The 143,430-nt window shown below is 42.3% G+C and overlaps 9 protein-coding genes across 20 annotated transcripts in view; 4 read left to right on the top strand and 5 right to left on the bottom strand.

Annotated features, from left to right (window-relative positions):
* Nucleotides 1–14,485, bottom strand: part of ebf3a (EBF transcription factor 3a) — a 48,599-nt gene extending 34,114 nt beyond the window's left edge. For all 4 annotated transcript variants that reach the window (XM_056366904.1, XM_056366906.1, XM_056366905.1 and 1 more), the window contains exons 1-6: nt 13,640–14,485; nt 10,458–10,614; nt 10,279–10,342; nt 10,070–10,125; nt 7,110–7,183; nt 4,825–4,893 (exon numbers count right to left, since the gene is read on the bottom strand). In XM_056366904.1, the coding sequence (XP_056222879.1) occupies nt 4,825–4,893; nt 7,110–7,183; nt 10,070–10,125; nt 10,279–10,342; nt 10,458–10,614; nt 13,640–13,761 (542 nt within the window). In that variant the 5' untranslated portion in view covers nt 13,762–14,485. The remainder of the gene's footprint in view (nt 1–4,824; nt 4,894–7,109; nt 7,184–10,069; nt 10,126–10,278; nt 10,343–10,457; nt 10,615–13,639) is intronic.
* A 12,874-nt stretch (nt 14,486–27,359) lies between these two features.
* LOC130162173 (rho GTPase-activating protein SYDE1) lies at nt 27,360–43,919 on the top strand. Of its 2 annotated transcripts, XM_056365764.1 has the most exons (14): nt 27,360–27,606; nt 30,526–30,785; nt 30,945–31,413; nt 31,490–31,825; nt 31,934–32,129; nt 32,296–32,459; nt 32,687–32,806; nt 32,885–32,973; nt 33,555–33,692; nt 34,846–34,972; nt 38,618–38,793; nt 39,702–39,966; nt 41,975–42,274; nt 42,352–43,919. In XM_056365764.1, the coding sequence occupies exons 1-14, from the start codon at nt 27,522–27,524 to the stop codon at nt 42,537–42,539; spliced, it is 2,913 nt and encodes a 970-aa protein (XP_056221739.1). In that variant the 5' UTR covers nt 27,360–27,521; the 3' UTR covers nt 42,540–43,919. The 2 variants fall into 2 exon arrangements, with proteins under 2 accessions (XP_056221739.1, XP_056221740.1); XM_056365765.1 differs by lacking the exon at nt 27,360–27,606 and having other exon boundaries at nt 30,729–30,857.
* A 591-nt stretch (nt 43,920–44,510) lies between these two features.
* LOC130162174 (protein phosphatase 1 regulatory subunit 3C-B-like) lies at nt 44,511–49,583 on the top strand. The gene is made up of 3 exons (XM_056365766.1): nt 44,511–44,912; nt 45,218–45,639; nt 45,967–49,583. The coding sequence occupies exons 1-3, from the start codon at nt 44,899–44,901 to the stop codon at nt 46,551–46,553; spliced, it is 1,023 nt and encodes a 340-aa protein (XP_056221741.1). The 5' UTR covers nt 44,511–44,898; the 3' UTR covers nt 46,554–49,583.
* Nucleotides 49,584–55,869: 6,286 nt separating this feature from the next.
* LOC130162800 (ankyrin repeat domain-containing protein 1-like) lies at nt 55,870–66,398 on the top strand. The gene is made up of 9 exons (XM_056366636.1): nt 55,870–56,220; nt 59,597–59,698; nt 59,978–60,112; nt 60,370–60,477; nt 60,579–60,677; nt 61,098–61,196; nt 65,371–65,469; nt 65,556–65,654; nt 66,086–66,398. Exons 1-9 carry the CDS (start codon nt 55,870–55,872, stop codon nt 66,167–66,169), a joined length of 1,176 nt encoding a protein of 391 aa, XP_056222611.1. The 3' UTR covers nt 66,170–66,398.
* Nucleotides 66,399–68,537: 2,139 nt separating this feature from the next.
* On the bottom strand, nt 68,538–78,685 carry si:ch1073-416j23.1 (rac GTPase-activating protein 1). Its single transcript, XM_056365480.1, has 16 exons — nt 78,480–78,685; nt 76,687–76,889; nt 75,760–75,897; nt 75,159–75,233; nt 74,819–74,872; nt 74,417–74,515; nt 73,080–73,221; nt 72,674–72,807; nt 72,441–72,599; nt 71,826–71,921; nt 71,286–71,484; nt 70,994–71,099; nt 70,573–70,705; nt 70,346–70,463; nt 69,897–70,008; nt 68,538–68,895 (listed from the first exon to the last, which is right to left on the bottom strand). Exons 1-16 carry the CDS (start codon nt 78,601–78,603, stop codon nt 68,850–68,852), a joined length of 1,938 nt encoding a protein of 645 aa, XP_056221455.1. The 5' UTR covers nt 78,604–78,685; the 3' UTR covers nt 68,538–68,849.
* A 3,479-nt stretch (nt 78,686–82,164) lies between these two features.
* On the top strand, nt 82,165–94,485 carry LOC130162799 (dentin sialophosphoprotein-like). Its single transcript, XM_056366635.1, has 6 exons — nt 82,165–82,214; nt 83,171–83,239; nt 89,905–89,989; nt 90,106–90,175; nt 93,076–94,140; nt 94,379–94,485. Exons 1-6 carry the CDS (start codon nt 82,165–82,167, stop codon nt 94,483–94,485), a joined length of 1,446 nt encoding a protein of 481 aa, XP_056222610.1.
* Nucleotides 83,650–92,038, bottom strand: dpysl4 (dihydropyrimidinase like 4). 2 transcript variants are annotated; one of them, XM_056366706.1, is made up of 15 exons: nt 91,900–92,038; nt 91,254–91,342; nt 90,948–91,132; nt 90,698–90,862; nt 90,072–90,133; nt 89,915–89,995; nt 89,577–89,645; nt 89,307–89,427; nt 87,846–88,002; nt 87,588–87,729; nt 87,275–87,359; nt 86,857–86,942; nt 86,551–86,730; nt 86,212–86,377; nt 83,650–86,004 (listed from the first exon to the last, which is right to left on the bottom strand). In XM_056366706.1, the coding sequence occupies exons 1-15, from the start codon at nt 91,936–91,938 to the stop codon at nt 85,913–85,915; spliced, it is 1,719 nt and encodes a 572-aa protein (XP_056222681.1). In that variant the 5' UTR covers nt 91,939–92,038; the 3' UTR covers nt 83,650–85,912. The 2 variants fall into 2 exon arrangements, with proteins under 2 accessions (XP_056222681.1, XP_056222680.1); XM_056366705.1 differs by having other exon boundaries at nt 91,254–91,345; nt 91,900–92,030.
* Nucleotides 94,486–97,187: 2,702 nt separating the features above from the next.
* jakmip3 (Janus kinase and microtubule interacting protein 3) lies at nt 97,188–117,213 on the bottom strand. 6 transcript variants are annotated; one of them, XM_056366697.1, is made up of 24 exons: nt 116,914–117,213; nt 116,139–116,346; nt 115,827–116,069; nt 114,873–115,112; nt 111,563–111,763; nt 110,822–110,935; nt 110,555–110,710; nt 109,918–110,055; nt 109,798–109,833; nt 109,639–109,710; nt 109,262–109,366; nt 109,019–109,147; nt 108,833–108,916; nt 107,929–107,991; nt 107,086–107,184; nt 105,696–105,794; nt 104,492–104,551; nt 104,270–104,335; nt 103,855–103,923; nt 102,421–102,498; nt 100,500–100,733; nt 100,324–100,389; nt 100,094–100,156; nt 97,188–99,549 (listed from the first exon to the last, which is right to left on the bottom strand). In XM_056366697.1, the coding sequence occupies exons 2-23, from the start codon at nt 116,271–116,273 to the stop codon at nt 100,106–100,108; spliced, it is 2,538 nt and encodes an 845-aa protein (XP_056222672.1). In that variant the 5' UTR covers nt 116,274–116,346; nt 116,914–117,213; the 3' UTR covers nt 97,188–99,549; nt 100,094–100,105. The 6 variants fall into 6 exon arrangements, with proteins under 6 accessions (XP_056222672.1, XP_056222674.1, XP_056222675.1 ...); XM_056366699.1 differs by having other exon boundaries at nt 104,498–104,551; XM_056366700.1 differs by having other exon boundaries at nt 110,564–110,710.
* A 1,498-nt stretch (nt 117,214–118,711) lies between these two features.
* Nucleotides 118,712–140,230, bottom strand: tcerg1l (transcription elongation regulator 1 like). Of its 2 annotated transcripts, none has more exons than XM_056365347.1 (16): nt 138,858–140,230; nt 137,111–137,325; nt 135,579–135,665; nt 135,358–135,502; nt 131,527–131,676; nt 125,896–126,038; nt 124,901–124,969; nt 124,695–124,773; nt 123,938–124,020; nt 123,249–123,355; nt 122,171–122,319; nt 122,003–122,084; nt 121,793–121,895; nt 121,119–121,208; nt 120,888–121,006; nt 118,712–120,715 (listed from the first exon to the last, which is right to left on the bottom strand). In XM_056365347.1, the coding sequence occupies exons 2-16, from the start codon at nt 137,306–137,308 to the stop codon at nt 120,559–120,561; spliced, it is 1,761 nt and encodes a 586-aa protein (XP_056221322.1). In that variant the 5' UTR covers nt 137,309–137,325; nt 138,858–140,230; the 3' UTR covers nt 118,712–120,558. The 2 variants fall into 2 exon arrangements, with proteins under 2 accessions (XP_056221322.1, XP_056221320.1); XM_056365345.1 differs by having other exon boundaries at nt 138,854–140,228.
* Nucleotides 140,231–143,430: the final 3,200 nt, after the last annotated feature.

The raw sequence follows: 143,430 nt of genomic DNA, 5'->3' as shown, positions 1-143,430 counted from the left end.
CACACACACACACACACACACACACACACACACCACACACACACACACACACACACACACTGGAGTGTGTCACTGGAGTGACACAGTGGAGGAAACACCTGTTAAATACCAATTAGGAGGAGGAGATTTACTTCATGTCTCCTTCATCCTTTGTTTTTTCCCTCTATCTGCCATTCATCCCTCCTTCAGGTGAAGGGGGGGGGTTGAAAGCGTAGAGGAGGATCAGTGTGTGGTGTTAAAGAGGAGGAGGAGAGATTTGGTTATAAAGTCAGAGTGTGTCTCCTCCATCACAGCGTCTGATGTCTAATGATGAACAAGACGATCAATACATCACCTCTAACAGCTCAGGCTGTCAGGATCACACACACACACACACACACACACACACACACACACACCTCTGTACCTCAGACACAAGAGGATAGATACGTGTGTGTGTGTGTGTGTGTGTGTGTGTGTGTGTGTGTGTTTCTGATTTTTAATTTGCTAGATGAGTTTTTGACGTCAGCCTGAACAGGACCTAAGAACCTCCACCTCCTCTTGACCCAGGTCAGGTAATGGTTGGCTAATGGAGACCTGACAGGTCAGCTGGTTGGTATTTGCAGTCACTGACTTTCTCAAGTCTCTAATCTACTTTGAGAGGTGTTCCTAATATTCTCATGTATGAAAACATGACAAAAAAAGCAGCTTTAACGCTGTAAAATAAAAATTGAAATACAGAGGTCACTGTCACTGGATTAGATCAGACCAGATTACATTAGATTCGATTAAACAGGTTCAGATCATTATTGTGTAAATACACAGATAATAAAGACGTGACACTTTATTAAAAAACATATTCAACATGATGATGATCAGATTGATCTGATATTTGAAATTTCATTGACTAAATGTTTTACAGTCATGTGGTGCGTTCGTGTTCAAGTTTCCTATCAGCTCTGTTCAAACAGCGGCAGACGGTGTATTCAGGGTCACACTCTTCACTCCGTGACCGTTTCCCAGGAAGAAAAAAATATTCAGCTACACTTCATCTCTCCATTGACTCCCATGCATTCATACATTTAACATTTAGCCAGCCTGGGGCCTCTGGGGGCCCCAAACATTATTCTGCTGTCAGTCACCCTGAAACACGGCCAGTAATGAGATTCCATCCAAAACCAACCTGCAGCATGAGAGGGAAATCACACCTACGCCTGCTACATGATTGACAGCACGTCGTCCTCCCATAATCCCACGCTGCAGACACCAGAGACCCTCGCAGACAGGAGATTGTACCCTCCCCAAAAAAAAAATTCTCACATCTGGTATTCAGAGCGAGAGCGTAAAAAGATGAGAGCTGGTCCCATCACCATCATCATCAGCTACAAACAGAGACGAATCAAATCTCACCTGAGACGAGTTTCTGAGACGAGCCGATTTAAAGACCGAAGATCATTGTCTCCAAACGTTCTCACAGTTGGCGCTCAGAGGGGAGATCGTCCCATCATCACTGACCCTCAAAGGCTTCGCAACAAAGAGCCTGAACATGAGACCAGCAAGGTTCAACCTCGGCCTCATGGGGCGACGGCAGCAGTTACAGTCGACTGGATCAAAGACTGAGGCGTCTGTAAACCACTGATTAATACTGATGCTTCTTTTTACACTTCTCTGACAGCTGCAGAGACCGGGACCAGGACCAATGTCAAGATAAACGTCTGTTTACTCAATAACAAATCCAACCACACCAATCCTGTCTCACCTGAGACAGGTGAGAGACCGGTCCATAACAAACTAACAAATCAAACAGCTTCCAACTCCCCAGTACTGCACGATTCTCCCACTGATAGATGCTCCCCCCACCCTACCATCTACTCCCAAGTACCTATTTTCTACCTGGGAAGGAAGAAGGCAAAATAAATAAATTAATTAATACCTAACACCTTATTTATTTATTTCCTGTATATATATATTTTTTTTCTCTCTCTAGCTGTCAGTCAAAAAGCTGTCAGTTGTTCTCTGTAGTAGTGTATGCCATCACGTTACATTACGTTACGTTATGTCTTATGTTATCACACAAGAATGTCTGTTTACAGAGAGGAACTGAATGAATTTAGTTTTCTCATTCACCACATAACGAAATGTTTCTAAATCAAAGTGAATCTCATCAGAAACATGACGTCAACTCAACAACAACAACAACCAGAGAAAGGAGACATGGCGTGACCTGTGGATTCATCGTGCACTGGTTTAATTACCTTCTCAAACAGGAAGTCAAAGTACCTGATTTCAGTGAAGGGAGGTGATTCTCCGTGAGAGGAAGTCTAAAGGAACGACAGATGAACGTCCTGAAGCCGATGCCTCCAAACAACCTCTGAGGAATCAGAGACAGAAACCTGACATCGTCACTGTGAGCACATTTGCAGATGACACTACTCTGTTTACCTGAGCTCTGCAGCAATGTTGTTTCACGAGAACATTTCATTATAACATATCTACAACAGCAAAATGTTCTTCAGACAGAATATCAGGCCCTAATGAAGAGGGCTCTGCTTCATTTGGCTCTGGAGAAAACCTGAAGACCTGCTCCAGCTAAGGATAAACCATCACAGTTCTGCTCTAAAACTACTTGGTGGAGGTTAGAAAAAGGTTGGTGGTCAGCATTGACTGTTGCTAGGAGACAGGACTCCAGCCTCAAGTGTCAAAGTCCAGAACCTTTAATATCCAGCCCTCAACCTGGACCGGAATCAGGACCGGTACAAGAGACAAAAAGCTCGCTAGTGTAACACAGAGCAAGACCAGCTCCACAACAGCTTTACAGTGAACCTTATGTTGAGATTTTATTTGGTTGACTGTCGTTTCCAGGGTGAAACGAAATATCTGTATTTGGATTCAAACAGACAAATATGAAATAATGTAAATGTAGCAGTGGCGTACTTGAGTCTTTTACTCATGATGGTTACGGTAATATTAATCTCTATAAATAACATTAATTTTTATTTAAATATTATTGTCTATAAATGTATTTATTTATTTAACTTTAAATCATATTTATATAAATATGTATAGTATATTACTATTCATATAAATCATATGAATCTCTTTAATTAATATTTATTTGATTTTAAATCATATAAATCTTTTTATTAATCATATTAATATAACACTATTCATATGAATCATATATATGGGAGGTTAACGCAAGCGGTGCACCAGCAGCTGTGAATGTGAAACACTGGTTCTGGGTTCTGCAGCGACTTTAAATAAAAGTGGTCTGAGTGTTTGTGCTCTCAGCAGCAGAGTCTGACCCTGACATGTTTCCTGTTCACTGGACGCCGCCGAAAACACAGGAGACCTTCCCATCATGCATTTCTGCAGGCAGAGGGAGAAAAAAGAGCCGCTGTAATATCACCACTTCTCTTTTCAAAAAGCTGCTGCAGTCACATCCATCCACTTATACCTCCACACCTCCATCACTCCATCCATCCATATTCCCTCCTCCCTCCTATCACAGCCTCAGAGAAGAGAGAGCGAGAGGGAAAAGGGGGGAGGAAGGAATGAGATTAATACTCAGGGGGAGGACGAAAAGAGAGGAGGAGGAGGGGTGAAGAGAGGAGGAGGGGGAGGTGAAAAGAGGAGAGAAGAGCGTATGATTCCTCATGGGAGAGAAGGGGGGAGGAGGGGAGGAGCAGCAGGGAGGAGGGAGAGTAAAATAAAAGACAAAAAGAGGAGGAGGAGGGGGAGGTGCAGCCTCACTTGGACCAGATCAGCCCAGTATCTCCAGGAATGATGCTGAGTCTTTGTGGTCTGACTCTGATCCGGACCTTCATTAGACTGTAGAGCTGAGACATGTCCCACATCCCTGATCATGTTTGGGCTGACACTCATCACACCAGCAAAGTCCCAGTCCCAGTCCCAGTCCCTGTCCATATCCCAGTCTCAGACTGAGACTGAGTCCAAATCCCAGTCTCAGTCTCAGTCCTAGTCTCAGTCCCAGTCTTAGTTTCAGTCCCAGTCTCAGTCTCAGTCTCAGTCTCAGTCCCAATCTCAGTCCCAGTCTCAGTCTCAGTCCCAGTCTCAGTCCTAGTCTCAGTCTCAGTCCCAATCTCAGTCCCAGTCTCAGTCTCCGTCTCAGTCCCAGTCTCAGTCCCAGTCCTCTATGAAACACACTGGTCCCATTTAAACCCTCTGAAAATCAGTTTATGAACATTCCTCTTCTCTGTAATAAAAGATCTCTGTGGATCACATTGTCCTCAAAGACAGAGACATTGTCCTCAAGTCACAGAAACAGAGAGTCAAAGACAGACTCAGTCTTTATAAACTTTGTCCTGCCTGTGGAAGCTTCTACACTGTCTTTAAGGTGTGACGGTCAAATAATGACGCTTTTTAATTTGAACGGAAGAGCATCAGTGATTATTCTTCCACACGCCTGACATTCACACACCTGCACAACAAGCCTGGATTCAGAAGCAACAATCTTTTCTTGTTGTTTAAATAAATGTGAAGAGACATATCAGCTTTAACACTCTCTGTCTCTGTCACCACAAAAACACTCTGACATGTTGATTTGAAATATAAACACACAGATTTATACATCAGGTTTGAATTATAATAACACACTGACTGCATGTCTGTCACACACACTTACACACACACACACACACACACACACACACACACACACAAACACACAAACGCATAAACACACACATTCAGGCCAGACAGGAGAAATATGTTGCTATTAAAAGAATGTGGGCGAGAGAGAGCGTGAAATACATTCAGGAGAGATCAACACACACTGCATGATAATACCTTGTGTGTGTGTGTGTGTGTATGTGTGTTTGTTACCTGTCGATGATGACGGGGTCTGATGGTGTCTCATTTCTGTTTCCACAGCTCTTCTTATCACAGCAGCGACTGACACAGACAGAATAATGAAAAGTTAAACTGGTTCTTTATTTATTTCTCTTTAGTCACAAAACAATTAAATTTCATTGTTTTCTTGTTTTCAGGGTGAGAACCAGAACAGATGATACACAGGCCCAGTCAATCAGGTCCTGTATGGTCCTGTTGGACTGTTGCAGGTATCAGGTGTGTCAGCTTGTCTCACACCTGAAGGTGTGATAACACAGTGTGTTATCTATCGGGAGAGGTGACTTAAGTCTGTCTGGACCAGGTGTGACTGTCCTTGGGTCTATAAGGAACAGATGTGACTGAACTTGGGTCTATAAGGAACAGGTGTGACTGTACTTGGGTCTATAAAGAACAGGTGTGACTGTACTTGGGTCTGTGAGGGCCAGGTGTGACTGTCCTTAGGTCTGTCAGGACCAGGTGTGACCGTCCTTGGGTCTGTCAGGACCAAGTGTGACTGTACTTGGGTCTATAAGGAACAGGTGTGACTGTCCTTAGGCCTGTCAGGACCAAGTGAGACTGTCCTTGGGTCAGGACCAGGTGCGACTGTCCTTGGGTCTGTCAGGACCAAGTGTGACTGTACTTGGGTCTATAAGGAACAGGTGTGACTGTCCTTAGGTCTGTCAGGACCAAGTGTGACTGTACTTGGGTCAGGACCAGGTGTGACTGTCCTTAGGTCTGTCAGGTACAAGTGTGACTGTCCTTGGGTGTATAAGGAACAGGCGTGACTGTCCTTAGGTCTGTTAGGACCCAGTGTGACTGTCCTTAGGTCTGTCAGGACCAAGTGTGACTGTCCTTAGGTCTCTCAGGACCAAGTGTGACTGTCCTTAGGTCTCTCAGGACCAAGTGTGACTGTCCTTGGGTGTATAAGGAACAGGTGTGACTGTTCTTAGGTCTGTCAGGACCAGGTGTGACCGTCCTTAGGTCAAGACCAGGTGTGACTGTCCTTGGGTCTGTAAGGACCTGGTGTGACCATCCTTGGTTCAGGACCAGGTCTGACTGTCCTTAGGTCTGTAAGGACCAGGTCTGACTGTCCTTGGGTCTGTCAGGACCAGGTGTGTCTGGTGTTGGGTCTGTAAGGAACAGGTGTGACTGTCCTTAGGTCTGTCAGGACTAGGTGTGACCGTCCTTGGTTCAGGACCATGTGTGTCTGGTTTTGGGTCTATAAGGAACAGGTATGACTGTCCTAAGGTCTGTCAGGACCAAGTGTGACCATCCTTGGTTGAGGACCAGGTGTGACTGTCCTTAGGTATTTTAGGACCAGGTGTGACAGTCCTTGGGTCAGGACAAGGTGTGACCGTCCTTGGGTCAGGACCAAGTGTGACTGTCCTTAGGTCTCTCAGGACCAAGTGTGACTGTCCTTGGGTGTATAAGGAACAGGTGTGACTGTTCTTAGGTCTGTCAGGACTAGGTGTGACCATCCTTAGGTCAAGACCAGGTGTGACTGTCCTTGGGTCTGTAAGGACCTGGTGTGACCATCCTTGGTTCAGGACCAGGTCTGACTGTCCTTAGGTCTGTAAGGACCAGGTCTGACTGTCCTTGGGTCTGTCAGGACCAGGTGTGTCTGGTGTTGGGTCTGTAAGGAACAGGTGTGACTGTCCTTAGGTCTGTCAGGACTAGGTGTGACCGTCCTTGGTTCAGGACCATGTGTGTCTGGTTTTGGGTCTATAAGGAACAGGTATGACTGTCCTAAGGTCTGTCAGGACCAAGTGTGACCATCCTTGGTTGAGGACCAGGTGTGACTGTCCTTAGGTATTTTAGGACCAGGTGTGACAGTCCTTGGGTCAGGACAAGGTGTGACCGTCCTTGGGTCAGGACCAAGTGTGACTGTCCTTAGGTCTCTCAGGACCAAGTGTGACTGTCCTTGGGTGTATAAGGAACAGGTGTGACTGTTCTTAGGTCTGTCAGGACTAGGTGTGACCATCCTTGGTTGAGGACCAGGTGTGACTGTCCTTAGGTCTTTTAGGACCAGGTGTGACAGTCCTTGGGTCAGGACCAGGTGTGACCGTTCTTGGTTCAGGACCAGGTGTGACTGTCCTTAGGTCTTTTAGGACCAGGTGTGACAGTCCTTGGGTCAGGACCAGGTGTGACCGTTCTTGGGTCAGGACCATGTCTGACTGTTAATCATGTTCAGTTGAGGCAGGTTTTCCTCATGTCCATTTCTGATCTGGTTCAGAATGCCGGACCTGTGACAAACCTTTAGTCCAGGTCCAGTTTCCTACCTGCACATGATCTCATGTGTCAGCAGAACTCGGCACATCTCTGGATTCTTGTCCTGACCTTCATAGATGATCGCCTGAAACACACACACAGGTGTAGTGAGCCTAGGGATTAGGGTTCCTGGACTCTGACCTGCTGCAGGTCATGTGATGAATCTCCCGGGTAACGATGTGTCTCCCCCTTCGTTCTCACAGCAGAAACAACTCAATTAAAGCTGCGTTTCAATTGTCTCAATTATGAGTGATTATTAACCATTAGCCTGAGAGAGGGAGTGTGTGAAGTGAGCAGGGCAAACATTTGATCCTCTGAATGTTTCATTACAGCTGCAGCCTGCAGATATTCATATGAAACAGCTGGAACCAAATGCATGAAAAGCCTTCTTCACAAAGAACGGCAAATGACGCCTGACGGGCATGCTCGTTAAAACCTCACTAATTGAATGACTCGTTAGATTTAAATGCTTCAACTGTTGCTTGATTCTATTAATGTCACTGTGAACAACAGAGAGAACAGACTGGCACAGAGAGAGACTGCTGACTGGACTGTTTTTATCAGAGTGGAAATGTCTGCAGTCCTGTCAGCGCCCCCTTCAGGACGCAGCATTCATTACAAACAACAGCCTGATCATTTCTCTGCTTTCAGAGGAGCTAAACATGTAAAGTTTGTCCTGAGGGAGGCGCTACAGGAAACATCATAGGGACATTAATTGAAAATGAAATGGTTTATCATCTGGAGAGCAGGACAAAGATCAGGAAGTGTTCAGGAAGTGTCTCAGAGAAGGAAATTAGTCAGAAATTCACTTGTTTGGTTCTACTGTCAGAACTATAGGAGTTAAATCATTTTATCAACTTTGTCATCACTTTTTGATGAGATGATTGTGATTCCTCTCTGTGCTAACGTCTCAGCACATAATTCCTTCTTTGTGTCTGAGAGAGTGTTAAAACAGTGATGTCTCATTCTGCTCAGCAGTTGTCCTTCTGCTGAAGGTCAAGGCCGAAGCTTGAACAACTCTGGAAACACTTCATAACAAAACCCCACAGTCTGTGTTAACAGGGACTAATCAGGTGTCAATGGACATGTTATTGGACATTATTGGAAATGTTACTGGACATGATATTGGACATGTTATTGGACATAATATTTGACATGTTGTTGAACATGTTACTGGACATATTATTGGACATGTTATTAGACATGTTGGGCATATTATTGGACATTTTGGACATATTGTTGGACATATCATTGGACACACTGATGGATATATTCAGTTTGGACATATTGGATATATTGTAGGACATATTGTTGAACATATTATTGGACACCTCAGTGAGACAGATGAACTGGTTTAGCTGCTAACCATCATGTAACCAGCTGTTTGTTAAACAGTCCAGCAGTGACACTGAGTTGTGAAGTTTCAGGTGCAGGTGAGAAATGAAATCTGGTCCAGTTTGATCCAGTTTGATCCAGTTTCAGTAACAGATCTGAGTGTTTAAGGTTTATCAGTATATATCAGTTTTAATAGTCTGACTTTTATAATTAATGTGTAACAATGTGTGAACAAACAGTTGACATGTTCACGTCCATGAAGCTGATTTCACAGCTGACAGTCAGCGTCTGTTTGTCGAGGAGGTGAAACTGAAACAACCTGATCCGTTGTTCAGATGATGAAGAGACGAGAGTTTAACAGATGGTTCGAGCTTCACTCTGCCTGCGATCACAGACACTCAGTAACGTCTGATTTATTATCTGTGGTGTCGCACGCCCAGGAGAGACAGAGCAAGCGTTGTGTTAAGTGTTGGCTGCTGGAACAGCAGCAGGAGTCACTCAGATGTGTTTGTGTCTGCAGTCGACTCTGTAACAACAGATTTATCCACAGTGACACAGTCTGACTGCTCACATCTCACTGTACAGATGAAATCAGCCATAGGAGACACGGCTCATCATCTCTTGGTTTATTCTGGTGTTTCCTGAAAACACACTGATCCACAAAGTCATTCACTGATGAAACCTGAACATTTACTAATGGCACACATACATGATTATCATTAAGATTTCAAACAAATTCAGCAACTCCAAATAAACTGCACTATTGTGAACATGATGTTCACCTGTTATTCACCTTTTCTTTACAGCTCTAATAACAATTCACCCACTGGTATTTACTGTGCTAATTAAACTGTTTCAAAGTAAGGAGGAAGTGAACCAGACGTGGAGCTGGAGTCAGTGACATCACTACATCTCCCAAACTGAAACGTGCCAGTCCTATTGGCTGTTGTACAGATGACCGTGTGTGGACATGTGTCAGCATGAGTGGAGCATTTCAGAGAACCTGCTACTCTTCACCTGGACAGGTAACAGGCTGCTACCTTTATGTTCCTGTAGTATCTGAATTTGTGGTAGTGGTCGGTTGTGTAGGTAGATTAACATGAGCAGCTGTGTTGAACGTCGCCAATAGTTTAACTTTAAGATTGTGGACGTGATGAACACTGCAGTCAGTAGGAGGCACCAGCAGGAGTTCATTCATCTGCTGAATTAATTGATTAACTTGACTCTCGTAAATGGACTGGAGTTATGTTTGCGCTTCTGTTCAGTTTGGGTTCATATTTCTATGAGACAACTCAGAGACATATCCAGCAGTAAATCAGGAGTATTTCATTATGAAGGTCAATGAAGAGGAGGAAGAGGGGAAGTCTGTCAGATCAGAAAAACAAAAATGTTTCAGGTGTCAAAGTTGGCCTGAAGCTTCATCTGACAGCTCAGACTGCGGGGGGGAAAACATGCTCTTATTTTGAAATCAATGTCTCTCTGGTCATTAATGTCATTGAATTGGTTGACTGATTGACCTTTGATCTGGTGATGATCATTATGATTTGACTTTTGATTAGTCAAGTTGAATTAGTTTTTCTCTCATCAGCTTGATTTGTTTATTTCACTTGCTGATAATCAATAATCAGTATCTTACCTGTTTGGTCATGGAGTCGATCAGTCGGACGTACAGATCCTGCTCCGTTCTTACTCCTGAACACACACACTCATTAATATTACTACATAATATTATTATTGTTTGAACTGTCAGAATTTTTATTTACAGATATTTAGTGTAAGAACAGCTAAAGACTTCATGAGAAAACCGATGTGGGCTGTGCTGTGTGGTAAAACAAGCGTACCCACCGTTACTGTAGAGCAGCTGCAGTTTGTAATGAATCCCGTTGTTGGTTTTCTCTCCTGTTGGTTCCTGGACACAAAAACACAAATCAAACTGAAACTGAAGTAGAAACAAAAGGAACTTCACTTCCATGGGTGTGTTTGGTTTCTGTGTCAGGTCCGCCCTCCCTCTCTGTGTTTCTCACCTTCTCTTTCTCCACGAAGTCCACGTAGGCGGTGCGTTCGATCTCGACCGGCTGACCCTGGCGGTCGTACAATGCCAACACAAAGTGGAAGAAGTTGGACTTCCTCAGATTGGAGGGTGGCTGCTTCTCAAAGTGAGCACGAGCTAACCCCACCCCGCTGAGAGACAGACAGTAAGTCATGTGAGGAGACAAACCAAACAAACCCAGCACAGTCTTAGTGATGATGTTTGAGGGTTTAATGACCTGATGACATCATGTCTTAAAATCCAACTGTTTCTAAAGAGATATTATTAAACTCAACATAAATGGTGTAAATGACAAATGACGTAATGACAAATTATACAAATGATGTAAATTATGTAAATAACATAAATGACAGTACAGAGGCTTTGAAATATTAAGTAAAAATGATCATTTATAGAAAATAACTGAAAGATCAGTTGTGAAAAATGTATTTATTTTTACACGGGTGTGTTCAGACTGATCACAGTGAATTTCAGCGGCACGATGACTCCAGATAAAGTTGGTGCTGAGAGATGAGTGATGCAGATTCACTGTGGACAAATTGAGCTGAAGATGCATCAAAGCAAACGAGTCGACCCGATGAACGTAGAGAAACAAAATGAAAACACTTTCAGTTTGTGTTGGGTCCAAATCATCTTGGCGTTTGTGTTACTGTCTGACCCCGCCCACGTTACAACATTTATACCTATTATTTTTTTCTTTAATCTGAAACAGTTGGACGAATCATGAACTCTGATTGACCTCCTGCCTGTGACCTCTGAACATGATCCGGCTACATTTTGTCTTTGTCAAGACGAGTAAGTGAGAAAACACAAACACAGAGTTTCTCAGACCGAGCTGAGCCTCGAGTCTGTCTCTCTAAAAAAAGATTTTCTTTCTTCGTTTTTTTCCCCTGATTTTTGAACCAGAAGACCTGGAGATACAAGGTTTCTTCGTGTTGTGAACAATTTCAAAGTTCAGGTGAAATAAGAAAATGTTCATTTAGTGATTTTATGTTTTAGTGATTTTGTTCTGATTCAAAAATGGAATAACTCCATGCGAAGAATTTAAAAGCCTCCATGTGATCTGAGGCTTAAATCAAATGCTCCTCAGAGGAATAATTCAGCGACGCCGGTTCAACATCACAAATCCCATCAAACATGTCAACCAATCAGTTTAAATTTTTAAAAAAAGCATCAAATAATAATAATAAAGTGTTTCTTTAAACAAAAAGAAATGGAGACAAAATAAAACAAACTAATGATAAATGATCCAGGGTGAAAAATGTCATCATATATGATCAGGAAAAAAATCAATCAAGTGTTGCCTTTAAACTGTCAGACATGTAAAACATCTTTTCATCACAACTTAAATCTTAATTCAAGACAATAATTCAGTGAAGTGAGGAAAGTCCGGACTGAAAGATTCATATAAATATGAGGCTCTTCAGTCAGATGTGACACGGAGCTTCGGGCTTTAACCTCCACATGAATGAATCATGTTAACAGCAGCATCTTGAGACTGCAGGGAATATTTCACTAAACAACAGAGACAATAAAAATCACTTTAAATTCACAGCAAACACTGGATCACATCTTCATGTCAGGATTTATAAATATTCATATTAAAGAAGTCAAACTGCCGCTTTGACCCCGACTGTAAACTTGCTTCTTCATTAACAAACACAATTTGTCTTAGTGTTTTTAGATTTGTTGAATTTTAACAAAAGAAAAAGTCAGGTGCTTCCAGTCGACACCGAGATGTCCTCAAGTTAAAAATATTAAGAGAGGAGTTTAAATAAAAGTGAATTCATGTTCATAAAGACGAGTCTCAGCTGAAGCTTCATGATGATTTTATTGTACAGTATATTAAAATGGATCTTTATGATCTTACTCATGCTGAAATGTCTCATTCACTTTCGTAACATGCCTGAATTCATGTCACTGCACACTTGAACATTTTTTATAATTTTACACATGATAAAATATTAAAGGTCAAGTTTCATAAATGTCTCAGGAGAGACAGTTTCTAATGATCACAACTGTTTTTACTGAGTCTCACTTCACACTCACGTTCTCCGTCACCTTCGCTGAAGAGAATCTAAATTCATTGGAGCTTTACCTTACACGCATATTAACCTCAATAATTATTTCATTTACGTCCATTTAAAATATAATGTGGATTTTATTTATTCTGCTCATTTAATGTATTTGTGTTATTCAATATTAAAATCAGCTTCACCCTCTCACACACTGTTAAACACTGTTTCTCACAGTGTCAGTGGAATTTAATTAATTTTAATTTACTGTAAATAATATTTTTTATTTTATTCTATTCAGCTTTTAGGATTAAAACCTGAGCTTCATCACTTCACTCATGTGAAAACTGAGACCTTCCTGGTGTTAACCAACGAACCGCTCTGAACATCTGCAGGACTGTGTTTTAAGTCACCTTTAATTAGATGAATAAAAACCTGTTTGACACTGAAGCATCTACGTGATGAGAACATTGAAGTTTCAGTCTCACTCTGAGCTGCAGTTTGAACTTTCAATTAAAGCAGTTTTAATTTTTATTTTTGAGAAATATTAGAATTCAGATGAATGTTTCTGCTGAAGAATCAAACTCTGACATTAAAAACAGAAGAACTATTAGAGTACCTGGCATCTGCTCTTTGTTATTTTATTTATTATATGTTAAATGTAATCTGACGTCTGGAATAAATTCACTTCATAAACTGAATTTTTTTTCTGCTGAAATGAATGAAAAATTTTCTCTGAACACATTTTTGTCTAATTCTTCTCCTAAATTATGTTTGACCTTCGACCTCAGAAACATCTGAAAATATTGTCTTGTAAAAACTGTAATATTAGAAACATCACTTTTCTTTTATTCTCGTCTGAACTAGTTTTCAGCTGAACACTGAAAACCTTAAAACCTTTAACAAATATTAGGAATTAAATTTGATATTTTTAATTAGAGAAATTTAGATTGTGACATTTAAATGTTGGATAAAAAACAGAAGAAATATCCTGAACTCACTGATTAAAGAAATGTCCCTGATTTTACTCAGAGAACAAATTTAAATCTCTCTCCATCTCATCTAAATGTTCCTGCTGACTTACTGTTTGTCTATTGGGACTACAGCTCCCAGAATCCCTCTGGGGCAGCGGTGAGTTTACCTCTGAGCGGCTGTGTTGGCATCCACCACGCCGGCCGAGTGCATCCAGGAGCGAACAGCCAGCGGCTCCTCCTTCATGCTGGCTGTGGCCCCACGGGGCAGATTGTCCTGGATCCCGAACATCTCCGGGGCCCCAACTCTCTGACCGTCACTGCCGCCGCTGCCGGACGACCACAAAAACAATGCAACACGATGAAAAACAGGAAGAAGAAAAGTCCAGCAGAAAAAAAAACCCCTCAGCTCTGCTGGACAGACGAAAGCTTGTTCTTCTGGTCGGTCGACAATTTCGTCACGAACATTAAACCTCGAAGTCAGAAACCAATCGGCAAGGAGGAAATAAGAAGAAAGAGGGAAGGAGAAGAAGGAGAAGAAGAAGTTCAGCAGGACTTTTATTATTCTGCTGAACTTTGTCTCTGTTAGTCAGATTTAATTAAACTTTTACTCAGGACAGAAAAAATCCTCCGAGTTTTTAGGGATATTTTAAAAATTCTCAGTCTCGGCCGTCATGTTGAAACCCGGCGTGAAAGAAAGGAGGAAGAGGAGGAGAAAAAAAGGAAAAGAGAAATAAAATCCTCAGAGGACGAGAAAACGGGGGGAAAAGAGAGCCGGGTCCGGACAGCGAATCGAGCGCAAGCAAAGTGTCTTTTTTCTTTTCCCCAAAGAGAGGAGGAGAGGAGGAGAGAGGAGAGGAGAGAGAAGGAGAAGCAGGCTGATGATGGAGGGATGAGGAGCGGAGGAGAAACTCTCAGCCCTGCGGCCCCACAGGACTGGACGCCAAAACCCAAAAACCCCACGGGTCTTCCTCCAAGCCGCTGACGACATCACAGCGGGGGGCGGGGCCTGACCATACAAGGCAAGGAGAGGAGAAGTGAGAGAGAGAGTGTGTGTGTGTCAGGGAGAGAGAGAGAGAGAGAGGGGAGGAGGTGGAAAGGCGGGAGCTCGAACCAACCAACCAGAGAGAGAGAGAGAGAGAGAGAGAGAGAGAGGCCTTGATCGCCCGGTACAGTCATTCCCTCTCTCTCTCCAGTAACGTGTAGAATCTGAACTGTTTTGGTTTAGACTTCAACCACAACAGTATGGTGGGAAGCCAGTGAGGGATCTGGTCCTGCTGGTTGCAGTAGAGTCCTGATCCCTGTTCAAACAGATGTGAGACAGATGTGAGTCTCTGAACTGAGCCTCAGTCGAACACTGAAAACCTCCCTTCATGGTAATTGATCCAGATTTGAAGTTTGAGATTGTTTGAGCCAAGATCCAGATCCAGATCCAGATCCAGATCCAGATCCAGATCCAGATCCAGATCCCTGTGGTCAGACCCTGCTCTGACTGGATGAACAGATGAGGTCTCATTATGGTATTTTGGAAGATGGTGCAGGACACCTTGTCCAGTTTTCAGAGCTGAGGCAGGAAGTCCAGACACCAAAGATCAGGGTTCAACCCTTATCTCAGACCATGGTATACCTCAACCTTTACCAGACCTCAGCCAAACCTGAACCAGACCTGAGCCAGACCTGAACCACAATGAGCCAGGCCTGAGCCAGACGTGCACCACATCTGAGCCACACCTCTGCCAGACTATAACCGGACCTCCAACAGACCTCTGCCAGACCAGAACCACATTGACCCAAACCTGAACCACACCTATGCCACACCTCTGCCAGACTTCATCCAGACCTGCACCGGACCTGAACCAGAACTCTGCCAGACCTCTGAGAGACTAGAGCCATACCTGAACCAGACTTGTGTGGGGTGTGCTGGTTTCCTTTAAGCACAGTGATCTGGTCGGTGTGTGTGCAGGTAGAAATGTGACAGAGAGAATGTGTGTTTTCTAAAGCACGATCATCATCATCATCTTCACCATCTTCATCATGTTCATCTCAATCAGTGTTTTCTCATGCTTTCAGACAGGAAGTGAGACAGGCTTTTCCAGAGTAACAGCGCTCCAGTCTTCTGGGGACGAAGGCCTCCGAGGCTCCGAGGGGTGGACCGAGTCCGGACTGAAAAACAACGAGAGGAGGAAGGAAAAGAGAGAGAAGAGAGAAGGAGAGGAATCAGTTTAAACTGAGGAGGGAAAGAAAAGGAAGAAATGACAAGAAGAGAGAGAAAAGCTTTACTGAGGAGACGTAGGAGAAGAGGAGGAGAGAGGAAAAGAAAAAGGTCAATTTAATATGATGATGAAGAGGAAAAAGAAAGACAGGAAGAAAAGACGAGAGCAGCATATGGATGTCGAGGTAAAGAAAAAGCAAGAACTGAAGAAGAAGAGTTGGAGAAGAAGAGAACAAAAGAAGAGAGAATGGAGGATTTTTCTTTGAGAAGAAAACAATAAGGAAAAGGAAAATAGCAAAAAGGAGGAGCAGAAGAAAAAGATTAAGAAAAAGAGGAAGAGGAGGTACGTCTGGTGAGTGAATGTCTTCAAGACTTTCATTCTCATTTTTCATTTTTAACCTTCATAGCTTCAAGGTATCGCTGATCAACACACAACCTGCTCAGATTATTATAACAATATCAATAAACAATAATAATATTAATAATAATAATAGTATAATATCTATAATATTATTATTATTATTATTATTAATATAATGATAGTGACAGTGTTTTTGCTGTTTCCTTTTTTGTTAGTAAAAATATTTGATCATTCACTTTAAATAGACGAATAAATGAGCTTTCTGCGGTGGGGGGTTGGGGTTGGGGGGACAAGGAGGAGGGGGAGGAGGAGAAGGAGGAGGAGGAGGAGGTGGTGGAGGTGGAGATGGCAATCTGCTTTCCAAATGAGGCTTCGTTCTTTCGGGACAAATCCCCAACCAGCAGAAGGCGTGGGGGGGTGGGGGGGTGGGGGGGTCCAGTCATGAGCACAGCGATCCTCTCGTCCTTCTTCTCCTCCATTGAAGCTGCTGTTTTTATTTCATTCTAACATTTATTTGAATTTCATTTGTCTTTTTTTTACCTAAAACATTTTTCTTTTTCTTTATATTTTTTTTCTATGTATTTATCATATTTCATGTTTTTATAGTTTGTGTTTTTTATATTTCACGTTTTTATATTTCATCCTATTATAAATTTAAATCCTGTGTTAATATAAAACATCTATCCACCATGTCCTGCTGATGGATGTTGCTATATTTAAATGTATATATAGAAGATACATATTTGTTACTGACACAGCTGAGTCACCGATAGAGAGAAAAGGACAAAAGAAGAAAGAAATAGAAATCTGTCTCCTCCTCTACTGTTCTGTATGAAATCAACAGTCATTTAAATAAACATGAAGAACAGACAGACACCAGAAGAAGAAGAAGTGGGTCGGTCGGTTGTCAGGTGAAGAGCAGAACACGGAGCAGGAGGTTCTCAGACAAACTGAATATTAATCAATTATATTAATGAAATATTAGATGTAATAAACTGCATCACACAAACTGAATTGAGAGCAGTTTCTAGGTGAAACTGTGTTTTTATTTAAATGTCTGCAGCTGCTTTTCATCTACATGAAGAGAAACTCACTTACATTCAGCTGCTTCTTTAAAACTCCATCCATCAGTGGCAGGTGAGCGACGTTATGAGATGGACGAGATGAATTATCCTCAGACATTGTTTTTTATTATCTGTCTTTTACCTGGTTTAGTTTGTCCTCCGTTTCTCTCTAAGGTTCTGTGTGGGCCGATGAGGAGGACGGAGGAAAGATTAAATTTACATCTGATTCCCACCTGAGACGAGTTTCACCTGAGGCTAAAACATTTAGTCTGATTAGAATTCAGAGGCTTTTAGTTGAACAAAGTTTTTATCAGTTGGACAAAAATCTGAAAAAAATTATCTCACCATAAAGATAAATTTATTTCATTACAAATGATGAAATAAAAGCATAAATATATATTCATATGTTAAAATAATGACATGATAATTTACCGTTTGTTTTTTATATTTCCATATTTCCATATTTTACAATTTATTTATTACATATATTCTATTACTTTTGTTACTTATTTTATTTTACAATCAGAAAACCACCAGTTTTGATCTGGATGAGTGAAACTAATGAATTTAATTAATGTGATTTATTTGTTAAACTGTGAATTAATAGAGGACAGATGAAGAAAAAATCTAATCTAATTCTGCTCAAATAAAATCAGTGATTATTGGAAACAACTGATTCATGTTTAATCATTTTAATTGATTTATTCTTTCTGATTTACAGAGTCGACAACGACAGCGCTGCAGAGTGTGTGTAACACCCTCCTCCTCTCTATTGTGTGTGAAGTGTTTCCTTTTGTGTGTGTGTGTGTGTGAGAGTGCTCAACACTCTCACACACACACACACACACACACACAAACACGCACACATTTGCATTTAAATAGCGACATCAACCGGCGTTCGTGGCGGCACAGCAGCGGGTTTCCCAGATGTCACGGCAAAGTCAGATGGGCCAGCTGTCACACACACACACACACACACACACACACACACACACACACACACACACACACGGCTGACTCGGTAAAAAACATTCAGTCAGTTTAAACTACAGCAACATTTAAAGAGACAAAACACACAGTGTGTTATACTGTGTGTGTGTGTGTGTGTGTGTGTGTGTGTGTGTGTGTTACAGATCCTGTATGTGAATAAAAACTGTGAAACTGGTGTCAAACCTTTATTACATCATCACACCAACAATCACTTACGATCGATTAAACGGCAGATACATGACATGATGTTTGTGATGTCATCATCCTCATCCTCATCATCATCCTCATCATCGTCATCATCATCGTCATCATCATCGTCATCCTCATCATCATCCTCATCATCACCATCACCATCATCATCCTCATCATCCTCATCATGATCCTCATCCTCATCCTCATCATCGTCATCCTCATCATCATCCTCGTCCTCATCATCATCATCATCCTCATCATCACCATCCTCATCATCACCATCCTCATCATCATCATCATCCTCATCATCCTCCTCCTCATCATCATCATCATCACCCTCATCCTCATCACCATCATCATCATCATCATCATCACCATCATCATCGTCATCTTAAAACAGTTTGTCGAAACTCAACGTTGAACAAGAAGAACATCTGAAATCAATAATCAGAGATCAATAATCAACAAATCGATTAGAATAAATTCAATTGATTATGACATCACACCTGACCTCAGATCACATGTTGATCAGACTGTAAGGGACATCTCATTGGAAGATGACTGACAGGTGTATGCTGCTTATCAGTTCTCTTTTAGGTCCTCAGTTTGACCAGACTCCTGTCACATTCTACTTTTGTTCTACTGTCTTTTTATTTTTATTTTTTTCACTTGATTTTATTCATTTTATTTTGTTCTATTTGATTCATTTGTTGTGTTCAGCTGCTGTTCTCCTCCTCATGTTCTCTTCTTCTTCTTTGTTGTATTTTAATGTGTCTCTATTGTTTGACTCTACTGCTGCTGCCGAGGGACTCGAACAAAAAGAAGAAAAAACAGACGAGGAACCAGAAAAATGAAAATAAAATGAGAGGAAACAAAGCGCTCGACCTTCAGCTCCAAACAGAAAAACACTTTCAGATAGTGTGTGTGTGTGTGTGTGTGTGTGTGTGTGTGTGTGTGTGTGTGTGTGTGTGTGTGTGTGTGTGTGCGTGCGTGCATGTGTGTGTGCGTGCGTGCGTTGCTGAGGGATTTCCAATCGTCCCAGTTCGGGGAATTCCCTCCATCCCAGCAGAGAGCTGGGCGAGCGAGCAAAGAGCGACACCAAGAGGAAAGAGAAACAGAGAGAGAGAGAGCAGCTCCTTCTTTTTCAGATGAATCTGATTTATGAACTTGATTCATGATAAATCAGTTTTGATCAGTTCAGATCTGATTCATGATGAATCAGTTAATGCGAAAATAAAGATTCAAGCATCAGAATAAAAGCTGGATCCGTTTGATCCAGACTCACAGATCAGCCTCAGCCAGTCCAATGTTGCTGCCTCATTCACATACAGGAAAACCATCAGAGAACACCCGGACCAGGACCAGGACCAGAGTGACTGTTGGTAAAAAAAAAGATATATATTTAATGTTCAGGAAATGTTTTTTAAATGATTTTATTTCTTTGACAATAAGGTTCAGAAACAAACCATCCAATGAGCTTCCCTGAGCAGCTGCAGGACAAACTGTTCAACAAACAACACACACTGATACACAACATGTTCACACCTGAGGCTCACACAGCAAAACCATGACAACAATGATAATTACAATTCTTCTTCTTATTTTTTGTGTATTCTGGTCTTCAGATTGAAAGCTGGGAATCTAATAAGTGGCTTTTATTTATGTTTGTTGGTTCAGAAGAAGTCATTCTACTTATTGATTACCCGTAAACTTTTCCATCACATGTAGAACAGCTGAAACTCTTCTTCTTCACAAAGATAAGTGAGGTTTGTTACTGTCGAGTCTGAGTCAGTGCTGAAAACATCATCATCATCATCTTCATCAAGTGTTGTATAATGCGCTGCGGTCATTCTAAACTAATCCTGTACAGAGGAGTGTTCCTAATATTTTGCCCATCACATTAATATCAATTAGAATTGACAAAATATTAGAAACACTTCCCAGTATATCCCAGTTCACATCAACATCACGATTATAATTACAGCCTGACTGTTAATATAAACCAACACTTCAACACCTCATGAAGGAGGATCAGACCTGTTCATTACACTGCATTAGTTTTATCCAGGTGATAGATAACCGGATAACTGCCTCCTCCACTCAGGCGAGTTTCAGGTTACATCCCTGTTTTACATCCGGCAGCACATGATGTCAGCTGCAAGAATAAAAGAAAGCACAAATGAACCGTCACAGTAACAGTGTTGTGTCGGGTGGAAACCAGGGAAACTCTCTATATCTGTGTCATAGAGCTTTAAAGACCATGGTGAATACAGTTTAAAACCTTTTTCACATACATACTGATGTCTTTTCCATGAGAGGAAAATATATTTTTATTTTAATAACACTTGGCCAAGGCCTAAATGTATTGGATTTTATAAGATCAACAGGGCAGCACAACTCTCTCACTCTCTCTCTCTCTTTGTGATGTGTGGGTGAGCCGGGGTCTGGTTCTTCTGTGATGGTTGCACACTCTTTGATCATGTCGGTTTTATTATTTCCTCCTGCATTCATCCAGTAAAACACAAAAAAGTAAGGTGATTTTTTTTAAAACTGGTTCTTAGTTAACGTTATCATTTCATTGTCTCATAGCGGTTGAAATGGACTCACTATAGTGCAGTAGCTACTACAATCTAAGACGAGGACACGAGTACATTTAGGACTGCAGGACTGTTTAAAGCACAGTCTGCAGAGATAATCTAATACACCATTATATTGAGGTTTAAAAATAACACATTCATATTACATGTAAAAAACTGCCCACTTGCCAATAACCTGGCATGGCATGGTTAGTACCGATGGAATCCTTAGATCGTCTAATTTTACATGATATCATTGTCTTCACTCTAGCTTCAAAACTAACCCTAACCCTAACCACCGCTATACACTGTTGCCATACCAGTTAGCTAACGTTAGCTCATAGCCACCTGTGCTCCGGGCCTGAGGCATGCTAGCTTTACTGTTAGCCACATATTCAGAACCAACATAAACACTTTTCAGTGCTACAGTGTTTACCAGGTGTCCGGGCTCTAGTGTCAGCGCCTTCTTCTTCTTTTTTTCCTCTTCCTCTCCTCTGTTCCTCCTTCATGCTATGGTGCTCATACTGTTCTTGTACGTTAGGTCCGCCCAATTTTTAATAAACCAATCACGATGCAGCGTGTGTAACGGGATCTTGTCCAGTGTTCTAATACCCACTCGTGCTTAAAACAGTAACTTTCTTGCTCACCAGTCACCAATAAATCACTTATTTATTTCACAGTGGAAAATTAATGGAAAATGAACTCAGTGTTAAATAAACTTAATGAAACAAAAGTGAATCATGTTCAGTGGAACATGTTATTCACAGAAAATATACTTTTATTAATCCCAGCAAGTGCAAAATATGTTGGCAACACCCTCAGTTTGCTCTAACAGGGTGGTGATGCCCTCATTCAGGTCTGACAGGCTAGTGATGTCCTCAGTCTGCTCTAACCATAGACTGTATATAAAAATGGGCGTCATCTCCGGGTCTGGAAAATGAAGCCAATGTGGAATTACCTTAAACTTGCATTCTATTGAATGAGCATCAGGGGGCGACTCCACTGGTTGCAAAAAGAAGTCCAAATGTATTGAAGTCTATGGGAAAATCAACCTACTGGTCACTTGATTTGTTACCTCAGTAAACGTTTTTGTTATGTGTTTATGGTCTGAATCTCTAGTTTGAAGTTTTCTTCAATACAACATGATGTTCATTTTTCAAATTATGGTCCTATTTAAAAGAAAATAGACGTTAAAGCAGAGTGGCTTTAGGGCGTGGCTACCACGTCATTAACACACAGAGGGACCTGCCTGTTAATCCGGATATGACGTCAGAGCGATTGGTCAGACATTTGACTTGTCATTGTGTTTTCAGTTCATCAAAGTTAGCTCCAACATGTTGTTTGCCTGAAAATGTCTTGTTCTATGTTTAGTTGTTCTCAAAGACACTCAGAGGAGTCGGCGGTTCAATTGTTTCCGGTAAGTACATTTGGTTTTAAGCTTATTTCTTTGCTAGCCAAAATTAGCATCCCTGTTAATATCACAGTTCAGGTGAAGATGCACCTTGCTAACCAAGCTAGGCAGCAGGTGCTAGCATTAGCTGATAACCTGTGTTAACCTGGGTTAGCCCCTGGAGGTGTTCAGTCAAAACCCAATAAAAAGGTGAATTTAAACGACGTTAATCTAAAGACGTTTGGTTTGTGTTTCTCGCACGTGACCAAGTTTAAGTGATCTGCGTTAGTGTAATGCGCAGCGTTAATGTCAGTTAATACATTGTCCATCAACACATCGTGATAGTTTAAGTTAAGATAACGTGACGTTTACAAAATGTGTAGAAAAATATTTGTCATATAGAAGATTGTTCATTTAATACTCAAACCAGTCCTCAACTGAAGCAGACATTCATGCACCTATCCTGACAGCTGATCGATATTTGTGATTAACTGTGATCAGCCGCATCTTAACTCAAGTGTTTGTGTTTTATTGTCATTTGAAAGGTTTCCACACTGAAAACTGAGTGATCTGTGCCAACAGAAGGAGGACCTCATGTACAGAGCAGCCCGTTAGTTTCCATTCATCTGGTTGTGGAGAAGGGAGACTGCATGGACATCCTTAGTTCTCTAATGTGCTGTGATGATGATGATGATGATGATGATGATGATGCTAGAAAACCTCCCAGTTCATCTTCCTCTGATGAAATGACAGATTAACTGCTGATGAGTTTGTTTATTATTCTCTGTCTTCAGTATTCACAGGTTCAGTTTCTTACCTGCAACTTAATTTCTGCTGTTGTCAACAGGTGTTAGCAACACTTTTAAGAACATAATTTATAAATATTAAACTGTGATTAAGTGATGGATCATCTCTAGCACTGTCACCACCTCCACAGGTGAAAGTATTTACCAATTAACATCAGCATGTTTTTTGATCCTTCATTGTCAGTGTTGTCGGACAACATTTAAATATTTCTAATATTTATGTTGTTGATTAAAGCTAACATAGAAATAGTCACAAAATGTTGTACGTGTTACTATTGTGAAAATTCATACCAGATGTGTTCTATAAAAACCATCAACAAAGTTAAAGCAAGAGCTTCATAAATATCTTTATTGGACACTATAAACTACATTAATTTAAACAATTTACATCACTGGAAACATGTATAAAAGAATAATAAATGGATGAATTAAATACTGTAGTGTACAATTTATAATCAACAGTGCAACAGAATCTTTAGTAACAAATATAATCATTATTCATCATGAGTCCTAATGTGTGAGACAGTTCATATTTATTTGCTCCAGTAACAATCTCCCTCTAAATAAGTGATGCTGTTGGAACAGCACACTGATATTAACTATAATGGCTGAGGACTATGAAATATGAATCTAATGTTTGAAACTATTGACAGTTCGTTACAGCTACAGTGGAGTCCAAGAGTCATGTGACTGTATGTGTGACACGGGGCAGAGAGTGTAATACGACAGTGAGGGTGAAGGGAACCAGGAAGAGCACAGCTGATCAGACTGAACAATGTTATGGCCACAAGTGTTACATTAAAAAATACTATATTATCATATAAGACACTGTGTCTGTGTTTGAGAAGAGAAGATCTTCATGTGTGGACTCTGCAGGTGGAGGTGGTGCAGGGCCTCCATCATTGCTGCAAGAGGTTGTAGGTGTCTCCAAAGATCCAGACCTTGGCTGGATGGAAAAAACATTATAATAGAGGGAAATCAGATCAATATCATATTGTAGAGTAGGGAGGAAAAAGATAAAAGAAGCAGCACTCTGATTAGATGATCACAGATATCTGAAAATACATTATTCCCTCAGCTTAGTTGTAATAAACAGTCTGCTGAACCGTTTTACATGAAATAACAATAGAATAGAAACTAATACTCAGTTTGGAGTCATTGTGCAGGTGAACATGTCATGATGGTTCTCAGCTCTCAGTCATGTTCTTTATTCTGACAGAGACACAATCATTCCAACAGATGTTTTGACTCCTGTCATCAATAATGAAATGAACTAGAGCTGAAAACTATCCGACAAACACTGAACCAAACTTAATATGAACAAACACGACACACACGTCCGCTGCTCTGCTCTTTAACAGCTCGTCCAGACACGACAGTTCACTGTAATAACGGGATCGTTTAGTGACCGTGACTTACCGACATTAACCCGCTGTCTCTGTTAACACTAAGGTCGGTGACGTCACCTTCGCTTTGCGGAACTCATTTTAAAACACGTTATAACATGTTTTCCCTCGGTCTGTGGTTTTAATACAAGCGGTTACACCTCACAGTTATCTTACACACAGGAACTTCAGCTAATGTTACAAGCTTTCTCCTCATATATGTGATATTTATTAAACGTGGACATGTATGCAATTAGCTACTAACTCACAGGTTTAGTGGTAAGTAGGACCCAAATGCAGCCAACACAGGGGGATGGGGTGCAGAATGTTTAATTAACAAAAAGAACTTCAAAAAACAGGCACAGGGAACCACAGGGGATGACAATAGGCAACCAGAACAAAACAAGGACAAACCCAGAGATGAACAGGAGACATGAACCAATGAAGACAAACCCAGAAATCAACAGACGAACTGACACAGACAAAGGGGAGCACGAAGACTATATAGACACAGGAGGCAAGGTGATTGCACACAGGTGAAACACATTAGGGCGGGGCAGACTATCACTACACAGAAACAAGACAGGAAGCGAAACTCTGAGACACACAAGGAAACCTTGTTACAAAATAAAACAGGAAGTGACAAAGTCCAAAATAAAACTAACAAAAAGTGTCTGCCATGGCAAACCATGACACTAACATTATCTTAACATTAAGATATAAAGTTTACCTCGAATTATGAATGCTAACTGTTAGCAGCGACTTCATACCGCGTGTCCAGGAGCCTGCTGCGGTCAGGTAGCCGCTGTAGGCGGCCATGCACAGTGTCCTCTGTTCTCTGGGTCACATCGGGTCAGATCCACCCCTTGCTCCTCCCCAGCTCCACCCTCTCCTCCAAATATGATTTCTTCTGGTTTTAAAAAACGAAAATGGCAACGGCGAAAAAGCAAACTTCTGGCTTCAAAACAGGAGTTCACAAACCAATGGGTGATGTCACGATGGGTTGCCACTTGGCCCAACAGGTTGGTGATGCCCTCACTCAGTTCTGACAGGCTGGTGATGCCCTCAGTCTGGTCTGACAGATAGCAGACAGAGGGATCATCCTCCGCTGTTTGTTCTCTGTGATGTTTCAGACGCCAGCAGAGCGGCTGATCAGGGTCGATTAAAATGATTCCGGCTCTTTAATTGCTCCTAATTGAACCTGACGTGTCTTTAATTAATTAACAGAGGAGGTTAATGAATTCAGGTTTGACTGGCGGCTCCAGATGTCCAAACCTGGTGTGTCCTCTGTTTTTAATCTGCTGACTTGTCCTCCAGTCATCCGGAACGTCTCCTCCGTCCTCTTCATCAGGACAGAACAAAGTGAATGTGAAACAGACTCTGGAACCAGAGCTGGAGAAGAACGAGAGAGGGATGAGAAGAAAAACGAATAAACTGAAGCTGAAAACTGAATGATGGCTCAGGACAGACAGGAAACAGCTGGACCAGGAAGTTACTGTGTGGATACACTGAGACGATGTCAAGGCAACAAAGTACAAACGTGACATGAACAAAATGTTACTAAACCTTTAATTTTATTAACTGACAACAAGAGAAAAACTGATGTATCTTTTCTTATTTTGTTGCCTGATTTAGAATTATTATTATTATTATTATTATTATGGTTTATCTTTATACAAATCATCCCACATGTTTATATGTGATAATAAAAATATTCATAGTAAGAAGAAAATAAATCAGACATGGAGAGATGCTACTGATGAATGAATGAATGAATGAATGAATGAATGAAAGTTACAACCTTGTACAGTTCAAAGATTTAATGATCAGAGTCTTTGATGAACTTATCCAGTCTGGGGTCAGTGAGGTATCCAAAAATCTAAACCTGCAGGAACCACGGTGAAAACATGGGAACTGGATTGGACTGGATCACACCGTTTCCTGGACTCTGGCTCCATCTGGTGGACAAACTGCAGACTGTCTCAGTTCCTCAGCTGGTCCCAGACCCTGAACCACAACAGTCTGAACCTCAGAGCCACATCAGGACAAAGAAACCAGGACCGGATCCCAGTCTGATAAAAGAAAAACAGGATCTGAACCGACAACCTCTGTGACTCAAACCTGATGAAGAACCAGGAGCTACTCTTAGACCTTCTCAGTCTGTTGACTGTGTGTGTCTTGATCAGTCTTAAAGGTCCAGAAGGGGAGACACAGAGACATGGGGTCAAACTCAGACTTGTCAGACAAAATAATCCTGATTCTGATCCTGGTATTCAATCAGGTGTTGCAGCAGCAAAGGCGCAGGGGTAACAAGTTCAGTCCAGTCCCGTTCAGTCCAGTCCAGTCCAGTCCAGTCCAGTCCAGTCCAGTCCAGTCCAGTCCAGTATATTTCAGTTCAGTTCAGTTCAGTCCAGTCCAGTCCAGTCCAGTTCAGTTCAGTCCAGTCCAGTTCAGTCCAGTCCAGTCCAGTCCAATCCAGTCCAGTTTAGTTCAGTTCAGTTCAGTCTAGTTCAGTTCAGTTCAGTTCAGTCCAGTTCAGTTCAGTTCAGTTCAGTTCAGTTCAGTTCATTTCAGTTCAGTTCAGTTCTGTCCGGTTCAGTCCAGTCTTGTCCAGTTCAGTCCAGTCCAGTCCAGTCCAGTTGACATGATTGAGACAGTAACACAGAGAAGGCGAGAACATGTGACGTGACAGAACATCAGAAAACAACATGACCATGGTTCTGTTCTTAGAACATTTTGTTTCTGGAACCTGAAGAACAAACTACATTTCCCATGAGTCCTCAGTCTCCTTCTCTACCTCTTTCCCTGTGGAGGGAGGAGAGTGGGAGGAGGGAAAGAGGAGGAGGAGGGGGAGGAGAGGGGGGAGTTTGGGAAAGAATGTGTGGAATTCATTTCCTGTTCAGCAGCTCAGAGTCAGAGTGAAGGAGGAGACGACGAGGCATGGCCGAGTCTCACCACAGTCTGATCTGACATGAAGGAGAGGGAGCGCTGACTCCTCTCTTCTCCTGCTGGATTACTGTCTGAGCAGGGGGAGCAGGAAGAGCAGGAGGAGCAGGAGGAGGGCCGGGGGTTCACCATGGCTGAGCCCCTGCTGAAGAGGACCTTCTCTAGGCTGAGAGGCAAAGACAGATCCCGCAGGAAGACTGACCCAAAACTGAGTGGTGAGGAAACTTTTGTGTTAGTGAACGCAGCTGTAGATATGTGATGATGTTCAGTCTGAAATCTGGACCAGGATCGGGGAGGTCTGCAGGTCTGTTACCTGGTCTGAACTCTGGTCTCCTGGACCGGACATGTTGACTTCATTAATACTGAACCAGAACCTTTAGTGTGTAAACCCACAACAGGTCTGAGTTCAGGACGTGACTTCAGACCTGATCTCAGACCTGAACTCGGACCTGACCTCAGTCCTGGTCACATGTCCACTGGTTGGCAAATATTGACAATCTGAACCACATTTCATCTGGACCCAGACTGGGACTAGTTCAGGTCTCGGTGTTCTGGACAGCAGAAACCTTCTCTCTGACCTGAGGACTGGTGCATTTTCCATCAGTCTGTTTATTTTTAGACCTGGATCTGTTCTGGATCAGGACTCAGGGTCATAGCCACATGAAGCTGCAGTGTTGTTGATGAAACAGAGACTAAGAAGTAAAGAGCAGAAACACGAGTCATAATGTCACTGTGATGTCACTGGGATGTCACGGAGCGAGGCTAACAGTTTCCCTCTGCTCCCAGTTTTTGTGCTAAGCTGGGCTAAGTCTGTTCTGACATCATCAGGTCTTTCTTGGTCGATGTAATTGTCTGTCCTTGTGAGTCCACATCAGACAGGAGGTCTCACTCTGTCTGTTTTCTCTGAGAGGAGTGCTCTATCTGGGACGTGGTCTGGGACTTGGTCTGGGTGAGAACCAGTTAGTTTGGGTTGTGCTGGATCACAGGCAGCAGCTTCCACAGCTCAGGTGTGTGCTCACCTGTGAAGGACCGAGCTACAACTACACCATAATGTGGGTCAGCATATGTGTGAGATCAAATCCCTGAAGATCTGAGGCCAGGTTCACAGGCGTCAGACTTCTGTTGGTTGAGGTTCTGTCATAAAACCTGAACTGTTTGAGACACGCCGTCTGTGATGTGAACTGGACTCAATCGTCCTCTTTCCTCCTCTTTTCTCACTGAAACGGATTCTACTCATCTACACATGTGGATTAATGTTCAGCTTCCTGCAGACAAACTGGGTCATCTGACCACTTCCTGTCATTAGACTGTGTATATGTGTGTGTGTGTGTGTGTGTGTGTGTGTGTGGTCATTTCCTGTTTATCTCTTCTGTGATCTTACAGTCAGATTTTAGATATAAAACGTTACTGCTCACAGTAGAGGACGTAACCGTACCTAACTAACTAGCTAACTAACTAACTTTGAACCAGAAAATGTATTGATTTATGGAGGCCTGCTTTTTGCCCCAGAAAGGAAGGTGTGTGTCTGTCCTTTTGTTGTTGTGGTTGTTGTGTTGACTTGGTAAAAACCTTCTGTTTGCCACAGTTGTTGACTGTTGTCTGTTTGTGACAGAAGAAGAGTCAATTTATATTCACTGATGTTTCCTTAAAATCATTCATTATATATTACATATAATATATATATTATATATAAAAATAAAGTATATATACTGTATATTATATTATCTATCATTGTTAATCAGACTCCAGGTCGTCAGTGAGTCCACAGTTTAACAGAAACACACAGAGCCTTGTCTGTAGCTCATAGTGTGTGTGTGTGTGTGTGTGTGTGTGTGTGTGTGTGTGTGGTGCTGACTGCAGTCTTTGTGTGTCTGTGTATTTTTAAGACTCTAATGAATAGTGAATAGACAGCAGTGTGTTTAGTCTCACATACAGAGACTTCATTGACATCTGCACATAGCTGTTTATTCACCCCCCCATCACCCCCCTCCACTCACCACGCTCTCCCACTCCTCCTCTTTTCTCACTGATCAGCATTTCTCAGGCAGCTTCAAATTAAGAACAGATGGACTATTATTAGCACACACACACACACACACACACACACACACACACACAGACACACACACATACACACACACACACACACACACACACACATACACACACAGTCCTCTATAAGGTTCTCTTTGGCTCCGCCCAGATGACAGGAAGTGGAGGCCGACATCTGGAGCGTATCACTTCCTGTCTGGTTCTGTTTTAGTTCAGAGGGTCAGATGAGACTGTTCATGTGACACAGACACCACAGTGGATCATCATGTTGGTCATGTGACTGATGGATGGAGAGGGTCCCAGAGTCCTGACCCTCGAAGAACTAGTTCTGTTCTAGGTCCCTGGGGATGTCAGAGTCAGTGAAATACTGTGGACCTGAACGTTGATTGATTTTAACAGCCAATCAGAGAGCAGGATTCTACACTATCAGGTTTCATGTAGAAAGTCATTCACACACACAGAAGGTTTATTCATGCAACTCAGTCAGATACTCTGCGTACTGTCTGTCACGAGGATCTCTCTCTCTCTCTCTCACACATACACACACACACACACACACACACACACACACACACACACACACACACACAGAACTGGAGGAGGAATCCAGATGTTGGTCATGTGATGTCTGTGGTTCTAACTGGAGCTTTAAATGTTCCACTGTTCTTGCCAGTGAAACAGCTGATCGATTATAGAGGATAAATACTGATCATATAACTCAACGTTGGTCATGTTGATCAAAGATGAAGAGTAACACACAACAGTTCAGACCCCATCATCATCATCATCATCATCACCATCACCATCACCAGGAGGCGTTGTTCATCCTCCACCGAAAGTAGTACCCAACAACTGCTCTGTCTCCTCCTCCTTTGAACAGCTGTTGTCAGAACCTGTTGATATTTGAGATGTTCTCAGGAGGAACCGCTCGTCTTGGAGCTGAGACTTAGAAAGACCCAACAGAACTAAAACACACTCAACCTTGAGAATGTTAATAACAGCTGTGTGTGTGTGTGTGTGTGTGTGTGTGTGTATGTGTGTGTGTGTGTGTGTGTGTGTGTGTGTGCGTGTGTTTCCTGCAGATGTTCCAGTCAAGTCCGACTCTGTTCTCCAGACTTCTTCATCACCATCATCACTCTCAATGACAACATTGAGAACTCCCGCCGACCCTGATCCCCCCACACCCCCACGTAACCACATCACTGTTGCTAAGAAACAGCAGTGGGCGAGACAGGGCTCTGCAGCTCTGCCCACATCCCTGTCCTTGAGCCAGGACTGCCCATCAGGGATATCCCAAGATGCACCTGGGCAGGCCTGGAGCCAGAGGCTAGCTCAGGACAAGGTACAGGTTGTCAGACCTCATGCTCCTGGACACGGTTTCGTAGTTTGACCCTCATGTTCTGTCCCTCCTCTGGTTGGTTGACCTTGTCTTCTTCTTCTTCTGCTCTGGGCAGATTGACCCCTCCTTTTAGAAATGTTACCCCTCCTTCTTCTGTTTCAGACCGAGCAGAGCAGTGACAGGACCAGAACCCCCTGTGGTCCTGTCAGTTCTACGTCAGTAATGCAGGAAGCCTCCCAGCCAGCAGGGGGCTCCACTGACCTCCCTGCTAAACTGTCCGGCCAGCGCACCTACCTGCAGAGCCTGGATCGCAGCAGCCGAGCCTGGGTGCTGTCTTCAGGAAAGTCCCAGGCCTCAGAGGAGGTCTGCGGTCCACAGGAGGACAGTGGCAGCAACATCTGGTACAACCCAATCCCTGAGGAGGAGGACGCAGGAGGTCCATGCAGGGAGGAGGAGGTCTGGAGGAGGAGGGACGAGAGGGAGGAGGTAGGAGCAACAAAGAGGGTGGGGCCAGGAGAGCTCGGAGGGGTGTGGGTTGGGTCAGCAGAGGTTCATAGCAGTGACTGTCAACTGGAGGGTGCCAATCCAAGTGTCAGCCACTATATTGATGACATCACTACAGAAAAGACAGGTTAGTCCTGAGTCCACCTGCCTCTTTCTACTCATCCGTAAGTGTGTTTATCTAATTCTCATCTCTTCCCCTTCAGACCCCCCTCTCTTAGATTGTAGCCCCCCCTCCCAAAAGAAAGGGGGCGTGTCTGGCAGTGTGATTGACAGGCTGAGGTCTCCTGGTACAGTGAGGAAACTCTCCCTAAAGATGAAGAAACTTCCTGAGCTGCGACGTAAACTCAGCCTTCGCTCATCCTCCCGCGTTCATCGGCAGGGAAATGACAGCAGGGGCGGGGATGAGTTGACCAATAAGAATGTAACATCCTCATCGGTGTCCAACCAGAATGTGATCAGCAGGTATCACCTGGATAGCTCCGCCCCTCCTGCACGACCCCTGCGGCGATCATCCAGAGGACGCTCTGCCAGTAAAGGGGGTAAACAGTTCACATCTGTCCACATGTGTTCAGACACAAGCAGTGTTATCCACCGGTGTAAACCGTTCTGTCCTGTACCAGGATGTAACAGGTCTGTTTTCATTTCAGGTTACCTTAGTGATGGGGACTCCCCCGAGCTGCTGCCACGGCAACAAGGCCCTCAACCTATGGTTTCCCAGGAAATGGCATGCGACGTCAGTTCGTTCCGGTTGTATGTAGGCTCTGATCCACCTCGGTGCAGCCAGCGGGTGACGGGGTTACTGACCATCCACCTGCTGGGCCTCGAGGAGATGAAGACCAGCAGGTACAGTCCACGAATACCTGGAGCTAGTGGAAATTACAGGTAGACTGGCAGCTGAGAGGTGAAGCTGTGAGTTTGACCACAGCAGAATCTAGTGGACGTTAGAGGAACTGCAGCTCAACACCTCTGCACATTCTCTGTTCCTGTCTGTGTGTGTGTGTCCTCTCAGGTCCGAGGGCAGTAAGGAAATCTTCCTGGCCATCCAGATTGACGGGGTGACAAGAGCAAGGACCGCCCTTCTTAACCTGCGAGGTTCTGCCCTCTCATTAAACCACACCTTCCACCTGGAGCTGGAGAGAGCCCGGCAGCTCCGCATGGTGGTGCTCACACCAGGTCCTGCTAGTTTCTATAGAATGCAGTCATAACTACTACATACTAATACTAATACTACTAATGTTACTGCTACTACCAATAGTTCCTGATCTCCAGAGGACGAACCCTTTACATTGATGATCTTTCCTCTAGCTACTCTAGATACTCGACCTCTGGACCTGAGTAGATTTAGCTTCAGGTCACACTTCCTGTGTATGTTTGTATTTCATGTGTTTCTGTCTCTGCAGCCAATCCACAGGCAGTGGGTGGGACTAAACCAGGGACGGATCAGAGTCAGACTTCAGGAGCTCCAACCAGGAACAGAGTGTGCTGTCTGGGTGGAGTCTCCATCCCTCCACTCTTTAAAGGTACAGTACACTGAACACTGTGATGTCACTGCTCCACCTGTGAGTGATGGTGTTGATCTGTTGTCATGTGTGTGTCAGGGAGTCGCAGTCAGCAGCTCTGTGTGAAGCTGGAGCCCAGAGGACTTCTTTATGTCAAACTGTCTCTACAAGAAAAGTGGGACACACAGGTATCAGTCATGAACACTGTGATTACTATGAATGAAACTGATAGAAACTCCAGATCCACCAAACATGAGGTAATTAGGACCCTGATACGGTCTAAAACCAGAACCAGATCAGACCATTCCCATTTACACTGACCTTCATCTCCTCTCAGTGTCCTTCTGCATTACTTCTTAACAACTTACATATAAGATAATACCAAAGTGTTTATAATGATGCCCTGGGAGCCCGTTTTTTTGAAATTTTCCAAATCCGTTGTGAAAACATACCTTTGCAGATGTGGATGAATTGTTTTGGTTCTTGAAATTGGTTTACCAAAGTCTTAGGTTCATAAAAATAGACCAAAATGTAAGTAAAATAAGAGATAAATGTGAAGATAAAAGTGTTTTAAATTTTAGAGGCCTGCTTTGAGGCCTTTTAGCTCCGGCTATGAGTCATGTACAATCGAAGGAATATGAAACAGAAAGTGGAGAGTCTACAGATATTAGCAACATTCAAAACATATTTCTATCCTGTATTATTGCAAAGATATTAATAGAAACATCCATCAATGTCAAAGGGTTAAAGTGACTGTAACTCTCCACAGCCCAGCACTGACAGCTCAGCACCTGCTAATGTGTTTGGGGTGGAACTGCACAACCTGGTGGAGAAAGAAGGTTCTGCAGCTCCAGTCCCTCTGCTGATCCAGAAGACCGTGGCAGAGATAGAGCGACGAGGACTAAAGGTATAATATGTAATATATGTAGTAAATCACCAGGATGTTGTGACAGACCCACATCAGCTCTGACCCACAGAACAGAACAGAACCCAGACCTGTTGATATGCTACGATCATCTAATTCTGGAAACAAGCTTCTGTGAAGATGTAACTGAACATCTGGGGTAACTGTAGGTCACAGACGCTCTCAGTGGCTGATGCTCACACCTCCCAAACTTCAACAACGTGATGTCTACATGGCTTAAAGTTCTGGTGTGCGGCCGTTTTAGATGGAAAAATATAATTATATGTGTATGGAAAATATTCTTGCGTATTTTTTTCAGTAGCAAGAATATAGCTATATATATATATATATATATATATATATATATATATGTATATATGTACAGCCATCAGGAACCCTATATTTTGTATGAATCCAGTGGTACTACTTTATTAATAAAAACCTTTCTTGACAATTTAGCTCAGTGAAGTGTCAGATCACTAATGCACATGGCTGCACTACTTTGAAAAAGCACTGCAATGAACAGGCTGTTGGTTTTGTTTTCATATTGTCATCAATATTTTGGACTAATTTATCAATCGTTTGAAAAACAGTAGGTCTATTATGCCACATATGCTGCTTAGAGAGCAACGGAGGAACGAGTGTTGAACAGTTTAAAGATTGGCGTATTAAACCAGGCTGTTCTTTGTGGCTTTGAAAGTTGTGCTTGGACTTGGATACAGTTACCAGACTCTGGTTTCCCTCTGAGGAGTGGGGGAGTAGATGATACGTTTTTCTTCCATTTGGACCTTTCAGGTTAACGTGAGGATTCACATTTAGAAGTCATTAGATTTGGTGTTCTTGTCTTTCTGAAACGGGTTGAGATATGAGCCACAGCCCTAATTCATCTACAGCTAACCCAAAACACATTTCAGGCACAGACATTTACCTTGCTTTAAGCCCTGTGTCTACCTGCTCATGAAGCAAGCTGATTGGTTCATTTGACCCCTGGTTCAAAACATACTACTACTAAACATCATACAGAGGTTCTAGATAGAGGTTCTATACAGTGGTTCTAGGTTGGACTTCATCCCAGAGAAGTAAAACAAACAGGGTTGGGAAACTGTTGTTAATGTTGATTTAAAGTGGTGACCTGATCTGTCCGTCTGTCTGTCAGGTGGTGGGTCTGTACAGACTGTGTGGTTCTGCAGCAGTGAAGAAGGAGCTCAGGGACTGGTTTGAGAGGAACAGTTCAGCTGTGTGTCTCAGCGAGGACCTCTACCCCGACATTAATGTCATTACAGGTCAGTAACTGGGAGGTCAGTATGTCTGCGGCCTTTAGGTCACATCACAGTCATCAAGATCAAGGGTCAGCACAGTCTGACATGACCTCAGAGACCGAGATAGGATTAATTGTTGACTGACTCATGCTCACCAGGCTTCTTCTTCTTGTCCTCTTCCTTCTTCTTCTTCTTCAACACTGTCTCGGGTGTTTGGTGGTGAGAAATGAAGAGGTTTTCTATATATTTTTTCCAACTGTGTGTTTATTGTATGATCATTGTGATTATTGTGTGATATTTGTGGAGTGTTTGTGAACCGTTAGTGTAGTTTGTTTGGTGTGTTTTCCGTGTTTTCTCATGCCTCAGAGACAGGGACGGCGTCTCAGAGGACGCCGTCCCTGTCTCTGAGGCATGGAGTGTGTATTGTTGCTCAGCCCAGCTACTCGGTGGAGCAGGTGCTGTTGGCGGTGGGAGAGCAGGTGGGCCTACTGGATGAGAAGGAACGCTAACGCTTCACTCTTTTGCCTGTAGACTTAACGATGTCTAAAGGCAAAAGAGTGAAGAAAATTAAAGTCTCCAAGTGACAGAGACATGATCAGGCAACACCGGGTGTTTCCTCTCTGCTGTGTACTGTCCTGTCTCTCTCCTCCTCCTATGCAGGTCTTGAGGGTTGCCTCTTTAAACATTACTGGGGGTAGAAGTGCACAGAAGAGAGCATTAGTGTCAGAGGTGGTCAGTCAAAAAAGACTGGATGTAGTTTTTTTGCAGGAAACACAGTGATAGTGTGAATGAGGCAGACTGGGGCTTATGGTGGGGAGGGGTGGGGGGGGGGGGGGGGCCTTTGCTGAGCCACGGCTCCCATCTCATTGCAGGAGTCACTGTGTTATTCTCTCCCACTGCCAATGTCAAGATATTAAGTAGTACAGAAGTTGTGAAGGACAGAGTCCTCACAGTGAGAGCAGGAATACACGGTTTTATTCTTACTTTCATTAACGCTCCAAACCACGGCCCTTAAAAGGTCAGTTAAGGCTGTGTGGTCAGGGAGAGTGTGTTGTTCTGGGGGGGGACTGGAACTGCTGCACAGACTCTCTAGATAGGACAGGTCAGGAGCTGCATCCTCAGTCAGCTGCACATCTGTCTCAGCTGGTAGCAGAGGCCGATTTAATGGATGTGTGGAGGATGAAGCAGCCTTCAGTCAGGCAGTACACCTGGGTGAAGGTGGCAGGTGGCAGGGTCAGTGCAGCCAGGTTAGACAGGTTTTATCAGCTGCTTTCACTGCTCGGGCTGCTGACTGTCACATCCTCCCTGTGGAGCTTGTTTTATCTTCCGCTGGAAGTTTTAAATCTTTTTGGCATTTTAATGTCAAGTTATTACTTGATGAAAAATTTTGTGAAAATTTTAAACATTTTGGGCTCATTGGAGGACTAGGAAAGAGTCCTTTCCTTCTCTGAGTCAGTGGTGGGAGGTAGAAAAGGGCCAAACCAGGGTTTTCTGCCAGCAGTACACATCATACTCCACTGCTTGGATCAGGAGATCTGTAGAGCGTTTGGAGGAAGAGATCACAGAGCTGGAGAGAGGGTCTGGTGAGCAGAGCACCCTGTTGCTCTCTAAAAAACAGCAGTTAAGCGCCTTCCTCCAGGAGAAAGCTAAAGGAGTGCTGGTCCGGGCTCGTTTCTCTCAGCTCAGCAACATGGATTTTCTGACTAAGTTCATCTTTAGCCTGGATAGGTCGTAGGCCCGGAAGAAGCAGATGGTGTGTCTCCGCCTGCCTGATGGGAGGCTGACTTCTGACGGGGCTGAGATTAGGAGGCATGCAGTGGCCTTCTACACTGACCTGTTCGGAGCTGAGGGTTGTGATGCGGATGCTGCTGCTGAGCTGTTGCAGGATCTTCCACAGCTGAGTCCGGAGGAGCGTCACACCCTGCCGTGTCCCAAATGGCCTCAGGAAAGGCTCCAGGCATGGATGGTTTACCTGCAGATTTTTTAAAACACTTCTGGAGTGAGCTGGGGCCTGACATGCTGCATGTTTTTAAGGAGTCTTTTACTAAAGGGACCCTTCCAGCTTCCTGCAGGCGTGCAGTGATCTCCTTACTGCCTAAGAACGCATCCAAAGAACTGGAGACTGGTTGATCTTCTGTATATGAATCCTTTTTATCTAACAGACTGAAGGTTTTTATATATAACTTAGTTGTCCTGTACCAGTCAGGAGGGGGATCAGGCAGGGCTGACCCATCTCAGGCCAGCTCTACAGCATGGCCATTGAGCCTCTCCTCCACAGACTGAGGTCCAAGCTGAGGCGTCTCTCTCTGCCAGAGCTGGCTGACTGCCCCCTGTGGTCATATGGTCCTACGCTGATGATGTCAGTGTTTTCGTCCGGGACCGGAGGGACATCATGGATTTAGAGGCCGGCCTGGCTCTGTATGAGAGGGTATCCTCAGCAAGGATAAACTGGGGGAAGAGTGGAGATTGTCTGGCACGACAGTGGAGTTCAAAATGACCTCCTGGGTTTTATAGACATCAGATCCTACACGGAGCTATAGCTACAAACAGATACAGAGCTCACCTGGACCCCAGCACTGGGGAGGGCTGTCCTTTTTGTAGTCAGATAGAAACTGTGGAAAACTTGGTGATTTCCTGTCCTCGTTTGTCTGATTTATTTAGGCTGCTGCACGGGTGGGTGGAGGCTTTAGGAAAGGTTTTTTCATTTTCACTCTTTGTTTTTGGCCCAAAGTACACCGTTAAAAAAAGACAGGCACTGGTTCTTATCAATTTTTTGTTAGCAACTGCTAAGCTAGCAATCTGGAAAAGTCGAAAGAACCAGTTGTCAGGTGTGGGCTGGACAGAGCCGGTGCTGTGTCTGAAAGTTCTGGTCTCAGCTCGGCTCAGAATAGAGCACTCCTTTTATAGAATGACCTGCAACCTGGATGTTTTCAGGGATGTGTGGGGGATCAGGATGGTCCTGTGTTCAACTGGGGAAGATGGATCACTGCAGCTCAGCTTTGAGTTTTTTCACTTGTAGGTAGGAGTGTGTTGTTGTTGTTGTTGTTGTTGTTGTTGTTGTTGTTGTTGTTGTTGTTTTTTGCTCTTTTTTGGATTGTGGGGGTTTTTATTGTTGACTGGTAATTTATTAGAAGCTTTGAAATGGATCGTTTAAGATTTTTGGCATAATGTGTCCTAAATAAAGTTGTGTGAAAGTCAAAGTCTTCTTCTTCTGTTTCTTCTTCTTTTTCTTATTCTTTACTGCCTTTGCTGGACGCTGTATTCAGTGGACGTCACCTCCACCTATAGATCAGTGGAGTAGAGTGAATCATGTCAGTGCTACTTGAGGTCAAAAACTCCTCAGGGTCCCTCTAAGGACTTGGACTTGACCGTGATGAGTTTAACTTTAATGGCTTAGACATGGTCTTGATGTTGAGACATTACCATGGTGGTGTGGATCTGAATACCTGACTTCAACAACCTAGACACAACTTTAGATTTGAGTTTCATGACTTGAACAGGACCTTGATGACTCAGAGTTGTGGACCTCAGCAATTCAGCACCAGGCCGAGGTGGGTGTGTCCCATGTGAACACAGTGCAGCTACACAAGGTTTCATTAAAGACGTGGTGACGCCACAACTTAGACTTCACCTTGATGACTGGCTGTACTCAGTATCACTTTTTCTCAGGTATACTGAAGGACTACCTGCGAGAGCTGCCATCTCCGCTTATCACCAGGACTCTGTACCAGGTGGTCAGGGAGGCTATGACCCTACGACCCCCATCTGGCCCACCTGCAACCCCTGACCCTCAGCTGGCCCAATGCACTGTGGAGCTGTTGTCCTGTCTCCCGCCTCCAGAGAGGGTAAGACACAGTCCAGCATCTGATCCTGGTTTTCATGTAGGCTGAATGTAAACTGTAATAAAAATATGTTGAGACCATGGGAAGGACAAGCAGGGAAACCATGGTTACATTACCCATCAGACATCAGGAAGCCTCAGCTGGGATCATTTTATGGTAGTGAGTGAACATGAGGCCAGACTCATCAGCCAATCGTGACTCTAAAGTGATAGTTGTGGTTATCTGATGTGGGGTTGTGTGAAATAGTCATGTACAGTCACTGTGTTACCTGCAGTAGAGCAGCAGGAGGACCGGTACACTAGCAGAGTGATGAGCTGCTGTGGGCGGGGCCAACAGAAAACACCTGTTTTAGACATTTTTAAAAGATGCCCACTGAAACAACCCAACATCTGTTTAAATGAAGCTTCAAGGAGAATATTTTCAGTTCTTTATCTTCCCGTCAAAGTTTACCTCTTTCTGATTCATTCAGCTGACCTGTGGCTGCGGCGTAATACAGTGCACACTTAGTGCGTGCTTGTGCGTAGGAGTACGGTAGTTCAGTGGTTGAAAAAATGTAGTGCCAAAGTAAAGTGGTGCTCTGACAGGAAAATAAAGATGAAAATATTCTACATGAAGCTTCATTTAAACAGATATTGGATTTTTTCGGTGGGCAGCTTTAAAAAGTGTCTGAAACAGGTGTTTCTGCTGGCCCCGCCCACAGAAGCTAATCACTCTGCTCCTTTTGCTCCTCTTAACTGAATCTACTGCAGGTAACACACTGACTGTACATGACTACCTCACACAACCCCACCACAACTCTCTTCCAGGTGTTTCCATGTCAAAGCTTTTAGAGTCCAGCATCTAATACCTGGATCTGATCTCTTCTGAACTCATCACCTGGTTTTATGATGAGGTCATGTCCCTTCTTTCAGGCCACCCTGTCTCTCTTACTGGACCACCTCAGCCTGGTGGCATCCTACAGCTCGTCTAACAGGATGAACCATCAGAACCTTGCTGTCTGCTTCGGCCCTGTGCTCCTCACCCCGACCCAGGAGGCCTGGAGGGGAGGAGGAGGAGGAGGAGGGAGAGGAGGAAGAGGAGGAGGGAAAGGGCTTGGTCATGGTGAAGAGATAGCGAGTGCTGTGGATTTTAAACGACACATTGAGGCGCTGCACTACCTGCTTCAGCAGTGGCCAGGTGAGGAGGGGAGGCGCGGGGGGCTACAGAGCAGGAGACATATTTTTTAGTTCATATTCTAAAACTAGAAAATTCCAGGGAAATTTTGAGTGCCACGGGGGCTACTGCCGGGATGAGTACATGATTTATTTCCTGTGTTCAAAAGTCACCCTGATCATATTCTGGTTCTGAGAAATGTCTTGATATAAAAGACTCTGATATAAAACAATGTCACATCCCTCCATCATGTATTATGTGGGAAATATCTCATATTCTGTCTTGTTTTTTTTAATAAAACAAGAGGCAACATGTCTTCAAACTGGCATTTAAAGGGTTAAAATCCTGAAAACTAATAAACATTTGGTAGGTTTGAGCAGAACTGAAGTGGTTTAAGAGATGTATGCAAAAAAAAAGTAGAAAAAAATATTGATTTATGATGATTTTATAGCATTTTCTTTGCGTGTCCTTTTTTGGACGCGAGGAACCCCAGAGGGAACAAAATGTGTTACCAGTGTATAATAGACCTGTAACAGTAACTGACATTAGATTTTAAAAATATGTCAAAAAAGACACTTTCTTGCAGAAATCCATACCTTCAGCTGTAACACAGCCAAAATGATCAGCAAATCAAAAAAGAAAAGCAAAGAAAATGTCCAAAAAAGGACAGAGGGACCCCTGAGGGTTAATAAATCCCATGAACCGCTATTTAAATTACCACTATTATGTTTTTTTCTGTGCTAAATTTAACATTACTGGGGAGGAGAGCAACGCGACTAGAAGTGACAGCGAGAGAGGGCTAGTAGCTTCTCCTCTCCTCTGTCTCAGCGGAGACCGTCACAACTTCATTCACTCTTTTAACAAAACAAAAAAAAAAGCAACGAAGGAAGCAGTAAATGGACTTACATATTTAAGACCTAACTAAATGTAATTTAAGACCTAACATGCGGCTAATGTAAAGCTAGCGGAGCTTGGAGAGTTGGTTATCTGGTTGCTAGGCGCACGCACACAGGTCAGGAGCTGCCGTTGCCATGGCAATGTGAAAAATCTGCCCAGAATTTGGCTTCTACATGGCTTCAAACAACTGCAAATTATGAGAAAACCGTTACTTCTTTTCAAAAACCGAAAAGACCGTGCCAGACACTGAAGCCAGAAGTTTCTACAGTCTCTATTTTATTCAGATATTCCTTAAAATGAGTGAGTAAGCTCAGTGCGAAGACAGAGAGAGATTCTTTTGAAAGAAAAAGACGATTACATTAGGTGTCAATGAGAGTGAGACAGGTATTGCTGCCGGACTCGGCAGCCCCGTTTAAATTTTGTGCAGACCCTGCCTGTCAAAGTTACATTTTATGAATCCCAACAACTATGTCTATATTTTGAGAAAGAATTATTTGTCTCCTTTTTACGGTTTGGCCGCGAGCTCGAGTTAAAAATAAAGGTTATTTTTTACTTTTTCACGCACTCTAGCCAACTGACGCTTTCACTCTAACTTTGAAGAAAAAGTGATTTGCACTCCTCCTTTGAGTGCTCACAGTTTGAAAAGTTTACATGTTTTGTAAAAACAGTTGTGTTTTTGAGAGAGCAGAAGTTTTCCTCCGTTTTATAGTTTGAATCACATTTCTACGTGCAGGTATGAGAGAGCTGGGTGACTCAAAAAAAAGGTGAAATTTTGTAGAAAAAAGGTGAAATTTTATGGGTTTTTAAAGAAAATTCCAATGCATTTCTAATGCATTATTTATTCCCAGTATTTTGGGAATAACTTTGGGAAAAATTGGAATTTTAACACCAAAAGTCATAGCACCTCTTTCGGGATCAAGACGCACGTTTTGATGTATATATTACCGGGGTTTTCTCGAAGCTGCGGGACGAGTTATGTGCCAAAATTTGGCGGAAGAATAATAATAAGCCCAAAGGAATATTAATAGATGCCTCGGGGCTCCGAAACTGTTGAAACTGTTGTTGCCATGGAAACGACCATACCTTTCACGAGAGTCACTTTGCTCAGTTTGTATCTTCATATCTTCTTCCTCAGTTCCGACACATCGAATCCCAGCAGACGACCATACTCACACCTCCCCTCCTCCCTCCCCTGCCCTTACCCATAACCCCCTGGGTCTTCAGCAGCAGCGGCGTCCTGCACTGCGATTGGCTCTGCCTCAGAATCCCGAGGAGGAGGTGGTGGTGTCACGTCGGGGTCGAGGCGGTCTGGCCCGGCTTGAGAGTCCGCCACCGATCAACCGGTACGCCGGGGACTGGAGCGTCTGTGGACGAGACCTTCTGTCGGGACAGGAAGCCGACTATGATGAGGTGGCAGGAAGTGAAAGTGACGCAGGTAAACACATGTTTATCGAGTAAATGTTGATCCCCTCATCCACCGGTCACTCTGACGCCTCCCTGTTGTTGTTTCAGGCAGCGGCGATGAAGAGGAGGAGGAGAAGAAGAAGGTGTGGTCATCAGGAGGAGGAGGAGGTCTCTATGTGGACGACTTCATGGATTTTGACGCTCCGTTTAATTGCCGACTCAGCCTAAAGGACTTCGACACTCTGATCCACGACCTGGACCGAGAGCTGGCCAAACAGATCAACATCTGTCTGTAGTGGGGGTGGGGTGGGAGAAGAGAGGAGGAGGAGGATGAGCAGGATGAAGGAGAGGACCATTGATTCTCTCACTATTCTCTCTCTCTCTCTCTCTCTCAGAATGTAAAACATTTGTTTGAATCTGAACTTTTAAAATTTCGATTTTTATCAAATTTATTTTTAGAATCTTAAAAATAATTGCCACAGATTTTTGCTAAAAAGCTTCTGGACAGAGGATCCAACGACTACAACAGGGTATGATTGACCTCTGACCTCCTCGTAGCTTCCTCTGATCTCTGCAGCATCATCAGGACACGACAGTGAAGGAAGAATCTATTCTTTCTATAAAAATGAGAAAACTCAGATATGAAGGAAAGTTCAGGATGAAACGTGGACTCGTCTCTGGAGGATGAGGGGTTGGCCATTAACCAGATTAATTTATTTCTCTGATCCAAAAACGAAGCTTCAGAGGGAATGTGGTGGAGGAACCACGCATTATTACTGATGTTCTCCTGTGTTCTAATGAGAAAGGTTTTTGTCACAGTGTGGACCGTGTTAGTCTTGTGGTTTTGGGTATCAGGGACGGATCCTGTCGGAGCTGTTTGCACTGTCAATGCCATAATTTCACTTGTTGAAACTTTTAGTTGAAAACTGTCGTCGCTCTGTTGCTTCATCCGATCACAGCTCACTCTGCTCTACTTCGGTTCTGCTGATTAGCTGAGCTGTTTTAGCAGTGTGTGATGTCAGTGTCAGCTAAGTCTCAGTAACAGACTGTAGACTGATGTGTGTGGAGCCTTCTGAGTCTGGTTCCGGTCTGAGTCTAAACCCCCCAGGACCAGAGAGTCTCCACAGAACCCTTTAGAACCTAATGTAAAAGTGGTTCAGAAAAGGTCCAGAAGAACCAAAGAGGAACCAGAACCAGGTTCAGTCAGAGGTTAAGAGGTGCTCACACACTGATGGACATCTGACTCCACCCACTGACTCCACCCGGGTCTCTTGTTCCAGAGGAATAAGAAAAATGTTTTCAAACAAACCTGGCTCACATTTTGTGAGTATGTTCACTTAATGCAGTAGATCGCCCCCTGCAGGTCTGTGGCAGTCCTGCAGCGCCCCCTAGAGGTCTGTGGTGGTCCTGGAGCAGCGGAGCGGTGAGCAGAAGGTCTTCAGTATTTCTTGTCGGTACAGAGTTTTAATGTGAGCTCAGAGTCACCGTTTTTCTGACAGTATTACTTTGTTTTGCACAAACCTCAATAAGCACTTCTATTTGTTATTGATGAGGAGGGCGTTTGCATGGAGACGATGTAACCAAAGTGTTGAAGCACAGTTCCTGTTGGAACAGACCACAGCAGCTGTCTGTACGTCTTATTAACCAACAACTATTAAACACATTATTATTATAAACTGGAGGACTGGGCTCTTATTAATCATTATTATTAATGTTTATTATCATCCATTCAAATTTTCTAATGATCCAGTGTCATTACATTGAGTGATTTGATTAACAGTTATTCATATTCTGGCAGATGTGACATTATGATGTAGATGATCATAATGATGAATGGTGATTTATCTTGTCTGCAGACTGTCAGTGTGAGTCCCTCCCAGCTGACTGAGGTCAGCTGTCACATGTCAGCCCTTAGTGTTGTCTGATAGGACTCCCTGTGGCAGGATGTGATGTGATGGCTCTGATCTGAAGTCAACTGACAGAAACAGAAAAAAATGAACTAATTTAATATGTTTTAATATCTGGACTGGTTTATTTCTGCTGAGACTTTAAAGTTTATATGACATTTTACACATACACCTTAAATTTACCACCATCACCAAACATTTAGCTCATGTTTTTATGAGCCATGAGACATGTTATGATTATTATTATTATTGTTATTATTATTATTATTATTATTATTTAAATAGTATAAAGTGGCTATTTTCACATAAAAATTAAAAAATAAATGAGTTCTGTCCTGTGTCTGACGTAATCAACGTCACTGTCATTTTTTTGGCTTCTCTCTGATTGGCTGAGGGGGAGAGAGAGGGAGAGAGAGAGAGAGATTGGCTCTCTCTCTCCTTCCCTCGCGTTCTCTTTCTCTCTGTCTCTCTCTCTCTCTCTCCTTCTCTCTCTCTCTCTCTCTCCTTCTCTCTCTCTCTCTCTCTCCTTCTCTCTCTCTCTCCTTCTCTCTCTCTCCCTCTGTCTCTCTCTCTCTCTCGGGGGGCGTGTCGGAGCGCGCTGTCAGTAGCGGTGTTTTCCTCTTTAAAATGGCTGCAGTAGAAAACAGAAGAATTTAAAATAGAAACAGAAAAGTCTCCAGTCTGTGTCTGTGGTTCGTGTCGGGCTGAGGCAGATTCTACTGGATTCTACTGAGACAGAAACTTTTCAATGAACTGCACCAGGTAGGAGACTGACTGATATTAAACTGCGCCACAGCAGCGACGTCACGTCCTTCCGGTGTCCGAGTCCAATGTTTTTACTGTCTTGTGTGACTTGGTTTTCTACTGTTTCTATTTCTACTGTGTCTACCTTCTGTACTGTCTCTACTGTTTCTGAGTTAAACCAAGACTGAGCTGAATAAACCTGAGTTAAACCCAAACTAAGTCTCACTATCTGACACAGGCCCAGATTTCAGACCAGCTGAGTTCCCCTTCAGGGTCTATAGAAACAGGTCTAATAAATAAAAACCTGTTGTGTCCTACTTCAGGGTCCTCCACATCCTGAACCCTCGCCCCGGGGGTTCCTCTCCCATCATTCCTGTCAACATGGCTGTGAGGATCTGCCTGGCCAGCTCTCCTCCCCTGCGTTCCTTCCTTGGTAACTATGATAACTGCTGTTCATCATCAGCAGCTGCTCTGCTGCAACACTGCGAACCGCTACGACCGTGTCTTAGCAGCAACGTAACCATGGCAACCACAACCTCACCATCAGCGGCCAGGGAGATCAGCAGCAGCTCGGGGAGGACGAGGAGGAGGAAGAAGAATGTGGTGTTTGCTGACTCTCGAGGTTTGGCTCTCACTGCCATCCATGTTATCGACGAGGCCGAGAACGACCCGCTGACTGAGCTGCAGTTCCATCTGACTGAGATAGAGGGCGCCACCGCTGCACTACACCTGGGAGGCAACAAAGGTGACAAACAAATGGGTGCGGGAGGGGTCGAGCAAGGGGAGCTTGTCCACTAGTTATTAAGTGTGGATGACATCATTGCCAAATATACTTAATATACTTATAATATATATATATATATATATATATATGTACTTGTGCAGATGTTAATATACCTGTGCAGGTGTTAATATACCTGTGCAGCTGTTAATATACCTGTAAAGTTGTTAATATATCTGTGCAGCTGCTGTTGGATTCCTTTTTTGAAGCAGATGGTAAAATTAATAATAATTGATGATAGTAATTGATTTTATTTCATGGTCTGCCCTTTCCTTTCTATTCCTCTTTCAGATGTTGCAGATTGTGGTTCAGGCCTGGTTCTGGACTTCACCCAGCCAGCTGCAGACTATCTAGACCTGAGGAACCGGCTCAAAGCCCAGCAGGTTTGTCTGGAGACCTGTTCTGTCCAGGAGCGCATTCTCTCAGGCACTGTACAGGTCCGAAATATCTGCTTTGAGAAGTCCATCTCTGTTCGGATTACCTTTGACTCCTGGTGCTCCTTTCAGGATGTTCAGTGTCGCTACCTGAACAACGTCTATGGCTGCCCCGACACTGACACCTTTTCCTTCTTGGTCTCAGTGCCGGAGCTCCTTGAGCCCTCCAAAAGAGTAGAGTTCTGCATTCAGTACCAGACTGAAGACCAGACCTTCTGGGACAACAACCATGGGAACAACTATGGGCTGGTGGTGGCGGACCCAAATGGCAGCCCAAATCGGAGCACTGAGAGTACAGTGGGGCTGGAAATTCAGAGAGACGGCGTTGGAGAGCAGAGGGAGGAGATGGAGTTTGATCCCTTTGGTAGTCCCAGGACGTCAGCAGGAATCTTCCCTGAGTGGCAGAGCTGGGGTCACATAGAGACTACTGCCCCCTACTGGTGAGACCACAACAGGACATTTTTGATGTTGCACTCACTCTGTGATCTTGTTGTTCAGAGATTCACAGGACCTTCACATGAGCACCTAACAACCACATCATAGGGGATCCCGGTGTGGTTGTGTAATACACTATGGTCTTTCACTTGAGTCACTTCAGCTCCCTAAAATTAATTATTTTAAGTGTTTATGAAAGAAGAGTGTAACCTCTGGATGACTAACTCTGGCACACCTGGGTTTCATACTCCCAGACTGACTTGAAGTACCAAGACTGGCCCAAGTGGTTCCAGGTGCAAACTTGAGCTGATGATCTTTTAAAATATCCCAGCTCGACACCTGAACCATTTATGAAGCCTTATAAGCTCCATCTTCAGCCAACACTCAGCCACAGCTGGACTGGCTCACCAGGGATTGACTCATTGGAAAAGATACAGAGAATCAGGAGTCTTGAAAGCTTTGTAAAAGCCCCCAAATGATTTGTCAACCTTCACAATGATCCACTATATGATCTGTAAAGCTTCAGATGATCCACACAAATGTATGTGCTTTCCTAAAACCTCCCAAAGATTAATGATGAGTCAAGTTCTTACATGTGCCTCACAAAGCTCCACAAGGCTTCATTATTCATAATCTTCATACAGAGGTTTTGTAGGAGTGCTTTGAATAAAGCTTCCATTGATTTTGATTAAACATCACAAGGCTTTGTGTTCTTCATAGCAGCTGAGCAACCAGGTCCTTCTATTGAGAATTCATCAATATCAGGATGATTGATCAACAGAAGATTTATGTGTTCAGGTCAAAGGATGTGACATGTTCCTAAAGTTCCCTCTTCATTTCCTGCATTTTCAACTAGAGACCTCCCATCTCTTCTCTCTCCCCCACCATGACAGCTCAACTGAAGCCCTTTAGGATGTCAAAGTCCTGAAACAGCTGTCAGTCAAGACCAGCAACATGGCTTCAAGCCCTGAAACACCAGCCTGAAACCTTGTGTTGAGAATATTCCAGATGCCTGAAATCAGTCAAACATTTAGTGTTAGACTGTTGAGTCTTGTTTGTTTGTTAAACCTTGATGCCTTCAGGCTCAGTTCAGCTTTGATGATCTTTAACATCGAGACCTAAATCCAAAAACCTCACCTGGCTCAGTTTGGGTCTTGAGCATGGCTGAAACCAAATGTCCGAACTTCCCTGCACCTACACACGAACTTGGCATTTGGATTCAGTCCAGTCTGAAAAGTTCTTTTATTCCTTTTTGGGGTTCTGTAGAAATGTTTATTCCCCTGAGGACCAATTCTTTATATTTGACTTGTCAATTGCTTGACAAGACTGACACAAGCAGAATGAGCAAATAGTTAAACTGCTATGAATTCAGAGTGAACTGAGCCAACCCCTGTCTCAGGGTCTGTTCAAACAGAAACCACTGTGAAGTTTCTGGACTGTTGGAGTTTCAGTCTACGCTAAACACACCAAAACTCAGAGAGAGGAACCTGCACATATCTGATCATTTTCTGTCCTCACATTGGAGTTTATAAATTTAGTGTTCAACACATTTGGTGTTAAACATCACCATCGTGGTGGTGTGAGCAAAACAGGTAACTTTACAAGGAAAGATTTTGATGGTGTCACGACCAAACCGCCTTGCAAGACCTCTATCTTGGAGACTATGCAGAAAATAAGAATTACTCACTTCTGTATGTTCCCAGTTTGGATTCTGTTTTCAGACTAAAGGTTTCTCTAAAGTGGAACCAGGGCTGTAGTACGAGAGTCCGGTCTCAAGACATTGTTTCTATTATCTCACACTCGTCTCTGTCTTAGAGGGGTTTTGACTCGAATTTGCTGTCCTCTGTACCTATGAAACCATGGATAGATTGTATTTGTGGCAACCTCCTTCCCCCTCCCGTTCTAAAAGATGCTAACTGTGCTAAAGAGGTATATCTGGTATTTCTGTGCCCCTGGTAGAAAGTAGTTACAGAACAACCTGAGTTCTTCTTGGTGTTGCTATGCAGTTTAGTATCCCACTGTACTCTTGCTGTCATGGTAACTGCTATAAATGGAGATTGGTCAAGTTAAACCTGCACTTCCTGTTAGCTCTTGTAGCCATACCATTTTAAAAGCTTTTAAAAATCCACTTCCAGTGCTCTTACCCTGATAGTGTGTGTATGCGTTTATTTGTTTGTGTGTGTCTGTGCTTTGGAGACTGAAGGAAAAAGTAAAGTATTTAAATTGAATGTGGGATTTCATGTTGTCAGTCTGTAACTCTGACTCAAAGTCATTTCAGAGTCTTGAGCTTTGTCTATGTGGATCTGCCAGAAGTCTAAATGTTTGAATGGCCTTGTGCTGCGTTCATGTCACGTCGATCTGAAGGTGAGGGTATTTAATGAGTTTTTAGGGACAGTTTTTATTTATAACAAATGGTTCCGCTAGTTCTGTCTCATTCACTGTGAAGATGCTCATAGAAAGTTTGACTTTATTCACATCAGAGCAGAAATATGAGGCTTGGTCAGTGATTACCACTCCAGTCTTCAAGGTGGCGCTGTACTGAGCTGCTCCGCCTTAGCTATGGTGCTTCACTTGAAGCTTCTGACTGTTAAAACTCTTGTCTTCATGTGAAGCTGATCATTGTCCAGGGGGAGCTCTGTCCACACCCCACCACACAGCAGCAGTAGTCTAGATGGGGGTTTTCTACTCTCTGACCACAGGGGGCAGTAATGTGTCCATCACAGCTTTGTGCACCAGCACCACCGGGACCCTCCAGTGTGCGGGGCTGATCACAGCTGTTTTCAGATGATTTTAGATGCTGTTCTGACTCAAAGTCCACTCGTCTTTATTCTGACGTGACCTGAACGCAACACTTCAGCTGGAGTTAGCTTGTGTTAACTTAGCAGATATGATTAATGGCATTTAAACTGGCTAGCTACCAGCATCAGCAACTGTAAAGTGCAATGTAATGATAATGTCATGATGTACTGCTAAAGCAGGAAGTGATGTACTGTAATGTTCCTTTTTATGTGTCCTTCCAGAATAAAAGTCTAATATTTATAGTGCTTAAACCTCCTTTTTGTTTCTTGACGTATTAATCAATCATTCAGAAATCTGATTAGATGAAGCTAAAATGTTAGAGTTCATGTTGATGCAGAGTGCTTCACAGAGATCCTGGATGACCTATCAAACATGACTCCATTTACACCTGCATTAAATAGTGTTATGTATTTGTTTATGTTCTCATGAAGTACAGGTAGTAACAGTAGTGACAAATGCCAAATCCCTCCACCTGGGACTCCCCATTTTTGTTGATAAACTCCAGCCCAGTCTGAGTAATTTACATACTGAGATCTGATCACAATGTGGCATCAATGTAACAAAAATGTTTATCAATAGCCGGTGTAAATGTCACTATCCAGATGTGTCAGATACAAATCATGTAGTAAGAGACAGAGCCAGCTTCTGTTTCAACTCCCAGATTATAGCGTTATGTAAGAGGTGTGAACCATCTCTCACCATCTGAACGCTCTTTGGATTAACACAGTTTAGCAGCATCTCGTGTCCATCACATTCATTCTGGATTCTGATCTTACATTTTTGTTAGTTTTAGTCAACAAAACCTAAAATTTGTTTTAGTCATGTACGAACATAGTTATTTATTAGCATTAGCATTAGCACAGCTGTGTGCAGCTGATCATTCACAGCTTTTTCACTAACAACACTGTGACTGGGATTTTCTTGAGAGGAGAAGCTAAAACACCAGATAACATCTGGAAGATTTAACACACACACACACACACACAAACACACAGTGCTACACTACACTCTGACTCTCAGCAGCTTTTAAGTGTGTTCACACCAAAAAGCGTGGTCTGTATTCAGAATAAAGACATTTACTTTGTGAAGTTTAACGTTCGATGTCACGTGTATCACTACCTGTTAGTATGAGGATGCAAACATCTCCAACCATTGAAGATATTTTATCATATCATCCTCGACTGCAGCAATTATTGAGCCATAGGAAACATGAACGTTCTGATCTGTCGGTGTTTCACTCCTGTTTTAAACAGGATTTCATTTGTCTCTTGTCTTAATTAAAAGTCCTGCTCAAACTGCAGAGAACTGACCCAAACGTCCTCCAACAGGCAGATCTTTGACCCTCAAACTGAACGTCTGTGGTGCAAATGTGGCCCAGTTCAACCCTCTACAGTTGGTCTGGGGCAAATCAGGCTTTATTCACAGAGATTCTGATGAGCTTTGAAGATTTATGAGTTTGACTGAAGAGACTGGTTCCTCCTGAAGGTGACATGAAATGTCTTACTGAGAGTAACGTTAACACCACATTCGTGGCTCCTGGTACATTACAGACAGAACATTAGAACATTACTGACAGACAGAACATTAGAACATTACTGAGAGAGACAGAACATTAGAACATTACTGAGGGAGAACATTAGAACATTACTGACAGAGACAGAACATTAGAACATTACTGAGAGAGAACATTAGAACATTACTGCCGTAGCAGAACATTTGAACATTACTGACAGAAGGACATTAGAACATTACTGAGAGAGAGCATTAGAACATTACTGAGAGAGAGCATTAGAACATTACTGCGGTAGCAGAACATTAGAACATTACTGACAGACAGAACATTAGAACATTACTGAGAGAGACAGAACATTAGAACATTACTGCGGTAGCAGAACATTACTGACAGATAACTTTAGAACATTACTGACAGAGACAGAACATTAGAACATTACTGACAGAGACAGAACATTAGAACATTACTGAGAGAGAACATTAGAACATTACTGCCGTAGCAGAACATTTGAACATTACTGACAGACAGAACATTAGAACATTACTGACAGAGACAGAACATTAGAACATTACTGAGAGACAGAACATTAGAACATTACTGACAGAGACAGAACATTAGAACATTACTGAGAGACAGAACATTAGAACATTACTGACAGAGACAGAACATTAGAACATTACTGAAAGAGAACATTAGAACATTACTGAGGGAGAACATTAGAACTTTACTGACAGAGACAGAACATTAGAACATTACTGAGACAGAACTTTTGAACATTACTGACAAACAGAACATTATAACATTACTGCCGTGGCAGAACATTAGAATATTAGTGACAGAGACAGAGCATTAGAACATTACTGAGAGAGAACATTAGAACATTACAGACAGACAGAACATTAGAGCATTACTGAGAGAGAACATTAGAACATTACTGAGGGAGAACATTAGAACTTTACTGACAGAGACAGAACATTTGAACATTACTGAGGGAGAACATTAGAACATTACTGACAGAGACAGAGCATTAGAACATTACTGAGAGACAGAACATTAGAACATTACTGCCGTAGCAGAACATTAGAACATTACTGACAGATAACTTTAGAACATTACTGACAGAGACAGAACATTTGAACATTACTGAGGGAGAACATTAGAACATTACTGACAGAGACAGAACATTAGAACATCACTGAGGGAGAACATTAGAACATTACTGACAGAGACAGAACATTAGAACATTACTGAGGGAGAACATTAGAACATTACTGACAGAGACAGAACATTTGAACATTACTGAGGGAGAACATTAGAACATTACTGACAGAGACAGAACATTAGAACATTACTGAGGGAGAACATTAGAACATTACTGACAGAGACAGAACATTAGAACATTACTGAGAGAGAACATTAGAACATTACTGACAGAGGCAGAACATTAGAACATTACTGAGGGAGAACATTAGAACATTACTGACAGAGACAGAACATTAGAACATTACTGAGGGAGAACATTAGAACATTACTGACAGAGACAGAACATTAGAACATTACTGAGAGAGAACATTAGAACATTACTGAGGGAGAACATTAGAACATTACTGACAGAGACAGAACATTAGAACATTACTGAGGGAGAACATTAGAACATTACTGACAGAGACAGAACATTAGAACATTACTAAGAGAGAACATTAGAACATTACTGAGGGAGAACATTAGAACATTACTGACAGAGACAGAACATTAGAACATTACTGAGGGAGAACATTAGAACATTACTGACAGAGACAGAACATTAGAACATTACTGAGAGAGAACATTAGAACATTACTGAGGGAGAACATTAGAACATTACTGACAGAGACAGAACATTAGAACATTACTGAGGGAGAACATTAGAACATTACTGACAGAGACAGAACATTAGAACATTACTAAGAGAGAACATTAGAACATTACTGAGGGAGAACATTAGAACATTACTGACAGAGACAGAACATTAGAACATTACTGAGAGAGAACATTAGAACATTACTGAGGGAGAACATTAGAACATTACTGACAGAGACAGAACATTAGAACATTACTAAGAGAGAACATTAGAACATTACTGAGGGAGAACATTAGAACATTACTGACAGAGACAGAACATTAGAACATTACTGAGACAGAACATTTGAACATTACTGACAAACAGAACATTATAACATTACTGCCGTGGCAGAACATTAGAATATTAGTGACAGAGACAGAGCATTAGAACATTACTGAGAGACAGAACATTAGAACATTACAGACAGACAGAACATTAGAGCATTACTGACAAACATTAGTCTATTAGTCTCTATTATTAATCTCTTCTCTGTCTGTATTACTGTTATATAAAGCTGGGACAGTCACACAACTGTTACATAACTCAGTGGAAGCTTTTCTCTGGACTCTGTAACACACACACTTACACACACATACATACTTACGCACACAAACACACACACACACACACACAAACACACAGTGCTACACTACACTCTGACTCTCAGCAGCTTTTAAGTGTGTTCACACCAAAAAGCGTGGTCTGTATTCAGAATAAAGACATTTACTTTGTGAAGTTTAACGTTCGATGTCACGTGTATCACTACCTGTTAGTATGAGGATGCAAACATCTCCAACCATTGAAGATATTTTATCATATCATCCTCGACTGCAGCAATTATTGAGCCATAGGAAACATGAACGTTCTGATCTGTCGGTGTTTCACTCCTGTTTTAAACAGGATTTCATTTGTCTCTTGTCTTAATTAAAAGTCCTGCTCAAACTGCAGAGAACTGACCCAAACGTCCTCCAACAGGCAGATCTTTGACCCTCAAACTGAACGTCTGTGGTGCAAATGTGGCCCAGTTCAACCCTCTACAGTTGGTCTGGGGCAAATCAGGCTTTATTCACAGAGATTCTGATGAGCTTCAGACCTGAGGTTATCGTATCTTAGAGCAGGAAGATAAGAAAATATGAAATGTGATTAACTTTGCATTTTCTCTCTCCTATAGTTTGTGCTTCTCCCCTCCCTCTCTCCTTCTCTCTCTCTCTCTCTCTCTCTCTCTCTCTCTCTCTGTCTCTGCAGACTCTGACTCTGGAGTTGCAGGATCCAGATCTGACACTACAACCCTCATTACTATTATTATTATTTATTTATTTTAGTTATTGGTTCTGCTTGAAAATAACAGTATATACAGCTGTTCATTATTATTATTATTATTATTATTATTATTATTATTATTATTATTATTATTTATCTGTTTATACCCTCTGGCTTTGTTCAAAATCACTATCCACTCAGCCCTGGCCACAAACAGACTGAGTCTGTAGTTTTTTTGATTTTTTATGTTTTTTGCTATTATTACTGCATAAAGTTTTTAACTAACATCAGTTTTTGTCATAAGTATAAAATATCCATTCTTTTTAATTTTGTAACCCTTAACGTTTGTTTGCACAATGCACTTGTTGGAAAACAACTTCAAAAATGACCATTTTCTATATTCCCAGTGCTACTGGATTTTCTTGTATTATTAATAGCACAGTCTGAGATATGTAACTGATTAACACTGATATTATGCATTGTTATTTTTATGCAGGGAAAGCAAAGTAGATAAAACTCCCACTCAGCGTGTTCGTGGCCAAAAATTGCCACCTCCTGTTTGCATTCCCAAAATGCTAGGAAATTAATATATATCAAAAGATTTTTCACTTTCAGCGACTTTCATTTTTTAAATCTTAACCCTTTAAATGCCTGTTAGATCACATAATGCTAATGATTTATAAAGGGAGAAAAGCATAAAATCAGTCTTTTTTACCAAATAATACATGCTACCTGATTTATTTTTTAACCATCATTGCAGCTAAATGTATGTCAATAATTAGCAGTATCAACGATTTTTATGCATCATTACTTTTTTGTGCAGTGACAGAAAAACATAAAAACTCCCACTTAGCATGTTCGTTGACAAAAACGGCCATCTCCTGTTTGCTTTTGCAAAATGCTATACAAACACTACTGAAAATATTTGCTACTTTCACTACTTAAATTTTTTAATTTGCCGTCAGTCCTGATCATGAAATCCAAAATTTTAATCAATTGCAGAATTTTAACCCTTTAAATACCAGTTAGATTTCATATTACCACTAACTTTTCAGGGAAAGAAAGAGAGAGAGTTGCCATTTTTTTCACAATATAATTGATGCAACCTAATATTTTTTTAATCATCATTGCAGGTCAGTACCAGTAACAGTAACAAAGATTTTTTTTTTTTTTTTGCATTATTACTTCTTTTGAGTAGTGACAAAAAAGACAAACTCCCACTAGTGGCCAAAAATGGCTATTTATTGTTTGTCTTTACAAGATGCTATAAGAATGTGTGTTTCAGTGAGTGTGTGTGTGTGCATGCTCAAGGGCGGCAGGATGTGCAAACCACAGTAGAGTGGTCCTTGCAGACACACTTTCAACAGCTGGAGCAAGTGGTTGCCGTTCTTCTCCTGTAGGTGCACAGTTCAAACTTTCTCCTCATTTTGCTGGCGGGCTGTGGGTCACGCTCTGATTCAGACTGTTGTATCTCGCCAACAATGGCAGCAGCGGCTGTTGAGCGTGGGGGACAAGGCCATCTTGCAATTGCTGGGGTCACCAGCATGACCCCCAGCTCTTCCAGGAACACCCTTCATTGGTAGGTTTTAGAGGACTCCCACTCAGGATGGACTGATTTCCACAGGACAAAGACATTGTATGCCGAGACATCCAGGAGATTGTAAAAGAGAGCCAGCGGCCAGCGGCTGGTTTTCCTTTGACAACTGTAGGTGCCAACAACCTTGTCCAGGTTATCCACACCGCCTTTGCACTTATTGTAGTCGAGGATTGCTGCAGGCTTCCTCTTTTCCCTGTCGCTGACTGCTCACTCCCTGTGCTTTGTGCTCAAAAGAAGCACATTCTTCCCTCGCTTGGGCATGTAGGATACCGCAATGGTAGTTTTGGTGAAGGCGAAGACAGACGACAGAATCTTCCTCTGTCGCAGCTGGAGGAGCTGGGGAGGTAGCTCTGGTTTGTTTCTCCTGATTGTGCCAACCAGAGCCAGTTTTCTTCTGAGGAGTTCCTATGCCATCATTTTCCCATCACGAGACATCCACTCAGCCGCCAGCTCCTCTGTCTCTGCCATCAGCTACTCGGCCTCCACCACTGTGTCTGTATCGCACTCACCCCCTGAGGAAGAGGAATCAGGCACTGGCTGGTACTCCTCATCATCAGTGGTGATGCTTTCATCCTCTGAGGAGGGTGTCCCCTCATCTTCAGGAGAGGATGTGTCCTCATCTTGGGTAGAAGATGTCTCCTTTTCAAGTGCAGAGGATTTCTCCCCATCTTCGATCTTTGAACGCATCACATAGTCAAGAGCTTGAAGCAGTGAATATGACCTTCTTGCCACCTTGCCAGAGAAGAAATGATCTGGAAGAGTTTGTTTTTGTTTACCCTGCAGCTGCATCTTTGAACTCTACAAGATGTCCTGTGATTCAAAGCATCAAAGCCAAATTTGCCTGGGACATTTACTTCACTCTATCTTGCAAATACGTACATATTTGTGCTGCAATTTCACGCACAGGCACAGGCACAAACACAAACCATTATCTGACATCCTTAAGATCACACCTATGTCAAGATTGTGTCATTCATTCGCTCCATTGGAGGGCAGTAAGCCATCGTACATCCCTATTGGAAACTAAGAATATTACATGAAATTGCTCCCTTGGCCAAAAATGGACAAATGAAATAATCTGGTAGAAAACATTAAAAACTACAATTTTCAAGTGTTGAGTTTAGAATGAAAGCTATTTTACCTATATTGTATGATTTAATACTGTACTGCTGTAATACAGCTGTTCCGCACAAACTGCAGCCTCCAAATGACACAACAAAACAACTGAAAAAGTTTAACCTTCATGAAGGAGGATTTATAACAGGACACAAATACACACACACACACACACACGTGTGTGTATACTGTGTATATTCGTATTTAGTGAGACTGAAAAGTGTGTTCTTACATGTTTAATGTTGTGCTGTAGAACGGACTGACTCACAGATGGAGGCTGACACTCACAGTACAGCAGCTGCTGATCCAGGGTCCACGCATCAGACCTCAGACCTCAGACCTCAGACCTTGTTTCCCGTCTCTAGAGAAGAACTGGATCCTTCATTCTATCCTATCCATTGAACATTGCTCATGCAGAGAAAAGGTTTCCCGAGTCATTGAACAGTTGGGTTAGAGACGTTCCAAATGTGACACAGAAAAGATAAAATTCTGATGAAAATATGCCATTCTGGGGGGGTGTATTCATCGTCTGAAATGGGACAGGTGTGGGGGGAGGTGTGTGTGTGGATGAACACAAGAGCTCAGTCCATGTCCTGCCACAAAGCTGCAGCTAATGTTCATAAGAAGAGGTCCACTAATAAAACTGAAGCACTGAAAACTGAAGTACTTCTTCTCTGGTTGCTGAAGGTCAGACAGGTCAGCAGCCGTCTCATGCAAGTTCATTCGGCAGGGTCAAAGGTCAGCACACAAATGTGTGTGTGTGTCTATATTAAGAGGATGATGGAGGTGAAGCTTGTCACCATCTCCATCTTTAATCTTGTTCTGCTGCTGTGAACATGGAGCTGCAGAGGTGAGGTTTTTTTCCTCATGGAAAACATTTATTGCTCTTTAATAATAATTGATTTTCATATTACCCATGGTACCCAGGTTCCTCTGTCTGTCTTAAAGTAGCTCTGATCTGATTTCAGTGTCATGTCTTTAAATGTCTGGTTTGGGTCCAGCAGTTGTTGAGCTTCATGTGTGACTCTGTAGTTTACAAGTTAAATAAATTAGAGATTCCAGACTTTACATGTTTTGTCTACCGTAGTGTTTTCTTTACACCATCAGATCAGAGCTAATCAGCTGGGAGGATGAAGAGGAAAAGGAGAAGGAAATGAGAGTGGTGAGAAGACTTCTGTTCTTTTTCTGTTTATTTCACTGAGAAACATGTTCCAGTCAGATTTGGTTCCTTTGGTTCCATCTGTTCAGTTCTAAAGTTGTATGTGAACATGAAACAGAACATATGAAATATCTGATGTTATTGAATAATGAATATGAGCACACACAGTTTGATTATATGTGTGTGTGGATATTTACATACATGTTTCACAGGTTGCTTATTAACCTGTTTATCTCGAGTCTTGATTCAGAGAAACAAAGTTTGATCAATCAAATCAATCAACTTCTGCCTTTGCTGAACTTGTTCTTATATAAGTTCATTTAAACACTGGATGATAACACTGTGTGTGTGTGTGTGTGTGTGTGTGTGTGTGTGTCCTGCGACCTCTGACACGTGATTGGTTGATAATAAAGTGACATCAGAAGTAGTTTAACGATTGGCTCCGCTCCACCTGTCGCTGTCACGGTAACAATCTGTCAGTCTGTCAGCTGACTGTCTGATGTCCGTTTTATGTCGACACCTCAGTGACATCACACTGAGTTTTGTTGCTGTTGTGCGTCGGACGTAGAAATGTGTTGATTCAAATTTAAATGAGTAAAAACAGTTTTTACTACATTTCCTTTTGTGAATATGAAAAGTGCCAAACATCATAATAAGTCAGACTCTGCTGTGTGTGTTTGTGTGTGTGTGTGTGTGTGTGTGTGTGTGTGTGTGTGTGTGTGTTTGCAGGGTTTATAACTTACACATCAGTGTTTGTCTGTTTGTTTCTTCTTCACTGTCAGAGATCACATGACCCCCACTGACCTCTGACCCCTCCAATTTGGGAAGTGATTGGCCAATAAAATGACACCAGAGAAGGTCATGACCAACACACACACACACACACACACACACACACATACATAGCGCTGTAAACTGAGGCTGCTGTTCCTCTTTAAGCTGCTACTAAAGTTTTATGAGAAAGAGGAGACATGGGGTCAGAGGTGTCAGGTGCTGTGTGGTGGATCTCTATATTGTTATTTCTGTTCTGGATGTTGGAGGGGAACTGAAGCACATGTGTGAAGTGTATTCTCTGCAATAATAAACGGAACATTACTAGTTATGTGCCTGCAATGCAATAACATTGAAGGCATATATTATTATTCTGCATACTTATTTGTCGTATCTATCTGTCTTTCGTATTAAAATCTCTGTGCGTAACTAGTCCCACAGCTTTGACAAAACCCAGATAATATATATATGTATGAATACATGCAGGAATGGTGTGCAATGACTGTTCTAAGCGATTTGAATAACAATGGCGACATAAATGGTGATAAAGGGAAAAAAATTCCCATTCATTCTGAGTGGGAGGACGTCTTCAAAACGCTTAACTTTGGAGCTCTACTGCTGGGTCATACTTCAACCTAGAAAAATGGTTGAAAGGTTAAACGGGTCACAAGACTTGAGAGTCTCTTAGGTTGAATCGGTATTTTGAAAACTATTATGGTTTACACAAAATCACAGATATGTTTTCCACAGTGGAGTGGTACAGTGGTCACCTCACAGTAAGAAGGTTCTGGGTTTGAACCTGTCGTGTGGACTCTACATATTCTCAGTGTCTGTGTGGGTTCCCTCCACAGTCCCAACATGTGGTGACATGAATGTTGTGGACTGTGATTAACATGTGACCTGTTCAGGCGTACCCCGCCTCTCAACCTGGACATTCGTCTCTGTGTGTCTTCAGCAGGTGGAGGACGGAGGCTACGAGTCATCTGTCTCTGAAGAGAAGCAGGACACTCAGACCTGCAGCAGAAACCCAGACTCTGAGCCTCCAGGCAACCTCAAGGTCAGAGTTTTAATATCAGAGTGAGTTTGTCCCCCACCAGTCTTCTCCTGGACCATCAGTGAATGGGAAACGGGACTGTACTGCTGTTGTCAAACAACCGTTTGTCATAACACAGAAGACCAGCTGCCCGGTCCTCTCTGAACCTGGATTTTACCTGTAGTAGTACTAGCAGTCATTCTGTAGTGGTACTAACAGTAGTTGTAGTAGCAATACTAACAAGGTTCAGATGTTAACCCTTTGCAGTCTGAAATCTTGTGTTTCTCTTCCTGTCCGGTTCAGACAGATAAATCTGGCCGTCTTCTCCTGGAGACTCCAGCCGACCTCCAGAACCTTCTGCTGCTGAGGAAGACCAAGAAACAGCAGAAAGCTTCTGTCACGAGACCTGCCGCTGCGTCCCCTGCTGTCCAGACAGTGGTAAAACCAAAACACACCTGCACAGATCCCCAGGTGATCTTTGTCATTGTTGAACCCTCATATTTACAACATCAGTGACCGTCGCCAACAACAAGACTGAGCAGCAGTGGTGAAAAGCAACTGAATACGACTCTGGGATACTTTTACTCTGTGGTATCAGTACTTTTACTTGTGTGTGTGTGTGTGTGTGTGTGTGTGTGTTGTGTGTGTGTGTGTGTGTGTGTGTGTGTGTGTGTGCGCGCGTGTGTGTGTGTCAGCCTTATTATGTGGATGAGGAGGATTTCTTTAAGGCCTGTGATCAAGCTCAGGAGCTGGTGATTGAGAAGTACCTGTCCACAGGTGGAGACATCAATGCCTGTGACACAGTGAGTCATCCATACTTCACCCTGTGTGTAATGTGTAACTAGCTGATGTGTATTCACTGTGTGAAGTTAATGTTTATTTGTACTTATTTATTTGTGTGTAGTTTGAGCGTACAGGTCTCCACAGAGCATGCTCTCAGGGTCACATTGACGTCATCTCCAAACTGTTGGAGTCTGGAGCAAACATCAACAGTAGAGACAAGGTACACTTTAGTCAGTGTTTGTACCAGTTTAATCCAGAGTTTGAACTGGCTTTAATCCAGAGACTGTACCAGTTTAATCCAGAGTTAGTACTGGTTTTAATCCAGAGTTAGAACTGGTTATAATCCAGAGCTAGAACTGTTTTTATACAAAGTTAGAACGGGTTTTAATCCATATTTAGTACCACTTTAGTCCAGAGTTAGTACCATTTTGATCCAGAGGTAGTATGAGTTTAATACAGAGTTAGAACCAGTTTTAATCCAGAGTTAGTACCACTTTAATCCAGAATTAGAACCGGTTTTAATCTAAAATTAAAACGGATTTTAATCCAGAGATAATACCAGTTTAATCCAGAGTTAGAACTGGTTTTAATCCAGAGTTAGTACTGGTTAGAACTAGTTCTGATTTTCTCTTTCATCCAGCTGTGGTCAACATGTGTCCACTCTGCCTGCCGAGGAGGACATCTGTCTGTATTAAAAAAGCTGTTGAACAACGGAGCCAACATGACTGCAAAAGATAAGGTAATACTGCTGACATCACTACTACTGGGACACAAAAGGTAATATCACTGGTATCAGCACTACTGCAACACAAAGTAATACTACTGGAATTACTACTACTGCAACATAAAAGGTAATACTACTGGTATTACTACTACTCCACACAAATGGCATCCCTAAATGTAACATTTGATGTTGTGATGAAATGCCATACTATAATGTTTTTTATGTCATAATATACTATGACGTATTTTACAACATAATTCACTAGGACATTTTTATGACAAAATATACCTTTTTATAAATTGCTATAAAATGACATTTTATATGCCATACTAGGATGTTTTTTACAACATACTGTACTATGACATTTAGGACATTTTAATGATGTAATAAACTATGACATTTTTTTAGGAAATACTGTACTATGATGTTTAACTGATATACTATACAATGATGTTTTTTACGACATACATTTCTATGACATACTATGGTGACATTTAGGACATTTTTACTATGTAATAAACCATTTTGTTTTTTACGACATACTAAATTTTTAACACATATTATGCTATACTGTTCTGATGTTTTTTCCGACATACAATACTATGATGTTTTTTTTAACAAAATAGTATACTATGACGTTTTTATGACATAGTATACTATGATGTTTTTAGTGAAATACAATACTCTGTTTTTTACGACATATTATATTATAACATTTTTTACAACATACTATACTTTGATGTTTTTACCACATACAATAATATAAAGTTTTTTACGACATATTTTACTACGACATGTAGGATGTTTTTACGACATAATAAACTATGACGTTTTTTACTACATACAATAGTATGGCGTTTTTATGATTTAATATACTATGACGTTTTTACAGCATACTATACTATGACATTTATGATGTTTTTAGGACGTAATAAACGTTTTTTTATGACCTACTGTACTATGAGTATATTTTAATGACATACTACACTATGTGTTTACGACATACGATACTATGATGTATTTGACTCAGTATACTATGATATATTTATGACTTAGTATAATATGACGTTTTCAAGACATACAATACTATGACATTTTTACAACACACTATACTATCATGTTTTCACCGATGAAGCAGCAGACTATGATGTTTTAAATAAATACTATACTATGATGTTTTTCATGACATACCATACAATGATGTTTTTACGACATGCTACACTAGGCTGTTATTTACGTCTTACTATAGCATAACATTTTTATGACATACTATACTGTGATGTTTTTTACGACATAGCATACTATGATGTTCTTAAGACATAAAATACTATGATGTTCTTAAGACATAAAATACTATGATATCTTTTATGACATGGTGTACTAGGACATTTTTACAACATATTATACTATGACATGTGTATGTCTATTATGACAAATTATGCTATGATGTTTATGGGAAATATTATAATATGACATTTAGGATATATCTACAATACATTACCTTTTTTACGACATAATATAGTATGATGTTTTTACACCATACTATATTATGACGTTTTTAAGACGTACTGTTATGATGTTTTTATGACAAACTATGACGTTTTTACAACAGAGTATACTATGACGTATTTTTGACTTATTAGATGACTTTTTGTGAAGTACCATACTATGACCTTTTAATGGCATATGTAAGTATGACATTTTTTTGACATATTCTATGACATATTAATATTATGATGTTTTGACGAAATAATTTTTTACAGCATACCATACTAGTTCGTTTTTACAACATAGTATCGTATGAATTTTTCACAACATACTATAGTATATTTTTTTGATTTAATATACTATGACGTTTTTACAGCATACTATACTATGACATTTATGATGTTTTTAGGACGTAATAAACGTTTTTTTATGACCTACTGTACTATGACTATATTTTAATGACATACTACACTATGTGTTAACGACATACGATACTATGATGTATTTGACTCAGTATACTATGATATATTTATGACTTAGTATACTATGACGTTTTTAAAACATACTGTACTATGAGGTATTTTGTACTAACTATACTATTACGTTTTTAGTGATGGCATATGGCATATTTTTTTGATATGGCATTCTATGACATATTAATATTATAGTGTTTTGACGAAATAATTTTTTACAGCATACCATACTAGTTCGTTTTATACAACATAGTATAGTATGAATGTTTCACGACATGCTATAGTATGTTTTTATGACTTAATATACTATATATATATATATATATATATATATATATGACATCTTTTACAACATACTACAGTATGAATCTTTTTACGACATAATATAGTAGGAGGTTTTTTTATGACATAATATAGTAGGAGGTTTTTTACGACGTACTATACTATTTCGTTTTTATGCCATACTACACTATGCAGTTTGTACGACTTACTACACTATGATGTGTGTTATGACATACTATAATATTAGGGTTTAACGCCATGTTATACTATGACGCTTTTCATGAAACACTGCACTATGATGTTTTTCAAGATATATATATATATATATATATATATATATATATATATATATATATATATATATATATATATATATTATACTATTATTATACTATACTATCATGCCATTTATTATACCAGGAGGATTTTTACAACACATAAAGCATGAATGTTTTACGACATACTATACTATTAAGTTTACGACTTAGTTTTAGTCTTACTTACACTAGTACAGCTCTTCAGGAGGCAGAGGATGAGGAAGGCTCCAGGCCCAGATGGTGTGTCACCCTCCTACCTTAAGGCCTGTGCTGACCAGTAAGGCCCCATCTTCACTCAGACATTCAACACATCACTGAAGCTGTGTGAGGTTCGGGGGTTATATATATTTGAATATATATATAACAGATGTATGACTTACTATTACGTTATTTATGATTTACTATATTATGACATTTTTTATGACTTGCTATACTATGATGTTTTTACGACTTTATATATTATGATGTTATTTATGACTTACTATACTATAATGTTTCACACACCGTCCTATACTATGTTTTTTTTACAATATACTATATTATAATGTTTTTATGACTTACCATACTATGACATCTTTTACGACATAATATACTATAGCATGTCATAAAAACTTCCTAGTATAGTATGTCGTAAAAAAGTCATAGTATGACGTATGTACTATACTATGACATTTTTATGACTTGCTATTTTAAAAGATAGGTGGCATGGTGGCGCAGTGGTTTGCACTCTTGCCTCACTGCCAGAAGGTTCTGGTTTGAAATCTGATATCTGGCTTGAATCAATATGACATTTTTATGACTTACTACATTAAGATAAGGCTAGCGCTGTAGCCAGTGGTTAGCACTGTGGCCTCATAGCCAGAAGGTTCTGGGTTTGAACCTGACAGCTGGCTCGTATCACTATGACATAACATACCATGATCTTTTTATGACTTATTATGTGATGACATGGGTGGCAAGGTGGTGCAGTGGTTAGCACCATAGCCTTGCAATCAAAAGGTTGTGGGTTCAAACCTGATAACTGGCATAGTTACGCAATGCCTTTTTTCTGTGATGTTTTTTATGATATACTATATTTGGACTTTTTTACATATACTATGACGGTTTATACCACATAGTATACTAGGATGTTTTTAGCACATTGACATAAATACTTCTTACATTACTACTACTGCATCAGATAAGGTAATACTACTGCCATTACTACTACTGCAATGGACAAGGTACTATCACTGACATTACAGTAGTCAGTGTTTGATACAGAAACTTTCTTATGTTAAACACACATAAGAATAATTTATAACACAACATGTAGCGGGAAAACAGACATATCCGAATCTATTGTCTTCAAAAATATACAACTGCACATCAAGTTGTTCTTTATTCAGAGAAATACTCTGAATATATTTAGTTGGAAAACATGACCATACTACAACTGGTATAACCTGTAATTTTACCCAAATATACTAATAAAGTTACATTTAACAAACAAGTATTACATGGTATAAATATATTATGTGGTGAAATGGGGACAAGAGTAGGACCATTTCTGTTACTGTCACAAAAGTTGATAACAGTGTGTGTATGTGTGTGTGTGTGTGTGTGTGTGTGTGTGTGTGTGTGTCTTAGCTGGACAGCACTCCACTTCATGTCTCTGTGCGGACCGGACACCATGACTGTGCTGAGCACCTGATTCAGTGTGGAGCTGACCTCAACACACAGGACAGAGTGAGTCAACACACACACACACACACACACACACAAACACACACACACACGGACAGAAGGTCTAATGTGCGCTGTGTTTGTTTCAGGAGGGAGACACTCCTCTTCACGATGCTGTTCGACTCAACAGATTCAAAATCATTCAGCTGCTGTTACTGCACGGAGCTGACACACACATCACCAACCAGGTAACACACTCTGCCAATCAGGAGTAAACTGAAAGGTTTCTCTCTTCCAGCAGTTTCTACACTTTAATCTGAGATTGTGATTTAAAAACTTATCACTCACTCTTTAATCCCAGTGCACATCGTTGCTGCAGTGTTCCTAGTTTAACGGCACTGTGCTGGGCAGGTGACAACTGACAGGTGACAGGTGTGTCTACAGTGTCTGTGCTCTGAGGCATTAAAGCAGGAAAATCAATGCAGATTGGAGCAGGAGCCGATAAATACCTGTCTACTGCAGAGTCATGTGACCCTGCCTGATGTTAGCGGGTTTTTGACCAGCGGAAAAGAGGCTTTACAGATGTGAATGTTGTTGTGAGTTCCTAACTTCACTTCTGTCTGTCTGTCTCACTCTCTTTCTCTCTCTCTCTGTATCTCTCTTTCTTTCTCTCTCTCAGGATGGACAGTGTCCTCTGGACAGGGTGTTGCAGTGGCAGAATGAAGCAAAGACTCTCCTCATGGAGCAGCACCACAGGAAGTGATGTCACTGACAGAGTACTGATTGGTTTTATTGGTTTACTTTGAGTTGATGGTTTTTATTTTGTTAAATGGAAAAAAAGTGAAAGATGATGAAAACATGATCAGCTGTTTGATGTGTGACGTTCTACATGTTGTGATTTAAAATAAACAGTGTATCTCTGTTGTTGCCTGGTAACACTCACCCTTGGGTGACCAGCAGCTCCTCATTGGCTGTTTTTACTGTCAAATACCAAGGAATTATTAAGTGGGATGGTCTGGGGGGGGGGGGGGGGGGGGGGGGGGAGAAGAGTCATGTGTAAATCTGTATGATGGCTGTTTTATGGGAACTGTCCAACTGTTCCAAAATTTAGAGCATGAGTAACGCCAAATAGAAGTACAAGGACTGACAAAATTCTTGAAACATGTTAGCATACTGATTTTAGCATTTAGCCCAAAGTATCTCTCACCCTGCTACATTAATTTGAATCTTTTTTTTTTATTGTTTCCATCATGAGTCCAACTGTGTTGTTATAGAAGTCACATGATGAATCTGTGGCGGGCTCTTTCATAATAAAGTTTGGCGGCACAGCATGAGTCATGAAGTCAGTAAACAAGGTTGGATATTATCCAGTTTAATTTAAAGTCACTAGACCTCCAGCATCTCAGACCAAAACAGATGCTTCATCAGCCACACCGACGGATCTGGTAAAGACACTGATGGAGCAGGTAAAGACTTAAACCTTTATGAATGTTTGACAGTCCACCTGTGCTCTGGTCTCATGTCTTTCTTTGTTGGAGGCCTTTTTAGATGAAATGTGGTTTCTGCTACCAAAACAAAGAGCAGAGAAACTCAGATTACATCACATTGAAAAGGGGTGTGGCTTTGTTCTCTGCTCAGGATGCCATTATTCCACTATATCTTTACACAGAGAACACACATTACTGTGTTACTGTTTAAAATCTAATTTACAGAACATATGATCTACTGATGAGTATTCAGGGTAAACTGAACCGTGTAGGTTCATATCTGAAAACGTCGGTCACATACATTCAGTGAACTCACTCTTTAATCTGTGGTTTATTGTTGGCTTCTGTTCTGAGAAGCTGCGAATGAGTTTTCTGATGAGATAAAACGAGTAAAGCAGTCAGAGAAGAGACAGAGACAGACATCTACCTGGACATGCCTCACCTGCTGATGATGCTGCTGCTGTGGTGCTCAGGTAGGACTCTGCTTTAATGATGAGACGGGTTCAGAACCACAGAGGAAAAAAGCCTTCAGTAAAATGGAGTGAATAGTCTTTACTGCTTTATTTCACTTTACTGTCAGAGGAAAACCTCATATCTACCACATTGTTGTTTTCACATGAAAATGTTTTTTTCCGTAATTTTTCAAAGAAGATGAATATTGATCATCAACCATGAGTTAAGCTTCAACTGCACCTTTAGTACATTTTACTTTTACTCAAATCTGTCAGCGCTCCCCACAGGCTGCAGAGTTTACTACAGCCAGTCTGAAGACACATCCTCTTAGGCCCAATCCCATTGTCCCGCCCAACACCTAAGACCTGAATCCTCACAGACTTAACTGATGTCACCTGGTCAGTGACAGAGTGTGAGAGGCTGTTAGAACTCAAAATTGTATAAAGAAGAATAAACAGCAGTTTGTGACAGCATGTAAAACATTGTGCATTGTGGGTTTGTGACTTTTGATTTTGCATCTTTAATCCCTTCCTTCACTTCCTGTTTGTAAACAGAATAATAATGTTGGATCAGATCTGATGAAGCAGATTTATAATTTATCACATGATCAGAGATAACTACACACAGTTCAAGCTCTGTGTTAACATTGTCACCTACTGTCTTTTTTCTTGTAATGCTAACATTAGCATTAGCACCTTTCATGCTTCATGTTCATTCACCATTGTACTTCTATTTTATTTTTTCTGTTTTATGGCGTTTGTTTACCATTTTTTTTATACTTCTGGGTGACCCTTGTAACCATGGTAAACTGTTTAATTTCACAACGCCATGAACTTTGGGTAATTCCCTCAGGCAAAGTTTGCAGAAATCCAGACTTATGGAAAGTGTGTATAGCAGATGCTAGAAAGCACTGATGCTCTCAATGGTTTGACAGTGCGACAGGCCAAAGCCCTCACAGGCTTTTCGGGAGTGTGCCTCAAAGTCTGTGTGTCTGTGAGGGTGGATGTTGGGATCGGGCCTGAGTGTGACCAGTCCTGGATCTGAACATGTGGAGTCTGACCTGAAGGCCCCGCTGAAGGAAAGATCATGGAGATCAGGACATTTCCTGATGATCTGTTGGTTTTTTCCTCTTAGTATCTCACATCCTTCAGACCTTGATGCTTGTTGGGAAATAAAAAATCTACAATGATCTACAAGTTCAATATTTTACTTTTATTTCAAGTTTCTCACAGAAAATAGTGTGAGCCCAGTATAAAGTCTGAAACATATAAAACCAGGTTGTCTACATACAGACAGATACTACTTCACATGTTACAACAGCTGCAGGGAGCTTTTCTTTTACTGCTGCCTCAGAAGTCCAACTGTCATGGCTGACCAGTTTGACCAGTGTCACCCACATGCTGAGGATGCACCACCATGAATTAGGACAGGTCACAACATCATTTGTTTTAGTGTTTTCTTAAATGTGTGATTCAGGCTTTAGTGTAGTCACCAGTGTTTTACTCAGCTGGGGGATGTGAAGAACCTCCGTCCTGGTTCAACTTGTCCTCTAAGGAGAGAAAACATCAAGTCACCAGACCACCAACAGAAATAAAACCACACTGATCTTTACTTTAGAACTTGATTTTGTGTAACTGGAGACTTCACAGACTGCGATCCAGAACAAAGACAAAGACCTGTTTCACTCTGTGTTGGCTGTTTTAATTGTATCTGTCTATATATCTGCACTAGTAAATTACATCATCCCACCCCGTTTCATAACTCTCTGGCCTTGTCCTGTAGCTGTAGTCACTATAAACATTTCTCCATGATGAGTGTCAGTGGTTGATGCTGTAGCTGGATCTGATTTTCCACCTAAGCCCCTTGATCCAATCCCTGCCCCTATTTAAAATCAGTTTTCAGTTATTTAGCAGGTGACCTCCTCACCATTGTTAACAGCATTTCCCCCATTCATTCAAGACACCTGTTGTTTGTTCTTCTTTAAAAGGGGCCATCAGTAGTAGGTCTCGACCTCACACAATCTTTATATGCTTCCACTTGGCTTCAACTCTACATTTCACTATCTCCTGCTAATATCAGTGTTTTAGATTTACTGTTAAACTTCCTGTAGCTCACTGATCTTTGGACGTCACTAAACTTTCTGCAGTTCAACAAAGAAAAAACTGAAGTAGCGCTGGGTACAAAGGTGCATGCTCCTGGCCTCTGATCACCACTGACCAAGTCAAGAACCTGGGAGTTATTTTTGATGACCTTCCATCACAAGATCAGATGATTGTGTTTTCATTGGTTTTCATGTGACAGCCAACAGCGTTATGTTTATCTAACTATATATCCTAACTAGGTCTAACCGTATCGCCCTAAATCTCACACATTTCCTCTGGCTCCTCTGAATGGTCTCAATCCAGATATCTGACACTCTACCAGTAACCATGCCTCAGTCTGACACAGTGCTGTCTGTGTTGGACAGTTGTTTCATCACTGAACACACTACAGGCTTGTGGAGTTCTGGGTAGTGGTCTGAGTGTTGGACCTGGTCTGTTGTGGTCTTACGTGTTGGTGAAAGCGTTGCCCAGGTTCCTGATCCTGCCTCTCAGAGATCCTCTGCTGGGAGTTTTGTAGTAACTGTTCAGCTCAGGAGAAGTTAATGGCTGAAACAAACGACCTGAAAAAACACATTGCCAGGAATGAAAGGGGTGTGTGTGTTTGTAATTTTCCTCCTTCTTCACACTGACTGAAGTGATTCATTCACAACACAACTAAAATGAAAGAGGACTAAATCCAGTCCTCCTACCAACCAGATAACCACCAACATCTTCTGTGTCAGAGTGAATGAGGAGAAAGAAACATGTTCAGTCTTTTAGAGTATTTTATCCAGGTGCTTCACAGAGTCAGACCATCAGAACAACAGGAAGTGATGTCAGACCAGCACTAGGTATTTCAGAGAAACGCAGAGTGCAGTGACTTGAATGTGATAAAGCTGTTGACTTCTGTAAACTCACCCTGTCCTTCCTGGCTGTAGGTCTTAATGGTGGAGGACAAGGATGAAACCTGGTCTGTCTGGACAGCGAGGACACGCCTCCAGTAGTCTTCAGAGAGGGACAACAGCCGACAAATGACCTAATACAAAAGCAAGGATTCATCTGATTTAATGTTGTGACTTCCACAAAAACAGCTGTTTGTTGTTTATCTGAGGTGGAGACGCCTCAGTGTTCGTATCCCAGCTGACCTTTGGCTGAGTGTTTGTGTCTCTCATGATGGTGGTTGGAGACGGCTCAGACATCCCATGACCTACTATAGTTGGTCCAAACACTCGCGCCAAATTATTCTGATCCATCTGACACTGGGGGCTCTTCATCACTCTGAAAATAAATGCAGAATATTAACTGCCAGCAACTTTCATTATACATTTAGTTCATTTTTCTCTCTATTCAAACAATTAAAACCATCACAAACAGACATACATAGGATGGGTGGGGGGTTGTGGGTCACATGTGACAGTATGTCAGTAGAAGAGAGGACAAACTGACAAAGCACAGAGTCAACATTCGGTTTGACATCAAAACTAGCAGACCCAGCTGCTGGGCTGAAACCCAGTTCTGATCAGCTAATTTCTAGAGGAAGACTGGGGAAAAGCTAAAAGGTCTTACTTGTGCAAGTGAAGCATGAGGAAAGCCAGTGTGTCTCTGTTGGCCTTTGGCAGCTCTGCTATGGCCTGATAAATGATGGCTGAGCTGTTGTCTTCATCAGTAAGCTCTGAAACAGACAGTGATGGTCAGATATGTCACATGACCCTCCTCGTCCTGCACAATGTCAATCAAAACATCTTCATGTGGGAGGAAGACTGTTGTTGGCTTTTTAACCCCAACGTTACTTCTTCAACAAACAGAGATGAAGGTCTGGTTCAGTTTGTTAAAGTCCAGTCAGGGTTCAGTCTCCTACCCGAGGCCTCCATGAAGGTCCGGTGCAGTCTGAAGGTGATCAGCGGCTCCTTCAGTCTCCTCAGGAAGTCTTTGAGGAGACCACACAGCACGTGGACATCCTGGACTCGACTGAGCACGAGCGGAGTTTTCCCTTGAATGAACCGATCTCTGAGCTCCCTCACCAGACGCTCTCCTCCAGGGACTCTGTACAGTCCTCTCTGCGGACAGACGGACAGGTAGGTAGACAGACAGGCAGGTAATATAGAGGTGGGTCAGCTCCTTTTCCTTGTGGTTCAGTTTCTCTTCACACAGAAAACATCCAGCGACCAGGTGAACTAAACATGAACATTCTCTGCTCCAATTGGTTGGCGTGTGTGAGGTGGAGACAGAACATAAACGTCCTGAAGAAACCAGTCCAGGTAACAGCGGCTGTTAACACCTCCACATCCCAGCATGCAAAGTGCTCCTGGCTACACGAGCCTCTTTAGCTCAGACCAAGACCACTTTCAGATCTGGGTCTGAGCCAACCACAGGATCGGAGTCTGGATGACGAGCTCACCTCCTCCAGCCCCCTCCTCTCGATCTCAGACACACACTGTGTAATCAGCTGAGGAACCCTGGGATGAGTCACTGGAGTGAAACCCTCCAACGAGTCCTGAAGAGGAACCGACAGAAACATACGGAGTCCAGTCTCTGTCACATGTGTGGTCCAGACTGGATATCTAAACCAGAAACAATGACTTCCTGTTTGTTTCTTTAACAAGGGATTCAATAAAATAGAAAATAAGTTGAGACAGACTAAGACAGGAGAATAAAAATTCACAGATCACCTCAAACTCCGAGGACAGTAAGAAGACCTTGTCTGGATGGGTCAGAACCGTTCAGGTCTTTTTTAACCAACAGGAGTATTTTAAAATCTTATCTGACTAAAAGGAAGCCATATGTTAACAGACTAGAGAATGAATAAACATGTTGACAGACTAGAGAACCGGACAGGAATTTCAGAACTATTCTGAATCATTCAAAGTAAAGTTCATCCTGTCTGAATGAAGTTCTGTAGCCTCTGTTTTTCTCTGTAGCTTTATTCTGAAGGGACACCCCTTCCTCCCTGTAATGTTGATCCTGTCTAAATGGCGTTTAACCATGTGGTAGAAACAGAGTATAAGTGAGGTACCGTGTGAGCTGCACTTCCTGTCGTGGAGGCCGAGCAGCCGTCTGTGAATTTCTGTTTGCACTCTGGATGAGCGACCACACGACAGTTTCTGCACTTCACTGCCATCTTCCCGAAGCGGATCCTCTTCCCGCACGGCAAACACATCTCGGGCCGGATCACCTGGAGGGAGGCAGATAAAAGACCCTGAGGGATGGGACATGGTAGCTCAGTGTGATGTCTGAGTGAGATCGTACCGTCTTAGACAGAAACACATGTTTCTGAGTTTTGTGAGATCTGCAGGGAGGAGCTGCTATGACTGAAGTTTTCTGCTCCACCTGAGCTTCAGGTTCCACCTTCTCTTCACAGGGAAGCCACACAGAGGTTTGGTCTGAGGAACAGTGAACACATCACAGCCAGCCACGCCTTCACACTAACAGCAGCCTTCTCTTTTCTATTGTGTGTGTGTGTGTGTGTGTGTGTGGTGATCTCTCCTCTCAGTGACCTCTCTCATCCAGGATGACAGATGAAAAACAAATGAGCACTCTGTCAGATAAATAAATCAATAAATGAATTTTAATGTTCAGCTGAGTTTACAGGAGACAGACCTGATAGGCTCTTGATTTCAATATTTACTGATGGGACCATAAATAATAAACTCACCACCTCCCACTGAAACAGCACACTCCTGAGTGAGGGTCCGGACCAGGTTTTCTGAGGTGTCCTGTGTGATTCCCATCACCATGTGGATCTGACCTCCAGTCTCAGGAGTCGTCACTGACGCCTTCACTATCGTCTCAACTTCCTGAGTCACACACAGTCTCAACTTTAGACTTCACAACAGAGACCAGGTCCTGGATAAGCTGTGTTCAAGGTTCAAGCTACAGGTTTCTGAGAGCAGGAGTCATGCTGGTTATTTTCATTACTGATGACTCTTCCTGTTAAAATCATTTGTTTGATAAAATAGCTGACAACATGTTCAATTTACTAACGTGAAAACAACAGTCATAGCTGAGTGTTGGCCTCCTGTGACTGAGGGGGCAGCAGTCATCCATCACACCAACATAACAGGAAGTACGAACTAACTCATCAGCCTGATCTTCAACATTCTTTCAATAAGGTGGAAACTAATTGTCAAAGTGACTTTTAGATCCTAGTTTAGTGCCTGTGGTTCAATCGTCCCCAGAACTGTTGGGTGAGCAGAGGTTCTAGATACTGTTACTGAACTTTACCGTTTCATCTTCAGCTGATGTTTGATGTAATAACACACACAGATTACACTGACAGACATCTGATCTTAATCTGAGTCAAGTCCATTCATCATGTTAGTGGTGCACCACAGGGGTCTATCTCGGCTCATTAATATTTACATTATATGCATGTGACATTGTTCTTCCTGATCAGTGCCTCAGTGGTCATATGGTTGGGCAATCAAAAGGCAGAGGAGAAAAGTAACGAAGAACATAAAGACAATTATTTTTAATGTTCCGTTATTTCACCACCAGAGGGAAAAAGCTGCAGGTACTACAGATTTATGAACATGTGATTATTACAGATCAAACTACCCAGCTACAGCTTCCTGATGGACAATGAAGACCAACTACTACAATTATATAACTGGTTCTGCACATTTACTTCGCTGCAGGTATTTATATACACTGTGGTTTGACTTCTTTAACTTCAGTCAAAACAGAGAACTTCTTTCACCATTGCCAAAAAGATCAACTGAAGTCAGAGGCACCATCAACCCTGACCACTTTACAAGGGTTGGAACAAAGACAGAGGGTCAAAGTGTAAATCACACCCATGGTTACTGATTATCTAAGTCCAAATACAGATTTAGAAACATGAAACCTGCATTTTAACAACAAATGTTTTCTCAGAAAATTTAAATCTCTCACTACTATGCCCATCAACATTTGGGAACATCTGTTTTCTACATGGCCCCTCAGTGAGGAACACAGCTGTATGTTCCTAACTAGTTTCATGGATGTATTCACCTTCTCCACAATTTTTCTCTCCAGCAGCTCAGCAGACATGTTACTGCCTCTGCCTCGCTTCACAACCGGAACACTGACCGCCGGCCCCATCGACGAACGCTGCAGAGAACCAACAGACCATCAGAGCAATAGGGCAGAAGCTTATTTATGTTGCACAACCAGTAATTACTTTACGATTATTCAGTACTTTACAAAGAGCAGCCGTACAAGTTATCAAAAACAAAGGAGGGAACAAAAATACCAATTAGACACTTTAAGGTCTAAACCTGTGACGCTTCCTATAGAAACTGGTCTATAAAGTCCACATGTTTTATGAGTGGGTGAACACAGGATAGTAGTGCAGCAGATTAAAATTAAATTCTGCCTAAATAAACAAATGTGCTCAGGAGGGGTGTCAGTTACCCTCTTCTCTCTGTTTCGAGATCTCAGAGGTTTAATCGCTGTCGTGTCCAGATCCTGAAACATAAAAACACAAACTTAATCACATCAGGTTGCACACAGCTAGGTTTTTAAAGTTTGCGACAATTAACTACAGAACACTTTATTGACCATCAGCAGTGCCATTGACAAACAAGAAGAGTGTTCAAAATGTTTCATTTCAAGGAAATACAACATGAAGAACTCCTTCCTGTATTATCTTTTCTTAATTATACTTCATGTCAGATACAAAGCAGGTTTCCCTGGTCTGCAAATGAATTTTCAGAGAAAATACAAGTAGATCTGTTCAGGTTAATCTTGGTACCATGTCATCATCAGTCCGGTCGTAGCTGATATCAGAGTGAGACAGGAAAGACGACTCGTCGATCACAGACAACCTGAAGGGACACCGAAAGAGACGTTTAATGACCACAATCATTCATAGGCTGAATAAACATCACTGCTGCTGATCCCACAGATAACCCACAGTGCAAAGAACCTATGAAACATACTGTGTATCACCAGGAGCAACAGTCTCCATGTTCTAATGCCCAAGTGAAAAGCCACACTTTACTGTATAAAACCAACAGGACTCAAAAAGAACCGAACAAAGGTGAAACCATGTGGACAAACTGGTGAACTACATTTTACTGACCTCTCCAGAAGAGCAACTCAACACAGACTCAAACATCCCCCCTGTGGACATTCTATTGTTTTCACCTACCAAACTGAAAATAAAGATTCTTTCTGGAGAAAACACATTTAGTAGATTTTCTCTGGAAAAAGGAAAGTCACCTCTGTTGTCATGAGCACTATAGAACCAGGATCAATAGATAAAGTGACATAAACTCAGAACAAGTGGATATGGTGTGAAGTTGCTCTTCAGGAAACACTTCAACAGCTTCATGTTCATCTTTCACTTCCCGTTTGCTGCTCCTGTGCAGAGTCACGTTTCCTGCTTTGTGTTCAAACGTAGCTAAGAGAGATTTCTGCTCATCGTTCAGACAGGCGCTGGATTTACTGTCATGGACCAGGATGTCACACATGAGCTGCATCTGCCTCTGCTGGAAACATCAGTGACAAGATCGACAGTTAAAGTGCTGTCAGCAGCCCCTGCAGGCTGCAGCGCTCAACATTTCTGTGTTCTCAGAGACTGAACATGTGAACTCTGTCCTGATCATGGAGTCATTCAAGTGCCAAGTTCATCCTAACCTTCGTCCTCTAGATGAATCACATGGCTGCGGTCGAAAAATCTTTTTTCCTTAGTCATCATGAAGAACAAGTATATTGAATTTACAGTTAACAATATCATTATCATAACTAAGTGCTATAGTCTATACATAAATGTTTCACTTAATCCCCTCCCACGGTGTAAAGACCTAAAAATGTATTTTCTCCTTTTAACAAGTGTAAAGACATGTCAAAAGGCATACGCCAGGAAACTCTTTATACTTCTGTCTGATTATAATTTATTCTGATCTCTTCCTCAGTTCATTATTTCTATTTGAACATTACTTTAATGGCTGAACTTTCTCTATTTGAATTTTTGTCCCTTTCATGTTTTCTTATTTCAACATTTCAGTCATGTTTGTTTTTGTGGTTAAGGGAGGACTTATCCTCCATGTGTTAGAAATAGAGGTAGTAGTAGTACAGTGGGATTTTCTCTACGCACTTTTCCTAAATCCTTATGAAGTCTCCTTCACACCTTTCCTTGACCTCATGATGTTTTCCATTGAAGTCGAGGAAAAATGCTTAGAGAGGAGATTATTTGACTTTCGACCGCAGGCCATGAGTCATCCTCTCTTTTACTGCTCACATTGAACCTAACCTCTTCCCCTCCTGTTGGGACTCACCAGGTACTGGTAGTCAGCCTCGACCTTGTAACGTTTCTTCATCTCCACGTCCAGCTGGTTTCGAGCGTGTTTCAGTTTGACCTCCAGAGCAGCTTTGGCCACATCAGACTTCACCAGCAGCTCTTTGTACTTCTTCAGCTCCAGCTCAGCGTGCATCCATCTCTTCCTCATCGCCTCAAAGTTTCTCACCACTTCAACCAACTCTGAAAGATCAGACAAAAAAAAAAAATCACTCTACACCCTGAAACTGATCAGAGTATTAAGGAAATGTCTTGACTTCACCAGGTTTATTTGACATTATTCTGGATTTAAACGAACTAAAAACACTTTTTTAAAGTGGATCAGAGGTTCATCCACATGCCGTCTGAGCATCTGAACATCAACATTTCAACTTATAAGCATCAAACAGGAACCCGACAGGGGATTTATTTTATAGCAATAAAATAAAATGAGTGTTTAAAGCTCTGGAGTTTTCTGACATCACAGCCTCCATGTGGTGAAAACAAGACCTTCAGACCGTCTGTTCCTCTGTACATCCAGTACACAGTGCCTGTAAACTAGGATTAGGACACTGATTTTACTTACAGAACTACATAAATACTATTGATAATCAACGGGTTAAATGGAATCTTAAAATGTGGAAAAATGTTTTAAAAGAATCTAAAGGAGGAGGTATTGTAATCCTTAAATGGTGTGCATATGACTCAGATTTCACACTGAATAGATTGGATACTAGATTTAAAGACTGGACAGCTAAAGGAATAACGGTTCTATGCAATGTAAATAAAGAAGTGAAATTCTTAAAGAGAAACACCTACTAGAAAAACAGGACTTCTATTGATATATACAAATATGACATTATGTTAGTATGAAAGTTAAAAATGTAACCAAGCCAAATACATGTCTGATAGAACTGTTCAGAGAGGTTTCAATACTTTAGATATTTGTAGTAAAATTATTTCATGCATATATAAATATCTGTTAAATCTTAAAACACATTCAACTTCATACATTAAGACAAAATGGGAGAAGGAAGGGGGGAAACTTATGTCGGAGCAAGAATGGACAACAATATGAAAGTATCAATGGAAGTGTACCAGCTCAGAGAAATGGAGGGAGTTTGGTTGGAAGAACCTGATCAGGTACTTTATCACACCCTCCCAAAAATCCCATTATGATAATAGTCTTCCCGCTTTTGCTGGAGAAACTGTGGAAGTCAAAATGCAAACCTCTGCCATGTTTTCTGGGACTGCCCTGTCATCAAAGAGGACTAGAGACTTTTTAAAATGTGTAATCCCTCTGGACATTAAAACTATATACTTTGGGCACATACCTCATGACTGGTCAAAAAGAGATAAGTATTTAATCAATATCCTGCTGGTGGCTGGTAAAAAGAATCTCACCAGAAAATGATTATTGAAGAGGGATTACAGTGGGTATTTAACTTCTGTTGATAGTTTTAAGAAACAGCAGAAAACATATTTTTATGATCTTGCTTTTAATTAACTATACTATAATTTTATTTGATTTTTTTTTTTTATTCCTTATATTCTTTTTATACCTTTATGTTCTTAAAATTGTTTGAATGCCCTTTTATTCATGTCATATACATTCAATTTAAAATGTGAAACACATTGTATGGAAATATGATTCATGTTGAATGTCAATAAAAAAGAAATTACAAGAAAAAAGAAAAAAAGAAACTGACTTTACTGAAATGAGCCTAGTTCAACTGGTCCTGGTTCAGTGCCTCAGTCCAGAGACCAGGTTGTGACCTAATGAAGCAGACTGACCCAGTTCAGTGTTCAGAGTGTTGTCCTCCATGTTGATCCTCTGAAGACAAAGAGCCAGCAGCTCCTCCACGATGATCCGAGACTCCCCCATCTCTACTGAGTCTGAGTCCAGTGAACACATCATCACATCCACATTATAACTTTAATCATCTTCATTTACTTTCATTTGAACTGATCTTCCTTTCATTCTTTGTCTTTCACTCAGTAAAGGTGTTAACACCTGTAAACACAGAATCTACCTGTTCATCAGGACCTGGTCCGACACGTGGTTTAGAAGAAGTTCCACAGACCTGAGAGCAGGTTTTCATCAGTGTTCATACTGTGACTGGGTCCAACAACCGAACCTGACTGCGTACAGACAGTCACGTGTCCTCTGACGGGTGAACGTAACGGTACCGTTTGTTTCATTTAACAGAAACGACACAGGTGAAAACTGACGGCAGGTAAGTGACGCTGCAGCTCCGACTCTATGCTAATCAGCTGCTTCATTAAGTGCGTTCGATTTTGACTTCGGCTGACTTGACGGTCAACGTGGGCTGCTGGTGACTTCAGGGGCGGAGCTGCCTGACTCGGAAAAAACTGAAGGCGCCTTGCTCCCCCAAGGTTTTAAAGGTGCACTATGCATTCCTGCATGACGTCACTTCTGTTGACGTTTCGCCACCTTTGAAACCCTTCCCCAATATAAATGCGGGTCCTCGTTCGTTCCTTCTGCATTTCTCTCCTCCTCGCCATATATTCATCTGAACGTCTTTTCTTTGGTTGTGTCCGTGCCTTGGTCATTTCCCAAAATATATGGTTGAGTAGTTAAGATACTCAAGCTACTCTATCAACTCTGCTCACTGCCCCCCCCCCCCGCGCTTTTTCACAGTGTATTCTGGGGGCAGGCAGCTAGCGGATCAAGGGGAGATGCCTATGATTTGAGACAAAAATAAAATCGCGCTGAAACCATGCAGGAATGCATAATGCACCTTTAATGTCATGTGGCATGGTAACCCGCATACAATGTGTTAAATGTGTTAATTTTGCTTTCACTGTGTGACCTTTGACCTGTGCGTGATGCCACTTCCTGTCGCTTCGCGCCGTTCTCCTCAGTTGGTCACTGGGCTTGCTGAGGAGACAGGAGGTTCTGAGTGAAGGACGGCCTGAGACAGACCAGTCAAGTCAGGGGACTCTAGAGCTGGACTACGAAGAGCAGTCTGTTGATGACCGTATCCAGTGCTCTCGGGGTGACCATAGCTACTCAACCAGAGACAATGACATGGACAGTATGGTTGCAGAGCCTGACTCAGACTCACTACTCGTGTCAGATGTACTTTCAGGGTACCCAGACACCCAGTTACCTCCAGGAGACACAGACGCTGATACAGAGACAAAGTCACAACTAACAGACTCAGTACATGACACGGTTTCTCAAGTGCATTCAAGACATGACACTGACACACAAATGTACTCTTCAGCAGACACAGAGAATGTGGTTAGGACACGGGCAGGCAGGGTCAGTAAAAGGGTCAACCGACTCATTGAATCCATGGTTCAAAAACCTTTTCATTTCAGAGACTTGGCAAGTTCAGTTAGCAGAAAGTCTCAGTCACTCCTCACATTGTTTTAAGGGGACAGACAGTTCTTTGATTTCTTTTGTAACTTTTAATTTATATGTTTGTGTTTAAGGGACATTGAGACCAGTGTAATATTTCACAGTGTGTTTGATTGAGGCAGGTAGTTGTATGGTGTAAAAGGCATCATATTGATCTAAGAGGGACCAAGACTTGATCACCCTTAAGTTTTCTCTGAACCTATAACAGTAGGTGTCTTATACAGCTGATTGTAAAGTTAGAGACTTTCAGTGAGACTTTCACATCATGGGTTGGTTGTTCCAGTGTTTTGGTTCATTGGTTTATTCAGAGGATTTTGGTGAAATCTAGGAGGGGAGGATGTAACTGATGTATTAAATAGTTTTTTTTTAATTTCACCATAAATCCATTTTCCGCTTTTGTTCACATTTTATTGTTGATTTTGATTTATATATTTGTTTTTGTATATTTTTATATGGGAGCTTTTATTTTGTTAATTTGCTTTCACTGTGTGACCTTTGACCTATGTGTGATGCCACTTCCTGTCGCTTGGCGCCGTTCTCCTCAGTTGGTCACTGGGCTTGCTGAGGAGAGGTAAGATAACAGAGGTGCTTCTGTAAATAAGATGCTAAAACCGCTAAACACAGAGGCATGAATATTGTTTTGAACAAGGCCCTCATGTTGTCCTTTTTTTAGTGACATGTATGTTAGTGTGTGTATCTATTTATGTGGTTATGTACAGCACTTCAGCGCAGCAAGCGAGTTGCGATTTTATGCTAAGCTAACTTCACGGGGATTGTGTCTCATACATGTAAATGTTATATACACAGGTATGTGAGCTCCCTCTTTTTATTTTTGTGTAATTATATTGTTTATTTTTGTACTATTTGTTTTGATATTTTTATACATAGCGTATGTTCATATTTATAAAATACTTTAAAAATTGTCACTAATGGGTGGGGGGAAATAACTTAAGAAACATGATTTTGTAACTACAGTTGTGTGAAAAAGTGTTTGCCCCCTTCCTGATTTCTTATTTTTTTGCATTATTTGTCACACTTAAATATTTCAGATCAAATAAATTTAAATATTAGACAAAGATAACACAAGTAAACACAAAATGCAGTTTTTAAATAGAGGTTTTTATTCTTAAGGGGAAAAAATAAAAAATAAAAAAATATTCCGAACCTATATGGCCCTGTGTGAAAAAGTGATTGCCCCCTAAACCTAATAACTGGTTGGGCCACCCTTAGAAGCAACAACTGCAATCAAGTGTTTGCGATAACTGTCAATGAGTCTTTTAAAGCGCTGTGGAGGAATTTCGGCCCACTCATCTTCGCAGAATTGTTGTAATTCAGCCACATTGGAGGGTTTTCGAGCATGAACCGCCTTTTTAAGGTCATGCCACAGCATCTCAATCGGATTCAGTTCAGGACTTTGACTAGGCTACTCCAAAGTCTTCATTTGGTTTTTCTTAAGCCATTCAGAGGTGGACTTGCTGGTGTGTTTTGGATCATTGTCCTGCTGCAGAACCCAAGTGCGCTTCAGCTTGAGGTCACGAACAGATGGCCAGACATTCTCCTTCAGGATTTTTTGGTTGACAGCAGAATTCATGGTTCCATTTACCACAGCAAGTCTTCCAGGTCCTGAAGCAGCAAAACAGCCCCAGACCATCACACTACCACCACCATATTTTACTGTTGGTATGATGTTCCTTTTCTGAAATGCCGTGTTACTTTTACGCCAGATGTAATGGGACATACACCTTCCAAAAAGTTCAACTTTTGTCTCGTCAGTCCACAGAGTATTTTCCCAAGTCTTGGGGATCATCAAGATGTTTTCTGGCAAAACTGGGACGAGCCTTTATGTTCTTTTTGCTCAGCAGTGGTTTTCATCTTGGAACTCTGCCATGCAGGCCATTTTTGCCCAGTCTCTTTCTTAGGGTGGAGTCATGAACACTGACCTTAATTGAGGCAAGTGAGGCCTGCATTTCTTTGGATGTTTTTCTGGGGTCTTTTGTGACCTCTTGGATGAGCGCTCTTGGGGTAATTTTGGTCGGCCGGCCACTCCTGGGAAGGTCCACCACTGTTCCATGTTTTCGCCATTTGTGGATAATGGCTCTCACTGTGGTTCGCTGGAGTCCCAAAGCTTTAGAAATGGCTTTGTAACCTTTTCCAGACTGATAGATCTCAATTATTTTGTTTCTCATTTATTCCTGAATTTCTTTGGATCGCAGCATGATGTCTAGCTTTTGACGATCTTTTGGTCTACTTCACTTTGTCAGGCAGGTCCTGTTTAAGTGATTTCTTGATTGAGAACACATGTGGCAGTAATCAGGTCTGGGTGTGGCTAGAGAAATTGAACTCAGCTTTCCAAAGATGTGATAAACCACAGTTAATTTATGTTTCACTTTTTCACACAGGGCCATGTAGGTTTGGATTTTTTTTTCCCCTTAATAATAAAAACCTTCATTTAAAAACTGCATTTTGTGTTAACTTATGTTATCTTTGTCTAATATTAAAATTTGTTTGATGATCTGAAACATTTAAGTGTGACAAACATGCAAAAAAATAAGAAATCAGGAAGGGGGCAAACACTTTTTCACACAACTGTATATGATCACAATGAGAGGTATATGATTTATTAGTGATTTTGATTAATGAGATTTCACACGTCAGTCAGTCACCGGGCTTGCTGAGGAGAGGTGTGTGTGAGAGACTAAGAAGTGCCCCCCCCCCCCCCCCCCTTCTGGCTGGCAAGACAACAGTTGTCCTCATCTCCTTCGTTCACAACACAACGCAGACAGATTTTTAGCCAGTGTCAGGACAGACCGGCTACAAATGCATTACATCAAGTCAGCGCTGTGCAGCACCACATAAAGTCAAACACACCCATTCATTTGTCCTGCTTCTGTGATGACGTGAGCTCATGCGCTCTTCCTCCTGATGACATCATTGGCGCAGGTTCGTCGTGTGGTTTTTAATTAACGGTGCTCCATATGGACGGTGTTTATTTGAACGTGAGAGACCGAAGCTGTTTCCATTGAACTAAATACATGAGCATTGTGTGCGGATGAATATGCATGGTGATTAGGTCATGATCTAGATCCCTATAAATTAGCATGATGTTTGTTCAGGTTTCCTCCTGTGTGAACTCTGGCTCAGACTCAAGCTGTGTCTCAATACTTCAGTCAGTACATAACATGTAGTACTCTGTGTAGTACACAGTATGTTGCTGTACTTGTCAGTGTCTATGGAAATACATGAAGACGCAGCAGGAGGTTCATATTAAGGTGCTGATGAGTTTAGCCTCCATGCCACAGTTTGTATTGAACTCCATATAAACAGGATTCCTCTTCCTGTGGGCCTTTTCAGTCTGATCGTTCACTTTCATAATTGGCCGTCACAGCGCTTTGCCCGATGACATCACGATGTGTTGCAGAAAAAGTTGAACCAGATTATTATTTATTTTTTACACACAACACAGTGTTATGTCAGACTCCCCTCCCCAAGCCTCAGTATGATCTTCCTGTTAAAGGGTTCACCTGGATCAGGACTGTGAGGACAGGCTGCTTGATGAAGAACAGACATCTCACTCTATCATGTTTTTCCCTTCACAGTTTATTCATGCAGCTCTCATCACAACTGGAAGTAGTTCTACATTTACTACAGGAACAACAACAACATATGCACTGTCACCATGTTAACCCCTCTTCATATACACACCTGTGCATGTCTGCACATTATTACTATGTATACAAAGAGTTCCTGTCCTCCATGTTGGCTCCAGTGCATCTGTAAGGACAGAAAATCATCTGACTGCTACATAGAGCTGGGTATCGATCAAAACCTTTAGATATCAGTACTGACACCAATAAGATATCGGTACTGATAGTGATTGTTAACAATACTTTTCTTGATACCAATTTTATCAAATCCATTTGAAGAATGAACAAACGGATGAACTGGTTTCTAATGACGAGGAATTCTTCGATTCTCCTTCGGTCAGTTCATTAAAGTACGGATGTTCGATACCCAGCCTTGCTGCTATAGAAACAGTTCAACCAGCACGAACACCACCACCATGTTGGAGCTGCATCTGTAATCCAGCATAATCATAGCGACATGTTGTCATAACAACATGTGTCATCATAACAGTAACTGGTCATAACAACATGTTGCTACAGCTTGAGAACAACATGGCGGCCGTGGGCTGTATGATGTCTGAACTGTGTGAGAGTACAACGGCCACTGATGCTAACACTGCAGGATACAAACACTGTAAAAAAATACAAAATGATCATGGTATCAAACGAAGTGTTCAAATAATCAAACACACTGTTAAAAATCCCTTAAGAGGTTTGGGGAATGAAGCAAATGAGTAAGGGGGTGGGGGGCTGTTTTAGAGCTTTCTGGGGGAGGACTCAATTCATCTACGTCCTGTAGTTGGCGTGGTTTTGAAGGGATTGCAACTCGCAGGCTAACACTGGATTTATTAGCACCATTTATAGTCAGATGATGTTTTGAAGTTGACAGAAAGTCTGACGGTGGTAGTCTGAGAGTCCAGCTCTGATTCTGAGACTAAAGTTGCTTAATTAATTAATAAGTTAATAATTAAAACTGGATCTGTACATTAAAAAAAAGTTCATCCTGACAGGACGCTTAACCTGCAGTCCAGCTCACTCCAGACTAAATCTGACCTACAGAAACACTCACAGGACTGAACACATTACCACCACAGACTGATGAACAGATAATGGAGTAAGACTGAAAGTGGGTCAGATTGATACTAACAGATATAAGACAGATATGGACCTGGGACAATTCTACTTGAAGAGTTTAAATAAGATGGAGACATGAAACATTAATACTGACCTTACAGTAATGACTACTGTGGTTTCAGGACAATATGGATTTAATTGTAATGTACAATGAGCAGAATTAGTTTATGGAAAGAATGGGAGGACAAGAAGCACTACACGTCTGTACTAAAGGAAACAGAAAGTATGGTCAGGGGCTATGCTCTACTACTACAACTACTACTACTACTACTACTGCTTTTACCAGCAGACAGAACATGATGGAGGGAGGAGCCTCAGGAAGGATGAGATGAGATGTTGTTGAGTACTCATGAGTAAGGTTAGAGTACTTCAGATGAATCATTTTAACATGAAGTCCTATTTGAAGTATAACTTGTAGTGTTAAGAACTAGTTGTAGGGTGCAGTACTTGTTGGGTTGTACTACCATTGTTGAAAAACTGAGTACTATAACCACTGATGTACAGTAGGTGTACGTTTTAGTAGATGTGGGGCCTTGTACTAGCTGTAAGGTCGTTGTAAGGTTTAATACTAGTTGTATTATTGTTGCAGGGTCTAGTACTAGATCTCAGTTGTTGTAGCATTATGTCCTAGTTTAGTTTAGTAGTAGTTGTTCGGTTGTTGTACCATTGCTGTAACATCCAGTACTACCTAAGTTGAAGTACAGTAGGTGCAGGATTTAGTAGTAGTTGTAGGGATTTTTACTATTTGTGTGGCTGTTGTACTAAGTACTAGGTAACCTTCAGGATTTAGTACTAGTTGTGCAGTAATAGGGTTTGTAAGGTTTTAGAGTTAAATATTATCTTTGGGGCTATAATTGGGTTTTGGGTTTAGTACTAGTTGAAGTACTTCAGTTGGAGAATGAAGTACTTATTAAAGTACTACACTTTTGTGAGCATATGGTAGGGTTCTGTATTAGTTGAAATACTACTGTTATAGTGCCTAATACTAGTTCTACAGTTGTAAGATTTGTAAGGTTGCAGTAAGGTTGGTTGTGTCTTGTTGTAAAAGTGACACTCGAAGTGTCAGTGTGATTCTTCTTGTTTTAAGATAAAGATGTGATGTTGGATCGTCCACCTGGAGGAGCCACAATCCTCTGAGCAGAGCGACGAGGTATGTGGTCGTCAATCTGAGCTCCTGGAAGAGGAAGTAGTGATGATTGATTTAATAGTTCATTTGTAATCATCCCATCTTCTTCTTTGTCATATTATTTGCCCGTAGTACTCAGCTGCAGCATTTATAAACTGTATGTACTTTCAACTACAAAGTGTTCACCCAAAACCTCAGTGTCTGTCAGTTTTAGTTGATCAGATAATTGATTAAGATACTGGAGATATAACCTACCTGCCAATGTGAATCCTGACTGGTGGAGGTTTCGGGGGCCGGTCTGGGTTTTCGGACATGAGGGGCCTCTGCTGGTCGGAGTAGGCGGGACCGATTTAGTCATGCTGATGACATCATGGACCGGACCATCATAGTTTCCACGGGGGACACCGCGAGCCTCTGCCATCTAAGTCGACAACAAACATCAGAGAAAAACTGATTAACGACCTGACCAGCTGGTTAACTGCTTAACCAGTTGGTTGCTAATAAGTCATCCAGCTGGTTGGTTACCTTGCTGCAGGCTCTGATCCTCTATCAGGGTTCAGGTGGTTACCTTATTAACTAGTAGCAGCAGTTTACCTTGCTGCGGGCTCTGATCCTCTTGTAGACGGTGTCGGGGAAAGCCTTCCTGGGAATGAAGCGTCCCGAACCTTCAGTTGTGTTGAGTTTTCCGTCCTCCACAACGACTCGACCTCCACTGATCACCACCGACGCCGTGCCTCGAAACTCCATACCCTCCAGGATGTTCACCTCCACCGTCTGCACACACTCACACACAAACGCACACACACACACAAGCAGCATGGTGAGGGGGAGGAGGATCAGTTTATGATGACTATTTTAGATAATCAATGACACTGATTGGTGTGGTGGACATGTAGTTACCAGGTTGTGAGTCTTTGCAGAAACCGTTCGTGTCTCCTTTGGGTTCCAGACGACAATATCAGCATCAGATCCTACAGCGATGCGTCCTGAACAGAGGACAGAGATCAATTTTCTGTGGATTACTTCAGACATCTAAATACTGTTTTAATATTGCTTTAACAACCACTAACATCACTGCTTCAGGCAGTGAATTTCCTGAGGTGGCTGTTTCTGGATGAGTATACCTTCATCTTTAGTTGTACATTTTTACATTGAAGTTATGGTTTCATTGAACATCCAGAATAAAATGGATTGACATCACAGCTCTCATCTGTAAACCTGTCGTCTTCTATAGTTTAGTGACAGTAAAATAAAGGATTCCAGCACCAACAGTGTCCTTATCCTCTCTACAGTGTAACTCATCTCACGGATGTGATACCTTTTCGTGGGTAAATGTTGAAGACTTTAGCAGCATTGGTGCTTGTAACTGCGACAAACTCATTCTCATCCATCTTCCCTGTAGACTGTAGAGAGACAGTAAGACAAAATACCATGAATGTATTCAAGGAGAGACTGTTGGAAAATGTGTAAACGTGTTCCACATTTGTATGATTCATGATGCTGATACTATACAGACACACAAGGCCTCAGAGTTGAGAGATCAGGACCTGAAGAGGGAGGAAGCTTCCTGACACCTGAGACACACTCTGTGTGTGGTCAGCTCAGGGTTAAGGGTCAAACGGTAATCTTACCACTGCTCTGTCCCACACCACCGACATTCTCTCCTCAACCCCATTGGTTCCCTCTGGGATCAAAGTGAAGTCATCTTTACCGACGGCTTTCTGAGCTGTGGAGAAGCTGGCATGAGCGCTGGATGTCACCTGGAGGTCTCCGCTGGAAATAAACACAACAAGCACCTGTCAGGTTCACCTGGTACACCTGGATTGTTGAGGAGGAAGGTTAGGCTATAATACGGCTAACCATGGTAACAAAGGTGAAGTCATACTAACCATGCTAACAGAGACGTCAGATACTGTGGAGTTGAAGGGTCAGGGTTGAGCGGTGGGCTCATGACGAAGGCAGCAGCAGTGGCCCAGTCTTTGGACCAATACTGAGAGCCGTCAGTGGCCAAGCTGGCTGTGATTGGTTCCCCATACACAACCATACCTGAGGACACAAACCAGAAGAAGTTGAAGCCACATCATCTGCCTTAGTATCTCTCTAGGAATCTTCATCTTAATTTAAAGGAATTCATGTACACCCCATGAAACTGGGAGCTGTGTTGTTGGGGGTCCCTGTTGGAGTCTCCCAAGGCAAATTGGTCCCAGGTGAGTCAAAGACCTCAAATGAAACCCCCTCTCATCCTCGCCAGTGAGGGTCTGATGGCCAAGTTTTGTCCCATTTCGGACACAGCATCTAAGAGCATTGGGGTGTGTTGTCCCCCCGGCCAGCAGGCAAAAAAGTGGACATAGGTCTGTTGACCTCTAGGATCATCAACTTCCAAGTGGGGAGGGAACCAGAGTTCATTCAGGGGGTGGAAGGGTACCAAATATATATAGTTGAGCGGAGTTTGCATGTTCTCCCCTTGCCAGTGTGGGTTCTCTCCGGGTACTCTGGCTTCCTCCCACAGTCCGAACACATGCAAAATGGGGACTAGGCTAAATTGACCATAGGTGTGGCTGTGAGTGTGAATGGTTGTCTGTCTCTATGTGTTTGCCCTGCGATGGACTGGCGACCTGTCCAGGGTGTACCCCGCCTCTCGCCCAAAAAGATGCTGGGATAGGCTCCAGCCCCCCCGCGACCCTACTAGAGGATAAGCGGTAGAAAATGGATGGATGGATCAATGAACATCTTTGTGGTCATTTCATTAGATCTGCAGCCATATGTTTTGGACACTGTCAACTGATCACCATTTGGTGGTGAGGCAGATCAGGCGGTGGGAGAGGACAGACCTGGTACACCCAAACAGGTAGAGACAGTGAACTGGGAACACCAGGTTGATGACTTTCACCTCTGGAGGAATTTTTCTTGCATCCCAGGAGAGGCTGAGGATATTGAGTCAGAGTGGTCCATGTCTTGAGGGTACTGCCCAGACTTGTAGACAGAGGTCATTGGTACCTGTCATGGCAGCAATCGAAGAACCCACTGCTGAACATCAGCAGTTAAACTGAAGAAGGAATTTCTGTCAGGCTGGTTGAGAGCTGGAAGAGCTGGGGGAGACTTTTCTCTGTCATTGGTTAAAAGGTTCTGCAGGTGTCACCAGGTGTGGATGACATTCCACCTGAGATGCTGAAAGCTCTGGACTTCTAGAGATAGGGGACAGTTACCCGAGGACTGACAGACCAGGTTGGATGTTCACATTTTTAAAAAGGGAGAAAATTACTAGTTGAAATCTAAATTTAATCTGGACCTAATCTGGATTAAAAGATGTGATGAGGAACAGATGATGATGATAATGATGATGATGTCACCTTTCTTCCTGGATTTGGCGATGACATCAGCAGCAGATTTGCTCATCACCTTGGTAACATACAGTGGGCAGTTGGCCTGTTTGGCAATGGTGACGGCGCGATACACTGCCTCTGTCTCCACCTGAAAAAATGTCATAAGACACAAACCATCAATGATACACACCTCTCACACCTTGTGGATGTTTATACAATTTTTTTTGTACAAGTGTATTACAGGTGTGTTATAGGTGTGTTACAGATGTGTCTCAGGTGTGTCTCACGTGTGCTTACCTCCTCAGGGTGAGATAAACTGTGTCCTTCAGGTCCTGAGATGCCGAGAGAGAGAAGCTTCTTCTCTTCCTGAAGCACAACAGTTTTCACCAGATTACACCAGTTTAAACCAGTTCACACCATTTGAACCCAGTTCACAAGTTTAAACCAGATTACACCAGTTCACACAGGTTCAAACCAGTTCACTAGTTTAAACCAGATTACACCATTTAATCCAGTTTAAACCAGTTTACACTAGTTCTCACTGTAAAAACAGTGTGAAACAGAAATGATCAGTTTCTCTGTTTGACTCAATGAAAAAAGCGAGAGCACCTGTCCCATTGGGCAGGATGTATTACCTCATCGATGATGTCACCGTTTTCAGCATGGACCTGGGCGATGGCTCCAAGATCCCGCAGGACCCCGAACGCCTCGTACAGCTGAAATCACGGAAACAAGAATTCAGTTACAGGAAGAGAAACAACAAACAGTAATAATAAAGAAAGTGTGGTTCACCTGAGAGTCGGAGCTCTGGAATTTATCTTTGTAGGCCATGAAGAAGAGGAAGGAGTTCACACCTGGAACACAAATACTGCAGGTAACACTCAACAGTACTCAGAGTACTGCATGTAATACTCAACAGTACACAGAGCTGTTTTAGTCTCTGACCATCTTGAAGGAGCAGAAACCTTAGACCTGAACCACTGATCAGTAACTACTGCAGACTGTCACATGATCTTGTACCAAAACAAACATGGCCAACAGCAGCAGCTGAGATGTTTGAGCTGAAAAAGAAAAGGAGGGAAAAGCTTTTGAGACCCTGGATGGAGAGGTGTGTAAGACTGTAGAGCCCGGAGGGACTGGGAGTTGGAACAGACCCACCTGACCCAGACTGGAACAGACACAGTCCAACTTGGGTACCATCAGTCATCATATTCCAATTATACTCATCATCGAAGTTAGAGTCCGGATCAGTTGGTCTGTTCCAGTCTCACAGTCTTTGCTCTCATCTTGATAATTTTAAATTCAGTTTGATGAGCGGAGTCAGGAGGTCAGAGGACGTCGCAGGGGTCACAGGAGGTCACAACAGGAAGTTTGATTAGCAGCAGTTTGTTCTCTGAGGAGCAGGGAGCTGGTCTGACCTTTATCTTTGATGAGCGTCTCCAGCTCCTCGTACAGTCCGTCGTGCCAGCGAGTGACGTCCAGGTGAAGAGAGAAGTCACAGCATGCCCTCTGCTCCGCCGTCTCCCTCCACTGATCAAACGCTGACAGTAAACTAGCCCCCGGCTCCACCAGCACGTGGTCCACTGTAAACACAAACATCAGTGTTACTCGTGTTCTTTGACTGGAGCTTGATCGATCAGTATCGATAGGTTATCAGTAATCACTGACTGATGGTGGTGGTTCCTCCAAACAGGGCAGCTCGGGTTCCCTGGTAAAAGTCGTCGGCCGGGTTCAGGCCTTTCTGCGGAGCAAGCAGGTTGGTGTTGGCGTCGATGCCTCCAGGGATGACCAGCTGACCGTATGCATCCACTGTCCTCACGCCGGACGGGACGATCAGGTTCTCACCAATCTGCCTGATCAGGACACATGAAGTGTGATGTTAGAGACAATAACAGGTATGACACACCTGGAGGTCAGGGGGTCAGGTGTCAACAGCTGACATCAGGATCATGTTATTGATATGAAAGTAATTACTTGATGGTCCCGTCCTCTACATAGACATCAGCGTAGAATGACTGGTCGTCGTTGACAATCTTTCCTCCTTTGATGATCAGACGGTCACTCTGCTAACACAAAGGATGCTGGGTAAAATAGGAGGTCAACAAGTTCACATTATACACATAGAACAGCTGATAACAAACTGCAGTGAATGTTCATCAAGACTTGGTGAGGGTTTATAAAGCCCTGGTGCAGGACTGATGAGGGTCTAGAAAGTCCACTGTATCAGGGATGTTTCAGCTCTGTCATTGACGTGTGACCCACTTCTTTTAATGGAACCTTTACAAGGTTCTTGTGGTCCAGTTCAGCTGAGGCTCTCATTTTTAGCCTCAATCAAAAGGTGTAACCAGACAAAGATGAAATGTCCCACATTAACTGAACGCACCATGTATTCAATATTAAAATCAGGTTTTCTGTTTGAAGCTTTAGAACCGAACCGAACCGAGCGATCGGACCGGGCCGGGCCTGAAAGCTGCTGTAAACCCGCTGGGCTCAGTCAGTCTCGGTCTGGTCCTAACGGCCCGGTGATTGACAAGCGGAGCTGCAGCATCATGGCGCACCTGCCCAGTTATACCGGTTATTCCGGCTTGTCTCGGTTCGGCTCGGCCCGGCTTCGACCTACCGCGGGTCTCGCGCTGCTCTTCTTGTTTTGGAAGGACATCCTGATCGATCTGTGATCGGCTGATCAGCTCGCGCGCACACACACATGCACACACAGTCTGCTATTGTTGTTTCCGTCAACTCTGACGTCACATTCCCGACAATACACACACACTGGACTTCCGGTTTGGAGCTTCAAAATAAAATGGACGACCATAACTAACCCCAACCCTGATGCAAGAAGAATTTGGTATTCTGTTCAGAACCCGTTCAGACTGATGAAGACCCTGTTCAGGAGGAGGATAAGTGTGTTCGTGAGATAACACACTCATCTCTGCAATGACCATATAAGGCTGTTCCACTTCCTCTCTTTCTTTGGAAGGAAGATATATATATATATTTATATATATATATATATATATATATATATATATATATATATATATGGGACGTTTCTGTGTTATAATCATCAGCTGATAATAAGTTAAAGTGTAAAATGAATCATGAGCCTTACATTCATTGTAAACTGCAGCTGCAGTTAAATCCTACATGCCCTTTTATTTTGAAAGGAGATCTCCGGATGTGCTTTATGCACTACACAATGAATGGTTGTCATTGCCTTCACCTGGTGCAGAGGAGCCAGACTCTCCCTCTGAGAGTGGCCGGGTGATGGGGGGTGGTGGAGAACGAGTACTGATTGATTTTAACTGATTGCCTGATTATTGATAGATTATTAGTCTGATGGTGTGTTCTAATGTTACACACAGTGGTGGAAGGACTCAGACATTTCACTGCAGTGAAAATATCACTGAGTAGAACCACAGTAGAATAAAGATTCTAATTATTGATGGGTTTAATTAATTTTTAATGATACATCATAATTTGAGGTTAAATGTTTCACAGTAACCAACCATCATCTCACTTAGTGATCAATTCACTGACTGAGATGATTGATGATTACTCAGCTGTGCAATTATTTTCTGTATGTTAAGTGTTTACATTCAGTCTTCACTCTGGTGTTGTTATGTTCTAGTGTGATGTTGTTCAACATTAGAGGAACATGAGATGAAATTTAACCTGGATCTAAACTGAAACAGCTGGATCAACATCTGCACTGAGGTAAGCTTGAGTCATGCACCTGGACTGGCATCAGCTCCAACACACACATTATACTTACAAAGTGCAGCTGACACATAAGACTCATCAGATTCATCAGATTCATCAGATTCATCAGACTCTGACTCATCAGACTCATCAGATTCATCTGATTCATCAGATTCTGACTCATCAGATTCTGACTCATCTGACTCATCTGACTCATCAGACTCTGACTCATCAGATTCATCAGACCCATCAGATTCATCAGACTCTGACTCATCAGACTCATCAGATTCATCTGATTCATCTGATTCTGACTCATCAGACTCATCAGACCCATCAGATTCATCAGACTCTGACTCATCAGACTCATCAGATTCATCTGATTCATCTGATTCTGACTCATCAGATTCTGACTCATCTGACTCTGACTCATCAGACTCATCAGATTCATCAGATTCATCAGACTCTGACTCATCAGACTCATCAGATTCATCAGATTCATCAGATTCTGACTCATCAGACTCATCAGATTCATCTGATTCATCTGATTCTGACTCATCAGACTCATCAGACCCATCAGATTCATCAGACTCTGACTCATCAGACTCATCAGATTCATCTGATTCATCTGATTCTGACTCATCAGATTCTGACTCATCTGACTCTGACTCATCAGACTCATCAGATTCATCAGATTCATCAGACTCTGACTCATCAGACTCATCAGATTCATCAGATTCTGACTCATCAGACTCATCTGATTCATCTGATTCATCTGATTCTGACTCATCAGATTCTGACTCATCTGACTCATCAGACTCTGACTCATCAGATTCATCAGACCCATCAGATTCATCAGACTCTGACTCATCAGACCCATCAGATTCATCTGATTCTGACTCATCAGATTCTGACTCATCTGACTCATCAGACTCTGACTCATCAGACTCATCAGATTCATCAGATTCATCAGACTCTGACTCATCAGACTCATCAGATTCATCTGATTCATCTGATTCTGACTCATCAGACTCTGATGAGTCAGATGAGTCAGAATCTGATGAGTCAGATTCATCAGACCCATCAGACTCTGACTCATCTGACTCATTAGACTCTGGTACCCGCTCCAACACACTTGCAGATGTTCCACACCTGAACTTGTGTATTTAGTAGTATTGTAGTTTTGTAGTTCTGATCCCATGTTGACACTGTGTTATTTGGCTCAGTGGTTAGCTAATTGTTAGCTGCTAACAGTTAGCTGCTGGCACAGTTGGTACAGAGTGTGGACTGATGAGGGAACAATGAAGTGAAATAAACACTTCCTAAACTCTCTTTACATAAAACTTAGAAAAAGATTAGAATAAATAAGTTTTTAAATTTGAACCTCTCTCTTTCCGTAGTTTTCCCGGGCGTGTCCAGAGGGAAACACCACAGTCTGTCCTCCTCTGTCATGGCCGTCAGCTTGGGTCCGAGCAGCCCGGCGCCGCTCTGTCTGCGGACTGAATGATTCAAAGTTGAGCGTTTTGTTCTCGAATGCTCCTTCGACGCTGCAGAACATCCCTCCATACTTCATCCGAGGACGCGGAGAGTCCGAACCGAGCCGGGACAGAAGAGAGGAGCAGTCGTCCTCCTGAGAACACCTCCTCTCAGACATCATGGACTGATCTGATCTGAGACAACGAGGGGAAGAGGAGATGAGGAGTGTGTGTGTGTGTGTGTGTGTGTGTGTGTGTGTGTGTGTGTGTGTGTGTGTGTGTGTGTGTGTTATCTCCTCAGGCGATAAATGAGGAGACAAGAGGGAGGAAGAAAGGAAAAGGAGGTCATGGAAGAGGGAGGAGCTGAGACCTCAAACTGAGAGCAAACAATCAGAGGGAGAAAGACTGACTGTGGTCTGAGAGTCTGGAGAGGTCTCATTAGGTCTCACTTGGACCAGGTCCTACTCCTACCAGGTGACAACTGGACCACAAGGCTCCATCCTGGTCCTCTTTCTCACTGAGAGCCAGACCCCACCTGACTCACCTACACATCCATCCAGTCCTGGTCCAAGCCTAGACCCAGACCCGTCCAATCACTCAGACCACAGACCCTGTGGTTGATGATCCCGTTCAGACCTGTTCTGCATCAGGTTCTCCTGTTTACACATCCTCAGGTTAAAGATCAATCCTCACAGTCTATGAAAGTATTGATTGATTTTAGATGTTATTGGTTTGTTATTGAACGTGAGTGGCCCCAATGTTTCAGCTTCAGTGAACACAAAGCGACGCACAGCAGGAGTCCTGGTAACACACACTGTAACACACACTGTAACACACACACACACACACACACACACACACACACACACACACACACACACACATACACACACACACACACACACAGGTCAGTGCTCATTACTGATATGAAACTCTGAAGTCGCTTCAGTCTTAGCTGGATTTATCTGCCTGACAGATTCACTTCATCTACTGACACACACACATACACACACACACTCAGTGAACCAGAACAAATTCTCTATGTTAACATGAAGATCTCGTTTGTCTCTGACAGTAAGAATAAAATCTTAGAGAAACTCGAAGTGTTTATACTAGTATCAGACTTAGTGTCTGTGATCTGGTTTTAAGTGGTCCTAAATCTGATCTGGTCTTCATCAGGACAGACTCAGTGTCTCTGATGTCAGACAGCTCTAATCTCTGGGTCTTTACTGAACCTTTCACCTCTGGTGCAAACAGGAAGTGAACCTTGATTTAAAACCTGGTTGGACCTGAAACCAGGTCTTCAGTAGCTGCTGATCAGGCCTGCTCAGTGTTCAGGATGAGGTCTAGACCGTTCTTCTTATAGAGCTGCTTCAGTCAGACAGGTGTTCTCTCTGAGATCAGTAACAGCAGCTCTACTGGGTTCAGGTCTGGGTCTGACTGGACCACTCCAGAAGGTGGATTTCCATTGAGGTTTAGGGTCATTGTCTTCTCCTGAGCTTCAGCAGGTGGACAGACACCCTGACATGATCCTGAAGTGACCTGGTCCAAGTCCAGAGGCGGCAGAGACCCAGATCCTGCTCCACCTGTGGGAGGAGGTTTACTCCACACACAGAGCTGATGTTCTTCTACAGTTCAACCAAACAGCTTCAGTCAAGCTTCAGTTCAATGATGCAGCAGCTTCTGTGGTGTCCATGTGTTGGGTCTCATCATTCAAGATATACCAAATGTCTTATAATATATAAAATAAATATTAATATTTTCTTAATTTATGATAGCCAATAAATTGATAAACAACTGAAATCCAACATATTTGGTGTCCAGCTCATGAGGTAGACCTCAGACCCAACACATGGCAGGACTCCATGCTCCATCCATGATGTGTGTGGTGAACTCATGAACAGACTAGATCAGTATGGTGGACTGCACGTTTAACGCAGAATAGACAGGTTTAATATAAAAATGCTGTTTTCTAATCAGTGTAACTGACTCTTAAAACAAGTCAGTGATGTTAAAGGGACAGTTGGGGTTTTCTGACGTGAGGTTGTGTGAGGATGTCATATATACTCAGTACAATACAGTAGATTATGATGTGCGTGGTCTCAGTTAGGAAAGCTGACCGGGGCACTGGCAGAGTGTCAGAGTGATGTGTTGCTGTGGGCAACGCCACATGAAAAAACGTGTTTTAGACACTAAAACACTGAAACAATCCAACATCTGTTTAAACATAGCTTCATGTAGAATATTATCAGCTCTTTATCTTCCTGTGAAAACAGCATTTTCCTTTGGCACTACATTTTTTCAACTGTTAAACTCCTGTGTTCCTGCGCACAAGCACCTACAGAGTGCTACAGGATGACTTGACTTGGATCTTCATACATACTGGACCTGCCTTAATGAAAATAAATACATCATTCCATAACATGACAGTTAATATTATCATTAGATAAAAATTACATGAACCACTTCAGTCAGGTTGTGTTAACAGATGGGTATGAATTTTATGTATGTGTGTGTGTGTGTGTGTGTGTGTTCCACCGTCGCCATCTTAGCAGTGCCTGACTCCGCCCATAACTCCCAGGTAAAGAGGGGCATGTGTGGAGCTGAGACTGTGGTGTATGTTGGTTTGTGACAAGCATATGCTTACCCACCTGTCACTGAAAGAGACCACGCCCCTAAGGTGAGTTATATAAACAGGTGTCATGAAGGAGGAAATTAGCTCTAGAGACCAAAATAGTTTTTGTACCAGGCTGTAAACATGTTTATTTCTGCTGTAAAGTTGGACATTTTAACATGGGAGTCTATGGGGACTGACTCACTGTTGGAGCCAGACTCTAGTGGTCATTAGTGGAACTGCAACTTATGGTTCTTCACTTTTGGCACACAGACCAGATCCAGCAGATGGCGAAGCATCACTTGAAGCCTGGAGTCAGACTGAACCAGATTTCATGACAACAGTCAAAAAACTCTGATCTGATGGGACATTCTCATCTTCAGCAACAAAATACAAACACAGTTTTGTCTTCAGTCTTGTTTCTACCATCTTTAATCTGTAATCATACCAAACTGCTGACCCTTCAGATGTTCAAGAGTTCAGACTCAGGGATAGAAAAATATCATCTGGAATAATAAAAGTACAACAGCAGGATCCATGGTTTTAATTCTGCAGGTTTGTGTTGCTTCAGTTAAACACTGATGATACTGCAGGACACACAGATGATAATTCACAGAAAACATTGGTTCATCAATTATGTTCTTTTTACTCTTCTACAGGAAAATCAGTTAAAATTAAAACAGAATTTGATACTGAATTGAAAATATGGCAATGTCAAGACGGAAATTGACACTCAAACCATGAAAAGAAATTAAAGTTTTAACTAAAGCTGAAAATAAAAAAACAATAATATGAACAGCTGTTTACTTACCAGTCTCACAATAACTTCAGTTATTATTGTGTTTACAGGTTATAACACATCTTCAGACTGGACACTACAGTAAGTCAGTATCATATCGTGATGAGACGGTCTGACCGGGCCAGAGCTAGATGGCTAGCATGCTAACTTCAGAAGAACAAAAAGACGTGATATAGACAAGAGTTAACATTGGTGTTTGTTTCCACCTCTGGAGACAGCTGTTGGTGAGTAAAGGAATGAAATTTGATGGTAAGTAAACAGTTGCCAATGCTAATGTTAGCTTTGTAGCAATATCCAAAACTTACAAATATCTCCTTTAATTGTTTGAACATTTCAGAATCAACTGATTATCTTCAGTAGGAGAATAAAAAGATCCATAATATAAGGGTTAGGAAAATATAATAATATAATATAATATAATGTAATATAATTCTTGTTTAGTCCTGTGAAATTATCCTCTATTGTTCAGTTGTGTCTGTGAAACACTGTTGTACTTTCTTCCATCAGTTTGAACTCAGTTGATCTGTAAAATCTCACCAGAGTATAATCAGACTGGATCACCTGACCTTTGATCACGTGTAAACTCTGCAGAGTGACCTGCAGTAGTTTTATTGTTGTATTAAAGGTTTCTGACCAGTTGTAAAACCTGCTTCTGACTTACTTCAAGCATCATGCTGCATTTCTTCCGGTCAGAACATAATTTTGCTTTAACAGTTTAGTCTGTTTCTTCTCTGACCTCCAGCAGAACTCCTGTCTGATGTTTCCTTTGTCAGGTTTTGGTCCCGCGATGATCCAGACGGTCTGAACCTTTAACCTTAGATCCATGAGTGGAGCTGAGAGGCTCTACAGTGTTAAACTACTCGCCAGTCTGCAGGTGGAACAGCCAATCAGAACAAAGTTAAAAAAAAACTCATATCAGGACAGACGAGACGCTTCACTGAACAACAGTTTCTAATGTTTTCAATTGTGTTTCTACTGTGATTCAACTGTGTGAACTCTTCAAGGTAACTTAGCAACAACATTACTGATCTTCTGCTGTAGTTCATGGAGCTCTGTGTCTGTCACTGCAGTTTCATTCACCCACAGACGATTAGTGATCTGTAATTGACCCAAACAGCTACCTTCACACTGAAGTCAACCAGCTGAGTTAACTGTATGAATTCAGCCAACTTAGCTAGCAATGTTTATAATCAGGTGGCTGAGCAAACACTGAGAGCAGCTACTTTAGCCAGGTCTGACAGAAGTCCAGCTAATTTAGCTAATATTAATAAGTCCAGCACCGCTTTGGTCCAGCTGGCCTGCTGAAGCCAGAATGTGTTTATCAGCTGCACATCTGGTGACCCAGAACTTTCTGGTACCCATAGCTACCGGTGCGCTGGTTAGCCCGTTACCAGTGAAGGTTTTCACACGTCTGAAACACAATGTTCTTCTGCCACCACTGAAACTATCACTCTCACTGTCTCTGAGGCAACACAGTGACATTCTGGGAGGGTGTGATGGTGTGGACTCAGGTGACGGCTGAGCTCTGCTCTGATTGGCTGACAGCAGCCAGAGGCTGGTGAGTGTGGCAGTGAAGCCAATGTGCCTCAGTCAGCTGCTGGTTCCAAATCCTGAAACATTCTGAATCCTCCTGACACGACCCTGCTGAGTGATCAGCTGCTGGACTCTGGAGGCCTGCAGAAACTGAACCACAAACTGACATGTTAACAGTGTTCCTGTGATGAGATACACAGACTGTCTCAAGACATTAATGATAAAAAAGACTTTTATAAGCTCTGATTTGTAGAATCAATTACAACTCCATAAATACAATACAGGATTAGGATTCCCTGGAAACCCACTGGAAACCCTGTATACTTGAAGTAAACAATGTATAACTGAGAAAAACCCTGTATACCTGAAGTAAACCCTGCATACCTGAGGTAAACCCTGTATAACTGAGGAAAACCCTGTATAACTGAGGAAAACCCTGTATAACTGAGGTAAACCCTGTATAACTGAGAAAAACCCTGTATACCTGAAGTAAACCCTGCATACCTGAGGTAAACCCTGTATAACTGAGGAAAACCCTGTATAACTGAGGAAAACCCTGTATAACTGAGGTAAACCCTGTATAACTGAGGTAAACCCTGTATAACTGAGAAAAACCCTGTATAACTGAGGTAAAAACCCTGTATAACTGAGGGAAACCCCATATCCCTAGGGAAACTTTTGCTTTGTGACTCACCAGCTGCTGCTGTTAGGACCAGAGGATGAAGGCCAAAGAGAAGAATAGAAACAGAAATAGAAACTGAAAGGAAACAGAAAACAGTGGAGAGTCAGCAGAAAGTCATAGGAAGCAGATTTTACAGTGTACACGTGTGTCCACGGTGATAACATGATCTGTTGCTGGACTAATTGTACATATTGTACATTTCATCCAAAACAAGACTTAATTCTGTTTCTCTTCGCCCATACCTTCTCCTCCAGCTCTTTAATCTGTCGTTTCTGGGCTTCTATAAACTCCTCCAGCTCCTTGTTCCTCTGTCAAACACACATTTGTCATGTTGAGTACACAACTAGATGAACTATACTATCCTGTCAGTGAAAGATTAAACGTCAGTAACTGGTTTACCTGTCAGGTCAAGCTTTACCTGTTGGGTGAGTTGCAGTATCTCCATCCTCTCTCGCAGGATCTGGGCATCTCTCTCTCTCAGCTCGCACATTACAGTTCGTTTCCATTGGTCCATGGCTCTCCTCAGCCCCTCCTTCTCTTCCTCAGTCAGAGTTTCAGAGAGACGACCCTCCTCAATCTTGAATCCCTCCATCCTGGTTTCCTCCTCTTGCTGCAGAGCCTCAAATAACATGGCCTCCAGCTCCAGGATCCTCTGCATCAGATATAGACATTTAAAATAAGAAGATATGTTTTAAACTCTGTATACCTGCTTATCAAGGGTCCCCTCTCAATATCTGGACTTTAACCCTGTGGAAAATCATTTAGCCCCTTGCTAATCTTTTTGCCCTACATCTATTTCTTTCACATCCAAGGCCAGGTCGTGGTGGCAGCAGGTCAAGCAAATTACCAGCAACATTTTCCAGCTCCTCCTGGGGGGTCCCGGGGCGTTCCCAGGCCAGATGAGACATATAATCTCTCCAGCATATTCTGGGTCTAGCCCAAACCTCCTTACAGTTGGATGTGCCTGAAAGACCTCCACTGGAAGGCGCCACAAGCCCAAACATCCTCAACTGGCTCCTTTTGATGTGAAGGAGCAACGGCTCTGGATGTCAGTCCTCCTCACCTATCTCTAAGGTTGAGCCCAGACACCCTGAGGATGAAACTCATTTCAGCCTCTTGTAAATGTGATCTCATTCTTTCGGTCACTACCCAGAGCTCATGATCAGAGGTGAGGGTCAGAACGAAGATCGATTAGTAAATCAAGAGCTTCACCCTCAGACTCAGCTCCTATTCACCACAACAGTTGGGTACAACATCCACTTCACTGCTGACGCTGCACCGATCTGCCTGCCTCCCACTCCATCCTACCCTCACTTGACAACAAGACTCCTTCACTTGGGGCAGAAAGTCCATTCCAACCTGAAGAGAGCAATCCACCATTTTCTGGCAGAGAATCAGGTCCTCACACTTTGAGGTGCTGACCCTCCTCCCAACAGCTTCACACTCTGATGCAAACCACCCCAGTGCATGCTGAAGGTCCCGGTCTGGTGACGCCAACAGAACCACATCATCTGCAAATAGAACGGATGCAATTCTTTCAAACCAAACACACTCCTCCTCCTGGCTACACCTTGAAATCCTGTCCATAAAAATCATAGACAGGATTGGTGACAAGGGACAACCCTGGCAGAGGCCAACACCCACCAGGAACATGTTTGACTTTCTGCCGAAAATAACAACACAACTCTCCCACTGGTTATACAGGCACCAGATGGCTTGTAGCAATGAAACCCCCAACAAGTGAAACTTTCAGAGTGATACATTCTGCCACTGTGTGGCTGGAACATATGGAGGTAAATTTAACAAAGGTGAACACCACACTGCTCTGCTCTGGTAGTTTTCGGCTTGCTCACAGTACCAGTTCTCCAAGTGCAGTCAGCTGATCTCACTGCTGCTTGTACAGCTGTGATTATTAGAGTGTGCTCTACTGCAAAAGTGGTGGCATGTCTTGCATGCAGATCATAAATAGTGGCAGTGTAACATTTTACAAACAAGGATAACCTTATAGATGAACTTGTGGCTACTATGAGGTTTCGCTCATGAATTTCTTGCATGTATGTCATTTGTTTTGATGAGTGAATTGAGTCAAGCTGAGCAAGGAGAAAGTGATCTCATGATACAAACTGTCATTGGTTCATTTAGTCTTAGTCATGTCACAACAGTAACTTCATGCACAGAATCGCTTGATTGAGTGTTGCACTGGACGCTCCTGAGTAAATTCAGAAAACATCTAATTTCATATACTTTTGTTTGTCTTGAGTGAATCAGTTTTGTGCTTGTGTAAAAATGTTTAGCGACTATTGCTCAATGTTTTTGTTGTGTTCATTGGTTACACTGACCTTATGAGCCTGATCCATCGACTGCTTCCTGTAGTCCAGCTCTTCATCCAGGTAACCTTTCTGTTTACTGAACAGATCCTAGAGAACAACAACAGACAGACAGAGGTCACTATGGTACCTGAGGCTTCTGTTTCTGTTACATTTAGTGTCACATACTTATACTACTGCTACTACTACTACTACTGGGAATCAAACCAGCAACAAAACAAAATCTGATTGAAAATCCCAAATTACTGATTCACCAAGGTATCTAGATCATGGGATTATCAACGTTATTGTCCAGATCTAGGGTGTTGGAAATAGGAAGGCCATTTTTGGGCTCAGTTGGGATAATTGTATCAGTATGTTCCTGTATCAGTCCGTCCACTCTAAGACAGTCAGTAAAATAAAGCAGGCAAACACACAAAAGGAAGAATATTCAAACTTAAATGCAATTTGTAATGTTATTTGTAATGTTCTTGTGTATTATTATTATTGTGTATTACTGTAGAACAGCACTGAATTAGTTATTTTATTAAAATATTTATTTTGCTCATTTTCATTTTTGCTTTTAACTGCTGTGAAGGCATACATTCTTTTGGTGTGCACATTTTATTCATTTCTATTACACATGTGTAATTGTAATGTACATACAAAAAAATTAAAATAAAAAAGCTTGAAACTTATGCGCTGGGGTCAGAGAGCCTGCCACTGTGTGTCGACTGTGCTGCTCTTCTAGAATAAATGTGCAGATCCTGATCCCTGGCTTGACTGGTTTTCTTCAGTCTTTGGGCAACCATTCTATAGCTGCTACACAGTTTGACAGCAGAAGTCTTGTTGCACATGAAGGATATTTAGGATTCAGGTTTAGTTGCATTTACAGAGCAGCCCTGCAAAATACCACTGATGTCTCCACATGCCAGTTATTCATTCTGAAATTGTATCTGTCTAAATATCATTTTAATCACATATTTTAAAAAGTTTTGGATGAAATCTGTGTGATATGAAATCAACAATAGCTTTAAACAGGACTTGATGCTATAGCCCTCTGATCACATAATTCAACTGTGTCTGCAAGCTGCTAGCTTAAACTGCTTCATACTCAAGTGTTCTCCTTTGCTCAGCCCTGTGCAACACAGCCTTGTTTGTCAAATTCATGACAGCGGCACCTCGCAGGTGCAGGTGGGAAGCTGGAGAGAGGAGCGCCTTCCCCTATTCACCTGTGTGCCCATGTCCTGGTCTCTGCAGCAGGTGGAGGTGTGTGAGCTCAGTGGAAGGCCATGCATAGAGCTCCGTAAACGCAAAAAATGAAGTCATGAATTTGTTACTCTATATCAGTAGAAAACAATTTTTGCCCCCCCCCCCCCCCCCCCTTCTGTAATGACGTCATCAGAAGGCAACACCTGGTACAGAGTAGATAGATGATTATTGTCTATCCTAAACTTGGGCTTTTACCTTCTCACTTTCAATGTCCAACATCTTCTGCTGCAGAGCTGACTTCGTCACTTCGATGGACTCCAACCACTGAGCAGAGAGACAGATAGGTAGAGAGAGACAGGTAAATGGAAAGGAAAGCGTGGGTTAGCAAGGGTGGCGAGGTCCTTCAGGTCCCATCTTCAGCAAGTTTATAAAGAGTTCCTCCCACACAGTTTCTATCCTGAAGAGGAAACATGGACTTTACACTTAAACATTCAACAGGACTTCTAAGATCTGAAACAGACTCAAAGATCAGAAGAGACAGCTAAAATATCAAAACAGGGTCAAAAGTTAAATGAGATCCAGAACAGGCTGAAGAGAAGGACGGTGGTCAGCAGAGAGATGAAAAACAAGGTCAAAGCTCTGCATAGATTCACAAAGGTTCGTGTGTTACCTTCTCTGCCAGCGTGAGCACCGTCCTGGCATGGATTACCACCACCTGCTCCTCATTGGACAGATTCTACAGGAAAACATGCAAACAACATGTAAATAACGTCATAACTATATGTCAGCCATATGACATATGACAACTAGATGATTCAAGGTGGTGTAAATTCAGTTTGACACATATGTGAAACTAATAAAAACATACATGTACAAAATAAATGCAACATACACTTACGGCGTTATCTCCCAGAATGTCCAGTTTCTTCATCAACTCGCTGATCACGATGTCCTGAGTAACAAAATAAACCACACAAATTATTACTCAGGTGTACTCTGGTGGATTCATGTGTGTTTACAGGTGTTACTCAGGTGAAGTCAGGGGCCTGAACCACAAAGTGACATTAGTGAGTTATCTAGCTCTCTTTAGGCTTAAGTCAAGTTTTCCAGTGTCAACAAGCTGGCTCACTTTTGACGTAGATCACCATCGTAACTGCAGGAGATCACCATGATAACCTGTCATAGACTTCTGTTGTTGTCTAGATAGTTCCATATATGAAGCCCATTCATTTTCAATGTGTCCCAATGCTCGCTGGTAAGTTGATGAATTGTTTGATGTTTTACTACATTCGCTGACGTCTCATGAATCTAATTGATTGTTGTTGTTTATGTAGCCAGCTTTAGTTAATGTTTGCTGTAAGATAACAGCTGGTTAGATTTTAATTGCAGTTAACTAGCATGAACAACACTTCACTAGCTACCATAACAAGATGTCAGTTATCCGACCTTAAAATTTATTATTGGTAGTTATTGACCTTTTTTATTTACCTGTGGTTACCGTACACCTGATTTCAATTAATGGTTACTAGCTCAACTAGAAAATATGGCTAGCTTGTATCTAGCAAAGGTTGTTCTGTAGTTAATTCAGTTATTACACACATCATTTTTTAGACAATGAATCAGGGACGGGTGATAAAATCATCAGCATAAATGTGGAGGAAGAGTAAAAAGAAAGTATAACAGTCAAGTGTTTCACATATTTTTATGTTGAAGGATTGACATGGGAGACTGACTTTGATGACCTTCTAATCAAGGTCTGAAAAGTCAGTAAATCTACCAACAAAGGTGCGAGAACTGCTCTTTCACACCAAATTGCTTTGAAAGTGTAATAACCGATGGGAAAATTCAACACTCGTCTGGCCAACCAGTGGTGTAACCTCATCAGTCAGTATGTCAGTCATCGACATTCACCTTTGTAGGGCTTGGAGTCAGATAAACCCACTCTACACTAAAGACCTTTATAATTCCTGCTCTTACTGACATTGCCCCAACAGAGTGAGACTAAGGTGAGCTGGCTTTGTGGTATTGGCCGCTGTTATTTACACGTTTATTCGTGTGTTTACAGGTGTACACAGTTGTATTCAGGCATAACTTACAGTGACTCCCTCTGCCTCGCAGTAGATCTGCAGAGGACTGATGCCTTCTGGGAAATGGAGATGTTGGAAGTTAATGCCAGGTGAGCGTCGTTCCCTCTCCTGATCAGTGAAAAGCGTTTCCATGGAAACACAGACAGTGTCAGTCAATATGGCAGTTTTTATTTATGTTGTTATTCATTTAAGCCTGACTGTTTTAATTTGTTGTTGTTTATGTTCGTGTGACTGTTTTGATTTGTTATTTATGTCTGTCTGACTGTTTTGATTTAATTTTGTTTTCTATATTGTTGTTTATTTTAGCCTGCTGGTTTTAATTTCTTGTTCTTATTTATGTCTGTCTTGCTGTTTTGATTTGTTTTTTATGTTGTTTTTTATTTTTTTGGGCTTTTGTGCCTTTATTGGACAGGATAGTAGAGAGAGACAGGAAATGGGGAGGCAGAGAGAGGGGGAACGACATGCAGTAAAAGGCCGTCCAATGCGGGATTTGAACCGTGGCCGACTGCAGTGAGGACTGTAGCCTCTACATATGGGGCGCCTGCTCAACCCAATGCACCACTCAATGCCCCATGTTGTTTTTTATTTAATTCTGATTTGAATTGTTGTTCCTGTTTATGTCTGTCTGACTGTTTTGATTTGTTTTTGTTTATTTCTGTCTGTGTCATGGTTTTCTATGGCAGACACTTTTTGTTAGTTTTGTTTTGGAGTTTTTGCACTTCCTGTTTTATTTTGTATTGGTTTCCTTGAGTGTCTGTGTTGCTGCTTGTCATGGTCCTGTTTCTGTGTAGTGATTGTCTGCCCCGCCCTAATGTGTTTCACCTGTGTTCAATCATCCTTGCCTCCCTTGTCTATATTGTCCTTGTGCTTCCCTTTGTCTGTGTCGGTTCGTCCCTTTTTAGTTCAGGGTTTGTTCATGTCTGTTCATGTCACCTTCACGTGTGGATTTTTTGCTAAATAAACCTGCGTTCACCGTCTCCCAAGAGTTGACTGCATTTGGGTCCAACTCCTGACAGACCTGACAGTCTGACTGTTTTGATTTTTTTGTTTATTTTAGTCTGACAATTTTGATTTGTTGTTGTTTATTTTAGACTGATGTTTTAATTTGTTGTTTGTGTTGTTGTCTAATTTAGTCTGACTGTTTTAATTTGTTGTTGTTTGTTGTTTATTTTAGTCTAACTGTTTTGATTTGTCGCTGTTTAATTTAGTCAGTTTTAATTTGGTGTTTTTTTATATTGTTGGTTTATTTTAGTCTGACTGTTTCAAATTATTTTTGTTGTTGTGTCAGTCTGACTGTTTGGATTTGTAGTTGTTTATTTTAGTCTGTTTTAATTTGTTGTTGTATTGTCAGACTGTTTTAACTTATTGTTGTGGTTTATGTTGTTATTTGTGTGTTTACCTCAAGCTCTAAGATCCTGAACTCCAGCAGCTCGTTCTGATCTTTGACGTCTTGAATGTCGTTTTTCAGTCGCAGCTCTTCACCTTCCATCTGCCTCAGCTAGAGAGAATATACAGAAGGTTATAGAAATAGATGAAACAGATCAGACAGATGTTTATAGAGATAGATGACACAGATCAGACAGAAGTTTAAGATCTATGATTGTAACCTCAGATTCTGACTCAGCAACAGCTTCATGATTTTGGTGATTTTCAGTTGAAAAAGACATTAAAGCTGAGTGAAAATTTTCAGATTCTCTACATTTAAGAGCATCAGTGACTGTATTGGAACATGTACTAAATTTATATACAGTGACTGAAATGTTGTTAAAACAGGTTCAGACTATCTGCAGCCTATATACTTTTTAAAGTATTTTCATCTTCACTCAGAAATATCACATAATCTACAGCATGATTTGACAGCTTTGACAGGACTGTTCATCACAACATGAGAAAATAATCTTCTTTGATCAGAGTCTTTTTTATTTACAGTAATGAATGTAAAGTAAATGTTTTACTGCAGGGGAACTGATTGACTTAATGTCCACAAAGTCTCAGTATGTAGGTTTTAATCTGAGCTTCAATCTGTCTCATGTCCTCTCAGATTTGATAGATCATAAAAAAGGTAACGTTTGTAAAGATCAGTTTCAGGTAACAAACTAGCGTCCAATCACGCGCCATGTCAGAAGGGGCAGAGACAGACAGAAACGCAGGGTTAGCTCCACAGAGTGTGTTACCATGGTAACTGACTTTGAGTTAAAGTGACTTTTCTCTGTGGAATAAACTCTGTCAGTGTGTGTTTCACCTTCTCCACCAGCTCCTGATTCCTCTGATACAATGCCTGCTTCTCCTCCACCCACTTCACATCCTGAGAGAGAGAGAGAGAGAGAGAGAGAGAGAGAGAGAGAGAGAGAGAGAGAGACAGCAGTTTGAGCTGAACTTCATTTACAGCTTAGACCTCTAACAGACCTGCTCTATGTTCTAGGTTCTAGGTTCTACATCAGAAGTATTCAGTCATGTTCCACAGAAAGGCAACAGTCTGTATGTTATTCTGACTGATCACCTGACCAGGTGATGTCACAGATTAGTCCCTCCCCTCTACCTGGCCAGTGGGCTGTGTCTTTGTTTTTGTAAACTCTGGGTTGGTGTGACCCTCTCAGCTATGAATGCTTATCATCTGGTTCCTTTGGCAGGAAACTCTTGATTCTTCAGGTTGTTGGATTCAGATTTTGTTGCTGCTCCTGTTGAATGCTTGAGTCTTTTCTTTTCAAACCCTCTGGTAACTTTAAAGTCCTGACCAGCTTGGACCTGCTGCTGTTCACCTGAAGCCTCATGAGATACCTGACCTCCATCTGAACAGGTGTCCCCTGTGGCCATGTTTCTCACAAGGCTCAGGTGAATATAATCCGCTGATCAAGCAGCAGCAGGTGGAGGCGACAGTGTTTGGACCTTTATGGAACATGACCGGCATCCCTGTTCTATTTTCTACTGTTCTAGCGCTGACTGGCTCACATTGGTTCCGTGCTCCTCTCATCAGCATGAAGACACACCCCTATTCTCCAGGGGGTTCACCCTGCAACCAATCAGAAGGCATATCATATTCTCACCTAGTGTATGGACCAATCCTGAGTTCATCACCAGGATGTGCATGTGTGTGTGTGTGCGCGTGTGTGTGTGTGAATGTGTGTGTGTGTGTGTGTGTGTGTTACCAGTCCTTGTTGGTTCAGCGCTGACTCCAGATCTGCGACTCTGGTTTGATATCGACTGATTTCAGTCAGCAGCTGCTCTCTGGTCTGAAACACAGGAAATACAACCATCAATCAGTCAATGCCTTGCCTCATTACAGGAAGCAAAACACTCTCTCTGTTGCTGCCTTGCTCAGAGGTTGTGGTCACCTTGATCTCTTTCTCTGCGTCATAGTTTCCCCCGCTCGTCTCTGTCAGTAGAGCGTAAGCTCGCTGCAGCGCCTGATACTCCTGAGTCAGCTGACGGTAACGAAGCTCCGCCTCCTCACGCACACACACCTGAAACACACAAACAGTCAGACCAATAACAACACCGGTCAGTGTGTGTGTGTGTGTGTGTGTGTGTGTGTGTGTGTGTGTGTGTGTGTCTATGTGTGTCTATGTGTGTGTTACCTCCTCTGGTTCAGTATCTGGAGTTCTGTCAGTGTGAAAAGACAAAGATGATCCATCAGAGTCCACTGACGCTTCTTCATCATAACCATAAAATGTCTCTATAACCTGCACACACACACACACACACACACACACACACACACACACACACACACACACACACACACACACACAGTATGTTATTTCTTTATGTTAAACCAGGGATCATCTGGAGTTTGTGTTTTTACTGACATCAGCAGGTCAGGTGAAAACTTTAACACACCTGTAATAACCTCAAAAGTCACTTACTGAAAAAATAACAAACATAACATCACACTTACTTTGTCAGAGCTTTCAGTTCTGTGTGTGTGTGTGTGGGTGTGTGTGTTCAGTCTCACTCTGCAGGCTCTGAAGGTTCGTTTCTTCCTAACTGACTCCTGACGCCTGTATCTCAGTAACATGTCTCTCTCCTGCAGGATCAACAACACGATCAACAACAACAACAATATAGTAATAACTAGTACTAACAGTAATAACTAGTACTACTCAATACTTACTATAACATTCTTCACATAACCAGCTGTCTCCAGAGCCTGAAAAAAACACAGTGATTCTAAACTTAGCACTGTCCTACAGTCATTTAACCTGTGGTACAGTCATTTAACATCGTATACTACCTTGGACAGGTCATCAATGATGTGCTGTTGCTCCAGGACCTGTAACCTTAGAAACTCCATCTCTCTCTCCTCCTGGCTGTAACCATGGTAACTGGTGGAGTGGCTGCGGTCCAGGTCATTTAATGAACTCGGTCGCCTCTGTCGATGACAACAAATGATGCTGTTACCATGGTAACACTGTTGACTGATGCTGTGCTAGTTCTTCTTTGATTCTGGTTATTTAACCACTAAATAAATGAAACTGAATAGACAACAGTTACACTACTATAAGCTATGTTGGTTAGCTTTTAGCATGTAGCTATTTTCTTTTTCATTATGATTTAATATTTAGCCACTGCTTGGCTTCAACATGCTGTTATAATTATTTATTTCCAAAACATGATTCCCTTCTATTTTCATATGGTAGGGTACGATGTTAAAAAAACTCAGGTGTTTGCTAATAAAGATATAAATTAATTATTAATGAATTAATAATATAAATATAAGTCTACATGAGTTACCTTTGTTATGTTTTTTTTTGAACAACTGTTTAGTTTCAGTTCATTTAACCGGTCCAGTGTGGAGCTACTACTGGTTTGACTGAGAGAAGCAGCACTCAGACTATGTCTGTCAATGTGTCACCAGGGTCAGGGGTTACCATAGTTACCATCTCCATGTTCTCCTGGGTGACAAAGCGAAGCTTGTTGTCAAGACGACGGAGAGCAAGAGCGAGCTCCTCATTTTTCCTGCTGAGACGTTTGTTTTTGTCCAGAAGAGGAAGAAACTGACTCTCTGCCTCTCGCAGACGCTTCAGCTGCACGAAGACAAAGAATCAGGTCAGACATTCAGCTGTGCTGCACTATGTCCAACTGTGTCCTCACAAGTAGAGAAATACAAGCATATGTTTATTGTGTATGTGTGTTACCAGCTCGTTGCGTTCTTCAGACAGCAGAGCATTTCGATCCTCCAGCTTCCTGACAACAGCGCTGAGCTCAGCAATTTTTAACTGAAACCTCCGAGTGTCCCGATCCTCTTGGGACTACACACACACACACACACACACACACATCCACACACACACACACACACACACACACACACACACACACACACACACACACACACACACACACACACACACACAGACAGTACAGTGTGAAGAGTTATTTCCTGCAGTAACAATCTGCTTCAGGAAGGCGAGTTGAAACCACATTTTTAAACTTTGTAGAAACCAGATCCAGATCAAACATTCAAACATCTGAGGGTCTTCCCCAAGAAAATGACAGCTGAGACTCAAAGGTACTGTAGTATTTAGAGCCTGAAACAAAGCGTATATAATTCACACTGGTGGTCAGAACATAAACCCATATGACGGTTCAGTAATAGTCAGGTTTAAGGATTAAAGAAACCAAACAGCATCAGGATTCACAGCTGTTCTGTTGATCCACATCAACTCTCTGGCTTCCTAGATCTACAGAGTCTGGCTCCTGCAGGTTGCATCTACTGATGAGATACTGCAGTAGCTGCAATGTGTTCAGGGCACCTGTACACTGAGACTTCTCATGAACTTGATGTCATGATTGAACAGATCAGGTAACATGTAAACTATGACATGAAGTGAATGTTTTTATATCATGCAGTACGAGCAGGAGGAGGCGGCGCTTACAATATGAGGAGTAGTGTTAGGGGTGGGGCTAGGGGAGTGGCCTGGGTGGTTTAGTCCTGCCCTCTGTGCATCTCTCAGGGCTGCGATTTGCTGCTCGGCTGCCTGAGTCTGCAGCTGGAGGCGGTGAGCATGTCCAGCCTGCAGCCCCAAGGCTTTATCCAAAACACTGACAGCTCTGTCCTTCAGTTTTATCTCATCCATCTGCACACAGACAGGTGAGAGACAGACAGGGAGACAGACAGATTAGAGGTGTGGTTAAACAGGTAGAGAGACAGGTAGGAGAGGGGCAGGGTTAGTCTGTCAGACAAGGGGATGAAAGATGTCCTGAATATAAAATCAAACACTCGGGTGAACATGAACCTAAAGGTGAGTCTGTTTGTACTGAGGTTTCCACAGGTGCAACATTTTGGATACAATCCAAATCAGACACATGGTAATGATACCTAAATACAACATGCATACATTTTTAAAAAGAGACCTGAACCAAAATGACCCTGACAGAGAGAGAAACACCAGCATCATGATGATTAACCCTAACCCTCAGAACTAATGTAAAGACAGAGAAACTAGTTAAAAAACGAGCATTACTGCCTCCTCTACTCCGACTAGTTTCAGGTTACATCCCTGTTTATCCAGAGTGATATTGTCAGGTTTTGTAGTTATAAAGGACACAAATGCAGACCATCCAAAGTAAGTGAAAAGGTAATTTATTAAATGAAGAATAAAACAGGAACCTCCTAAAATGCTGAAAATGCTGAGAACTCAAAATCAAAATCATAGAGAAAATAAAATCAAAACAAAACACAAGTAACACAGTAGGAAAAGACACGAGGAACTTCAAAAATCCAAAACAGGGCATAAAGGAGAACCACAGAATACAGGACAAACTGACAAAGACAAAGGTGAGCACAGAGACTAAATAGACAAAAGGGAGGAAAGGGTACTTGAACACAGGTGAAACACAATAGGGTGGGGGAGACAATCAACAAGGAAGGAAATAACACAAAGACAGGGCGTATAATAACAACAAGACACACAAGGGAAGTTATACAAAATAAAACAAGGAATGAAACAAATGTCCAAACATAAGAGTCCAAAAGTGTTCAAACATAAATTGTCCATCACACATCATGATAAACCATGACACATAAAATATGAACCATTTGTGTGAAAATTTGTCATAATTGCTGTGAAGTTTTGAGTAATTGCAAAAGAGGTACCCTAACCCTAGCCCTTTTTTGTGAGGTCACCATGACCTTGACCTTTGACCACCAAAATCTCAGCTTGTTCTTGAGTCTAAGTGAACATTTGTGCCAAATTTGAAGAAATTGCATCAAGATGCTACTGAGATATGGTGTCCATGATAATGAGCCGGACGTAGGTATAGACGTCCTGAGTAGAGGTTAGGGTTAGGCTTCATTAACCCTAACTGTGTCAATCCACTCATCCTGGACCCAGGACACCGGGTTGGAAACCAGGTGGATCTGTACAACTTGTATTTGATAAAGATCTGTATAAGACATCTCTGTGTTTTGATCAGCTCAGTTCATTTGTGTCAGTTGTTCCTGACTGTTCAAATGAACAAATGAATGAGTTCAGAGTGAAACTAACCTGTTAGTGTTAGTGTTGATTTGATGCCTAAACTTCAGGATTGCAGTTGAAATGAAGTCAGGTGTTCACCTCTGCCTTTCTTACATTTACATGTAATAGTTGAATCACAGCAGCAGCTGTAAGTGAAGAGAGACTGTTCTGCACATATAGAGCATGTTGTGTCTGTCAGGCTGTTTGTATTGTACCAGTCTGTGTTTGACTCTGTGTCTTGTATTGTGCCAGTCTTTGAGGCTCAGTCATTCTTTGTTTTCTCATGTGTCCATGTTAATAATAATGTATTCATTCACCAGTGAATGAATGAACACATTCATCCACTTTTGTTCTCATTTGTGTCTTTTGTTGTGTTATGGTATGTTTGGATCAAAACAAACAGTCTGTGTTCTAACCCTTTGCATTTTGTTGACATTCTTCCTCACGTTCCCAAAATGTTTGTTGTTTAATTTATTGTTGTTGTTTGTTTATTGTTGTTTACATTAACATGTAGGTGAAGGTCTGAAGGTCTATACCTCTTTCATTTATTATTATGTGTATCAAAATTTGAGGTAGAGGTGAATTTTTTACCATTTATTCTGGATTTTCTATGATCTCTCCTCTCTCCTTTATTCTTCTGAAATAAGAGACATGACCTTTACTGTTTTGTATTTTCTTTTCACACCACTTGTATTTTTTAATTAAAGTACAAGAATCTGCAAACCATTAGTTTTAAAGTATGTTACAATTAGCTCCTACATGTAGCACCAGTTTTATCCGGTAATTCAGCAATGGCCCTGAAATTTGCTTTGCTAGTGCAGTGCTCATTGAAAATGTGCCTGTCAGTAGGGGCTGATTGTCTGACCTGCGTCAATCCAGACTGCACCTTACATCAGAGCATCATCCAAACAGCTTCACACTCAACACTGCAAGTCTTTGAATGGAAAATTACCTGTTACACAAACATACCAAATGTATGGGGCTATGGAGCCCCCCTGGGCCGGTGGAGGAAAAAAAGATCCATGTGTAAATGTGTAGTTTTGTCTATAGAAATCTGTGCCCTCTGATCGATGTGCTCAAACCACTTGGTAAATACAATAAATACAACCAACACTGGCATGTGCACACTGTAAATTATCTGGGAGCTGCACTGCCCTCATAGTGTCGTTCCATGGTAAACAATGATGTAAGTTATGTGGATATGTCGCCCCAGCCCTAAAAACTTCACAGTCAACATGGTACTTCTCAACAATGTCTGAAGTTGATCAGATAAGCAGTTATTGACAAAATTGAAGGACCTTTAGGAAGAAAGAGAAAGAGTCATCCATTTATAGTTAGATTTATTGATTTCTTGCAGCTGTGAATCATTGAATGTGCACTTAGAAATATGGGTTAGGGTCGGTGAGCTGATTGGATCTTTATTAACTTGACTGCCATCTAAAGATATTTTAAATTGTTGAACAGTGAGGCTTCATACCTGCAGCAGTGGACAGACAGTGAATTACTCCTGATGAGTCCTGCTAAAAACAACAGGACAGGAGTGACTTTTTTTTTTTTTTTTCTTGTAACACATCAAATTGGGAAAATTCATGAGGTAGATAGATGATGTTTAGTATGGTTTTTAGATAGTTTTTGATCCACCGGGACCAAAACAAGATGTGTTGGCAATTATGCATGTGTTAACAGACACATATGTATGTAGTCATGTATGTGTGATGGTGCCTCGTACCAGTCGGCGAATCTCCCGCTCACAGTCTCTCTTGGTCCTGTTCAGCTCCTCCTGGTGTTGGTGATGAGCTGATCGTAGTTCGGCTGCCCGGGCCTGGCAGGCCTGCTGAGCCGATGTCAGAGCCTCCTCAGTATACCTCTTTGCTCCTCGCAGCTCCTGAACCTCCTGCTGGAGGCGACATCGCTCTGCCTCCCAGCTCCTTCTTGCCTCCTCCACCTCTGCCAGCAGAGCACTCCTCACCTGAAGAACATCAGGACAAAGACTGTGAGATAATCTATCACACCTGAGGAGGAGTTAAATTATCCTCTATAACTCCAAGAATCACCACCTTAATATGGTTGAGGGGGTTGCATATTGCTATGACTTTGATGTATTGTCAGGGGCAACATTCACTGGCAAGGTCACCTAAGGCACTTTGGTCCATGTCAAGGGGCCAAGCATAGACAGACCAGCACCCCCCTCCTGGAGCCAGACCGGAAAGGTCACATGGACAAGGATCGAGAAACCTGGATTGTGGTGTCTAGAAGGAAAAGCCTAATCTGGACCAGAGCTATCTTATCACATGTATATGCAAGTGATAGATTGTCAATAACAAACACATCTTAAGCAATAAGTGGTTCAGAAGTGTAGCTGGCACTACAACACCAGAGGTGATCAATGACCACCTTTGTGGTCGTACCATCAGAGTTGCAGCTGTATATCTGGGACACTCACTGTCAGCCATTCAGTCAGTGACCAGCTGACAGTGAGTGTCCCAGATGTACAGCACAACTCACCATGTGGTGGTGAGTTGTGCTGTATAACCCTAACCCTAACCCTAGATGCTGGTAAACCCAAAAAGGTCGTTAGGATAAACTGAGAACAACTGACTCAGGCCCCTCTCTCCAATGTTTTCAAGAGGCAGGTAGACAGACAGGAATATATGCAGACAGACAGGTAGATCAGGTGGATCACCTTGTCCATGGATCCATCCCTCAGCGTTAGCACCAGTCCATTCAGACGTTGAATCTCTCCATCTTTGATCTTGATGACCCTCATCAGCTCCATTTCGTGTTGCCTTAGTAACGTCTCTCTAGTAACCGCCAGCTCCTTCTGCTTCTCCTCATGGAGTTTGGTCTTCAGCTCTGTCACGGCAACCGTCGCCCGGTGATGCTCCGCTTTCAGCTCCTGACTCTTCTCTCTCTCCAGACGACTTACCTGAGGACACACAGTCATTTGAACAGTGTAGCACTACAGTGACAGTACACTGGGTGTTGTAGTCCTTACCTTGTTCTTTTCCTGTTGTAGTTCTATCTGGATGTCTGTCAGTTTAGCTCGCAGCTCCTCATTTGCTGCTTGAAGGGTTGCCATGGCGTCTGGTCGTTCCCCCTTCCCCCGCCCCCAAGCTCCTCGCTTTGACATCCCCACCTCCACCTGCAGGCTCCGCCCAACCCAATGAATTGTCTGTCAAGCTGAAGTTTGACTACATCTGCACCTGATCAAAACACACATACAGGCACACACAGGTACACATAAAATACACAACCACACACAAACACACACTTCAGTTAGTGTGTCACTATCAACACTGGCTTGACATCTGCGTGGGGTTAAAGTCCAAACTACCTTTTTAACGTTAACGAAACATGGTGAACAGTAGGTGTGTCTTCAAGCAGTAAACAGTACTGCAGTAGTACACAAGCCCAAAAAAACTGGTAAGCTCATTTTGAGTTTAAATTCAAACTGTTATACAACAGTAGTAGTAGCACTACTAGTAACAGTAGTAACAGTAGTATCAGTAGTACAGTAGTACCAGAAGTACAGTAGCATCAGTAATATCAGTAGTACCAGAAGTACAGTAGCAGTATTATTATTCTAAAGCTGAGCCTATGTTTGATGCAATGACAGTCTGACAGGTGAACCAATACACTGCACAGCATGAATACATGACAGTTTCCATGGTAACTCCGTCAACCTCTCTGTCATAATCACTGCACGGACATTTAAACACACTAGCTCAGGCCTAACTGAACACACACACACACACAGAGAAATCACTCACCATCCAATAGGAAGCCTCCGACACTGCATTGCTGTGTGTGTGTGTGTGTGTGTGTGTGTGTCAGAAGGTTAGCCTGCTCTCCACAGCATGCTAACAGCAGTTAGCTTCAGTGAAAGCTCACTGTGTCTCAGTGATCACTGTGTGTTGTGTGTGTGTCTGTGTGTGTGTGTGTGTGTGTGTGTGTGTGTGTGTGTGCTGCCTCCCTCCACCTCTGTCTGTCAGTCTCTGATAACAGTTAGCAGTTAGCTCCTTTCAGTGTGTGTTTGTGTGTCGGTGCTGTTAGCATCTCTGCAGCCTCTGCTGGCGTCATCTCCTCCTCCTCCTCCTCCTCATCCCAGCATCCCTTAGTGTGATGGAGAGCTGGAGCATCAGAGCTCTGTCTCCCTCTGCTGGACATTCACCTTCATCACATCAACACATCATTACTGAACATGTCACTGGTTTAATAATCAGTCTGATCCTGCTGGAATAAACATAAACAACTTTCCTCTCATTTAATATACTTAACATAATTGACATATTTGATATATTTAACATATTTTATTTATTTAATGTTTTAAATAATTCCTGAATGTTTCAGTAACCTGGACCAACCACCAGGTGTCACTGTGCTGCTGATGAGGTGACCCCTCTTCCTCTCTGCTCCCCCTTTCAGTCAGGAGATGAGAGGACAGAGGAGTTCATCCAGCAGGAAGTCCTCATTCAGAAGAGATGACTTGTGATCAGTGATTCATCAGTTGTCTGGAAAAGTCCTGATCAGCTGACTGTCTTCATTCAATCAGCAGATCCTTACACACCTGTCCACCTGGTCACCTGTTAAACTGGTCTTCAGTGGTTCACTGGTCCTGAACTGGTTCAACTGATGATGATGTGAGGAAAACTGTCCAACTTCCTCTGTCCTCCTCTTGGCTTCAGTGTATATAAGAAACAGATCAGAACCAAGAGTTACTTTGTGTGTGTGTGTGTGTGTGTGTGTGTGTGTGTGTGTGTGTGTGTACTAATGAGAAGCTAAAAGCTAAATTTGTATCCAAGAGGAAAACACACACACACACACACACACACACACTCACACACAAAAATCCACTGACAGGTCATTTCTGGTGAAACACTCGATGCGTCTGGAAAAAGCATTTACTGTCAAAATAAATTAGGAGGAAGAGGAGAAGGAGGACCACCGACCCTCAATAGTTTTGCGAGGACTGGAGCCGAGACTCTGCCCTCTCCAGGTCCAGGTCTGGGTGGGACAGACCAAAGACCAGCATGGGACACTGTATTGGCACAGGACTCAGACTGGAGGGCCTCCCCCACCATCACCTGCAGGCCCCCAGGGGCAGGCAATCAGACAGACAAACAGAGATAGACAGACAGGCAGACAGACATACAGAGATAGAGAGAGACAGAGACAGACAGACAGAGGTAGAGAGAGAGAGACAGACAGACAGACAGACGACAGACAGACAAACAGAGATAGAGAGAGACAGACAGACAGACAGACAGACAGACAGACAGAGGTAGAGACAGACAGACAGATAGATAGACAGACAGACAGACAGACAGACAGACATTTTATTTACAGAAAAAATAAACTTTCATCTGAATCATTTGCTGGACAAACATAGCAAACATGAAATAACTTTGTGTGTGTGTGTGTGTGTCTAACAAAGCATAATTGTTTCCCTCTGTCACAATCTCAGGTTGCCACAGCAACAGACAAAGGCAACGGGTGCTGAATAACTGTGAATATGGGGGGGGGGGGGGGGGGGGGTGCACCTGTTACCTAGAAACAACAGCAATAACATCTTTGAATGACAGTTTAATTTGAAACACATCATGAACAACAGGCAATGAAACATTAGAACACAAAAATCATTTCAACATACAGATGTCATCCAATGAGAAGTCAGGAGACAAAATCTGTCCAATCACAGCTCAGCAAAGTGCTGACAGGTGAGGCATTTGCTACATCATGAAATCTGTTGTTGTTTTATTACAGTAGTATCCTGGCAACAAAAACATGGTGGGGCGGAGGGGTGGGTGACCTTAATGACCCTCAGGTGAGCCTGCATTATTCTGTGGCAGGTGTAATGGTTTTTTTTGTACAGGTGTTGGACAGGAGAACATTGTGGACTCAGAGGTTCATGGAGGACAGGAAGATGTTGTGGACTCAGAGGTTCAGGGAGGACAGGAGGATGTTGTGAACAGGAGGTCATGGTGGACTCAGGGGTTCAGGGAGGACAGGAGGTCATGGTGGACTTAGAGGTTCAGGGAGGACAGGAGGACGTTGTGAACAGGAGGTCATGGTGGACTCAGGGGTTCAGGGAGGACAGGAGGTCATGGTGGACTCAGAGGTTCAGGGAGGACAGGAGGACGTTGTGGACAGGAGGTCATGGTGGACTCAGAGGTTCAGGGAGGACAGGAGGACGTTGTGGACAGGAGGTCATGGTGGACTCAGGGGTTCAGGGAGGACAGGAGGTCATGGTGGACTTAGAGGTTCAGGGAGGACAGGAGGACGTTGTGGACAGGAGGTCATGGTGGACTCAGAGGTTCAGGGAGGACAGGAGGACGTTGTGGACAGGAGGTCATGGTGGACTCAGAGGTTCAGGGAGGACAGGAGGACGTTGTGGACAGGAGGTCATGGTGGACTCAGAGGTTCAGGGAGGAAAGGACGACGTTGTGGACAGGAGGTCATGGTGGACTCAGGGGTTCAGGGAGGACAGGCTGGTTCTGATGTTCAGACTTGATAAATATTTGAGCCGTAACGATGTGTTTGAATTCTAAGTGTTTCAAGTAGTTCAGCTTGTGGTCCAGCAATGGGAGCTCTATTCCACCAAAGAACTGATCACTGGACAAGGACAGTATTGATTAGGTGAGGACAAAGAAGTAGTCTGGGTCCTTTATGGACATGGGAACATGACCAACAAAGGTGAGTCTGTGAGTCTGTTTGTGGACTGTAGCCCAGGTGAGACTGCACGTAGACCCTGGTGTCATCCTCAGGAGCCAGATGCTTGAAAACCGTCAGACATAAGAACCAGATTCATATGAACCAGACCAGTTTTTCAGCTTCATCACACAACTGACAGTCTGAAGTCACAGTGTGAAGACACACAGTATGAATATAAACAGTGAGAAGACAAACAGTCTGGAGACTTCTTAGACTCCTTAGAGCTCGCAAGATCTAGAATCAGTTCTGATAATCAATTATCTCTATACTAAGAGCTGAAGGAGAGACAGGTCTGAAAGTGAGACAGGCAGACAGATGAACAGACAGACGGACGGACAGACGAACAGACAGGTCTTTTTGTGCTCTGATTCTTTTTCAAGACCAGGTTATTCCAGTTCAACGTGTCCCAGTTCCTTTATCTTGCTTAGATTTCGTCCAGTTCTGGACCAGTTCAGCAGGTCCACATGACTTCAGTCCACGACAGAGACCAGCTGATGCTGCTAGTCCTCCCCCATAAAACAACAAACAAGGACAGAACCACTCAGATCCAGTTCAATAGCTAGTCCCAGTCTCATGTCTGGTGTCAGTCAGTCTCTCTGGTTTCGGTATGATCTCAACAGAACCAGCAGAGGCTGAAACCAGGATCCACCAATGAGAGCCAACACAGGATCTGGTCCTGTATGAGTTCTACAGAGGTTCAGTTCTCATCTCATCTTCTTCAGTCTGGCTCTGTTCTCCTTGTCCCGTTTGTTTAAGGATGTGATGTAATGGTTGAAAAGGACTTCCTGTTCCTTTTTCCTGTTGAGGGCATTGAAGCGCTGGTCACCACAGTAACGAGCGCAGAACTCCTTAAAAGTTGATCTGCAGTGGAAAAATAAAGACAAGCATTGACGGTTGAGATCAGAGTGAAACAGGATGATGATGTCATCTGACAGCTGGATAAACACCTAACAGTCCAGGTGAGGAGGTGGACTAAGGTCAGATCTAGATGAATGATGGACGACTAATGTAGTGAATGATGAATGAGTGATACCTGTTGGAGATCTTGGCCTCCTCCAGCAGCTGCCTGAACTCTTCTCTGGCTTTCTGCAGTTTACTCTTATTCTCTTTGTACTCGTCCTTCACCCTGCTCTTCACAAACTGATCAAACACCTGCACACACAGGTAACAGTGATGTATTAGTGACATCATAAAGATATAACATCATGATCTCATGCTGCTGGTTGCTAAGAGGTCAGAGAGACTCAGGAAAGCTCTAATGAACCTGTTTCCTCTGATCTGAGGTCAGCAGCAGGTAACGAGGGTCAAACACCATCTTATGGAGCTCCTTCTCCCAGGTTGAGAACGCCGACACCTGTGAGGGGTGGGGGTGGCGGTGGGTGTATACACAGTATACAACATTAGAACATTACTTATTCAGTTTCAGTGTTTCTGAAAAAATAAATAGTGTACATTTGAAAGAAAAGGAAGCATTGAATCTTCAGCAGCTGAACTCTGTCGTTTGTTCTACAGTGAAAATCAGTCACTGTTTAGAAAGTGCGTCCAACTCTGTTGCCGTAGTTCCCACTAATGTATCACTTTCTGCTTCAGTTCAGTTCATCCAAGACCAGCTCCATGGGGTTCAGGTCTTGACACTGGTCTGGTCTTGTAGCTCATTATGTTGCTGTAGGATGAACCAGTCTGTCTGTTTCCCTCCTCACTGAAATCACTGTGCAGTCCTACTTCCTGCAGTACACTGTTGTCATGGTGATGATTAGAGGGTGTAGTCACACAGTTTGTTCAGACAGAGGGTTTGTCATCATCAGCCTGGAGGAGGTGTGTTTGTTTGTGTGTGTGTGTGTGTGTGTGTGTGTGTGTGTGTGTGTGTGTGTGTGTGTGTGTGTGTGTGTGCACGTGCGTGTGCGTGCGTGTGTGTGTGTGTGTGTGTGTGTGTGTTACCCTTCGCTCCAGCATCATTTCTCTAAAGTGAGCAATACGTAACTCCAGCGGGAGGAGCTGAACTTCTCCTGGACGAGGGACGAGCGACATTGGCTCCTCTATTCTGGAGATAGAGATAGAGAGAGAACCCTGAACACTGACCAATCACATGGCTCAGTCATGATGTCATTAGCTGGTCAGAAGCTCTCTGATTGGCTTGGTCAGACTCACCTGTTCCTCTTGGAGCTGTGTTCATGTTCATCATCTTCATTGTTACCGTGGAGACGAGATGACTGACAGCTGGAGCTCCTGTCTGTCAGAAAGAGACCACAGACAGGTGAGGTGACAGACAGGTGAGAGGAAAGACAGGTAAAGTGAGAGACAGGTGAGGTGACAGACCAACAAGTGTCTTCTTCCTCTTGTGGGGTGGGTCTTCAATGATGCGGCTGATGTCTTGGCCAATCAGATCCCCTGGTCTCTCCCAGACAGACAGGTGGATTGTGGGGTTGAAGAAGAAGACCCGGTCGTCTCCCGTCCACACCACACACCTGAACACATACATACACACACAGTACTGGTCCAGGTACTCCAGACTCCCAGGTAATCATAAACCACATGAAGACTGGATGGACAGACTTAGATGAACTCTCCAGGATCCACTGATCCAGGACAGAATCCACAACAGTCCTGCTGAATCTCAGGTTCAACAATCAGCCAGAGTCTCCTTTCAACAGGGAGGCTAGATATGTCCTAAAAACGTAGACCACCACCCTGGTCTGCCGGTCCTCGGTCCTGTCCAGTCCTGTCCTTAGCCTACATGAAACAACTAACTAACCCCAACCCTAACACACCAACCAAGACAGCCCAACAAAGTCCAGAGCTTTCAGCAGCTCCGGTGACTCTCATCAATATCTGGTGTCACATTTCCAACTCTTGCTCCTTTAGGGGAACAACTCAGTCCCCTTCAGAAGGGCCTAAGAGCACCCCCTATCTTTTCTGCTCATCTAAACTGAACCAGTCTAGATCTGGACCTGTCTAACCACAGACTGTCAATTCACTGCAAAAGCATGCTGGGTAAAATGGGTTCAGTTGTGACAGACAGACAAACAGACAGACAGACAGTAAAACTGCTTTTTTCTAAGTTTATGACATATTTAAACACAAACAGCCAAACACAGAGACACTATGTTGGTCTGCATCTGTTCTCGGTTGTCATGGTAACACCCCTGAAGGAAGCGGGTGAAACCTCACTGCTGTACATCAGAGACCATCAAAGTCCATCAGACCATCAGACCACTAGACCAGAGACAGGAAGAAACATTCAGAAGACCAATGTTTTGAACTTTTTAAACCAAAAATGAAAAACAAAACAATATTCATCAATAACAATAAACTGTACAGTATGTATGTGTGTGTGTGTGTGTGTGTGTGTGTGTGTGTGTGTGTGCGCGTGTGTGTGCGTCAGTGCAGCAGTTACCATGGTGACCCTGGAACAGGAGTGGAGGCGACAGGACGTTTGTCTTTCCTTTCTCGTTCACTTCCCTCCTCCTCTTCATCTTCCTCTCCTTGGTCAACACAAACAAACTGCAACACACACACACACACACACACACACACACACACACACACACACACACACACACACACACATAATCTACAACCTGATTTAAGAACAGTGAATCAGCCATTTAATAACCATCATCATCATAGTTGAATAGAATGATTAGTGATCAATAACCTGCTGATCATGTGACATGGTAACTAAACAGGACCTGGGGCCAAAGGGGTCAGTGGCCTCTGGTTTGAAGTGGCTGTTAACGTTTATTGATGGGAAGAGTTCACTTAAAAGTACAGATGAACTGATCGATTTAATATTGATTATCTGCCAATCAAATCTAATCCATACGTGTTCAGTTGTGACTGAGACCACAGGAACATTTCATCAACATACAGTCACGCTAGTAAAGAGGTTTCAATCATCTCTGTAGTGTTTAGCTCAGCTCACATTTACCTGGTGACCCCTAACCCTCCAACAGTGACACGGCTGAAGTTTGAAAGGAGGACTTTCAGTTTCTATGACTGTGTTGGTATTTTACTGAAGAAAAGGATGTGAACCAGCAGAGATCCACTGACTAAAAATCCTCTGACTGGTTTGTGAAGACTTACCTGTTTGTTGTCCGTTGTCCTCTCTTTCCTCAGCAACAATGCTCCTCCATAAGAAAGTTTACCTCCACCCATCCCTCGCTTCTCTGATACACAGAATAAAATTTATGTACACTTGAATTCACACGTTGAAGTTTAGTGTTTCTTCACTTCAACTGAGATAAACAGATGTTTCGAGTTAAATCAGGTTTGGTCTGGTTTTAACACACCAACATTTAAATTCAACAAAATCATAATTTCTTCAGTCTTTCAGTTACCATGTTCCAGACAGTCCTGTGGACTCTCTCAGTTCGACTGAGAAAGGATCTTAAACTGACAACATGTGACAGGTGATCAGGCGTCCTCTGGCAGCAGAGACATGCTCATGTGACCATGAAGTCAGAAACCAACAGTGATAAAATCAGGAAGTCAGAATCAGACTTTCTAACTCTGCAGACTAACATAACCCTAACCCAACCTAACCCTAACCCACCCAACCCAATTTAACCCTAATCTACCATAACCTAACCTAACCCTAACCAACCTAATCCAACCTAGCCTAACCCAACTTCTATGGACCCCCGGATTATTTAACTTTTAGAACTTGTAGTCTTCAGACCCCGCCCACTCTGACTCAGGTGACCACAATGGTCGTCCCCACCACAGCACGTTTATCAGACATCACACTGCTTCAACTTTTAATATTTCAGTTTATGTCGATGTGAGACACAAGTCAACACAGACCAACAGGCAGACAAGCAGAGAGACAGACAGGTCTTACTGTGTCTGTAGTCAGTCACCAGAGTGAATCTAGAAGACACCTGTGAGGCGAAGGTGGAGGGATGATCTTCTTTCATCACCTGAGAGATGGAAAGAGTGAGTCTCCTTTCAGTGAAAGCAGGAAGAAATGGACACAGAGAGAGAGAGAGAGAGAGAGAGAGAGAGAGACAGAGAGTGAGAGAAATGGAGAGAGAGGCACAGACTCACCTGGACTGGTAAGACAGGACACGTGTCAATGCAGAGCTGAGAGGCAGAGAGAGGTCCAAATACCCACTGCTGTAGGAGAGAGAGGGAGAGAGAGACAGCGTGTCTATGTTATATGTCTATGTTCACCTGTCTCACATTTCAGTACACTTCTGCATGGACCTGTCTGTTTCTGTATGGACCCATCTATCTACTTCTGTCCTCTCCTGTCTCTCCTACCACTGCTCTGCTGCTTCACTCCTTCCCTGCTCACCTGGCTGACATCATTCACCTACAGCTCCACCTGGACCAGACTGAGCTTCTCTTCCCTCACCTGATCCCTCCTAAAGTCACATGTGAAGGAAGAACTGAACCAGAATGCAGAAAACACAGAAAGGCTGAGGTGGCAAAAATAACAAAGGTCTTTTAATAACAAAAGGAAACAAACAAAACTGGTGACACTGCAGAGAACAGGAATGGAACAGAAGAACATCAGAATCAAACAGGAGAACATCAGGAAAAAAATGGGAGAACAACAGGAACAAAACCGGAGAACATCAGGAACAAAAAAGGAGAACATCAGGAACAAAAAAGGAGAACATCAGGAACAAAACTGGAGAACAAGAAGCAGAGACTAAATACACAGCAGGTGATTGAACATAGGTGAAACACATGGGCAGACAATCAACCAGGAGGGAAACACAAGACAGGAATTAAACCAACATGAGACACACAAGAGAAGTGATTTTAGTCCAACAAAGTCCAAACAAAGTGTTGAAACATAAAGTGTCCATCAGGAAAATCCATGACACTACCTCTAGTCCCTGGTCTATACACTCAGAGAACCCTGTGTGTCCTGGGTCAGACTCTGTTCTGGATCCACAGTGGAGGACTACAGTCAGGACATCAGAGTCTCTGACCATGTTCTACCTTCACACCCTGAACTGTTGCTCTGGTTTTAGTCTTTGACTTGTAAAAGCTCTCAGTTCTGGATCATATGATAAAGTCATGTGATGTACCTGTGTGGGTGGAGACCGTCTCCTCTCCAGGGAGATGATTGGTCGTAGCAACGCTCCTCTGCGCAGCTGAATGGGCAGAACGAGAGGCCACACTTCCTCGTCTCTCTGTGTATGAAGCCCTGCCCACTCCCCATAAGCTCCACCTGCATTATGACATCATCACTTTAGTGATTAATAATTCCTGTTTGATTTTGACATTTTATGGCTTGAGGTGACATCATCTGTTTTCAGTGTTGCTGTCAGTTCAGCAGGTGAACTGCAGTATCTGCAGTTATGACTGAAACACTTTAACCCTCCGCTCCTACAAAATAAAAGCCTCTCTCAGTCAGACTAAAATCAGGTGAGATTTATTCATGTGCTGAGTGGGACTGTGAGCACTAGGCTAGCAGGCTAACAGTCACAACATTAGGTGTCAGATTCCACACATGTTTCTCACCTGTTCAGTCTGAACATATGGTGTGCTGATAGTGATAGTGATGTCATTCACTCATCATTTAACCCACAGTTTGAGTTACAAACTTTGAAAGACATGGCCGTTTACCAGGCAGGGAGACTCTATCCACTTGCATTATGGGAAATGTATCATTCAGTATTTTTGGGCTAAAAGTCAGGATCATCTCTACACACACACACACAGATCACCTGACAGCAGCTGATTGACAGGTATGTCACCATGAAAACCAAAAGAGGGTACCTTTTTATCCTCTCTTTTTCTCTTCAGTCAAGAAATAAAAGGATGATTCATCTGCATCTGAATGGAAATTGACTGTGTGTGTGTGTGTGAACATCGTGTGATTTTAGACAAAGCTGCTACACACACACACACACACACACACACTCTTGCTTTCTCAACAGTAGTGTCTGTCTGTCTGTCTGTCCCCACAGGGCTGGGTAACAGTCAGGGCCTCACAGGGTGATACAGGCACACACACATACACACACACACTCACACTCACACACACACACACACACACACACACACACACACACACAGTAAGTTGGCACATCAATGTCTCCAGGGTAAACCTCCAATTATTTCATTACTTCTGAATGCTGTGCTGTGATGGATCTCACACACACACACACACACACACACACACACACACACACACACACACACACACACACACACACACACACACACATACACATACACACACACACTTTTCAGAACATCTGGGAAGATGAATAAAAAGTGATGTTAAAATCATGTCAACGTCAGCTTTACTACACTCGTTAATACACTTCTAAAGACTTGGTACTCTGGCCTTGACTCCTCTCTCGCTCTGCTCCTCTCCTCCCCTGGCACCTTCCACTTGTGGCTGAGGACTAGTCCTACTGTCAGTCCTGACTCATTAACCGTATCTCGTCAGTAACATGAATTAACTTTTCTTTCCCATATTAGAACTAATGCTGTCTGCACTCTGCACTGTTTCACCTGTCCTTGTGATTCTCCTTGCGAATTCTCTTTTTAAGATAATCTGTGATTTGAGACATTTCTGCAAAAAAACCCACAAAAAACAAACACAATGGGATGTAACGTTAATTTAGGAAACTGCTTTAGTTCATTTATTGCAACATGATGGGAGTTTAATATTAAATCTTATTATAAAACACACACACACATGTACACATGCACGCACGCACGCACACACACGTACACATGCACGCACGCACGCACGCAGGCACACACACACACACACACACACACACACACACACACACACACACACACACACACACACACACACACACACACACACACACGCACACACACAGCATGTTAATGGCTCCTGTGGCCAATTACCTCAATTTGACCTTCTTCAATGAATCAGCTGGTTATCAATACAAACTGAGCCCAGCCCATTATAACCACACTGTTTGTGTGTGTGTGTGTGTGTGTGTGTGTGTGTGTGTGTGTGTGTGTGTGTCTGTGTGTTTGTGTGTGTGTGTGTGTGTGTGTGTGTGTGTGTGTCCCTACAGTATAAAGAAGAACCCTGTAAGGATGAGCTATGAGCTGTCCTCCTGAAAACACCCAATTACACCCTGGAGAATTGTGTGTGTGTGTGTGTGTGTGTGTGTGTGTGTGTGTGTGTGTGTGTGTGTGTATCAGCTTGTGTGCTGTATTGTTGTGAGTCAATAGTTTTGTGTGTGTTCATCAAAGTTTGGGTGTCAGTTTATAGAGTCAATTTATCTAACTGCTTCTGAACAGAGATCAGTGGGTTCACTGACATACACAGAGATCAGGGACTTGATACTGGACTACAACAAATGTTTCATAACCGTTTTATTGATCCTCTTCTCCATCATGAACATGTTATCAAGTCAGCACATAGAGACCAGAGACCTAATGGCAGACATGACGGAGGACCTGATGATTGGCAGATGAGTGTAAGAGCTGAACAAGAATATATTACCATTAGCTTGTCTGCAAGTTTCTCCTGCCAGTCCAGATGCAGCGCTTATGGCTCATGTCATCACAAGAGTGCACAGGTGATCAATTATACTGCTGTTCATCCACATCATTAACCTGACCACTGATCAATAACACAGATAATGAACTGAAGTATGTATGTGTGTGTGTGTGTGTGTGTGTGTGTTTGTGACTTTATCAGCCTCATTCAGAACTCATTACCTCATCAAACACAAATATCTTGATCAGAGGAGCAGGGGATTGTGGGAAAGAGATTAAACATTGCTTCTGAGAACACGCACGCACACACACAGCTGTAATGAGCTGTTTTACACTTTATAAAAGCTGATGAATAATTTATTATTCCTGTGAACCAATGAATCAATAAACCAGTGAACCAATGAACCAGTCAACCAGTGAACAAATGAACGAATGAACAAGTGAACCAATGAACCAGTGAATCAATGAACCAGTGAACCAATGAACCAGTGAATCAATGAACCAATGAACCAGTCAACCAATGAACCAGTGAATCAATGAACCAATGAACCAGTCAACCACTGAACCAGTCAACCAATGAACCAGTGAACCAATGAACCAGTCAACCAGTGAACAAATGAACGAATGAACCAGTGAACCAATGAACCAGTGAATCAATGAACCAATGAACCAGTCAACCAATGAACCAGTGAATCAATGAACCAATGAACCAGTCAACCACTGAACCAGTCAACCAATGAACCAGTGAACCAATGAACCAGTCAACCAGTGAACAAATGAACGAATGAACCAGTGAACCAATGAACCAGTGAACCAATAAACCAATGAATCAATGAACCAGTGAACCAATTAACGAATGAACCAGTGAACAAATGAACCAGTGAACCAGTGAACCAATGAACCAGTGAACCAGTTAACCAATGAACCAGTAAACGAATGAACCAGTCAACCAGTTAACAAATGACTGAATGAACCACTGAACAAATGAACCAGTGAATCAATGAACCAATGAACCAGTGAACCAATGAACAGGAAATCAGTGAACCAATGAACCAGTCAACCTGTGAACGAATGAATGAATGAACCAATGAATCAGTGAACCAATGAATGAATGAACCAGTGAACCAATTAACAAATGAACCAGTGAACCAATGAACCAGTCGACCAGTGAACCAATGAATGAATGAACCAATAAACCAATGAACCAGTCAACCAGTGAACGAAGGAATGAATGAATGAATGAATGAACCAATAAACCAGTCAACCAATGAACCAGTCAACCAGTGAACCAATGAACCAGTGAACCAATGAACCAATAAACCAATGAATCAATGAACCAGTGAACCAATTAACGAATGAACCAGTGAACCAGTGAACAAATTAACCAGTGAACCAATGAACCAGTGAACAAATGAACCAATAAACCAGTCAACCAATGAACCAGTCAACCGGTGAACAAATGAACCAGTGAACAAATGAACCAGTGAACCAATGAACCAATGAACCAGTGAACCAATGAACCAGTCAACCAGTCAACCAGTGAACAAATGAACCAATGAACCAGTAATCCAATTAATCAATGAACCAGTGAACCAATTAATGAATGAACCAGTGAGCCAATGAACCAATGAACCAGTGAACCAATTAACGAATGAACCAGTGAACCAGTGAACAAATTAACCAGTGAACCAATGAACCAGTGAACAAATGAACCAATAAACCAGTCAACCAATGAACCAGTCAACCGGTGAACAAATGAACCAGTGAACAAATGAACCAGTGAACCAATGAACCAATGAACCAGTGAACCAATGAACCAGTCAACCAGTCAACCAGTGAACAAATGAACCAATGAACCAGTAATCCAATTAATCAATGAACCAGTGAACCAATTAATGAATGAACCAGTGAGCCAATGAACCAATGAACCAGTGAACTAGTGAACTAGTGAAGCAGTGAACCAGTGAACCAGTGAACCAGTGAAGTCTGTCTGATGTCTGTGGTCACTTCCTGTCTCTGATGCTTTGTCCTTCCACTCTGAGCATTTGTCTGTTTCTTCTTCTCTGCTTTTGGCTCCCTGCTGTTGATTTCATTTGTTTGCTGTTGCTGTTGCTGTTTGTCGGTTTCTTTTCAATAATGACATGCTGATCTGCAGATTTGTCTCGCTGCTGCTGCAGGAAACCAAAGCAGCAGCTGCTGCAGATCCACAGCAGGATGAAATCAAGTCAAGCTGGATTTTAATTGACAAAGATTAAAAATAAACAACAGAACTGAAGAGCAGCTAAACAATGAAGGAAGAGGCCTGAGGACCAGATAAAGTCTGTAACAAGACTACAGATCCCATAATGCAGCTGCAACAAGACAAGTTAATCATCAGTTTCAGGAACAAGTGAGAATCATGTGATCACTCTGACATCATCACTCTGGTTCCAAACTGATCAAATGATAAAACGTTATAATAAGGTTAGAGTCTTTGTATTTTCTCAGCATGCTCAGTTGAGTTCAGTTCGGGTGTTGAGCAGTGTGATAATGTACAGAGAGGAGCGTCTTCCTTCAATGAACCTAGCTTTGATCATTTGACCAACAAACTGATGATCAATTAACAATCAATAACATCAGTGTTATTAAACCTCATCAGTCAATCATGTGATCACAGATTTATTGATTAGATTGATTTCATGTTAAAACCACTATGGTCTAAGCAGGCGCCCCATGTGTAGCGGCTACAGTCCTCGCTGCAGTTGGCCCCGGTTCGAGTCCCGCATCGGACGGCCTTTGCTGCATGTCATTCCCCCTCTCTCTGCCTATCCTTTTCCTGTCTCTCTACTGTACTATTGAATAAAGGCATAAAAAAGCCCCCAAAAAATACTTAAAAAAAAAAAAAAACACTGTCAAATAGAAAAAATAAAAACAGGTTTAATGAAATATTTTTGAGTTATTTAATGTCGTCTTCATGTTTTACTTCAAGATGCCAAGTCCATCTTCTGTCTACAGAACCAGAACCAGACACAATCAGGACAGTTGTCCTCCATCTAAACAAGAACCCAAACTATAACCAGTAACTTATCCAGAACCACATGTAGAACCCATTATTATTCCGAAACTAAAAAGTACCACCTGTTGAAGCTACAAAACCAGAACCTGTTATTGATCCCAATCCTGTTATTGATCCTGAAGGAAATGCAGAGATTACTGATGAGGATAGGAACAAGACTCACCTGTTGGAGCACGAGTGGTGAGGAGAGGCAGGCGGAGAGGATACAGAGAGAGGAGGTGCAGCGGGGTGGGGGAGGAGGAGGAGGAGGAGGAGGAGGAGGAGTCCTCTGTCTTGGTGTGTCTGGTTTTTGTAGTTCCTCTTCTAACCCAACCTGAAAACAGAGAACATGTTGATTTGAATCTTCATCAGTGAATCAAGGACTTTTTAACCCCTCTCTGAAACTGCTTACTAACCACCTAACTGACTAACTATAGAACTAAGTACCTAATGGCTGTAACACACCTGATGGCATCTTCATCGATTACTCAAAGAAGTCTGGGACCACAAAATAAAAATTAGGTCATGAGCTGAATTTGAACAAAACATGTGAAGAAATCACACAAGTCACACGTTGTGTTTTTATGGTGACGAAAAGAATGGGACATCCGAGTGTCACTATTCTCTGGTTTTACCATATTCTACTGTTCCAGTGCAGATCTTTGTGTGTATCAGTCCGCCTCCACACATTTGTGTTCCTTTCAGGAAACACTGACCTAAATCTGCCGACCGCAGCAGCATCATAGTAATAATAGAACATCTGTGTAAAGACCGTGAATGGAACAGAATGATCTGCTCATTCTGAAAAATACTCATCAAATAATACATTTATCCAAGATCGCAGCTAGTAATAATGTGTAGTTCATATTTACTCACAGTATCATCTGAGTATGGTGGCCCCAAAGGACAAGGCACATACACGACTGAGAGCACAACCATTAAGTGATAAGAAGAAAACACACAGAAATGGGGGAACCTGGGGGGAGGACACCTGTTATATCCAAAAATAAAGTGCACTGCCTCTGTTTGTTTTGTGTTTTTATATATTTATTTTGATTGAAATGCGGTGATATATCTGAGCATAAAAATAACATGAACTAAACAACTATGACACTGAATTTTATATTTTATTTTCCAAAGGAAGTTATAATATATTTCAAAACACCCCTGACATGAAACCAAAAGGTCCCTGATACATATGCTGCTGTCTCTAGTGAAATCTTTTTGAACCGGAGAGTGTGCACCAGTGTTTGTGGGATGGAGTTGCAGTATTGAGGTCCAGCTGATAGACCTGCCTAAACCACACTGCACTGTAATCTGGAGCTGGATCTGTCACTGATTTGTCTGAGAGTTAGATGATGTCACTGATTAACACTCTGTGAAGGCGTCTTCACTGTCAGCTTGACTGAACTTTGTAGATAGGACTCTATTTTCTTCATCAGTGAGGTTGATTAAGAGATTGTGTGTCAGTTCCTGAGCGATGACACAACTGAGAATGAAACGGCAGATTTATGAGGATTATTTTTTCAGTAAAGAGATAAAGTTGGACATCAGGTGCGTTAATGCATACATATTAGTGCATATGTGTTAGTGTGTATTTGTTAGTGCTTATACAGACAGGTACACAGACAGGTAATTTATGAGTAAAGGCCTGTGATTGGTCAGTTTAGAAGAACTCCTCTTATTGGAGGTGTTGTTTGTAGAAACATTGTAAAGTCAGAGGTCGACTGATGAACTCTAAAGCACGAGACATGAGCTGAACACACACACACACACACACACACACAATATAATGAAAGCAGGCTGCCAGTCAAAGAGAGCTCAGCTGCTGACCACCCACGTGTGTTTATGTGTGTCCCCACCTGCTGCCAAGAACATCACTACAGCTGCAACACACACACACACACACACACACACACACACACACACACACAAATAGATATTCTTCAGGCTCCTACAAGTCCTATTCACTGACATATTGAAATATGGAATAAAAGACTGTGTTATCGTCTCTATGTGGACGACTAACGGTTCATCGCCTGCCTCTGTCTCACCAGTAGATCCACTCTGACCAGGTGTGTCCAGCTGTTCTTTCTTAGTAGTGAGGTACGCTCTTATTTAGTCTCATATCAACTCATAGAAAAATACTTTTTACATTCCTCTGATTGTGTAACTTCACTTTAAAATAAACACAGACTCCTTGTTGAAGTTGCTGTCATTATATATTTCGTGCTGTTTTTGATTTTCACTCCAAGTTTAGCAGAATTGAATTTCACATGTGAACAGTTTTCATCTGTAACTACGCAGTGAAAATCTGAGACAAATCACTCCTGACAAACTGTAAACACACTGACACACTGAAGAGAATCTGAGCTTCTGCCAGAAAGCACACACCCACGCTCACCAAAATAATACCACATTTAATCTGGTGGCTTCCAGAAGTCTCAAACAAACCAACACATCCAGAGGGAAAACACAAGACTCCAACACATCTGAGGGAACCGAGCTAGTTCTGCTGGAGCCATCAAGAGAGCATCTGTTTTAATGAGGGAGACATGAGCTCCAGTCCAGTCCAATCCAATCAGTTTGGTTCAGTTCAATAAATCAAGTCCAATCCAATCCAGTCCAGTCCAGTCTAGTCCAGTCCAGTCTAGTCCAGTCCAGTCCAATCCAATCCAATTCAATTGAGTCCGGTTCAGTTCAAAAAGCCCAGTCCAGTCCAGTCCAGTCCAATCCAATCAGTTCGGTTCAGTTCAATAAATTCAGTTCAGTTCAATAAATCCAATCCAGTCCGGTGCAGTTCAATAAATCCAGTGCAGTCAAGTCCAGCCCTCCAGAACTTCTCTCAGAGATGTCTCCCTTCAGTAAATGTTCTTGTCTCTTCAGTGCTGCTGGCACCTCCTACAGGTTGCAGACTTCATGACAACCACAAATACAACAATGAAACTCAGACTCTAATCCAGATTTTGGTTTTCAGATTGAAAACATATTTATACAAAAAAAACAATTTTTCTTTTCTTAAGGTCCGCCCCTGTCATACAAATGAGCTCGCTGGGTTTCGACTTAATGATTTATTCAATCAATTCAATCAATAAAAGGTAAATTTGTAGTCTCAGGTCTGAATTGGCACATTTCCCATCGTGCTCCATTGGGTGATTTAAATGTACCAATCATCTTAATACATTTGACAGCAACTTTATGTGTGTGTGTGTGTGTGTGTGTGTGTGTGTGTGTATGTATGTCCCAGCAGATAACACACATTCACAAACTCCAAGCAGCAAGCTACACAGCCAATCAGCTCTCAAAAATGAGAGCTGTTGTCATGGCAACATGGCAGACATGAATGCAGCATCTCTGAAATACACCTGGCCTCTGAGTTGGTGGTTCAATTCCAGCTGAGCTGCAGCAGAATGATGACAGCTGATTAGTCACTTACAGGAAGGGCAGCCTTTTCAGAATAAAATTACATGTAAAAAAATGTTCCTGTTCTGGAGCGAAAAACTTTGAACTGAGCTAGTTAGAAGCTCTGCCTCCATCTACAGCTAAGTGATCTGATTGGGGGAACTGTTGACACATTCCTGTCTCTATGGGTGCAGGTTAAAAGACGGAGAAAACACCAGGTGCCCAGACGATAGATTAACAATCCAGACTAACACACTAACAGGTCACATGGCTCCACTAACATCAATGAGATTAAATAATACAAGTACCCTTTCCAAACCCTTTCCACACACAGACTGTAAATGTGTTCAACACCTCTTTATACCACTTTCTCCAGGTTCCAAAAATTCTTCAAACACAACACAAATAATGTCCTTCTCAGCTGCTATAGTTACAACACTTGTATTACACAATATGCTGTTGAACGCACCACAGTTGCAGTTTAAATAAAGGTTAATTCAGGAGGAAGAGTTAACAGAGGAGTCTCGTCTCTCATTGGACAAAAAACAAACCACTCAGATAATTTCATGATGCTGCCTCTATCTCCACCCGCCTGCATCGGGTGATGTCTTACCTGTGAGATGAGACGGAAACAGCAGGTGCTGGTTTCTGGGGGCGTGTCCTTCTGGTCTCTGGATGATCTGATTGGTCAAAAGGAGATGTTTGTCTCTTCTCTGAAAAACGCCCACTTCCTCTGGTGAGATCCAGCCTTCAACTAGCTGCAAACATGTCAGCATGTTAGTATCACGCTGTGTGTGTGTGTGTGTGTGTGTGCGCGTGTGTGTTTGTGTGTACCTTGGGTAGACGATGAGGGTGATGAATAGGAGAAGATCGATAGAACGGAGGGAGAAGAGGAACGACTTCAACAGCTGGACGCTCCCACTGAAACAACAGTAGTTTAGAGATGGTGGCCGAGAGGGACAAAAACTTAAAACTAACCCTGACCCTAAACACACTAAAAACACAAAGCTGTGTCTGTGTGTGTGTTTCTCCTCTGTATGTCTGTGTTTAAAACCACTGAACCACATGAAGATCTGGTAGAACCACATAAAGAACCAGTAGAACCACAAAGAGTAAAGAACTTTTTCAGTGACCCCTAAACTTGACCTCTGGTCAGAAAAAGAGAATCAGAGCAATACTGAAGTGAAGTCTCTCTTGACATCCTGCTGTCTTCTGTCTGCAGTGACCTGTCTCATGTCTCCTGACTGGTGACTGTTTGTCAATCTGACCTTGACTCGGTTTGTAGGACAGAGACTTTCAGCACAAACTCAGACAGATCAGGACTGAGGGAAAAGCCACTGACCGCTGACCACGCCCACCAATGATGTCACTGTGTATTGACCACACCCTGAGTACACTCAGTGTCAAGGTGTTAAGTTTAAGGACCAGTACATATAATCAGATTTCTCTATATCCTTTGAACAGACAGACAGACAGACAGATATATAGACAGATAGACAGACAGACAGGATGACAGACAGACAGGTGACCTACTCTCTGCAGTCTCTTTAAATCACTGAGGACGGTAAAGGACTGTAAAAAACGAAAAGCAGCCGACAGAGAAGAAAGATGAGGCCGCTGAAGCAGAGCCAGTATCTGCTCTCTGAATACGTTTTATCATCTTCATATTTAAAAAGTATTTCTTTAAACATAGTGAAGGAACTTTCACAGATCTGTTATTAAAGTAAAAACAATATGATTCACCACATTCAAAGCCCACGTATGAAAATATAAAAATGTAAGGTTCACGTGTTAAATTCAGACCAATAATAATAATAACAACAACAATAGTAATAATAATAATAATGATCATCATCATCAGTCAGGTTGTCTCTGTAAAGTTCAGCTGCCTGTGGAGTTTAATGTCACACTTTAGGATTTCACTCTGTTTTCTTTGTTTCACACAAACACTTTCATTAGACAATCTGCTGATAAGATGTTAAACTCGGTCTCTGCAGTTTATGCAGAAAGAATTAAAGAAGAGCTGCATGAGATAATTAACACGCTACCAATAATTAACTGACAATTATTCACTTTGCCCTGAGGGATCATTAAAGTTTCATCTTATCTCCAGACGACAGAGAAGTCCGAACTCTGGATCAGACACTCAACCAACACTTTATATATGAAGGTGAATATGATTCCAGCTGTGGATTGTGGGAAATGTAGTCTCAACTGTATCCTGCAGGGATGTGTTATTGTTGTTATTGTTATTTTTCCTTGATAAATGAGAGATCAGCTGACTAAAGTAAAACTTTTTTTTACTATTTACAGGTTCAGACCGAAGATTTACCAGGTGTGTTACCTGAACCAGATGCATGTGTTACCTGTATCATGTGAGCGTGTTCAGGTATCCACACAGCGGGGGGACAGAGGACCAGAGGGGGCGTGGCCTGGTACGTTGCTGCAGACCAACTAGCCAACCACAACCACTGGGGGGCAGGTTCACTGCTGACAGACAGCCAGGGCATGGTGGTGGTTACCATGCCAACCGGCTGACCTTTAAACCTGGAAACTGGCAGCATCACGATGACATCACAACCTAGCAGACAAACCAATCAGGATGAATTAGCACCAACAATCAAAGGCAAGTTGATTATTGATCACAGTTAAAAAGTCTGAACTTATAAATTCTTTCAAATTAAAGCAGAAAATACAAAGATAAAGATGAAAGAAGAAAAGATGAGAACAAAAACCATAAAAAATAAATTCTATTAAAAATACAGTCTGACACAGTGAACAGAACTGAGTCATCAGTCGGTACGAAAAAGTCTTTATTAATCTGATTCTTTACCTGAAACACAAATGAACTGTCACAGTATCAATACTCCATCAGTACCTCATCAATATCTCATTTCTACTTCATCAATACTCAATCAAAATTACACACTGCCAGAAATTCATACTTTAGAAATACCAACACTACATTAACACCTCCTGCATTAATGATTTCAAATACTATCAATACTTCATCAATACTTCATCAACACTTTCAATTGACTGAAGGTTCAGGTTTTTTCTACTGACCAGGTCTACAAGTTTGATTATTGATCAGAGTGATTATCTGTTTTATATTGATCACCTCCAACCATCATCACGTCCGTCACAGAGGAACTGGGTCCACAGTTTGAACTTCTGCTACTGGTTCCACTGGTTCTACAGTTCTAACTGGTTCAGGTGTATCACCAGGGAGTTGCATAACACTTTGCTGGTTCCACTGTTTTCATCGGTCCACAGGGGTCCACAAGGGTCTGCTGGTGTCCATGAGGGATCATGAAGGTCTGCTGGGTCAACGAGGATCTACTGGGGTCTACGAGGGTCCGTGTGACGTACATTTCGTCATTGGAGCGTGTATGCAAGTTTCTGTGTCGTCGGCATAGCCACTATGTTACAAAGGTACCAACTACACATGAGCTGGAAAACAAAGATGGACACTGCATTTCAAAAGAGGCTGTGAGGAGGTCCGGCCCTCACGTCTACAGTTCAGTGCAGCAGACGAAGCAGCTCTTCTTCTTCTTGTGTGGATGTCGCCATTTTGATTTCATGTATGAAACGTGTATTCAAGCGAAGTATAAATGAAAAAAAAACTGCACGTTCATGGTGTCCACAACTGTCCACAGCTGCTCGTGTACATGTCCACAAGCCAGTGTAACAGAGGTGTAATATCAGACGTTATAATTTCCTGTGTCAGACTTGGACTCATAGTTACAGTCTGTCTCAGGGCATGTTTACAATCCTAACATCTTTTAAACCCCAAAACATAAAACTGAGATTTATTCAAACCTGTTTCTCTGAAAGCTGGTGGTAAAAATCTCTCAGGTTAAATTAAACTAAAGTAGTGATGTAGTCCATTTTAGTTCCACAGCAGCTTTGTAAACCATAACAGTACAGCTGTCAGTATACTCACATTACTACTTGTACTTGTAGTACTGACAGTATACTCAGTGCTTATAGTACTGTCAGTGTGTCAGCATCGATGCTGCTGCTGAGTCAGTGTCTGTAGCTCAGTGGATTATTACGGGTTATTACCGTGTTAATTAACGGGTTAAATTCCGGTATGTGTCACTTACCGACCTGCGGAGCTTCTCCAGCTTCTGTCCTGGTAACTGCTCCTCAGACCGGCGGGACCCTCCTCCGTCCGGTCACGTCCTGAGCGTCGACTCGCTCCTCCAGCTGTTTCACTGAGGTCCGCAGATCATCCTCCCATCCGGTAAAGGTGAAAGTAGAAACAGCTGGGGCCACGAGGATCAACGGCGACAGAAGAACACCGAAAGACAGAGAGAAAGAGTGTGTGTGTGTGTGTGTGTGTGTGTGTGTGTGTGTGAGAGAGAGAGAGAGAGATTCCCGGTTGTAACAGACAGACCATGCGTGTCACGGCGGTGACAGACAATGCGACGCCTGTAGGTAGAAAATACCGGAGTCGGCGGCAGCACAGGCTGTTCCAGTCACGGAATCTCTCTCTCTCTCTCTCTCTCTCTCTCCGGTTCAAACCGATTAAAGCTCCGGTAAATGGTGGCGCTCTCAGATCAAGGAGCAGCCTGCCTGTTCCCTCCTCAGATCATGAACAGATGTGAAGTTATCCAAAACACATTATGAACGTGGACTATTATTAATAACTTTATTTGTACGGAACTTTGTTATGTAATACATGAACTGTACAGCTCAGCAGAGTCAGACAAACAGTCAGCAACAGGAATCAGGCAGATCAACAGACCCAGGTCTGGAGAGCTTGGTAAAGAGCACAGAAACAGTCTGCCAGGGTGGTCCTGTGCATCTGGGGCGGGAGAGGTTTCAGGACCTGCCTGGCATCATATGTAATTGTAACAAATGCATTTTATTCCCACCTCTATCACCATGATGGAGCCCTTATAATTAAACCCTATCCCCAAAGTTGAACCATAAATTGATAGATTTCTGATGACTCATTAATTGATCGCTAATGTTTCAGAGAGCAGACAGAGAGTTTTTCTTGTATTATTATAATATATATTATCTCATGTCATCTGAGAACACAACAGCCAGAATTATTTCTCTGAATTTCTATGAATCCAACCCTAACTTCTTGAATGGTAGTTTTCAACTTAAAATAAAACAACAAACGCATTTGCAAATTTCAAACCAATAAATAAACTTATTTAGGAAAAGTTTCAGGCTTAATGTGATTCATGGTGTTTTTATTGCTTTCAAATGTCAAACTGAGTCAAATTTAACCTCAGCAAGAGTTCACTTGCTAATTACATTAATTTTTTGCCTTGTTGTTGCACACACATGATGAAAATGAATCAACTGTGAACAGTTCACAGCTCACAGACAGCTGGGTGGCAGCGATACACCCTGCTACACCAGCAGCAGCAGCTACACCTGTTAACACGTTTAAAAGTGTTGCGTGTGTTGGTAAATATTCCATTCATTTACATTATCTTGTGCTTTTTTCTTTCCTTCATCAACATTCCTCTTTTGTCTTTAGACATTTTCACCATTCATTCACTGAGGGAGGGACCTAACCCTAACCCCGGCCACAGGCTGCGTTTCATACGTATGTCATTGTTGCCAGTTTTGGATCTAACAAACATGATAATCCTTGTTTGTTGCCCTCTTATACAAAACTGTAGCAACAACAACACCAACGTAGATACGTCAGGTTGTCAAGACAGAGGTCAGACATGAGTTGAGGGCCCCAGGTGGCTGTGGGCGCGAAGCAGCCAGGTGATGAACAGGAAGTTATACAGGAAGTGTATACAGAGGGAATAATAGGATAAATGGGAACAGGTGTGTGCAGATATGGAGTGGCCAGCAGGCAGGAAACTGAGCAGAGAACTGTGTTTTATGAAAGCAAGTAAAACAAACATGAAAATAAATAATAACAATATAATATAATCGAATATTAAGATATAACATGATACGTCCTTAATTTGGTTTTGACAAAGTAAAGTTGGAATAATAACGCTGACACGTATCAGATTAATCTTACTACTATACTATATTACACTGTCAGATTTGATTGGATATTGATTTTGCAGTTCACAGTAATACTGTGATTTTATTACATCAAATACTTCAGTATTCTGAGATTCAGCACTCTCTGATGCAGCCCATCTACTCTGTGTGTGTGTGTGTGTGTGTGTGTGTGTGTGTGTTGTCATTACAGCCATGTATCCATTAGTGAGATAATGACAACTATATATTCTATGTGTGTGTGTGTGTGTGTGAGTCTGCCCATCCCGGGTAATCCATTAACGTACGCTCACACAACCACACACACAGACAAACACACGATTTAACAGCCCTATTGCCTCCTTTGTCTCTTGCTGTGAGGAGGAAGGTGTGTGTGTGTTTTATCTGATATCAGTAACTGTTTCTGAGCTGTGAAGCTATGCTAAAGCACACACACACACACAGTTTATATTGACTGGATAGATTGTGTGTTCAGAGATTCTCTGTTAAGTCGTCAACCTTTCAGACAAACTGATTCAAGACTAATGATATGCTATAGTGACTAACTGTGATTATCTACTTTATCATACAACATTTAGCTCCGCCCACAGACTGTGATTGGATGGTAGAGGTGGGATGAATGCTGAAGCTCCTGTCTGGTTGATTATTGATAAACCCTTTTATCATATATAAATCAATTTCAACATCTGACTTTTGTCTGGATTTAACTCTGTTGATAAGAAATGATTCATAGTAAAAATGTACAGAAATATAATTGAGACAAATGCCTATAGATTCAAACTCAAACTCATTTAAACACTGTTAGGATTTCAGAAGATGAATTCATTATTCTAGCAAACTAGAGCTTTACCACTGATTCAATTAATTCAAATTACCAGCAGATATCAGAGAACATTTAATACATGTTTTATGTATAACTGCTAATCCCTGGTGGAGGTGTAAACGAGAGTGAAAGGGTTTTACATTCATAAAACTGTATTAAAATAAATGTAACATGTGCTGGAGTGAAGTGAACAAATATTTATAGGAAGTAGGCCAGAGGATGGAGAGGAGGATGAATACAAAGGGTAACAGAGAGATGGAGAGGACGGCAGTGATTAGATATGTAGAGGGAAGGAACTGTCTTATAGAACTGAGCTGAACTGAACTGAGCTGAACTGAACTGAACTGTACTGAACTGAACTGTACTGAACTGTACATCCTACAAACCCGAAAACCTCTGCAGCTGCTTCAGGATGATCAGGGTTGGAGACAAAGTCTGAGAAGGTTTGAAACCACAAACAGAGATGTGTCTTCAGCCTGTCCTGGAGGACATCATTGACTAAGGCCTGGATGCTACTGGGGCTTTAGTTAAACTCAATGGCATAATAAGATACTCATAATGTCCACAGGGGTTAGAGGCTGTCTTCCATTAGTTCCCCTTCCTGGAGGGATGGTTGGAGAAAATGGCTGCTGCTGCCTGCAGGAGCTCAAGGGCTGAAGAGATGAATAAAAGAAGATGGTTCAGACCACAGTACCTGATGCAGGGACAAAACAGCTTGTCCTTTTCAGTGAAGAACTAGAATTACTGCCTCGTAGTTGTCTTCCTCCTCCACTCAGACTAGTTTCAGGTTACATCCCTGTTTATCCAGAGTCATATAAAACATTAAGATTCTTTGATGAACAGGCAGCAGGAAACTCTTGGATCTGAATTCCCAATCCCTGCACCAGGTTTGGTGAAAGTTGGTTCAGAACGTTTTGCATGGTCCTGCAAATAAACAAACATGGGTGAAAACAACCTCTGTGGTGGGGGTAATAACTGGCCAGGTGAACAGATGGGTGTGGCCACAGGTGGGTGGACACACAGTTGACTGGAAGGTGTTCTCAGCATCAGTTAATAATCTGTTACTGTAGGTGATGATGAGATGTTCAGATTATTATAATCAGATTACAGATTAAATGTCATCCTTAGTTAGTTATAATTATAATTGTGTTAATGAGTGAAGGGTTAGGGTTAGAGAACAGCATGAGGTAAAAAACGTGAAGAAATCCAGACTCTGAAATCTCTAAATCTTTTATCACATTCACTTTTCTTTCTCCTCTCGCTGGCAGTTTGTCATTGTTTTAAATGACTGCTGGTCACACACACACACACACACACACACACACACACACACACACACACACACACACACACACACACACACACACACACACACACACACACAGTGTTAGTGAGGGGTGAAATTGAGTTGTTTCAGTCTGGAGACTGAGAGTAAAGAATAAAAGAGAGAGAGAGAATGAGAGAGGCTGAGCTATAATGGTGAAGTATTTTCTAACCTTCTATTTTCCTCCATTATCCTCCATCTCTCCATTTCTCCATCTCTCTTTCTGTCTGTTGTCATGTTGTGATGATGAAAGCTGTTTAATGAGCTGCAGTCGGCATGACGGCGCAAAACACACCCATTACCCCCCACCCCCTCACTCTGCTGCCTGTCAGCTGCCAGCCAGCTGCGATTTGTTAAAGTGTTTCCTAAAACACAATTATCTTCCTCCTCTCCCCATCTCCCCCCTCCTTCTCCATTCCTTTATTGTCACCATGGAAACACAACAGTTTCCAACGGGCTGTAGTATCACCCATGGTTACCGTGGTAATGTATCAAAAACATGAGCAGGGGAGAGACAGGTGTGAGAGTGAGACAGTTCTCAGCTG

This window comes from Seriola aureovittata, chromosome 21 (genome assembly GCF_021018895.1).
Source record: "Seriola aureovittata isolate HTS-2021-v1 ecotype China chromosome 21, ASM2101889v1, whole genome shotgun sequence".
NCBI lineage: Eukaryota > Metazoa > Chordata > Actinopteri > Carangiformes > Carangidae > Seriola > Seriola aureovittata.
The sequence above is the reverse complement of the archived record's forward strand: the minus strand, read 5'-3'. Positions and strand labels throughout refer to the sequence as shown.

Coding starts and splice junctions, on each gene's coding strand:
- si:ch1073-416j23.1 (XM_056365480.1), bottom strand. CDS start 78,603: ATGATGTGTTCACTGGACTCAGACTCAGTAGAGATGGGGGAGTCTCGG. Junction 75,234..75,759: donor CTCTGCACAGGAGCAGCAAA/CGGGAAGTGAAA, acceptor CGGTGTCCCTTC/AGGTTGTCTGTGATCGACGA. Junction 74,516..74,818: donor CTCGAAACAGAGAGAAGAGG/GTAACTGACACC, acceptor GGTTCTCTGCAG/CGTTCGTCGATGGGGCCGGC.
- LOC130162799 (XM_056366635.1), top strand. CDS start 82,165: ATGGCTCTCACTGTGGTTCGCTGGAGTCCCAAAGCTTTAGAAATGGCT. Junction 90,176..93,075: donor AACACTCAACAGTACTCAGA/GTACTGCATGTA, acceptor CTGACACATAAG/ACTCATCAGATTCATCAGAT. Junction 94,141..94,378: donor TGTTCCACACCTGAACTTGT/GTATTTAGTAGT, acceptor CTCTTTCCGTAG/TTTTCCCGGGCGTGTCCAGA.
- tcerg1l (XM_056365347.1), bottom strand. CDS start 137,308: ATGCTGCCAGTTTCCAGGTTTAAAGGTCAGCCGGTTGGCATGGTAACC. Junction 126,039..131,526: donor CACCACTCGTGCTCCAACAG/GTGAGTCTTGTT, acceptor GTCATAATGCAG/GTGGAGCTTATGGGGAGTGG. Junction 124,774..124,900: donor GTCCTGTCTTACCAGTCCAG/GTGAGTCTGTGC, acceptor TCCATCTCTCAG/GTGATGAAAGAAGATCATCC.
- jakmip3 (XM_056366697.1), bottom strand. CDS start 116,273: ATGTCAAAGCGAGGAGCTTGGGGGCGGGGGAAGGGGGAACGACCAGAC. Junction 110,936..111,562: donor CTAACACTACTCCTCATATT/GTAAGCGCCGCC, acceptor GTGTGTGTGTAG/TCCCAAGAGGATCGGGACAC. Junction 100,157..100,323: donor TTAAAGAGCTGGAGGAGAAG/GTATGGGCGAAG, acceptor GTTTCCTTTCAG/TTTCTATTTCTGTTTCTATT.
- LOC130162174 (XM_056365766.1), top strand. Junction 45,640..45,966: donor ACACCTGGGAGGCAACAAAG/GTGACAAACAAA, acceptor TTCCTCTTTCAG/ATGTTGCAGATTGTGGTTCA.
- LOC130162173 (XM_056365764.1), top strand. CDS start 27,522: ATGGCTGAGCCCCTGCTGAAGAGGACCTTCTCTAGGCTGAGAGGCAAA. Junction 32,130..32,295: donor GAGGAGATGAAGACCAGCAG/GTACAGTCCACG, acceptor GTGTCCTCTCAG/GTCCGAGGGCAGTAAGGAAA. Junction 32,807..32,884: donor CATCCCTCCACTCTTTAAAG/GTACAGTACACT, acceptor TGTGTGTGTCAG/GGAGTCGCAGTCAGCAGCTC.
- LOC130162800 (XM_056366636.1), top strand. CDS start 55,870: ATGGTAGTTTTGGTGAAGGCGAAGACAGACGACAGAATCTTCCTCTGT. Junction 56,221..59,596: donor AGGATGTGTCCTCATCTTGG/GTAGAAGATGTC, acceptor GTGTGTCTTCAG/CAGGTGGAGGACGGAGGCTA. Junction 60,678..61,097: donor ACATCAACAGTAGAGACAAG/GTACACTTTAGT, acceptor TCTTTCATCCAG/CTGTGGTCAACATGTGTCCA.
- dpysl4 (XM_056366705.1), bottom strand. CDS start 91,938: ATGTCCTTCCAAAACAAGAAGAGCAGCGCGAGACCCGCG. Junction 90,134..90,697: donor GACGCTCATCAAAGATAAAG/GTCAGACCAGCT, acceptor TTTGTGTTCCAG/GTGTGAACTCCTTCCTCTTC. Junction 86,005..86,211: donor GTCAGGATTCACATTGGCAG/GTAGGTTATATC, acceptor TTCCTCTTCCAG/GAGCTCAGATTGACGACCAC.